A 144,179-nucleotide genomic window follows, 5' to 3' on the forward strand; every position below is an offset into this window, starting at 1 on the left:
CACAGCCTTCCTTGTCACCTAGATTTAAGAAATCAACTTTGAAATAAATGTTATGTTAACAGTACAGCTCTTAATGTTGAGGCACCTCCAAGCTTTCTGTGCATGGTGCTCAAAAAAAAACAAAAAAAACACACACACACACACACAAAAAAAAAAAACCACAGAGAAATACAGTCCTTTTCCAGTAAGTATGCCTCAGATTTTTGAAACAGGAATCGGCAGCAAATTTTGATTTAAAATAGATCTTTACTGCAGTCTTCTTGAGCAACACCAAGATTTCATCTTCAACGTCTGCTTCCAAAAGGTGACTATTTTAGAAGCTGTCTTGAGCACATTTGCTGATCTCAGCAGCTTTTTAGAGAATTATCATACTTTCAGTATTTCAGAGGAAAGGAAGAAGTGAGTTTTATAAATCAGGTGACTGTGATGTAGAAACTGAAATTTATGGATGCTTTTGGTCTCCTTCAGACTGCTTTGCTTTTGCAACTACTAAACTCAATGTGCAGATCCCCAGTTAATGTCAGTGATCTTAAAAACATTAAGATCTTTTTAAGAAGTGTGATGAAGGTTTATTTTCTTCCTCTTCAAAATGAAGAAATGCTGAGAGTATTCTTTGAAAGATATTGTGACGGGACTTTTATTAGTGATGCTAGTGTTTAGTGCTGGTATAATTAAAGTTGGCTAATTTATAATAGCTGACACAGCAACAAAATTCATAATTTTAAGGCATGTTATTCTTGTGTAGTATGAAGCCACTTTAGTCTTTCATTAGTTGAAGTATAACAGTGCACTTGAGCTTTAAGAAAACACATGGGATCCAGAAAATATTCTCCTTCGGAAAATGTTTATTTTCCCGGGTAGGAGTACCAAATTCAAGAAACCTTCAGAAAGACTTTTTTCAGAAAGTCAGAAAACTGAAAGTTTTCTCTCTCCTTCCCATATTTCCCTTGCCTTCTTTTCTGTTTCAAATATTTGTGTGATCCAAGTAAGAGCTCAGGATCGCTTAATTAAAAACTAATCCATCTGTAAGCAGGTACTTCAAATTTTCTGAGGTCAATGAATGTATTTTAAAAATTAGTTTCAATACACAGGTTCCAAATCCAAAGTGCATAAATATTTGAAATGTGATGAAAAATGTAATTTTAAGTACTAAGCCCAATCCTTGCAGATATCTGTTAATGAGGAGTTACTCAGTGTTTAAAAAGCAACCATACCGCTATAGTGATGCTTAAAACTACACACTAAGGCCCTTTATTTGCTCTGGACTTGGAGCATTGAAACCAGACCCCTCTCTTGAAGGTACAGGAGGAACTGTTATTTTTACGTGAGGGGACTGGCTGGGACTCTGCATTCCTGTACTCTCGTAGCCTCCTGAGTCAAGAATTGCCATTTAGGAGGAAAGCCAGCTTTCAGTCTTTCTTCAGAACATCGTAGCCTTGTTAAAGCCTCTCCTGTTGAAGCTGGGCTACTGAGCAGGATGATTTGAGGGACTGATGAGTGAATGGAGAGAGTTAGCAAGAGGGAACACAACTTTAGCATATGGTTTTGATAACTTGGCTTTTAAAGCTGTGTGGCTTAATTCTCCTTCCAGTTACACAATTTCAGTGATTTATTTTTTTTAAGAAGTATATTGGAAATAAAAAATTATATCATATCTGTGAACTGGCTTATTGTATTTGGGATGAATCTGAAATGACGTGGTTGAGCTGTGACTCAGCAATAGAGCGGATGAGAACAGGGTCTGACCCCTGTGACAGTTTGGATTGGAATGCGCTTTTGACACACATACTCTGTGTACACCAAACTTTGTAATATGAAACTAAATGATAAAACAAACTCATATAATCCTATTGTTCAGGAGGGTCATAGAGTTCAGGAGAGTATTTGGCATAAGTGGTGAAGAGAAAATCAGCTTTGTAGAAGGAAAGACCAAAAATTTGAAAGTATTCTCTGCTCACATTTTCCTTTTGTTCCTTCCATTGTTTCTTCCTGTAGCTGTAATTCAGCACAGGACATTAGACCTGTAGAAGGTTGTAGACTTAGGCAAACTATACTGAAAGGTAATCCCACAGGGGAAGATGCTTGAGCTCAACTTCTGGGAGCTCATTTAGGGTCCTGGTGTGCATCACCTGGAAACAACATCTGGTTTTGCTGCAATCCTGATAGCCATAAAAATCAGAACTCAGTCTGTAGTGTTGTGTTTTTTCACATCTATAAACTCTCATGCCCACACCCTGCATATATACAGTACATGACAATAATGCTTTAAGGAAAAAAAGATACTGCAATAAATATAAGAAAATACTTAGAAAGTAAATTAGAAAAATTAAATGGCAAACTTTTTCATAGTTTCTCAAACTCTCTGGAGCCATACCAATGCTGTAAGCTCAATGCAAATTTGAATCTCTGCAGTTTTAATTACTAGAGAAAGGGCAGGAGCACCTTCTGATATTCCTGTGTGACTTAGGGCATTGCACCCAGGACATGAAAAAAAAAAAAAAAAAAAAAAAGCAGAGCAGGTGTTTAAAGATGGCTGTACCTCAAGCAGTTCAGTCAAGCAGGTAGCAATGTGTGCTACTTTCTCCATGATGGTGCTCCTGGTCAATTAGCACTCAACTGCTCTATCCACCCCCTAAGGAAAGGGTGTGAGGCAAAATATTTCCCTGCATTACTCCAGTGCTAAAACAGCACCGTGCCTTTGACATCGTTCTGATAGTTTATCAACAAAATAAAATCTTTAGGAAACTAGAATGGAAATCTTCAAAATGTCTAAAGTAGCCTGAAATTCCTTTATAGGGCAGTTTCTACTGAGTGTAACTGAGTGTAACACAGTTTGACCTGTCACTTCTGAGTCAGAAAAAACAATGCTGTTTTGTAGCCCTCTTCACCTCAATTACTACATGAAACAACAGCCAAAAGTAAATTAGAAGTAATTTTTAAAAGTTCTTACTGGACCTATGAATCCTTTTAAAAATCTTTTTTTTCTTTTTTTTTTTCTTTTTTTTTCTGCCAAAATTAACTTTTGAATAACTGCATGTTAGAAAGCTTCTGAATATTTCAAATGTTATGAGAATCCATGTAACGTTTACAGTCAGTGCTTATTTTTGCTCCAAAAACTAGACAGCAATGGTTTGAAACAAATGGCAGTACAACTTTCATAAAATTGCAGGCTTACATAAACAGGAGTGAGATGGTAAAAGTGAGATTGCAAAAAGTAATTGTGAACTGTACAAACAAATATCTTGGCACTTCATGATACAAACAACACAAGATTTTCTTTGCTAGCAGCCAATGAGTCATTACATAGCACATCATACTAGCAAAGCAAACTTAGGCATGAGAAAACTCTGCTGTCAGTGCTGATACCCCTTGTGTGTGAGCAGTGCTGCAGAGTTCACTCCAAGACAAAGCAATTAAAATGTTCTTGTCTTTAACCTTTGTCCTTTGGTGTGGGGTACTGGGCATGGCCAACACTGGACAAATAGCACTAATGTGCATTTCATGGCAGCAACAGGGTTACAGCTGAGAGTAGTATTTGGTCTGTCTATTTAGCACTTACATCTAGAATAAGGGGATGTAAATTAGAGACAATGGCCTGTGCAATCTGTGTGCAAACAATCTTACCTTGGCAGAACAGGCAGGACAAGTTGGAGACGTGAAGCTGCATAGTGCTAGCCTGTTCTGACTGAGCTCACATTTGGGCAAAACTCAGCAACACTTCCAAAGCAAGTGCAAGTTGGCAGCTTCATGAGGAATATTAAATGCGTACAATTATAGAGTTTGTGGTAAATTCTGCCTGGACTGGCTACAGCTAACTAATGCACAGTGTACGTGAGTAAAAGTGAAAAGAAGAACTGACATAAATGGGAGAGTAAAGAAATTGCTTCAAATGTTTTGAAAGATCTGATAACATATTGAAACTAGACCTGCTGACTTTTTTTGGCTGCTCCTCCTAATGTAGTTTTTCCTCTCCACAAGGTGAATAGTCCGGAGAAAAGTATTTAATTTGGGACACCTGGTGCTTTATCTAGCAGGTTCAGCCTCACCAGGCCCTGGCAGAATGAGGGTTGAAACACTTGGCTGTGAGTGGGTGAAGGTGAGCCATACCATGCTCCCATGCTCAGCTGGGCTTTGGACAAAGCAGAGCACCTGCAGGTTCCCTTTTGTAACAGGGGACAGAGCACAGGCTTCCTCTGTGCCTGCATCTGATGGAAGGGTACCCACCCAAATGGGAGATGGGAGCATGTACAGCATGCAACGGTGTCCCTTCCCTCACCAGCTAAATGGTACGCCAGTCTATAACAAGGCAGGGAAGATGGTTCAAAAGGATTTCTTAGATGTGGTAATCCTTTTAACCTGTTGTCAGAAAAGATGCTCTCCAGCTGCTTTGTTGCGTTTAGCAGTGCCTGTCCTTCCCTACTGCAGCAGCACCAATTCGCCCTCAGGTTGATACTTGCACTCTTGTAGCCAGCTGCCAAAACACAGTGGGGAAATCCTGAGCCTGAAAACTAACCCAGGAGGATAGGATGATGGACCTAAATAGAGCCCTCTATGAAATACATCTTGATACACTGACAGCGTGAACTTTATCTATCTGAATCCTATCCAGATTCATCTGCCTCCTGTCAATATCAGATGAAAGCAGTGAGTTGCTATATACAATTTTCATGCTGTAATGGCCTGCCAGGATGACATACTGACCACTTATAAAGGAAACAGACAGGTGAGAAACAGGTTTAACCCTTCTGGACTGCTGTTGCATTGTGTGGAGAAACGCCACCGTGATGCTCTCTGTCCGCTGAGAAAGGGAACCATACACACACATTCTGGGCTTCAGCTGGAAACTTGAGAAAGATACAAGCTTTTTTTTCTCCTGCAGCAAGATTGCTGGCAACATTGGGCAAGCAAAAGAAAATTATTGGAGGAGAACTGTGCTCCACCTTTCTAATCCGGAAGAACAAAATTGCCCAGCAGCGAACACAAGCTGTAAAACCTCTGCATTCAGAGCAGCTTAGCAGACGGGATGCCAAAGCAGATAAGCGGCACAGCACGGGAACTCCACGGCACTGGGCTGCCCCTGCTGCGCTGCTCTCCCCTGCTTCTTTTTACCTTTTTCTTCCTCCAACTTCTGAGCGGAGACAAATCACCCCCTTGCAGCAGCAGAAGCGGGGCACGGCGGTTTCTTTTGTTGTTGTTGTTTGTTTGTTTGTTTGTTTGTTTTTTTTGGGGGGGGGTACGGGGGACAGTCCCTGAAGCGTTTTAAAAGCCAGGGACCAAAAGCCGGGGCAGCCCAGTCTCTCGGGAACCGGGACCGCCCCTCTCCGCCCCGCTCCGCCCGGGGGCCGTGCCATGCCGCGCCGTGCCGGGCCGCCTTTGCCGGGCCCTATAAAGGAGGCTGTGGGGGACACCCCCGTGTCCCGGCTGTGCCATGGCAGCGGATCGGTCCCCAGCGGCCTTCTCGGGCGCCGGGCAGCGTAGCGGGCTGGAGGTGTGGCGGGTGGAGAGCCTGGAGCTGGTGCCGGTGCCCCCCAGCCACCACGGAGACTTCTTCGTGGGGGACGCGTACTTGGTGCTGAGCACCCGGCGCAGCGCCACCTACGCCTCCTACCGCCTGCACTTCTGGCTCGGTGGGCAGCCGGGTGTCCGGGATGTGGGATATGGGATATGGGATGGGGGTAGAGGCGCAGCAGGCAAGGCTGCTTCCCCTGCTTCCCGGCTGCGGGGGAAGTGTGGGGGTCGCTGCCTCGCTTGGGTACCTCGGGGTGATTTCACCTTCCTTCTGCGGGGGCGCTTAGGGCAGGAGATGGGGTGCTGAGCCGTGCTGGTGCTGAGGGGCTCTGGGGGGGAAAGGGTGTTTGCTTGCTTTATGGTACTAGTTTGGAAAGGTGCTGAAGGGTTAAATTCTGGTCTTGGCTGCATCTAACCAAGAGTGAAATCCTGCCTCTATCCAGGTGAAGTTTTTTTGCCTTTCTTTCTATTATGACCAAAATTTCAGCTCAGCCTCTGATGTTGTAGTACTGCTTTGTGTCCAGATGCTGCCTTTCTCATAGAATCACAGAGGGGTCTGGGTTGGAAGGGACCTTAAAGACCATCTAATTCCAGCTCCTGCCATGGGCAGGGACAACTGTCTCCAGACCAGGCTTTGCAGCCTCATCCAACCTTGAACACCCTCAGGGATGGGGCATCCACAGCTTCTCTGGGCAACCTGTGGTGTTGGTCAACTTCCGAGTGCAGAACTTCTTCCTTTTACCTAATCTCAATCTCACCTCTTTTAGTTTAAAGCCATAACCCTTTGTCCTATCCCTACATTCCCTGACAATGAGTCCATCCCCAGCTTTCCCATAGGCCCCCTTTAGCTACTGGAAATTCAATATAAGGTCTCCCCGGAGCCTTCTCTTCTCCAGACTGAACATCCCCAGCTCTCTCAGCCTGTCTTTGAGGAGAGGCTTTGTGCTCCAGCCCTCTGATCATCTTTGTGGCCACCCTCTGGACTTGTTCTAATACTTCTGTGCCCTTCTTGTGCTGGGGGCACAGAAGCTGCATTCTCAGCTTGACTGCTTTTGCTTTCTGATGACAGAGATTGGAGGTGAAGTCAGCAGGTTTTCTGTAAAACCGGTTCTCTTTAATATCAGCTGATAGCCTAGGAGAGCCTCTCACAAATCAACCGAGAGCACAGCATTAAGAGCAAAATAGAAGTCTGTTGCATGGATGTACCAAATAGTTCGTATTTTATGTGACTTCCTCGTCTGCTGGAGGCTTATGATTTCCTTGTCTAGTCACCAGGTCATCTGACCACAGTGGTGGTTGTGTGGCTGTCTATTTCCTTTTTTTTTGTTTTCACTCTCCTGAGGTTTGTGTTTGTAGGGAGCACGTACAGATAGGTCAGTGTATATTAGTGTTAATGGGTTTGAGCTGCTGTCGATGTCATTGTTCTTTTGGATGCATTGAAGAATAGCAGAGAGAGCTGGGATTTTCTACATAAATGTTTGAAGCTTGTTTAGTTTTGCATTTGTTATTAGCTGGCATGCTGAGCAGTGTCTGACTGACAAGAATATAATCATAGATGGCAGCATAAATGAATTTTTGGCAGATAGTCCTCTATCAACAGCACTACTATTTAGGAGCTGGGTTTGGCTACTTACGCCTTTGCTAATGAAGTTAGAACCACTTATGCAGGAGTTAGTGTGGCAGACACATCCCAGAGCAAGATGCAAGGGCTCTGCAACTGGACGTAAAGTCAGAGCAGTGACTGACACCTGCAATAATTAACACTTCTCTGCTGTTGGTTGTGAGAGTACAACCTTTGGTTGTACGCGTTGCTGCACGCATTTTGCTGATGTGGTGATATCCAGATATTGTAAATAGCTTTGGGTAATCTGGGCACGCATTTGTACACACCTGGCAGGTTGGCAGCAGTGTGATAAACTGCTGGGAAATCTCTTCCTCCTTGCAGGATGCCCCAGCAGCGAGGCGGAGAGGAACAAAGGCTGCTGCAAGCCTAAAGGCGGCAGGAGTCCAGAACGTGCACAGGAGAGGGCAGTCACATCTGGGGCAGGAGTCTGAATTAATTTGGTGTTGTTGCTGGCTGATTGTCACCACTGTTGCATACACTGAACTTCTCAAAGAAAACATTTCCTAACCTTTGGGCAAGGAGGATGTTGGTAAGGCCTTTCTGTAGACTTCCCATAAGCCATCTATAAAAAGTAGCGGCCGTCATTAAGAGTCAGACTGCGGGATGGAAAGAATTTCTCTAAATTTAGATTGATGGAAACTCTGCAGGTTTTGTGCTTAGATACTTGCAAGGGCTTTGCCATTTGGTGTCACCATCGTGACTCTTGCCTGAGATCTGTGGCACCTGTTACTTGGTGGGTCTCGTATGGTGGATTTGAGCAGAGTCCGACTTCACTATAAAAGACCCCAAACTTGGAGTGAAAGCAGAGCATTGAATTTCTATATTTGACAGTGGCAAAATTCCTCCTAATACCTTTCTTGGGCACACCCAGAGAACTATAAGGAGGTCCAAACCACAGGTAAATGGCCTGTGAACTTGATGCAGTCATGTTCTGGCTGGCACCTGTAGGCTAAAATGACCAAACTGCAAACTCTCACACCTGGACAGGGTGTAAGCAGCCAGGAAGTGAGGACTTACTTCTTCCAAGATGCATCCCACACTTGCAGAATAGTTCTCCTTCATTTCTCTCCAGCTTTAATCTCTGTGTATATTTTAATACTCTGAGGTCTGCTCTCGTGCCAACAGAGTGGCACAGTGTAGTTGCATGCAAGCGGTTGAACTTTCTCCTTCTTCCCATTTTAATTTCTGTTTAAATACGACTGGATGTGTTTCTTTGGAGAAATAAAATCTCAACAGATGACACTAATATGCACTCTTCATTGGTTACAGCTTGTTGCAGTTTAGATGCTGAATCTTTGCCCTTTCACTTTTTTTTTTTTTTGTGAGTAAGGGTCTTTACTAGCATTGTAACGTAGGATTAGTGTGGGTTATTTTTTTTTCCAAATTCAGTGCAATCCAGGGTTTGTCTTAAATGTATTCTCTCTTGAAATAGTCCGTATGAAAAAATGCTGATAGATACACTCTAGCTGAAGTTATTTCATCTCCATTTGGTAACTCATAAAAACAAAAGGCGTTGTTAAAGAACTTAATGTATAGCTTTCTTTATGTATTTACAAATGATGTACAAAAGTAAGAGAGATGTGAATATAAAAAAATGAATTTGTCAGCCCATGGAGATCTGTTGGTTTAAATTGTACTGTCATGAGTATGGAGGTGAGACACTCCCATATTTCTTTCTGGAGAAAAATAGTATTTTCCCTGGAAATAATAGCAGAAAAAATAAAGCAAACTGGTAGAATTGTGGTTACTCAGCTTTTTGGTAAAATTCATTAGGCCCAATTTTATTCTTTGCTTTAAAAAGTAAATCTGAATGCTGCAGCTGTAATATGCACTCAGACTGGGAACTGAAAAATGTTCCTGGCCTTTCATGTGTCTTGCTTCCTCTGGCTAAACAGGGGAAAATACTTTCTCTTGAGTATCACAGAATCACAGAATTTCTAGGTTGGAAGAGACCTCAAGATCGAGTCCAACCTCTAAGCTAACACTAACAGTCCCCACTAAACCATATCCCTAAGCTCTACATCTAAACGTCTTTTAAAGACCTCCAGGGATGGTGACTCCACCACTTCCCTGGGCAGCCCGTTCCAGTGCCTAACAACCCTTTCAGTAAAGAAATTCTTCCTAACATCCAACCTAAAGCTCCCCTGGCGTAACTTTAGCCCATTCCCCCTCGTCCTGTCACCAGGCACATGGGAGAACAGGCCAACCCCCACCTCGCTACAGCCTCCTTTAATGTACTTATACAGAGCAATAAGGTCACCCCTGAGCCTCCTCTTCTCTAGGCTGAACAAGCCCAGCTCCTTCAGCCGCTCCTCATAGGACTTGCATGTGAGTATGTGTGGTTCCAGATCTCTCTCTCTTTTTTTTTTTTTTTTTTAGGACCGCAGAGAGGTGCCTGATCATTTACTCCTAGAGAAATGTAATAAAGCTTAGAGTCTGGAATTAACCAATAGTAATCAATTGGAAAGGAAACTTACAAAGAAAACAAAAGCTACTAAATGCATTCACCAACTACCTGCAATCAGAGTCCTAAGGAGTAACAAATCCTTGTTCAACTGTTTTTGTCATCTAATATTTATTCAGATATTACTTTTTGCTCAAAACATTCAAGTGTACTATCTGTTTATATAAAAGAATGTACAATTGGTCACTTGTGTCCGTAAAAGGGTTTCTTTTAGAAGAGGAAACTTCAAATATGATGTAATTTTACTTAACTTCCCTTCACAGCTTTTGGCTTGGCGGAACTCGTGCCTGTGTGCCCTAAAACTATACCTATGGGCAGCAGTGCTTTTCTGCTAGCAGGTGCTGCAGTGATGATAGCATGGCCAAGCAGTCAGTGTGGATCTGCGTCTGTGGCAGCAGTATCCATTCTGAACTTTGCTGAGAGATCCTGGCTTGGATTTCTGTGCTGACACTTGAGGGATGTGTCAGTAGCTAACTACTGATCTACTCCTGCTCAATATAAAGAGCCTGTGCTAGCTCTGCAAGCAGACTGTCCATGCTTTGTGACAACCACTTCTGCACATCAGCTCTGCCAGATACAGGGTTTTAGGGGTTTGACAGTTTGAATCTTTCAGGTTTGTTTCTAAAAACTTCTTTGACTAGGGCTATTACTAGTATGCTGCTATGACTCTTCCTGAAGTGAGCTTGACTGAGAATATGTGATGAACACGTACAATTCCTACCTGAAGAGAGCTGTCTAGACTTGAAGCTGTCCCAAGTGGAAAAACCATGAGGCTACCTGTGTGAGTAAGACAGGATATAGCCCACTTGAAATCACACATGGTGTTTCTCTGCTATTTTTAATGCTTGTTCCCAGAGATGAAGTGATAAGATCTATTGAACCAGAAACTATTCTGGTATCTTTTCCTGTACACCATGGATTTTATATAGCTGTTCGTGCCTTAAACTGTAAGATAAATCTGTTTTCCATGCAGCTAGAAAAACGCATGTGTGGATTGATGCTCAGTAGATAATTTTTTTTTAAAACAGGTTTTCATTGACTGTTTTATTGCACAGCAACTGAGATTGAGCCTGGTAATGATTCTTATCTCTAACATTGTTCCCAAACCATTTTTCTCGAACCCTGAACTCTGTTGTGTAATTGCAAGCAATAAATCTGAAGGATATAGGGATCTAGTCCTAATGGACATGAATAAATATATAAAAAAACAACCAAACAAAAAAAACACTTTACCACCAACCTTGAGGCACCCTGGTCTGACAGAACTTGTTATGTAGCAACATGCTATTGCTAAGTGATGGAGATTTTTTTTAGTTCTCGTGTTATATCCTGCTTTCAGTAATTTTTTGACCTTCTTTGGGCTGGCTTCATGCTCTTCTCTTCCCTATGTCTCTTATTCTTTGGCATCCTTTCCATACTTCATCCTTGCTGCTTTCATACTGAGACTTCCATTGCATTCGTGTCACTATGAAAGCCGTACTGGAGGTGGCCACACTCTTCCTGGGAGAAGCAGAGGTGTTGGGTGAAGAGGAGTTGTCTTGTCTTGTGGCACTTGCAAAGGTGGGCTAGCTATGTCAGTGATTCCCCTTGGGTAGCCCTGTCCCCTCCCCATGTTTTATCCTTTCCTAGTACTGAGAACTGATGCTCATATAGCAGCTTCTTCATTGCCATACTCAAAAGAAAAATAAAAACTCCATAAAAAATCCTACTCTTCAAAAGTTCTCAAGAAAAGCCTATTTCTTGAGACTAGATCCTACCAGCCATCTTCTTGAAATGATCAAAACTGCTGAAAATGTTCATCAAAATGTATTGGCTCATGCTGGAAGTTTCATTCTAATACACACAGTGCTTTGTAGTGTAATTAGGCCACCATCACGGTAGATAAGGCAGCTATTTTGCCACAGCTCTGGGAAGAGGCTAATAATTAAAAACTGTGACCTGGTGAAGTGAGTATCTGTAACCCAAAGCTGTTTTTCTCTCTCCTAGCTGTACCAGGTGATCTTACAGAAGATATCTAAGCAAAATGCCTTTGCTTGCATTTTATATTAATTGGACTGCTCTCAGGAGTTACTTTATGGTTTGGCAAGTTGTTTCTAGTATAAACTTCATTTTCTATCTAATCAATTCTTTGATGTGACCTTGCTTGGTCTTTGCACTTCCAAAGTGCAAAAGTCCAAAATTTACCACAGATACTTGTTATGCTAAATTCACTTAATTAAAATATGCTATTACTCAGAGATGGAGAGTAAATGGACTTGGTTATTTTCTTATAAAGACGGTTGAAGTTTTAAGAAATGGTATGGGTGGTCATGTTTGGTGAGCAAGGTTATGATGTAGTGCCTTGATGTACTTGCTGAAGGCAGTGCTTGATTGTCACAGAATTCAAAGTTATATTGATTTTTTTGGACATATTTCATCTTTATCATATTTCATTTCAGGGAAAGAATGTACCCAAGATGAAAGCACAGCTGCAGCTATCTTCACTGTTCAACTGGATGATTATTTAGGAGGAAAGCCTGTGCAGTGCAGAGAAATTCAAGGATATGAGTCTACTGAGTTTGTGAGCTATTTCAAAGGAGGAATTAAATACAAGGTAAAGAGCCATCTGTCAAAATGTATTCTAAAAATATATGTAACATCATCCACCTCTCACCCCCAGTAAAATCAAATCTTCTGCTTTGTATTTGTTACTGAAAGTGTAAAAATTATTAATGCTTAGTGGTTTTACATGTGAACTGCCTATCCAAAGCTGTAGGTGTCACAGTATTTAACAGAGTACCGGTTTGTTTCAGTGCCCCTTCTGATACTGCAAACCTTTCTCAGACATGCTATCCATGCCCCACAGTCAAACTATCATGAAGTTTCATATTCTTGTGACTAAGGGAGCTCACAGCAGGGACTCTGTTTAGCAGATGGTCTATCTTGCAGAAGCAATTTCCATACTGCAGTTAGTTCATTTGCACTTCGTAAGTCATTTGCACTTAGTTCAAATGCAGAACCCAGTGTCCTTAAGTGCTTAAAAACACGAACAGTGGGAAACACCAAAACCTCATTTTTGCCTAAAAATGATGATTATGTTGCACAGAAAGCTTTTCTAGTCCTACTAAATGTTTGTTTGTTTGTTTGTTTTTTCCTGGGCACAGACCTGAGAGTTCAGCTGCAGAGGTGTTCCCCATGTCTGTCTGGTCTGTGGTCAGCACTATTAATACAGTATATAATTCTGGCTTCCCTCTCACTGCATAAACTTCTTCCTTTCTAGCTTCTCAGCAAAATGGTAAGTTTCCAGAAATCAAGCTGAAGTAAATCTTGCTGCTTTGTTTTCTGCTCAGGCAGGTGGTGTCGCTTCTGGATTTAATCATGTTGTTACTAATGATCTGAGTGCCCGGAGGCTTCTGCATGTCAAGGGCCGGAGAGTTGTAAGAGCCACAGAAGTCCCCCTGGCTTGGACCAGCTTCAACAAAGGAGATTGTTTCATTATCGACCTTGGAACTGTAAGTCATTCCTAAAGCAAGGCATACTGGAAAGTAGGAGATGCAGCATCCTTTCAAAAGTCTGAATAATACCCTGAAATGCACAACTGATTTGTCATTCACCCAAACTGACCAAAAAAACTCTGCTTTAGGAAATCAGTTTTACTGGTACAACACTTTAAAAGTTCAAAACTTCCCTAAATAATTTCTGAAGCAAGCACAGACTATCATTCAAGAAACAGTTGTTTCCCACTGAGGTGGTTTTTCATTATTTATTTATTTTTATTTTTTTAACCTTAAGCTGTTAACAGTAAGTCCTTTCTGACTTTGGCACTATCTACCAATGGGATCAGTGCTAGGGTTCAGAATAGAATGCAGCTTGGACTTTTCCCTTAAATTAAAACATGATGAAATGTTTATTTTTAATTCACCTTAAAGAAACAGCTGCAAGATATGTTATCATAGTAACTTGTCATAAAATGTGTTGTAAAACTACTTCAGTATTTCAAGATATCACTTCTACCTGGAGTAATGATCTTAAGAAGCAAGACAGTATTGATAGGTAGCCCCATACTGTGAGGCTTTTTGCTGAAAGCAATTAGGCTTAGTGCAGAAAAGTATGGACAGGTAAGAGAACATTACTCTCAGTCATCTGAAGCAAACAGTTTAGTACTGTTTCCTTCAAATTCATGCTAACTTTTTGATACTAAAAGTAGAGTCTGGTATGTAGTCCACACTCTTTAGACACCAGTTATCGAATTGAAATTATTCTCATGCCTGATATACTGACATGTATAAAATATAGGAAAAGACCTCCAAGAACATCTTTCATTTCTAATGTTAATGATTCTATGAGAGAGTTTATCTGTAGGGTAGCAACTGCAGTTGATCTTGGTTTTATTGCTTTTTATTGGAAGTGGTCAGCTACTTCAGCAAGGTTTGATAAGAGTTCCTAAGCTTACTGAAAAGAGAGCTCTTCTAAACTCATGTTGTAATTTCTGCTTTTTCTGCAAAGCATCCTCTGATGTGACAACTGAAGATGTTGGTATCTGGTGGCCATATTGATTCATCATGCTTAGCCTTCAGATAGCACAGCAACCAGTATTTTCCTAACACTATTCCATCCCTCCTATGATGGTGTGGTTTGAGCACCTGATAGAGCCAAGTGATCAGTAACCTCTAAATGTTTCACTGTAGTAAGGATGTGAAGAAGAGACAGACACAGATTATCTACTATGTTTCAGAATTAATCTGTGGGAGATGGGAAAGTTGGAATTAGCTGTCAACAGAAAATGCTGCTTTTGCAGTCAGGCTATTACAGGGCTTGAGTTTTCTGGTTTGGAGTTACCCTCCTACAGACATCATGTGGAAGTAGGTATGCTCCAGTTCGACTTCTCCAGGCCCTCACTGTGCTGGAGTTAACCCAGTTCACCCGAAGTAATTACTGAAGTCCCACTGCAGACATGGCGGTGACACTGAAGTGCACCATGGGTATGTAGAGGTGTTAGATGTATAGGCTGATGAGACCTGCTGAGAGGAGAGCACTGTCACTATCAATATAAGTGTAATAAGGCTTTAGATTCTGGGTTTTTAATGCTGAATGTACATTGTGAGCCTTTTTCCTTTTTCGGTGTAACACCACTGATTTCGGATTTCCTGACTGATTAGACAGAGGTTAAGCTGCAGTGCAGCCCCTTTGTAGGAAGCAAGATTAGATGTGAACAACATATAGATCTTTACCAGATTATGGGGAGTCTGTTAAAGCACGTGACTGATAACAGTTCTTGGTCTTGTAATGCCAGTGGTGTAAGGGTGATAGGCTTTCTTGGATGTATAAACAAGTTAAGAAAAAGATGTTTTGGCACCCATTTGCAGTAATTTCATTATAGGTTATTTGTAAAGCAGAACTTTCTTGAGAGGAAATGGCAATGTCTGATACTTTAAGATGAAGGTGTGAAAGTAGAGCTGAAGTGCATGTAAAGAAATAGGTGTGGTATGAAACTTGTTCCAGATTTCCACCATGACAGTGTATTTTTCTCAGAATTATATTTCAAGCTGACATAACTGTATTTCAGATTGAAATTTTCCATGACTAGAGGTCCATTGTAGGTGGGAGAGTCTTTAAAGGAGCTCTTAATCAAACGTAGGGGTCCTTTAAAAAAAAAATGGAACAAGTAGATTACCTAATGGAAATAAAATGAATCTTTAATATGATTGCTCTTGAGTCTTGGGATTTCTCAGGGCACTGCTGAATCACTGTGAGAATAATGGACAGTAATTGCTTAAAGTAATGAGCTTATTGTCAGTGCTCTTACCATCAAAGTACTGTAGTGTGTCAAATAAGATGAACTTGCAAGATGTACTTTTCTTAATCTCTTAGCTAACAAGAAAGATGGTCTCCATGGCACTGCAAAACTAGTCATGCAGTCCATTTCCTGTTGCATTTCATCAAGCCACTTATATAATAAAAAGTCATTTCTTTTCCCATTGAGCTCAATTACTGGAGTATGTTAGACCTTGTGTTTGAAGAGGTAATGGAATATTAAGAAAGGTAATAATCACGAATAAAACTATTATTGGCTGCTAAGTCTTCCCTCCTGGTGATAATTCCTTAAGTTGAAAGCATCTGTGCATTTGTAGATGGTTTCACATACTCACAGTTCAGTTTCTGCTGGTTACCTCATGCCTAAATATGTTGCTTATGAAACCCCACTTCTAACATATAAAATTATCCTGCCGTGGTCTTATCTTGCCTAGTTTGAACTTCTGAGGCTGAAGCAGAAAACAGCTTCAGATGGCAGAGAAAATGCTGTCTTTGACAGGAAGGAAGGTAATGGCTTCATGTACTGTGGCTGTGAACCTGGGAAGGTTCTGCTCCTGTGCCTTTAGGACAGGCAAGACAATTATACGGCAGTTGCTGAGAAGGCTTACTACACACCAAGTGACTACAGAGAGCAGGAAGAGGGCTGCATGCCTCTTAGCTTCTTGGGGGGGAAAAAAAAGAGCACTCTTAAAATAAGGGTGCTGGTCAGGTGAAAAGTACCAAGCAGTTCTGAGATTGGGCCTGATCTAATTTCTTTCCCAAAGGAAGAATGCAGAAGGCTAGGCAATAACTATACCTAATGTTAAGTGTAAACTGCACTCAGTCCATCCTTCCCATTAGTATGGCAGTGCTTATAAACCAATTCATAACAGCCAGGAGATTGCTGTTTTGAAATTCAAGAGCTTGAAGGGTGCTTAAAGTACTTTGATTGCTGTAGGGTACAATGGTGTGTGAGACCTCTCAAGGGCTCTGTGAATTAAAAGTGAGAACTATGATGTCAAAAACGAAAGCATGAGAATGAATAAATTTGTTATGTTCTACTTTATGTTCTAGTATGTTATGTTCTACTTTGTTATGTTCTAGTATGCTTCTACTTGACCTCCTGACATCATAGGTATACCAAGTGTAAGAGCCATCTCATCTTCCACAGAGACACTTGAAGAAACGTTAATAATAATGTACAGACTTCTTTTGTACAGCAGTTGCTTTTCATAAAAACTATTAACTTGCTATAGATTAAAATATTTACAAGAAGAAAATTAACTTCTTTCTAAATGTAAAAATCAAGAGGATGTACTTGTTTGAGGGTTATGACAATGGGGTATGATTCAGCATCACATTGCAAATTTACGAACTGTTCTAGTTTTCTTCTGTAATCTCCTCTTGCCTGCACTATCTCTTCTAGGTGGTTTTTCCTTTAAAGAAAGCAGTTTGGTCAGCATACTTATTGCTTTATAACAGTCACTGTTTGGGAATAAATGACTGAAAGAGCAGACTCTTGCATGTGGGAGTTCATCACTGTAAGTTTCTCTTCCTAGTTGCTTTCCTTGGCACTGTCATGTCCAACTAGTCATGTCCTTTTTGTGTTCTGCTTCTCCTGCAACTAACTTCTTTCTCAGTTTCACCAAGCTGAGAGTTAGAATTTTGCTCAGGGGGGCAGGGAATTGCTAAACAAGTAGCAGAGCTTGAAGAACTAAATTAAACGGGCTTATTTAAATGTTAAAAATATGGTTGTAACTACACACAGTGTAGCTTAGTAAGCAGGCATGCCATGTTTTTCTATAAATCTGTGAAGCAATTATTTTTAGTTTCAGTAATTTTAACCTCCAGCATTCTAGAAGTTAAGTTATAGTCCCAAAGTCATCACATGGAGAAATATGAATACTAAGCCTTTTTATTTCTTCAGTTAGTGTTCAGAGTTTGTAGTTTCCTTTCCTTTCTAGGGACTGGAAACCTTTCTTCCCTTTCCACACCCACTTGTACGCAGAAAAGTGGCTCAAACAGAGACCATCATTAAGGCTCAGACAACTTCTAATACCAAGGATTCAATTAGGTTAGTTTGCTTCCAGATGATGCAGAAAATCCAGATCCCCTGCTGCTTGAGCTGCTGGTACTCAGAATGAATATACTCCTGTTATGTACCCTGTTATGCACTATGGTGTGGCAACAAATATTTCTGGAACAAGCTAGTAAAACAAGTGTGAGAGGAAAAATGAATGTAGTAGGTGTATGCCTGTGGTACATCTGGCTTATTTTTATCCTGACGATTTGTTCCAGCTGAATCAAGTGGGAGACTCTAGACTGATTACAAAGACGCTGTTGTAATTATACTAGGGCTGGGCTCATGGTGGCCTCAGCAGCATTTTGACTGAAAGAATTCAGAATTTGTTTTGGATTATTAGAACTCCATAACTTTCAGTGGTTCACTATATTGCAGCTTCAACAAATGAAAGGCAGATTTGATGCAGACTTGAAATGGTTATTTTTTTCCTTGCTTGTATCTCAAATTCAAAAGCCAAGACAGGAAAAAAAAATGAAAAAACTAAATTTCAATATTTATAAATTGAGAAAACTGTCACGGAAGCCTACATTAAACTGGTTCAATCCAAACACTCTTTTTCATATATGTCCATTCCTGAAAAAGTCAGTGAAAAAGGTGCTGTGTTGTAGTCGCTTCTAAGTTTAACTGCTCAGTTATTTTTCCCACCACTTGAACTTTGTTTGCTTAGTCTAGCACATGTTTTTGGCTAAAAAAAGTTTCACACTCCTGTTTCAGGGCTCTTTCCAAAAAATTATTCAAATTGTTTGAACAGACTCTGGGGTAATGTGCATGTGTTTTACTTTTAAGGAGAACTGAAGGAATTAGAAGCATTTCTGTTCTGTGCTATTCATTTAAAAATTTGGCTTTACAAGTCTATTTACATGTTCTCATTTTGTTAGTCTAGTTACTTAATGGATTAAAAGGAAAGGTGTCAATAGAAAGAATTGTTTCAACTTTAATGAACTCTTTTGTTATCAAAACAGCTGTTTATTAATGACATGAAGAATGAATGGAGTCTCAGATGAGTGCTAGCCAATTAAGCTGATACAAACATAGGAGCATGATAAGATACACAGAAAAGCTTTGCCAATATTCTTGTGTGCTCAAGCTTTGTGTTTTTTTGTTTTGTTTTGTCTTCTGCCTCTCTAGAAGTGGTATCTTAGGCTCACTCAATGTAGCAATATTTTCACCCGCTTTCAATAGAGCGCCACCTCATTTGGGCACTCCTACACCACTGCTCCTCTCCTCCTGACCTACTGTTCTTCACAAACTTTGTCAGACTTTCTTCCAACACACTGAAAACACTTCAGTAGCTTTGATGTGGTTAATTGCCCAGGCTTTGATCTGATTCTATCTACAAATATAAGCAGCTAAACCTAAGAGAAGAGAGGAATTAAGGCAAAACTTCACGAAATTTTTCTTGTTTTTAGCCCTTTTTTTATGAGTTGTGGGTGTAAAGATAACGTTCCTAGTGTTCCACATCAAAAAAGCAACATTAAAAAAAAAAAAAAACAACCAACCAAAAAACACAACAAAACTTCAGCTGAGTGTGTTCGTTCATTTGCACTAATCCCTTCTTTGTATCTGTGTCTCTATACCTTAGTATAGAGACAATGTAGTTCAAAAAAACAGAAACATCATCCTGACATTAAATACCCCAACAAGTATCTAACAAGTATACAACAAGTATCTAACAAGTATACAACAAGTGGATAGATCTATACTGTGGATGCCAACAAGTATCCACAGTATAGATCTAGCTGACTCCTAAGAGTGGTATTTTTATTTATTTTAACTGATGTGCAATTACATGCTAGAGGCATGTTCTAGTGTAGATGTGGGCAAAAATGGATGAGTTTAGGACACATCAGGGCTTGCCAACAAAGAATGGAGACACACTGACATGTGATACTTGACTTAATCTTTCCTTAAATCTTAATTTTCTTATTTTAACACTTTAGAATTTGTGGCACTATTTTGGACATCTCATTTTAGACTTTTTTTCTACCAAATTTGAAGTTTCACAACAAATTTCCTTGAAATTAGTTTTGAAACCTATTTAATTTACTTAGCTTTGTAATGTATCTTCCCATAGGAGAATGCAAATCAGCAATACAGTGTGGACATAGGAATTTGAACAAAGATATAGGATTAAAACATGTATGTTCAGGACGTGTTTGTAGCCAGAATGAAAACTTTTCATGGATGTAATCTTCCTGGCTTTTGCTTTCTTCATCCTTGCTAAGATTCACAGAAAAGACACAGGCACACAGTGTTTTCACTTGCCTCCAAACTGAGCAGGCTGCCAATTGAATACAGAGGTGTCTGTGTTAGAAGGGAAAATTGTTTATTTCAAAAGTGATATAAAAAAAATTGTTTTTCCTCCTCTTGCTCTATGTGCCATTTGGAGCTGGAGCAGGAAGGCAGGACATACACTTTCACAATAATGCTCCATACAGGTAACACTGCCAAAGTACTATGGGCCATACATAATTATCCTGCAGCATGTTTCTGTATAGAAACTAAGTGTTGGGTCATTTAATATGCTGTGTAAATTTCATATTATTTGCTCAAGGTCTCTCTGCAGCCCAGCAGCTATCAGGTATAAAAGCTCTTGACTCCACAGTGCTACTGTGTAGTATGAGGAAACCCAACCATGTGTCACCAAAATGTACAGACCAGAAGATCTCGCTATGACTGCTGTGTGAGACAAACTCATCTTGCATTCATGATCTCTCTCAGCAGCTCTGGGGCGGTTACTGTGATTAGCCATAGTAACACTTTCTCACTCTGATCTTCTGACTGGCCAGCTGTGATCCAGTAGAATATTGATATCAACTGCCGTCAATACTGGGTAGCAGAATAGCTTTCTTCCACAGCATCTCTCTTAAACTCTGTTAAACGGATTAAAAAAAAAAAAAATACTGCTGGTGCAACCTTCTGCAAATAAACCGGGCTTGGCACAGGAATTACTGATGAATGAAGTTCTTTTTTTTTTCTTTTGAGATGAGTGAATACTTGAAGTCTATTTTCATTTTATTGGAAACAATTTTTGTCAGCCTGCCAATTCCAAATAAGGCTTGCAAAACAAAGCTAAAAATAGTGAATTTATAGTACAGCTAAGACATTGTGAAACCAGTGAAACTAAAGGTAAATACTACATTATAGCCCTTATTTAGTTCTTATGTATACATAGATCTAAATAAATACATGAATAATAATAATAAAATATAAACCACAGCCTCAGTAGCATGTTGGATATGGTTAGCTAGCTGAGTCTGGATATATATTTAGGTAAATCTAAATATTAGCCTTACCAAGAAGTGACTCTAGCTCTTAAACTTTTTTTTTTTTTTTTTTTTTCTGAGATTAAATGTTAAAATCCATTTTGCTTAGAGAATGAAGTGAGTAAACTCTCAGGAAGACAATCTTGTAAATATCCACCTGAACTTCTATCATGAGGCTTCAAAATAAGATACTTAAAAATAATTGAGAAAATTGTTTTAGTTTAGAATTGAAGGATAACTAAATCTAAGCTCCTGAAGGCTTGTAGCACCGGGTACTTTATATATTTATTTAGTACTTCTGGTAAATATAGTAAAATATTATGCACTCTGGGATACTTTTATGACTTCAAGCTGCTCACTTCCTTCTATTAAATTTCATGCTCAGTACCTGAAGTTCAGCTTTTTAGCTTGTTACTGAAGAACATTGTCTTTATTCTCAAATGCTGAAAATACTTTCTTGTTTCTCTAGCTTCTTTTAATCATTTTTTAAATAACCAAGAAAGATGGAGCTTTAATGGTATGTGAACTCCTGATCAAAGATGTTTTCAGATACTGTTTGTTGATAACAATTTTTTTATGCTGCAGGAGAAAACCTAAATCTCATTTACCATACAAGGTTTCTTGATAAAGAAACCTAAATAAAAACCTAACAAAAATTTCGTATTTATTTTGGCCTAGGGACAGAAACACTTAGGCCATGCTATTTTGTGAGAATATTTCTTAGTTTAGGAGTTATACACAGCCCAATCATGGAAACTGAAACAACCATATACTGAAAATGAAATTGCATATATTTTATTGTCTAACATGGAAGACTTAGTAAAATCTTATGCAAAGGGAATTCTGAGAAAAGTTTGAGGAATATTTCTTTTGCAGTAGCTTTGAATCTGTAGTCAACAAGCAAGTTATTATGGGGTCTGAAATTAACTAAGATAACTGAACTGTCAATAGAGTTAAATTTACTGTATTTTTTCTTGTAGTGGTGTGGAATCCAAAAAAAAAAAAAAATTTGCAAAATAACATCTGCAAATCAAAAAATCTGAAATCTACTGCTGTATATTTTTAAAGGCCTTTCTCCTTACTCTGACTGATTTGATGCATAAAGCTGGTATGTTTTGACAGCTCAGTTTAGTCACTTGCTTACTGAAGGCAAACTTGGAGAGCACATGGAATAAGGGGTAGCCAGGACTTGCTGAGCAGTGGGACCTTTAAGAGATGCTAAGAAAGGAAAATTTGAATGTATTGTCTGAGAACTAAAGGTCTTTATAATTTGCAGTGACAATTTAAGTCTCACAATATCCTGTGTGGTCAGTAAATATTCATTTTGTAGATGAGAATACTTGTTTGAGATTGCATGGCCAGTTACCAAAAAACCTACAAAAGGTTAATGTATACAATTGAAACTGAACTTTTAACCTTTCTGAATGAGTAATCTCCATGAATTGCAGCATACATAGTGAGATAAGGCAATATCTGCCTGACCTCTCTTGTTAATTCTCTACATCTCATTGTCATCTTCCTTATTGTTGAATCTGCCGAAAAATGTAGCTTCACTGATGTTCTGGAGGTTTAGCTTCAGTTGAATAACTATTAATAAAATACTGATTTTATAATGTTGTTCAGTGTTGACTCTTATTGTTAATGTGTATGTTTTCAATTATTTTAGGAAATCTATCAATGGTTTGGCTCATCATGCAATAAATATGAGCGTCTGAAGGCTGCTCAGGTTGCCCTTGGCATTCGGGACAATGAACGAAATGGAAGATCTACATTAATTACAGTGGAAGAAGGAAATGAACCAAAGGAGCTCATACAGGTATTGTAACAGGAGTATGCCATTATTGAAAAAGCTGTGAGTAAAAAAAAATGTTACACTTCAGGAGTTAAACAGGATTGGGCTCAAAACTTAGGTGCTTCAAGTAGTTCAGGATCATAGAATTAACTTATGGTAGGCTGGTTTATGCTTCTTTTCTATCCTTATCTAAGCAGTATTAAGATGTTGGGCAGTAGAGTCTGAGATAATTATCTGAAAATACTCATTTGAGAACTAAATATTTTCTTTTTTGAATTAGGCACAGGGTGACTGAATTAAGAGCAGAGCTCATACCAGAACCACACTGTCTGCTCATGAAAAATGAGCAGCATCAAGGTTGCATATTACTAAACAGATGTCCTGAATGTCAAAAAAGTGTAGGAAGATACTTTGCATCACCGCTTCAGTTATAAGCTCTAATGTACCTAGTCTCTAGTAAGCATAGTGAGCCTACTCATTTTTAAAAAGTTTGATCAACTCGGTCATGAAATCTGAATTCTGTTTTTTAAATATATGATGAAAGCAGAGTGGGTGAAACAAAATGAAAAAGCAATCTGTGGAATTTTCAGGTCTTAAAAAAAAAAAACAACAGGTGCTGCGAGTTCTTGCAGTCTACATCCTAATAAATGCCTTATTTGGCATTTGTGTGCTAAATTAAGATTTTTCCACTCTTTCTCTAAAAAGAAAGAAGGCAATAGAGACATAAAGCAGTCCTTCCATAAAATGAAAGATGTGCAATTGGAATATTATTTTGTGCTTCAGATTAACTTCAGGAAGTTAACATGCATGCAGACATGCCATTGTTTTTGATGGTGCTTATATTCAGTTTTGTCTCATGGAGTGTAACTAGTAATTGTCTATGCAGCAAAGCATGCCAGGTGCTGAGCCTTCAGCCCTTGGCCATGCTAGCTGTGATGCCTTTGGATGATCTATCCATTAGCTTGCAAAGGCTTTTTGCCTGTGGATTTGAGTACAGATGTGACCGTGCTTGGAAGTAGGGGAGATGGTACACCATGCACCTTTTTTTCTTTTTTCTTTTTTTTTTTTTAAGGGGAAAAAAAAGCATCCCAATCCTCTATCTGGCTCTTTACTTCCTTTTACAGGCTTTTCTCATAGACTCTGTGTCATATATTTTATATTGGTACTATTAAGGAAAAGAACACAAGTTGACAATGCCTAACTCCTGCTCCTTATCTGAAATGCATGAGCAAGTTGCAGCCTACCACAACTGAGTGGCAGGTACTGGGTAGTAAGTACTACAGGAACACGCTGGTTCAGTCCCCTGGCAGCATCCTCCTGCAGCCACCCCTCCTTGGGGTTACTGCACAAGGCTCTACACTGAACTTCTGATAAGCTGATGCTGAGTTGGGAGCACTGATGAGAACAGCTGCACTTCGCACCTCTTATCTGACTAACATACAGCTGCAGATGCAAAGTCAGACTTATGTGCAGCTACAGCAAAGACAATCTATCTAGTTAATGGCATTCAACAGCAAGGGCTGTTGAAGGGCTGGCTGTCAGGAGGCTGGCTGCCTCCGCTCCTTCAAGGATATGAGCAGCCAGGGTCTGCTTGCCAGCTGTGTGTAACTTGTTTTGTAGCGGCCTTGACACGTGAGTAAGAACACAAAAAATGCCAAGGCTGCATGTTGATCCTGTACCTCATTGTTACTATATCAGGAAATAAATCTTTTCACGTGTGGCCAGCAGGGTATGAAGGATGGATGTACTTCACCTTTTCCTTTGGGGTTGTGAATATAGAGGGAAGAGTGGGTAGTTCCATGGCAATAGGTTCAAGCGAGCATGTCAGCAGCCAGGGTTACTGCCTAGTGCTGCCCACAGAACAGCATCTGCAGCTTGCCTGTGGCTGTCCCAGTCACTGCAAGCTCTGAAGTGTGCTGTTAATGAGACAGGATGGTAGTTAGCCTAACAAATATATAAAATCTATTACGCCTTATTTTTGCTCACAGTCTATCTAGTTCATGGCATTCTTCACTTTGATTTGTTCTCACGCAATTGTCTCTAGCTTACTGTAGTGTTTGCCTGGGCTGACTGCTCTGAAATTAGCATAATGCTTGCTTCTTCCCTCAATATCATGCAGTTATGGGCAAGTGAAGGGAAGCTGCTATTCCTGTCCCTGATTGATTTTTTCCATTCCTTTTTTCCCGGAAAAAAAAAGTGTGATTTCTTCTTTTCTAGGGGAGAGTACCGTGTACTTTATTCATTTTTTCATCTAGTGGATAGCTGACATCAGAATGAGATTTCCTAATGTTACCTCCTCTGATAAATGTCAGGAATGATTTTCCCCTCCTGTGAGTTTGAAGCCCATTGCCTTCAAACATGGTGGCTTGGCATGCTTGTGCAGCTCTGCTAGCCAAGTGTTCACCAGTCAGGGGCTAACATACCCACCACGAGTATCAATGTAAAGAGCTGACTGATTTTATTTATTTATTTTTTTAAATCCCTACTCCACAAGTGCAGGGAAGCAACTCTCAACCAGTAAAGCAAGACTACTGTGTTTTATCCCAGTACTGAGGCAGGACATTTCAATAAACCGTGCCAGATAACTCTCCTGCCATGGGATTAACAGAGGCAGTGGTGGGCTCATGGTTCCTGGACAGCTTGTTTTCCCAATGGGGAGAGTGGGTGAAGTGAACTGTTCTGACAAGGGCAGTTGCCTGCTCCCAACTAGCCTCTTTTAGCAAGGACATGGGATCAGGCTGCCCTGTTTCTACAATTTGCTGATGGGAAAGTTGTCTGGAGCATGCTGCAGGATGAACTGTTGTGGCAGGTCAGCACGATACAGCTTGCTCACTCTAGGAAAGGAGAGTGGCTGAAAGCTGGGTTCATGAATAGTTTTGACAGTGGCAACCCCTTTTTTCATCTGCTGTTGTGACCACGGGCCATTTGGGAACATGCTGTGACCATCCTCTGCTCTCTCTCAGAAGATCTAGCGTGTCTGGAAACCTCAGACCTGCTGTGGGTGTATAGAAGGCCTTGTAAGATGCTGCAAGAATAACTAAAATTCTTCCACTGACAAGGCAGAAACTTTCTTCACAAGCACAAAGATACTTAATCCACCTGGTTTCCCCTCTGTGTTTGCATTGTAGATGAGGTACTGACTGGCAGGTTTAAATCGGAATTGCTGTATAAGATGGCTGCCTTGAATATTTAATAAATAGTGACCACCCTGGACAAATTGCTGGTGCTCCCGCTCAGTAACTGTGACTGCTCTCCACACTTGCAGCTGCCCATAGTAAAGTTCATAAGATGCCAATGCTGCTCTGATTTTAACATGTAAACAGCTGAATAGTTACCCATTCTGCTGAATCTTAGGCCTGAATGTTCAAACTGTGCTACAGAAATTTCTTCACCTTTGTGGGACCAATCCAAAAATAGGTCTTGGCAATCATGAGTTAGATTTTTTTTCCTGTAAAATGGTCACATTAGAGTTATTGCTAACTCAGCTTTTTTTTTTCTTTAAACCAAAAGGAAAACTAAATATACATTTTAAAATCTAATCTAGAACCAAATCTTTTAGGGTCAGTTTCTAGCCCTGTCAGAAACCTCCTCAGGGTGGGGTTTGATGCTAACAACACTTGGCCTTCTGCCTGCCTTCCCCGCTAAGCAGGGATTTCATGACATTGTGTGCGTATCCAACACATCACTGAGATAACTGAGCCCAGCCACAGTAACAGGTAGCCATGCTTGGGACAGACAATTTTTAATTGTGGTTAGAATCTCCTAATTCTGAAGAGAGGACAAAACTGAGGAAGTTTTTTAGCCAGCAAGTTGAAGCTGCTTGCAATAATGCACAAAACAGAACTGAGTTCTGAGTTACCCAAAAGAAAGATACAAAGTACCCAGTCCTCCGTGCATCGCACATCAATAGTTTAATCTAGTATGCTAAGATGAAGTCGGAGAGGAAGATAAAGGCTTAATGTATTAGTGTAATTTGAAATATTACACACCCTAAAAGACTTTTAGATTGGCAGCACTGTTCTAGCTACATAGACCGATCTCCCATGATAGATGTTAAGTATCTCAGACACCTGTGACACCCTGGATGTGGCTGAGCAGGGCCGCCTACAGGGTGTAAGAGCTGATGAAAGCTGAGTTTTAACTAAACTATGTATTGAGCCTGTATCTGCCCCTTCCATTTAATCATGAAGTGTTCATCTAATTTTCAGGATGATTCTTGTTTCCTATGTAGTCCAAACAGTCTGATCCTTTGTACTGTTTTGTTTTTCCTTACAAAGGATTCCCATAAAACTGCAGCACATGCAATTGTTGCAGTTTTTACTGCTGAGACTTTTGTCTTTTATTTGACTTTTGTAAATGTCTTTGATGGTATCGCTGAAACAGTGAAATTTGAGAAACTTGACTGGTGAGGTCTCAAACCACAAGAAGCTGAAGGATCATTTTAGTAGACAACTTTGAAACCACTCTTCTGCCTTTAAACAACAACAAAAAAAGGCCATGACTTGTTTTCTTATCATTTGCAGTTGTCCTGTGCCTACTTTTTTAGAGTTCTAGTGGCCTTCCAACAAATGAGTGTAGTCTCACTTTTCATACAATACCTATGTAAACATTTAGCTAGTTGAAATACTGAGCAACAGAGGGAACCTCTCTGTCCTTTCTGATAATGCAGCCATTCTCTTCCCTCCTTTTTTTTTTTTTTTTTTTTTTTTTTTTTTTAAACCTCTGATGAACTGTCTAATTCTGAGAAGCTGTGAATGCCATTGTATTTAGAGATGATTGTTTTTGGCTGTGGTGTGAATAAATACTACACCTGGAGGGTATGGGAATGGTTTAATCATATTACAACCAGTCACACCTTTCCACCCCAGTGACTGGAAAGAGACCAGCAGCACTACACAGTGCTAACGCTGTCAGGTTCGTCAAGGCTCAAGAGCACAATGTGCTTACAACAAATGCAAGTTTCAGAGGCTACTCCTCTAGAGACCCAACTTATGCGAAAATCTGCATAATGACAAGCTCCACTAAGCCTTGAATTATCCAGATAGGTCTCTAGGTAAGGTGGACAGTGGCATAAGAGCAGGATCACTCCTTTCTTGTTAAATTCAAGTCCTTAAAGGTTATTTGCTACAGAACAAAGATATTTCCCGATGGCAGCACAGAAGCACAGTGAGGTAGCTGGTAAAACTGAGGCTTGCTGTGACTTGTGACTACTATAAATGGGTTGGACAGTGCAAGGGCATGCTTCTCTGAACAAGCTCGGCAGGTACCTGCAGTCACATGGATCATTGCACAAGGCACAACAGTAGCGTGTGCCCTGCTAGTAGGGTATCTGCACCTCTCCCAAGAGCCAGCAAGAATAGGCTCTGCCATCACATCTCTTCAAGCAAAAATTGCTGTAACAAATCTCCAAACATTTGCATTTCTTCTTGTTCCCTTGCTTTTGGTTGTATTATAGGGTGAAGCTTATTTGTTTTGTATACAGAGGTGTGGAGGAACAGTGGGAGGGTGGATGAGTGGCACAAGAGGAGGAGGAGAGGGAACTGTGGAATACAACCCCTGGGCACGTGCAAGGCATCAAACAGTTTAATCACTTAGCTTGTACTTGGTTTTACTCAAACGCCATATACCACAAATTACACGTAACTGTGGTACAGCCTGACCTGTTCGCTAGCAAGAAAATATCAAATATAAAAATATCTTAATGAGGTTCTCTTAGGCCAAGGTATGGATGTCTCCGGGAATATGTAAGCCAAAGTAATATCTTTTACTATCTAAATTGAGGAAGTTGTAAAAAAAAAAAAGGGGGGGAGGGGGCAAGACTCCAGGGAATTTTGTGCAATAAATACTGGAAATGAATTTCAGTAAGAGGGCAGAGGCAATATTGAACAATCAGGTAAACAAAGGAAAGTGAATGCTTTTATAGAAGGGGGATGACAATGAGACATGTACTTCTCCCTCAGTTAAGCAGTCAGATGCACACAGAGAAGTTAACTAAATTGTAATGACAATATAAGGATTTAAGAAAGCTGGTGGACAGACAATAGCAACAGTAGTGCTATTCAGACCCAGAGACAACTTTCTCAGCTTGATATGAAAGTATGGGTCAAATTTGCACCTCAGAAAGATGAATACACTTCACTGAGTGGTTTGGGTACATGCACACGCTTGCAAGAACAGAAGTTGGGTCTTCATTTTAAACAGTTCCTCAGAGTTTGTAGGATATGAAAATAGTCCAAAAAAAAGATGCACAAGCTCATTCACCTTTCCCAGCAGCTCCTACCATTCAAGGAATGAAAGTTTAATCATTACACTGTTAAATTTATGAGGGTTATGAATATGGGTACAAAGTACAAACCCCTTGCCCTGCAGCTGCCAAAATGCCTGCCATCCAGACATCCTAATTTCTTTTAAATTATTGAGTATTTCTCCTTCGTTAAGGGCAGGCCTGCTTTTTGATGAAAATTTGTATTGTAAGCACTTGGTTATGCAACCTCCACTCGGACAAACAGTGTGTGGGTTGAATCCTCATCTAAATTGACTTCAGTACAGTTTAGCTGATCTGCACCAGCTGAGCACTTGGCCCAATGTTTTCCTCAGGCCTAAATGGAAAATCAGCTGGGGGTTTGCCTGAGACTGTCAGGATCTGGCAAGGGGGAGTCTCTTCGGCAGTGTTTAGAGTTACCAGTAATATTCTTCAAGCTGCAGTTTTCACTCTTGGCTGTCTGAAGGCAGGTACTTAAATGACAGGGAACTGAATAGCAGCTGCAGGTGGCAAGTATACCTGAAAGTCAGGCTTTTAATCAGGTCTCTGAATGCAAATTTCAGTGCCTACGTTAGGAATTTACTTTAAAAAATGTTCAGGTGAATTGTACTGCATGGCATGAACTAAATCCTTTATGAACAGTTCTAATAATAGAAGGTTGAAAAAATAATTTCTTATGCTAGAACATACTCTATACAAGGTACTTTAGTGAATTTCTAAAATCATTAGTAATTGCTGGAAGCACTTGAAATTTAATTATACTTTGTTTTATATGCATTCTTGTAGGTGAGCAAACCACATTTGTTATGCTTTTTTCTTCATCAGCTATAGCACTTGCAGGATTACCATGTTAGTCAATTATAATCGTATAATTACATGTTAGAATACTAATGGATTTTGTAATGGCTTTTTTCTTTTGTGTGCTAAAATATCAAGAAACTCATTGAGGAAGAAATGCTATAATTTTCAGTTATTAAATGAATATAATTAAGGAAAGGCTAAACGAAAGAGTTGTTAGCAGTTATTTCTATGTGAAGTTGCTGGCAGTTATTTCCATGAACTTGCTAGCAAAGGGGTTTTCATGGAGAAGATTTTCTTTGCTAAACAAAAAGATCAGAGACGTGTGTTTGTGGAATCCAACATCTACCCAAGAAAAATGCACTCTTCAAAGAGCTATTTTATCTTATTTATTATTTTGTATTTATTTATTTATTTTGCACTGTCTTTGGTCTCCAGGTCTGTGTCACCTCAACTCCTGTGTGGAGTAGCTCTCAAGGCATCTATGCTCAGTGTTGCCTTTGAATTTTCTTGAATTAAAGTTCTGTAGTGCAGGAAGGAAGTAAACTTTGTTTAAGCAAAACTAGTATTTTTTTTCACAGAATCTGCATGTACAGATTGCTGCACATCTATTCAGGCTATATAGCATCAAATCTGTGCAAGGGGGAAGAAGAGAAGTACAGGAGAAGCTGCTGCATGTGTTTCAGGATCGGTTTAGTATTTCCACCACCACCAAGTGTGTAGCATTGAAGAAATATGTAAATATAATTATTATATTTACTGCAAGGCAGCTTGTTAGGGACAGGCCTTTTGCTTACATAAATGCCTGTGGCTTTGATACTACAGGGCTTTAACTGTAAAAAAAAAAAATTAAAAATTAAGGGATTGGTAAAATCACAAGAGGGATTTAAATTCTGCAGTACTCAGTTATGGCTATCTGATTTTTATGAGAAGAAAATCACAGCCCCTTTGTTGAACACTTTGTCTCCCTCACACAAAATTTGAGGAGATACAGGAACTTATGCAGGAGTCTGGGTGTCATACCAGAGGTGTTCCCCTGGCATACCTCATCTACTGAGCTGTATGAGACTGGAAATGCTGAGATTGTGAATTCAGCCAGTGAATTCGGCACTAGGACAGCAGTTCAGTATCCTGAGTAGCTTTTTCTACTTTTTATCTCATGGGCTGAGGGATGAAACACCTTGCTATGGCTTCCATTGCTCACTCTGCCGAGCAGGGTATTGCTGCTGCTTCCTCCAGCTGCTTTGCTTCTCCAGGGAGCACTGGTTTTCCAGCAGGGTTGCTGGCTGCCAGTTGCCTGCTGCTGCCTACAAGCTTGATTAAGTTGGCTGAAGCTCTGCAGGATAGTTGCCATACTCCCCTTTTACCCTGCTGCTGCTTGTAGGCTGGTCTGTCATGGCCTGGGGACCAAGCTGCACGGTGGCACTGCAAAAGCGTGGCTGCTGAAGTGAGTACTTACAGAACAAAAAGCTGGGGGTTTTGTGAATTTTAGCAGATAAATATTTTTTGTGCCTGAGGTTTCTGTTAGCATTAGTTATTGATTTATTTCCATTCATAATTCTACAACATAGAAGCATGCAGTACATGCATGCACATGCAGCTTTAATTCATAAAGCTTGCAGACTGGAATCTGCTACAATGACTTCAGTGTCTGCCTAGTTTTATGTTCCAAAAATGAAGGAAAACCTTACATCTGTAAACTCAAGGATGTCTGCAAGTCTCTGCAGGATGTGGATGCCAGTTCTGATACTAACTGATGTTTGAAGAAGATGTAACAAAGAAGTAAGATTTAAAAAAAGAGGTAGAAAGAATTGGTATAAATGGAAAAACAGATGCAGGGGTAACTACTTACTCTATTTTTTAATTATGCTGTAGGCAGGCGGGTTGCTGAACAGCTTAATTTTCAATGTTCAGCAGCAGTAATGGCAACAAAGAGCTAGCAGCATTCAAATAATTACTGTAATTCACCTTCCCAGTTTCTCTAGTGTGCCATCACTGTTCTTTGAGGTGTCCTAAAACTTTGAAGACATCGGCTGACATGGGCTGGCGCTTTCCTCGTTTCATTCACAGCCGATCTCACAGGCCCAGCAAGACAGAAGGCAGACTTTCCATACTGATCTAGATTTTGTTTTGTTTTGTTTTGTTTTTGGTGAGCTTGTTATCCGTGGCCTGTTTCACAGAGCAGAAAATTGATGTTAGAATGTTGTTATCGTTAGTAGTCAAGGCTTTATATTCAAGTTATTACAGGCAGATATGCAAAGCTGCAAATACTGTATGATAAGCTGCCAAAGCCTAATGCCCTGCTTTTAGGAAGCTAAGTGTAGGGCTATGAATAAAATTATGATTTGCATTTGAAGTTCCCGAGACAACAGAAACTGGATAAAAATGTAGGCCACAATTTATGCATCAAAAGTGCCATGAGCAAGTGATGGATTTTGCTATTTTGCAGCATCCTGAATGCATTACAGATCAGGTTTAAACCTTGATACCAGAAAATGCTTTTGACAAATTACATGGTGAAGCCAAACAAATTCTCAAAATGCCAGAACCATTTGTTAACATAAAACATCCTTTTGTGTGGTTGTCAGTACATTATGGCGTTTCCATCTTATTCTCAATCACTGTTCAGGCTGGTGGGAGGTCTTCTCCTCAGGGTGAGTGTGTAATGACATCTGTTGTTGCTTCGATTGATGGTGAGAGGCAATTCCAGGCAGAAATCTTACTAGCTTCCTAGGAGCAGTTTAGTGAAAGGTGTAGTTTTTTTTTTTTTTGTTTGTTTCCCTTGGTTGATGTGTAATTTTTTTATAAAATTGCTAATGATTGCTCAGATTGATGGAAACAGCTCCAGGTTACAATAATGAGTAAAAAAGCTTATTCATAATCTGGCTAATGCCAAAAGTATCATTTGTCTGGAACAGTGTATGTTCTGAAGCTGTTATTTGCTGGCACAATGGTTACTGGCCTCTTTATCCTTTCTTTTCTCAGCTGGATTTTTTCTTCTTATTGGCTACTGGAGTAGATATTTGAGATGATAATTATTTCAGAGAGGCATTCCTGATAATATTCTTCTTTGCTTTGAAGGTGCATATAAAAATCCAAGTCCTTATCTGCTTATGCGTTCACGCTGTGGCTATAGTTCAGACCAATCATCATGCAAAAAAAAAAAAAATATATTTATTCTCTGTCACAGCATACATGTATACATTGAGTTAGCAGTAGCAGGATATACTTACTTATGTCAGAGATTGTAAAGAAGTCAATGATGAGCTGCTGATCCTGATTGTTTTCTGAAATTATTGAGTAAAAAAGTCAGGCCCACAAGACAGTTTTAAGCTCTGTAAATGTCTCTCTATTCTTTCTATTGCTCTTAGTACATAAAGAGGGGAATTTGAATTTTTTTGAGATCTAACATTTGGGATCGTAGCCACAACAAATAGTTCGGTTTCAGACCCAGAAACCTAACCTGAATTGTGTATAGTGAGAAGAAACACAAACACAGCAATAGTGTACCCAAGTTAAACTGTACGAAACTGGTTTTCCCTCTTAATTAACTTTCACCTGATGTGTTCTTCAAGCATTGTTTTCCTAGTTGGATTTTCAGCCTCACTGAGCTTCTTAAACTTCTTGCTCCCATTAAATCAATATCAACTATTTAATGAGGCAGAGCCTGCTTCTCCAGTTATAAAGACAATGTTTGCTAAACTCCTTCTTTTGATGTGTTTACTTAAAATTGCTTACCTTTTTGCATTCCTACAGATTAGAAACCTTTTGTCTGTGATTCCTTCTGTTATTTTTGAGGGCAAGGAAGTGGAATTTCACTTATCAGAAGCAACTTTAGCTCTGTATTTTGAAGCTCTGTGAGAGGGTGCAAATATATGCAGAAAAGATATACACACAATAAAATGTAGGGGAGTATTATTATGTAGGGCAGGATAAACAGTGCTGTATTTACCACAAGGTAAGAGCACACTTGGGCACATGTTGTAGAGGAATTTATGTTCTGTTGGTTTCCACTGAGACACTCCTGCAGTAACCTAAGTGTGTCAACACTAAGGTTTAAAAAACTTAAAAAATAAAATTAATGCAGATTGACTTTCTGTTGTATTCCTCTCCCTGCCCCCAGAGAAGATGTAAAGGTGTGGAGTTTGTGAACGCTTTCCATAAAACATGTTAACTCTGCAGTCAGATGCTCTCATTGAGAAGTAAGCTGGTGTGAGTATACAGCCCTGTACAGCATGGTAAGGTCTGACATAACCAGCTGTGAGCATGCCTTATTCTGAAATAACTGTGAAGTAGGTTAAGCCTGGAAGGGTTGAATAACCTGGCATATAGTGTGAGGTTAGTGTGTGCACACTGGGAGAATACCTGCAATACACCTGTGTGCACCCTAGCAGAGCACAGAGTTGCTCGTGCTTTTCTCCAGGACTCAGAAACCTGCAGAAAGCAATGGTGGAGAGAGAATAAAGATCACTCCAGGATGGAGCAATGAAGAGCAAGGAGGGATCTGACATGTTAATATGTCAAAGGCAGATAAGGTAAAGTGATAAGAAGAGACTCTGATTTGGAAATCAAGCAAGCAGCTACAAAGAAAGATGCCAAGCCCGGAGAGTGAGGCAGTTGTGGCATGGATATGTTTTCAGTGCCCTAATTATACTTAATTGTATGAGAATTACTTGAGATCAAGGTTCTGTTCTTGTTGCTAACACTGAATGTATGAAACTAAGGTGTAAGTACCATAAGATTCAAAGTCCTTTACACTGTCTGTTGATTTAAGTAATTTCACTGGTTACCCGTGCTTCAGGAGCCTTTGACTACAGCTTCAGCTGTCATGAGCCTCATTTTACGATGTCTCATCAGTGTTATGATGCCTCATCAGCTATATAAAGGTGAGGCAGCCTGGAGTGCCACACCTCAGTCAGCCATATGCTTTTGTAATTATACAACACAGCTCCAGTTTAGCAGTTAACAACACCATACACACTTCATATCTTATTGATAAAATGTATCTGTTGTCTTAACAACCAGGCATATGTGTGGCTGTGCGTGGACTCCGCCGTTCATGGGAGTTTCCCTTAGAAGGAGGGAAGATGGTATCTCTGAGGAGGAATTTCTTTGGGACAGAACTTAACAATTTTTCAGCATTAATTGCTTTCTGTTTAGACACAGTTTTTCCTTCTGTTATTTGGCCAGAATCTAAACTGTGCTGGAGCACATTTTAAAACTGAATGTTTAAATTATAGAACCTGCTTTTTTTAATCGCCACCAGAGCAGAGTGCTTCGATGGTGCTGTCAGCAGAGAGGCTGCTTCTGTCAAGTTGCTTTCATAAGCACAATGAAGCACTTCGTAGCCTCCTTTAAAAATACTGTGTGGCACTTGCATAGCTCTCAAAGATTCCTGTGCACACAGAAATTTTAACAGCAATTTATTTTATATCACTTTAAGCAACTTACAGTGAAGTAAAGTGATTGCGGTACCACAGGTATTCTGTATGCATAGCAAGAGAAAATGCTGACTTTACCTGTGTCAGGAATCACAACCTGTGTGTGAGTGGGATTTTGGCATTTTCTGGAAATACCTAATTAAGCAGAAAAAATAGTGAGTATGGCCTTTTGGAGGTTTTATTAATAGGAGTCTTTTACCCTTTTAATAGTCGCTGAAAGTCAAATGTTATGAAAACCTCAAACCTGTTCAGTATGCATTCAGGTAAAGAAGAGTGTCTGTTTCTTGGTAATTTTCTGACCCTTGTGTTACAAAGACAGCATTATTCTTGGTGCTCTGCAGCTACTGTATAGGCCTCTGTTCATTCTGCAAACCTAGGAAGGGAAACATTTACAGAAAACTTGTGACGATGTGCCACATATGTGCATTCTCTTTTAATCAGTCATTCACCAATGTTGTGGCACTCTGCTATGGAAGTATAGCCCTGCTTGGCCTTTATGGTAATACTCCCACAGCCATGTAGTGTCAATTCAGGAAATGCTGACTGATAGGTACTGAAGACCTAATGGTAATGCCTTTCTTAAACTTTCAGGGCATTACCTTTTGTCTTCAGTGAGTCACAAGTAAAATATTTCAGATTAAACTGGAACAACCACACTTGCTAAGGCCATGTATTTTACTTTTCCAGGTCAGAAAATTCCACAAACGACAGATTCATATTCAACATTTATGCTACAGTTTTCTTTCAAATTTCTTGCAGATGTATGCTTTGTCAGCCTTTCCTGTTATCAAATATTTACAATGTTTTTGCACATGACTTCATGTTATATGCAAATCCATGGACAGGCTGTTCTGCCGCTTGTACTTCATGCAAATATATTGTTACTCAGACATCTTAACTACTACTACCTTCATTTTAGGACATAACTCTATAGAAATCCATAAAATTCTGTGTGCAACAGAATTGGATTTGGTCATATATCAGTCAGTATGGAGAGGTCTTGCCATGAATAATGAGTTACTAGGATTTAATAATAACTACCTGACCATTACATATTCTTGATGAACCTCTGTAAATTTCTTCTAGTAATAGTTATTATAAGGTTATCCATGGTGTAACAGTACTATGATGTAAAAACTACCACACTGCTAAAATTGATAATCTGGTGATGGAGCAAAAATTGTTTTTTCTCTCTATGATTTTTTTTTCTAAGAATTTAGCTATTTTTTCCCCCTGAAAATGAGATTAAGAATCTGTAGATGTAAAGATTTTTGAACTCACAATCTGATATTTCGTAAGCAAGATAATAACTTCAACTCATGTATTTCACTTTGCTTTAATTTTATTCTCAAACATTTGATGAGAAATGTCATTCCAAAAATTTTAACACCTGCTTACCAGTGCTGTAGAAGTCATTGGGAGGAAAAAGGGAAGACAGACATATAAACAAACACATAGGGTAGTAGTAGCAGATAAATCTCTCGTGCATATGTGTCTTTCCATCCTTTGAAGCTTTAAGTAATATACCATTTCCTATCCTAGCCTATACAAGACCAGCAAGTTGGCTTGCAGGAAAGGCAACATGTAGATCTAAAGATCTGACACAGTTATTTGCAAAGAAGTCATCCATGAGTTTGGATTTAGATTGGAATTAAGTATAAAGATAATCCTGACTAACTGATTACTGAGATAACACATTATAATTTTGGGGTATTTATACTGCAGAAACTACAATCTCTCTACATTGATTTTATTATTTTCTTCTTGTATAGATTTTAGGGACGAAGCCACAGCTTCCTGAATGTAGTGATGATGATGATGAGATGGCTGATATTACAAATAGGAGAAGTGCTAAACTATATATGGTAAGTAACTTTATTTTTGTGTTAGGTGCACTCAATGGTATTCATGCATGTAATACCTTCATTTATGGAGTTCTGGCTTTAGTCACAGAACTGCAATTGTGTTGGCTGATTTACAACCAATGGACAAGGTTCTCAATGGATGTCAAGACAGCCCAGAAGAACCAAGGAAAAAATATTGATTACAGTCCCGTTTACTCAGGAAACAAATTAAGCATAACCATTCAGTGCAGGCCAAAGAAGAGTTAGTTGGTTTTAATCAATCTACATTTCCAGTCTTTTTGATTTTAAAAGAGATACTTGTAGTAGACATATATGATTTACTTATTCTTAGCAGAGTTTGAGAGATGTACAGTTATATTTTTCTAAGTAAAATCCAGAAGAATTTAAACACAAAAGGCCTTTCTTTTGTGATGCCCGTTTTCTTCTTCCTCACTTTCAATGGCTTAACACTGACTGGGATGGTGCCAATATCAGAAAAATTAACCATGAATGGATTTTTTTACTCCATTTTATCAGTAGGAATTTTATGATTACACTTAGCAAAGTTATGTTTTTTCCTTGTATTAAAGTAGGAATACTGTTCTTGCCTAGAAGAGGCATGGAACTTATCCTTCAACCTAACAGTACAGTATTTTATTCACATGCAAGTCTATACAACTACTTATTTCTCTCTAAGTATTATCTTTTTAGCCTTGTAGGAGTGAATTCTAGAAGGTTATAAAGGTCTGTATCAATTTACAGAGGTTACAAAGCAGATTTTGCAATAGGTCCTATGACAGCTTTATATTAAAGAACTGTAGGGTATAAATGTAGATATGTAATTTGTCAATATTGGTGTAGGACTATTTTATCATAGTTTCAAATGCTCTTGTTCAGTATGTATGTGTACCTTTGGCTTCAGTGAGGGGTGCTTGGTAGCAGAGGATGACATCTAGGGCCTCTGCCAGTTCAGCAGAGCATAAAGATTGGACTGATGAAGGTATGCATTTTTAACTGTGAGCTGTTCATTGAATAAGCGGTCGAATTGAGAGTGGAAACGAAACTTGATTGAAAAGCTGTGAGACAAGCATCACTAAAATTAACACTACATCTCCCTCTACTGGATGTAATATGAAATGAAACTAAAACTCATTAACTGCTTACCTTCCAGCAGGATACCAACGTCATACATAGGAAGGGTAACTGATTTTTATAGTAATTTGGGGAGTGGAAATGAGTTTGATTATCAAAACCAGAGTTGATCTAAGTTTGTAATTTTTACTTTGTCAGGTGTCAGATGCAAGCGGATCCATGAAGGTGTCGGTGGTAGCAGAGGAAAACCCTTTCTCTATGGCTATGCTTTTGTCTGAGGAGTGCTTCATTTTGGACAATGGTGCTGCAAGGAAGATCTTTGTGTGGAAAGGTAAGAGATCACTTCTGTCGTGAATGCAAAAGGAACACAGTTGTAAGGAGTACACACAACACCCACTGAACAGTAGCAAAAAATACTGGCTGGACACAGTACCCTGCACACAGTTCTTCCTTGGCGTGGTCAATGGACAAGGATGTGAGTAAGGGCTTTGAGGCTGAATCCTATCTAAGGATCCTGACAATTTTTAAGGCATCTGAAAGCCTGGGTGCTTAAATGCTTACCTAAGTGGCAATTACAAAGCAAACGTAAATAATCTTTGATTTTATGATAATCCTGCAATTTTTTTATATTACTATCGAATCTCTATCATCCATGAGAAAAATACGTGCATTGAAAGTTTGATAACAGGTATTTCCATACATTGTTTCCTGGAGGTGTGAAATCGAAAGATGAGTAAAAAGCACAGCCTTCATGTCCCAGAGATCAACTAAAAGCATAAGCTTACAAATACTTTGATGCTTCTTTCTTCCTTGTGACTAGTTCTCTCTGGTATCATCAATGCTTGTAGGACTGTCTGCAATTTTTCTGACTGATCATTTTCCCAGGAGGGAACTGAGGAATTAGGTCTGGACACCCTTTACCTGGTGCTGCCATTGCATCCAGCATTGAGTATCTCTCCTTTTTTGTCTGAGGTAGTGTATTAGTTATTGGCATTTGCTTTAAATGTGTGGCATTTGCTTTTCTTTTTACCATACACAATAGCAAATAATTAATCAATGTGGTTGTCAAGCTTCTGAATCCAGGAAGCATTGTAAACATTTTGCTTTAATATTTCATTTGCAGATAGGAATGTGTCCTTTAAAGCAAAGCATTTTGCGTGCATTGTGCTCATATAACCTAAGTTCTACATGAGCCCCTGATTCCTGGTTTTCCCTATTCACCTGACAGCTCCTAGAATAACCAACCCAATAGGACTGGGCATCTTATATACAATGTACATCTTATGAATGCAGCCCTACATGCTCCTTTGTGCACCCTCACTTTGCTACTGTTGGTAATGATAATATGTAAAACAAATGAAAAACAAAAAAAAACCCTCTACATTAATCTGTGAGTCTCACCCTTGCACTGGGAGGCTGTAGTTATCATCTCTACTGGAAATCTTCACAGAATCATAGAGTGGTTTGGGTTGGAAGGGACCTTAACGATCATCTAGTTCCAACCTCCCTGCTGTGGACAGGAACACTTTCCTTTAGACCAGGTTAGTCAAAGCCACAGGTTGCTCAAATATTCAAACCACTAAGCTGAGGACTGCAAAACACTTTGCTAATAGTTTCATTCAGAATTTCATACAACATACAGCTTATAAGAGCATCTTTGTAGTCTACAAAGATGTATCTCTTAGTCTAAGAGTTCTTTCAAGTATAGTCATTGATAGCCAGCTGGGTCATAGAACACATACAAAAAAAAAGCCATCCCACAGACACTTTCAGAGATGTCTAATACTGAACAAGGCTGAGCAAGGAGCAATGGGTAGGAAAGGGTGGTGGTAAATTGCACAGCATAGCAAAATATAAAGGGAGTTTCATCTACTCAGTCTGCAGAACAGTGGTGGTACCTGATGAAGGGAAGGCAGTTCTGGACAGCACCTTCATTTAACATATTGCAGCCCAGAAAGGGACAATTCAAAGAAAGGAAACAGGTTATTATTGTTGGAGGCATACCTTAAACCGAGCAGATATGAACAGCATTTTTCCAACAGAAACTTAAAAGAAAAACAAAATTTTTTTTTCAGTTACTTTAACTGTTTTCAAAACCACCAACGTACTATTTTGACCATTCATCTTTGTATGAAATTTATTTCTCATGCTATATCCAGCATTTGTGTTTGTTCAAGACTGAAGCACTGGCAACGCTGAAGAAAGAACCTGGCTCAAGGACATCTTGTTTTTGCAGGATCTGTGAGCTCATTGCCCTTTCTCATGTATTGTTATCCTTCTGTTTTAACCAGGCAAAGATGCTAACCCAGAAGAGAGAAAGGCTGCCATGAAGAATGCTGAAGCATTCATACAGCAAATGAATTATCCTGCCAACACACAGGTGCGATCTATTTATGAGATGACACCAACAGAGAATGAACTCTGTTAAAGACTTTGTTTTTAAATAAAATAAATAAATAAATAAATAAATTAAGGGCATGTAAGACCATAAGGACAGTGTTTCACTGACAAATAATTCAAAAAAGTTTTTGTTCGAATAACCATGTCAGTTTTGTTTTCCTTGCATCCCATGCTTCTTATTTCATTTCAGATTCAAGTGCTTCCAGAAGGAGGTGAAACACCAATTTTCAAACAATTTTTCAAAGACTGGAAGGATAAGGATCAAAGTGATGGCTTTGGCAAAGTGTATGTCACAGAGAGAGTGGCTAAAATTGAGCAGATTGAATTTGATGCTACGAAGTTACATGAGTCTCCACAAATGGCTGCCCAACATAACATGGTAGATGATGGTTCAGGAAAAGTAGAGGTAATTTTTGTGTTGTAATTAACAAATGTGCAATTTGCACCAACACGGTTTCTTTGGTTTCTTGTAACAGGCTAAACTGCTACTCTGTTTTGCCATTTAAACTGTGGCATAGAGTGAAACTACATTAATTGTAATGTTATTCTTACCACCAGAAAAGGTACTTGGAAGTGGGAAGCGAATCTCTATGTCAGCTGTATGCTGATATGTCATGTTATTTTGATACTCATGAAAGATATTGAAGCAGTCATCAGCAGAAATCAAAGAGCAGAAATGTCTTCCCTTTCGCAGAATACCTTTTAAAGAAATACTTTAAATACAATCCTTATCCTAAAGGAATACTTCTAGCCTACATCAGCTTGAAATCTGGAAGGGGAAAATTTCCCCTTGGAGTCAGAAATTCAATCCATTTCATTACATACATCTTCGTGTATCTATCCTATCTGCTTCTTGTCCCTACTGGGTCTCTCAGGTAGCCTGGATTTGAAGAGAATGTGATGGCTTTAGAGTTCTTTTAAATATATCCATATCCCATTTGAATCTCTTTAGATTAGTCTTTCACAGTATTGAAGTTAATATCTTTGGACTACACAGGCTTTGTTTGTCATTTACGAGCACTAGGACAAGAGGAACTGGCCTCAAGGTGTGCCAGGGGAGGTTTAGGTTGGACATCAGGAAAAATTTCATCACTGAAAGGGTCCTGAGTCTGCTCAGGGAAGTAGTTAAGTCATCATCCTTGGAGGTATACAGAAAAATGCGTAGATGTGGTGCTTAGTGATATGGTTTGGTGGTAGACTTGGAAGTGCTGGGTTAACAGTTGGACTTTGATGGTCTTAGAGGTCTTTTCCAACCTAAATGAGTCTGTGATTGCACCAACACAGCCTATGTTGGGATTCTGGAAGTAAGAGGAGGGATAAATACCTACAGTCTCACTGGTATATTTTCTGGCTTTCAGACCTCATCCTTGGGATGGTCCATAGGCTTGAGACACAGCATCGAGGTCTGAAGCATTTTTTGTCATATAGTTTTACAAGTATGATTTTGGAGGTCAGTCATTAACTGAATTGAGCTGTAGTGAATCAAATAGGAAGAAATCTGCAAAACTGTATGTTATTTAACTACAGTGTTCCTCTCACAAACGGTATGATAGTTCTATTGTAAACCATATCATTGTGCTATTCACGTCACATTATCATCTTAAGACATTAAGAAAGTAAGTTCAACATAGCATTATGTTGATCGAGTGACATTAAAGCATCAGGACAAAGAAAAGTATACTGCAGTGGCTTGTTGGTGATTGCTATTCATTCAGTGCATGTAGGGTAAAAAGATCCACTTCAAGGAAGAATCTTTCCTGGCTTTATAACATAACACTTGGCTACATAAGGAAAGGCTGCTTAAGGGATGATACAGTAAAATGCTCCTTACAGTGTCCCAGAATGAAGTTCAGCATTTCCCAATGATTTCTGTGTTTCCCAGATCTGGCGTGTGGAAAGCAGCGGCAGAGTTCCTGTGGAACCCCAGACATATGGACAATTCTATGGTGGTGACTGCTACATTATCCTCTACACTTACCCTAAAGGGCAGATCATCTACACATGGTATGTTTGGTCAGCTTGCACAGACCACCAGCATGTGGATATTATTTTATGCTATCTTTTTGTCCTGCTCATAAGAGTAGAACCACATGTAAATACAAGATTATTTACTATGTATTTGTCATGCAGTATAAACTCTGGATCATTTTGAAACTGGACTTAACTATTGTTGTATTGTTTGTTTTTTACCATACCTTCCTCAGGCAAGGAGCCAATGCTACAAAAGATGAACTGACAGCATCTGCATTTCTGACAGTTCAGCTTGATCGCTTATTGAATGGTCACGCTGTGCAGGTTAGTGTCTTTCAGTTGAAATTCAATACAGCGTGCAAAATAGATGCAGAAACAATGAGAAATTAAAGGAAGAGATAGCGTTTGAAGACTGGGATTATCAGCTACTCATGGTGACTGCTTCTGTGCATGTATTTTCTGTGTAGTAAGATATTTAACTTTCTTTCATCAGTGAGTAAACTACCTGAAATTACTTATGTTTACAATACCTTAATGTTATGAAGGTTAACCATGAAGCCCTGTAAACTAATCTCCCAGCTCACCCTGCAGAAAATCATGCATGTGGCCATACCATCAGATTTTCTTAGAAAATGGTATCCAATCTTTAACCACTTCTAAGTACTTAAGTTGCAGAAGATGGATGTATCTGCTTAATTAAAAAGCAAACAAGCAAGTTTGTGTTCAGTCTTCTTGTCATCTACTCCTTTCTACAGATAAAACCAAACTGCCAGTTACTTGAGTTCATTTCAAAATAATCTAGTTTTTCAAAGCTCTGCCTTTTCTTCACACAACTAATAACACTGTTTTCTCCTCATATTTATCTGAAAATATCTTTCTTTCTTGTTGGCATTAACCTTTGGAAATTATAGAGTTACTTTGCAGAGCACTAAAGAACCTTAAACTAGGCCTTTCTATATTTCATTAGCTATGATTATTAACAATCTTCACCATTATTTTCTTCACATATTAAGGCAGAGTAACTTCCAGGTACATTTTAGGATTCACCTAACTTGCTAGCCTTTTCTCTTTGGAAGATTTGTCCAAGCTTTTCTCAAATTAATGAGTTCTTCGTAACCCGCCATGAATGTTTTTTTATACCTCATAGTTCACCCACTTGCTGTGGAGATTGTTTTATGTCAGAAAGGACAAAAAAAAAAAAAAAAAAAAGAACACTTACAAAGTCAAGGAACTTTCCCTTTTTCCTTCCTTTTTCCTTTTCACTGAAACAGAGTTGTATGCATACAGACTATTTGGATAACTGACCAAACATCAGTGTCTACAGAAGTCTGTATCAAGCTAAAGCACAGTGTGTTCTTTTTAAATCAGTGGAGATTCCCCATTTTAATTATCCCTTTTGAATGTAGAGAACAGAGATATAATACAGCCTAAAACTACCTTTTCTTTCCTTCAACTTTCACTGACTGAAAATTAGGTTTTAGTCCTGCCTAGCTTTACAGACTGTGTACATGGCCTTTGGAGACTGAAGGATAAGATCCTCCTAGGGCAACCCACTTTGAAGCAGGTGTTTGACAGAGGAATAGCCATGTGTGCCTGCCTTTCTGTCTCCTTTTGATTATACAGGAAGCTGCAATGTTTAGCCTAGGCAAGACACCTGACTTACAGAGGACAAAAACTGGGAGAAATGAAAGCCACGTGAAAAGCCAGAGCAGGGGAACCAGACAGAACTGTGTCACAGGGTCTGGCTTGACCCAACTGTTGTGAGGAACATAACTTGGATTTTCCCATCCCATAGTGCCTTAAGCTCCACAAAGCAGGATACATATCTTCACTTGCAGAAAGGGTCTGTGCACTGGCTCTGAGGAGACCTTACAGCAGACTTCCAGTACCTATAGGAATCTACAACAAGGCAGGAAAGAGACTCTTTGTCAGGGAGTGTAGTGATAGGACAAGGGGTAATGGTTTTAAACTAAAAGAGGGGAGATTTAGATTATATATTATGAAGAAATTATTTACTGTGAGGGTGTTGAGTCAGTGGAACAGGCTGCCCAGAGAAGCTGGGGATACTCCATCCCTGGAGGTGTTCAAGGCCAGGTTGGATGGGACTTTGGGCAACCTGGTCTGGTGGGAGGTGTCCCTGCTCATGGCAGGGGGTCTAGGTGGTCTTTAAGGTCTCTTCTATGGTTCTATGACATTGGCAGGTAAAAGATGTGAGATAAGCTAGTCCTAGCATGACTGCTCTCCTTTCCTCCCTAGTGAGGAGGCATGTGTAGGGGAAGAGGTGGGAGGCCTCCTGTTTTCACACACAGGCCCAAGCAGGAAGATGACTAAGGGCAAGCAGGGATTTTCTAGGTACTAGAAGGTAATTCTGTACTTCCCATTCCTTAATTACCAAAGTAAGGGCTTCCCCCACCCACCAAGGTACAGTTAATTTAGATGGCAGATGATACCTTTAGCTATTAATTAGTTATGATTTATGATTGAAATCACATTAAGGAAGGATTAAAATATTCCCAGTTAATTATTCCTTGAAATATTCTTAACATATGTTCTATCTTTGGACAGAGTTCAGCACAATATGGTCGTTCCCCATACCCATGACCAATACTAATACTACAGAATTACTACAGCAAAAATAACATTACTACCAACAGCTGCACTAATAATAAGCTGTATTATGAAAGCTGAAGGACATCCATCGCACTGCAGTGGACATGATACTTAAAATTTTTTTAGTCTGAAGTGAATTTAATAATATATGTGTATGGATTACTTACATATGTGTAGATTTGTATGCATATGCATGCCTACCTAGAACATATTACCTATACTTAATATCTGTATAAGCATTATTTGAAAGGTTTAAACTATTCTATTTTTGCTCACTAGGTGGCACTACAGTACAAATTACTATTAAAAAGCTGTGACAGCATTTTTATTGCAGGAACATGTACATGTATGTTTCCCTCAGCATTTTTTTTTTTATTTTTTTTTCTTCCCCCTTCATTTGTAGAAATCCTGCCACAATTTCGCAGCTTAGAACCCACAAGTATACATGTTCTGGGGCATCCTTATCAGGCAATGTTACTAGTCTGACCAGCTGTGTGCTAGCTAGAAGCACTGCTTTTACTGCCAATGACCACCTGCTAGGCTGGAGCAGCCCTTCCTTCTTCAGCTCCTTTGCTTCCCACTGCCTCCAGCCTCACCAAGCAGTGCCCAAGGGCTGGCACTGGTGCTCTCCACTTCTCTGCTGGCTACACAGTATGCCTTTCTCCTTTCTTTCCTTCCCGGGAGTGATCCCCAGGAGTGGCTACAGAAAGGTGGGGACCTGCAGCCCTCTTGGTGGAAGGGGCCACAGAGACCCCGTTGTGCAGGCACTGGGTGGGGAGCGAGGGCTCAGTGACTCAGCTGCCCGCTCCCTGAGCTCTGCTGTCTGCAGCTGAATACAGCAGCATCTTCAGTGGGCTAGCATTGCCACATCTGGGTATTTTGCTCGGAAAGCAGAGCCAGAACAGCTCCACCCTGCACTGGTGCCTTCCTCTGCCTTTCTGGAAGGCAGTTTCCATTTATTTCCTATTCTCTTTCTCCCCAACCTTTCTCTTCTGTCATCCTCCCTTTTGTCATCATCTCATGAAAGATGCAAGTCACTTATTTCCTGTATAAAGCTAGGGGAACTTGGATAGGAAATCTATATATGGTGTAGCTTTTAGCAGTCACTTTTTTGTTTGCTTCAGTGGGAAAAATAAAGGATACTGTCATAAAGAAAGAACAAACAGTTGTATACAAATAACTTTTATGGCACATTTAACCTAAAAATAGCAGCTCAGTGTTCTTTGAGTTTGCAGTAATGTCTTTTGTATCTGTAATAGAAGCTCCTTTTTGTCATCTATATTATCCTCTGCAAGATAGATTTATGTTCATCTTTTCCATTCTATTACAGATAAATACACATAGAAATAGTAAAAAGGATGAATAACCAACCTCTTCTGCTTAAATACAAAGCCCCTAAACTTCCAAGCTATTTTAAGAGGAATTAAGTGGCACTATGAAACTCTATGAAATGACAGTTCTTTTGAAAAAGTGTAATTTTCTTATTGCAGTAGATAGCAGCCATTTTAATCAGCTAGACATGTTAGAAGTTTGAATTCTGTCTGTGTGTTAGAATGATTGACAAAAAATCTCACAAATACTATAACTTTACTGCGTCTGGAACTATATTTTTAAACCTTCTCAGTTTGCCACTTCTCATTCTCGCTAACATTCCTAGCTTTATTGGCTAACTTCCCCTATGTAATTCAACAAAGCCTAAAAATAATTACCTGTGTCCTTATGTTTCTTTTATTGCCTTTCTTTATCTACATACAGATTAGAGTCAGCCAAGGCAAAGAGCCTGCCCATTTACTGAGCTTGTTCAAAAATAAGCCACTTATTGTCTACAAGAATGGGACATCCAAGAAGGAAGGTCAGAAACCTGCTCCACCCACACGGCTCTTCCAAATCCGCAGGAACCTGATATCCATCACCAGGATTGCAGAGGTAAGGTCACCTGCTAAGTAAAAACAAATACTCCCAGTGGGAAATGATGTCGCTGCCATGATCCCCTCTATTTCTGTTGGGTAGTCACATCTGGTAGGAATGCAGAATCTAAATCCACTGCTCTATGTGACCAACCTATCTCAGAGATCAAAGAGAATACAGTTTAACTGGCTATGATCAATCTGTGGTTCAGAGGAAACTGTAGGAAAATGCGCAGTGAACAGTCAGCTGGCAAAGAACAGACAAGAAATCAGCATCCCTTATGAGACAGTCTTTCCAACTGCCAAATCATTTCAAGATCTGTCCTTCAAGTCAGTTCCCTATATCAAGAGAAGTACTTCTCTAATTTATGTCAGTATAAATCTAGGGAAAAATCAAATTCAAAAAGCATAGCTGATAAACATCTATCTATACATTTTATATAAGCATGCAAAATATAGATCACATTATTTGAAAAACAGAAGAATAAAACATTTTTTTTTCTTGATCTAGGTTGACGTTGATGCAGCGTCACTAAACTCCAATGACGTTTTTGTTCTGAAACTGCCAAACAATTCTGGCTACACCTGGACGGGAAAAGGAGCAAACAAAGAAGAAGAAGAAGGAGCTCAATACATTGCCAGTGTTCTTAAGTGCCAGACTACTAAGATTAATGAAGGCCAGGAACCAGGTTGGTATGAAACCATGCGGTTCTGAATGGGCAGCTGGGAATACACAGCACTGCATGGAAATACAGCCTAAACGTTTTTTACAATGATATAAGTTGTAGGCAAAACCATATGCTCACTATCTCACTTCGAAAATGTAAAAAACATTTTACCATGGACATCTATTCAGAATTGACTGAGGCACAAGTAGTGCAATGCCCTGGATGTCTCTAGGGCAGCAGCAGGAGCTGCAGAGGAGTGTGGTCCTTTCTTTACTCTGGGTGACTATGAGGGGAGAAAGAGATTGTTCTGTCTAGGACTGCTACAGGTGACAACCTTTATATTATTTTAACAAACTGGAGGAAGAACTGAAAGAAAATAACTGGAAGAACTGCTGTCTCATCTTTGAGACAGCAAAGAAGAGACTGGTCAGGGATTCTTGAAATAGTATCTAACAAGATAAACCATAAAATATCAAATCCACTGCAGAATAAATTATATATTATATATTTCAGAGGAATTCTGGAAAGTACTTGGAGGTAAAAAACAATATCAGACTTCATCACAGCTTTTGACAAAGGGTGAAGATCATCCCCCTCGCCTGTATGGTTGTTCTAATAAGACTGGCAGATTTATTGTAAGTGTGGATACTTTCCCTTCTCTTTAATTATATAATTTCTGGTATATTTTAGCTTGGGAATCATCAGACATTAAAGATGAATTTGGGGATCTGTCTTTTCTTTGTGTAGGTAGTAGTGCTTGGCAAGAGCTAGAGAGTTGAGGTTTGATGCGTCGAATCAATCCAAGTGCAGAGAAAAGACAGAAGAATAAATAGCAGAGATGTCTGCATAGCCTGCACTAGCCTGGGACTAGAGGCTTGCAGATGCAAGAAGCCAAAGCATTTGCTCAGTCAAAAGCAATTGTGTTTTTGCAGAGCATTGCCAGATCACTGTCATTTCTCTGAGAAAGTGCAGGTCAGTGCCTTGGCCCTTACATGCTTGATAGTGGTGGTGATGAAAAGAAATGTCCTGAGCCCTTGCCAAAAATCCTTAGCAGCCTGAAATTTTCCATAGAGATTTAGGACATGTAATTAATGCCTCTAGGTAGGAAGACTTATTTCCTTAGCATAAATACCTGGAGCTGTATGCTGGGTATTAAGTCAGTTCAGGCTTAATTGCTTACTGTATTCTGGAAGAGTAACACTGTGTCACTGTTTGACAAGGATGCACTAATTTTTAGGAGACATACTTGGCTACCTTCTCTGCCGTCTCCTCAAGAGACAGTCAATTCATTTGGAGAGGGATAAAACAAATAGGATCCTTTAATAAGGGCTTCAAAATCTTATAAATGTAGTAAGGCATATTCTTCTAGCAATCTTCTAGCACGTGCATTCTTCTAGCAAGCTTCTAAAACACTCCTGTGAAATACAATAATAGTAACAAGTCTCACTATAATAGCTTTCTGGGAGCTATGCACTTGTGTGGATTTTGTTTTAAATTCCCTCCAAATTCTGTGAAATTCCCTATCTCCTGTAGCATTTCTGTAGTAACTGAATCACCATTGTTAGAGTTCACCAGAACAGGTAGGTCAGATCACTCTGAAGTTCTGGACACCATAATGTGGTGGAGTGAAAAAAGGAATTACTTCTGCACCATATGATCCCAATACCTCTAGCGCTCCCATGTAACCAAGCATAGTCAAACCCTTGAAAGCCCTTCACAAGTAGCAAACTAACCATTAGCTAGCTACATTATTACATCTGCTGCTTATACAGATGAAAATTAAACTGCTTTCCTATGTACCTGGAAATCCGTGGAAGAAGCAAGCACTCCGTGCTTCCTTTAGGACTAATCCTCAATGGCTTAGTCAGCTATAATGTCCAATTTTCAAGTGACTGGAAAGCTTACTTAGATGTGTATTTCATCACTGAGCTCACCACTTCCAAATTGATGTTGTTTCTTTTCCTTATTGATGAATGCAAGCTGCATGAATATATCAGCTATAAGATTGATTTAGGTAGTTTGGTACAAGTTGCACTATGGAAATTTCCCTGTCCCTTCCTTCTAGCAGACCTCAGTCCCAATTTACAATAGTCACAATTTCAGTTATCCCTTTAATAAAATCTTTGGTTTGTCTAAAATCAGAATACCTTGAGAAATTGTTAAAGCAAAGGCAAAAAATACTCACCATAGTATCCTTTTTAGATTGAGGAGGTCCCAGGCGAATTCACTCAGGATGACTTGGCTGAAGATGATGTCATGTTGCTGGATACTTGGGAACAGGTAAACTTCACCTTTTTTTTTTTTTTTTTGTGATAACAAGAATTTATTCTTAACAAATTAGAATGTAAGATGGGAGGAAAAATCACCTTTGTGAAAATGAAAGAGGTTTTGTTTTCCTTAAATTATACCATCAGGAGCTATATTTTCTGAGCTATACGATGCTCAAGTGTGAACATATATGATTGAATTTCCAAGTGTAATGTGACACCGTGGCAGATATTTTCCATTAAAACCAATGGAGACTGCAAGAGTATAAGCCCCAGCTTTGTTCTGAAATGTTCCTGATAATGTTCTTGACTTTATCTCTAATATTTATTAATTTTAAGAAAGAATGTTATTGCAAAAAACGTATGCAGAAACCACAAAATCAGAGTAGTAGTAGCTCCTATAAAAATCTTATTAGAGAAGGGGACAAACGCTAGACCTTTACACAAATTTCTTCAGAAGAACTGGCTGGAGGGTATTAGAAATAATCTATTTCTAGATTATTTCCATCCATCATTTTGCCAGGTTCACAGAAAACTGAAAATGTTGAGAACTTTTCAGATGACAAACAAATTTAGGTGTGCTTTCAGCACTCACAATATTTCTCACAGTATATTCTCTCTACTCTTTCTCTGCCACTGGAAAGGGGGAGAAGACCACAGATCCCATGTTTTGTCTGTCTTCTTCAGCCTAACTCCCAGCAAAAGAAGGCTGAGACTTTAGGAAATGAGAAGGAATGTCCAAGACCCATTCAAGAAGGAGCAGGGAGGGAAGGCAGTATTAAGAGATGGGTGAAGAAGGTGTTCGGACATACTGACTCAGATATGAATGAAAGAAATCTGGAAAATGGAGTTAGTTTCCAAAAGAATTCTTGACAGGGAAAAAAAAAAAAAAAAGCGGGGAATGCAGGTTGAGGCTCTGGCTGTTGGATTATTCAGTGGAGTATTCAGTTACCCTGCATAGCATGGGCCACAAGGCACAAGTGTTGGTGCATACTCAGAGCTCGATCCAGAGACAGCTCCTGTTCAGTGTTTTTACCTACACCTAAAGAGCAATTTTCTTGCAAGCGTGTAAAATATAACCGTGGAAAAGGTAATTAGAGTCCCCTTCATCCAAGTCCATGAAGTCCAGCCATCCAGTGTCAATAGAGTGGTGAAATTTTTTGTATAGAACTAGTCTCTAGCAAAGGAGGAAAAACAAACAAACAAAAAAAACCACACCACTAACTGTGGCTTATGAAAGCTGTGCATCTCTGCAGTACTTTCATAACATAAATTCTTTCTCCTAGTGGAATCAACTGTTTTGTAGTTTGTTGCCTGCTGCACAAAACACCCTTATAACAATGTGGGAACTAAATTGTTCTCTCCTCTATTTGCAGATTTTTGTCTGGATTGGAAAAGATGCTAATGAAACTGAACGACAGGAATCCGTGAAATCTGGTAAATCAAATCAATTTGATGGAATTCCAAGTGAAGAAACATCAGCAGTATTTAAATAAATGAAAAGATGTTGTAGAAGAAATTTAGTTATTTTTACAGTGTTGTTTAAAAGGCCTATAGGGCTTATTAGGATTTAATCCTGGATAAGATTATTTTTCTTTGAAATATGACTTAAAATTCATTGTATCTTTATTATCTGTAAGTTTATGAAAAGAATTAATCAACAGAGCATTAAAAGGCTGCAGAGCTTTTTAAGGAGTATATAAAAGATCTCTACGAAAAGAAATTGCACTAGGAATAGGAATTTTAAAGGTGATAACTGCTGACTTGCACCCTACACTAATATATGTAGTCCAAGGAATGCCAACAAAACCCCTAATCCTTGTATTGCCACATTTCACTGAGTTAAACTTGGAGGAGGAAATTCCAATTGCAGAACAAATCAAGACAGTTTACTTGGAAGTCTCCCCCTTGAAAAATCCTGGGTCATCTTTAGCGCCATTTCATATAGCTGAGCCTTCCTGATGAAGTTCCTGCTAAAAATGCTTGCAGGCATTTCCCCAGAGCAGCTAAGGTTACCTAGCTGCATTTCTGACAGGCACTGATGTCACATTGAGACGCTGAGGGAAACTATACGGAATGCAGCTATGAGGCTTTTACGTGGGAAAAAATGGGACTGAAGCCTGTGCATTTGCACTGCACCAGCAAATGCCTTCTCCTGGTCAAAAGCCAAAACATGTCTGTATGGCAATAGTCTGACCAGAGTAACAATCATTGTATTAATCTGGTGGAAAATTATTTCACTGGCAGCTGAATTAGCAATTACTCGATCATTTCATTGCCTTTGAAATAATTTAATTGAATACTTTATTATTATAGCCCTGGGTTCTTTCACTGGGGCTTTTAATGTATTTTTTTATGCCAGAGGAATGAACTAATATTTTACATGTTTTATTTCCCCTCTGTTTTTTAGCCAAACGCTATATTGAAACAGATCCTTCTGGCAGAGATAAGGGGACCCCCATCGTTATTGTGAAGCAGGGGTATGAGCCCCCAACATTCACTGGCTGGTTCCTGGCTTGGGACTACAACAAATGGAAAAACTGACGTATCCGAGAAAGCTTCAGTTTCAAGCCAAAGAGTGATGAGAGAACATCTATTTTCTAGTATTTTTAAGCATAAGCTTATGCAACGATATGATGCAGCTGTTGTTACCCTTGCCCAAGCTTTTCTATGAATAACTTAGAAAATCTCAGCACCGGAAAGGCTAAATGATAATTATGAACTTGACAAATGAGGTAGGTGGGGCTACATGTGGAAAATATGGAAAGTGCTACCATACTTTGTTTAATCAATGAGTTCTTCACACAGAAGCTGTGGATCAGTCACTGTGCTAAAATCGGCACATAATGGGCACATAATATTCTGCCTTCACTTAAAAATGGAAACTAATGCCAAAGAAATTCTTTTACATTAAGGTCAGCATAATTTTGTGCAGAATTTGGCCTGATGAAGAACTAAATCTATATCTCATGTAAAATTTCAGATGCACCCAGAGTGGGAGCTTTGTCTTGCAGGGGGCAGATAAGAGATGAGTATTTCAACAAAGCTGTTCTTAACATGTTTGTTTGCTCTTCTTGGTCTAGTTAGTAAAGTTTGAGCTTTGAACAGTATGTTTGTAAGAATACGAAATCAACAGAGTTATTAATAGCTTTCTTAAGATTTCTCTATGTGAACCAGCCTCTAGCTCCAGATCTTTTTAACTGAAGCTTTTAAACACATTCTAGGGCACTACTGTTTTTAAGTGGAAGCAGCAGTAACAGCTTTAAAAATACTTACTCTGCCTTAACCAGGCTGCACTTAAGCCATACTTTGTCCTGGTTGCCTTACTCAGCAGTACTGTTTTTTTCTGGCATGGAAAATGCTAGAAAATGCTTGTACATTGTCAGGTACAAGATGTGTTTTTAACTCATTTTCTACAGATCTCAGTCAAACATCAGCAAAGAAACACCTTGTTTCAGTAACATTCCACATCCTGGAAATTTGGAGTACTAGTAAGCACCACATAACAAGGCCTTATCCTTTTCTCTGTTATTTCAATTTTTTTTGTTTTTATTCTGGTGAATTTAAGAGTACATTTTCAAAGTGTATCATTATTATTATTATTATTATTATTATTATTTGTAGGTTATCCAGAAAAGTCTCCTTAAAAGCACTGGGAAAAATTCTGCTACAAATTTTAGCACTGCTTTGAGCACTTATCCTATAATGCTTGTTTTAAACAATTTGTACAGCTGTAAATCATGTCAGTGTGGCTTTTTAATGAACGCTTTTCAACTCTTTTATTGTTCTCATAAGTTAGTTTGGAAAATGAAATTTTAGTCATTTTTGTATTTTTTACTATGATTGTGATTTTGAATCTGAGTTATGCAAAAGAGTGAATTTAGTCTGAGCTCATATCAGTGACAAAAGAATGGAGAAGCTAATAGATTAATTCTGGGAGCTTTAAACATTTGTTTAAATTTCTCCTTAAATAACTGGGCTGTATCTGAATGTCATTTCATTCAAAATAAAATTACAAAACAGTATTGTATATACAGAGCTGATTTTCTTACCCCTGGCATGTTGTTGCTCAGTGAGTCCACTGATGTCTAGAAAACCTTCTTAAAAACAAACAAACAAAAAAAGCAGTAGATACCTTCCTCTTTAGACGGACAATGCAATGATAAATTGTGTGTGTGTGTGTTTGGTTTTTACTTTGAAGACGTTTTACCCAATGGAGAGTTAACTCTTCACACCAATTCTAAAGTTACAAAGCCATATGAAAATGAAAGAACTGGGTACTTATTAGCCTATTATTTCATCCTGAAGGAAAGCTACCACTGCTGTTATTAAATTCTTTTTGGCTTTACAATTTCCTGCTTGCAGAAATGATCCACTACAGGAATGATATTTTAATCAATAATAGGAAATGGTTCTAAGCTTGTTTTTAAAGCATAGGTCTTGCTTTTTATTTTTATGGGAATAGAAGAAGAGATGTCGTCCTTTTGCTGGAAGGAGCACAAAGATGTATTCAGCTAGTCAGCTCATACACTTCATACAGCCACCAAGCAGTCTGTGATTATCTCATGGTTGTCTTTGACACATGCATATGATTATTTCTGAAAAATAACAGTTATAGTAGCTCCTTAACCAAGGATTAGACAAGATTTACGCTGGTTGTATATCAACATTTCACAGAACAGTGAGAGCTCTGAACCCTACGCAGGCTGTCAGCACATCCTGCAGCCCTATGAAAGCCTGTTTTCAGTTCCCTTAGACAAGACAGAGAAGCTTTTGTGGTCTACTGGCCTAGGCATTTTATTCTACAATAGATTGTCCTGGCACATTGATTGCTGATGTTGAGAAGAGAGAGCTCATTGAGAGCTCATAACTGAACAAAGTTTGTGATTGTGCTTTAAGAACAAGAGCTGCTAGCAACATTGTTCTTGGGTTTACTTCCTAGTGAGAATGTTTATTTTTTCGTCTATATACACATGTGCAGTAGAGACAACGATTTCTTTCTTTCCTTCTCTCTGTCTTGGAAGAAGACTGCGCTGTGACTGCTTGGAAATATTCAAGATTAAATTGTTTTCAAGAAAATATTTATGCACATAACTTTATGAATACATGTCAAATTTATTGGTCTTATTTTCAGAATAGAAAAAATGTGCAGGTGTATGCAGTGAAGTTAATTCAAGAATAAGCTGTATCTTGCATTATTATCAAACAGCAATAATGTTTGCAGTCTACTTGTAATAGCAAAATTAGATACTGAGTTAGCAGTTTCATTAGGCTACCGAAGTATGTTCTGTTGGTCAAAAATACACCATCATTTTTATGCTTAATACAGTTTCATAACAGCAGAAAGATAATGTTATGAATCCTCAGAGTAAATAGGACACTATAATATTATATGCAATATTAGAAATTTACATACAATAGCGTAGTCTTAGAATATAACTCCAGATTGTACACCGGCGAGGAGCCAGCTTTTGGAATCACTGCTCTAAATACCCGTTTTGACTCACAGTACTCTATAGCAACAGATCTGCTGTAAGTGATCGTTCAATTGAATTTAGCCACAGCTAGTATTATAGTTTGATCTCTTGCCAGTTCAGCCTCACATGGGCCTCACCTGAAACAAGAAAATTATAACAATGGTAGAGATCGATCCCACGATTGTGGTATTGTCCCTCAGAGAAGAACTAAGGAATCATATAGCAAGTATGTTGCTCACAGCAGGAGGTGCTCTCAGACACAGGGACAGTTCTTGTTACAAACCCCTTACTCTGTGATCTTCTTGTAGTCTTCATGTTTGCAGGTTCTAAACAGGCTAAAAAAAAACATCAAGCCTGCTATGTTCCATGGACTGAAGTTGTTCTTGAGAGTCACTTCTGTAGAGGAAAGCTTGAAAACAAAACAAAACAAACAAACAAACTAAAAATAAAATAAAGCAAACTTTACTTTAGAATGAAACTGCTTCCTAAGCACACCACTGTAGTCAGGACTTTATGGCTTAATTGAGCCATGTGTAAGTATATGAAACAAAGAAATTATTATTATCTCATAAAACCAAAGGTAGTTTATAGTTTAACATGCTGGCTTTACAAATACTAGCTTTTTCTTTTTTAAAGACAGTAATTTTGTCTTTAGACAAAGAAATAACACACTTTTTCCTTCTTATGGCTAGAACTTTTGCTGCTAAAATTAAAGGAACCTCTGATTTCATTGGAGCACAATCAGCTCTTTAATTTACTGCACGTCCTTCATGTCTCATTACATCCTCTCTAGACTGGCCTGAACTTACTTTGACCTGCTCTGCCTATTGACACATTAACTTCTGCTGAAGATCAATAAACTGTGCTCACAGCAGTTAAAGCTTCCCTGGTGTAAGAGGAGGTAAGGCTGGCCAAGGGGAATCAGGAAGCACACCATGCCACAAAGGTAGCAGATGACTGCTCAGGCCCTCCTCTTGGTGACATCAAGCCAAATAAGTAGATAAGTAAATCTCCTTCCTTCCAGAACTGCAGTTACAAGAAACTGCCCACACCAAGCTTCTTCCTAACCTCATCCCCACTTGCACCCTGCACGTGCTCTCTCCACAGACAGAGCTGTAAAAGTACTGAGAGTACAATTTTGCTTCTTCCAGCACCGTATTTAGTCAGTCAGCCGTGACACGTGGGCCTGCCTGAAAACAAAACAAAAGGATCAGGTGAATACATTAATCTTTATTGCTGGTATGACTACAGGTCCTGTGCTCAGTAAACAAGCGGATGCTTCAAAAAATGATCTGGGTGGGAGCAGGCAGGGCCAGTGAAGGTGTGTGACATTTGTTTGGGAATGTACGAGGAAGTAGCAAGGCTGGGACAACGTGAACAGTACCCGACAGCAACACCCTGAGATAGGCACATTTGCTTTCACATCAGCAATGCTTTGACTATGCTAACATCTCTTGACTAGTTATAGATGAACACAGCTCCCTCCACTGCCTTTTAATAGATTTCACAGGAATTGAAAGCATCACCATCGAGGTTGGATGCAATAAGGTGATTTTTAGCATCATTTACCTGACATTTGACTGTGCTTTGTCTGTCTGATGTCCTTCCTACAGTAGAACCAACTACAGCAACAATCCTGATTAAAACAGATCATTGCTAGGAGGAACTTAAGGCAAATTCTGCTCTGGGCTTAGGTTTTCACAGATGTGGTTCAGAAATATCGCAGATTTCCTGTAACAGGCCAGGCTGGGCAGCTGATTTCCATTTCACCAGCTGAACAGGGCTGTGGCTGTCTTTGTTGGTGCCAAAGATTGCTGCCCTTGTCACCAGCTAGCTGCTCTCCGTCTGGACTTCAGCAACAAGTTAGTCACTGTGGCAGGGAGAAGAGAAAGGAGTGGCAGTGAGTGCCTTATCAGCAAAGATGACAGATAAGAGGCATACTCTAACAATCCCATTTCCTTACTGAATGGTCCCAATCCTGAGTAGATAACTGGCCTTATGATGCCAAACTCTGCCCCATTTGAACATTTGCAGATGCACTACAGCATCCATTACCTAACTACCCAAGCCATGAAAACCTTTCTCGAAGTGCTGCCCAGCTGTGTTTTACTCTCCTGCCATCTGGGGAGAGAGAGATCTTAGCAATAGCCAAAAAGTGCTCAACCAACACTCTTAATATTTTTTTTAATCAATTGTCGACCTTAGAAAGCATACTCATGAGCCTTTAATGTACCCAAAGCTCCAGGTGACTTTTTCTAAGACTGTGTGAAGAAAAGTGACCAAAAATTGTCCCACATTTAAAACAGCAGACAAGGACTCTGATAACGTGCGTTCCTTGTGTAACCTGGAGTAAATTACTCCATTTCTATGCTTCAATTCTCCACCTATTAAATGAGGATTTCTTCCATCCTTTTGCTGTTTATTTAAGCTGCACTTTTACCATGTGTTTGTACGATGCTTGAGCTGGTGGAGTCAGTTCTCAGCGCTGTCATCCTGTGTGTACTGATCATAATCCAGACAGCTGCCAGGGTTATTAGTGCCAAGCAGCACAGCCTTGCTCAGAGCAAGAATAGATGACAAGGCAAGTAGGATGCTGGCCCCTGGAGACTTCTCTACACTGCTGAAATACCAGTGCACCAATGCTGATGCTAGGGCAGCAGAGAAAGGGCTGGAGCTAGCTCAACTGAGACGTAAAGACTTTATGATCTAAACCAATACAAGCAAAAACATAAAACCTTAGCAGCATAGCTTAGGGTTGCTTTGTTAGAGCAGTCTTTAAGTGATGACTGTAGGCACACCTGTATAAGGTCCATACGAATCCCTCTCCAGATAGGGAGCAGCTGCTCTGGGAAAGGTAAGTGTGAGCAGAAGACAAGGCTCAGCTGTGTTTACAAACAAAGAGCAAAATGTTTAGGCTCCTCTTTACTCTGACATGCGTAGTGAGAACGTTTGCTTTTGGCAGGTCAATTTTGCTGCTGCTGTTGGTAAAGCCCAAAGGTCTGTCTGAAGTGCAGATCATTTGGTTTCTGACAAGTGGCATTTTCTGGGCTACTAAAAAACCTGTAGTTGTTGATAATTTACTTGGTCTTTCTTGTTTTACTACTGAATTACACTGAGAAACCAGAATCTGGTGACATGACTTCAGAGCGTTGAGGGATCCTGTCTACTATAAAGTGTATGAACCGAAAGGACCAAAAAGTGTCTGCTAACTACAAACACAAGGATTAAGATAACTGCTGAATATCTCGTTCATTTGAGACCTTGGTTTTGCATTTTAAGGGTATCTCCACCATTGTAACTTCTGCTGGCTGCTTCTGCTACTGGTTTCACATAAAAGGGAGGATTTCGTGGTTCTGTAACAATGAAAGCTTGGAGCTGGGGAGTCCACAGTGACTGCAAATGGTTCTTGTTTTATTTCCACTCTGAATTACCACAGGTCTGAAAAGTGCAGGGAGATGTATACGCTTTATGTGCTAGACTGCTGGGCCTTCAGTCAACTCTCAGCAAAGGACCCAGAGATCAATGATTGGGAGGGAGTACAGCATTGCTCATTTAAAAAAAAAAAAAAAAACTTTCTGTGGATTTGTGGTGAGATGAAAGACTGGGCAGGTGTCAGCATCCCTAAACAAAAGGGCTGGGCCCTGAAGTGAGACTTGGCAGGTAGGATCTCTAAGACTTAATAATAGGCTTTAGCAGAAAGATCTACAGTTTCAGAGACCTTCCACCATTAAAATGGGAGGAAGGGATGCAAGGATTTGTTCTCTTTAAAGCTCTCTGATACTTCCTTTGAAGATTCAGATTGGGCTTGTATGTATTCATGTGCTGTATGCATCATACATCTATCATATGTCTCTTTATATGAAATCCAAAGAATTCCAAGCATGAAGAACTCCCTCAATTCATGTCTGTTTTTTTTTGTTTGTTTGTTTGTTTTGTTTTGTTTTTGTTTTTCTCCTTATGCAGAGAGGTATTACTTATTTTCCTTTTATATCCTGACAGTAGAGAGGCCTCAAATGGAAAAAGCAAATTGAAAATAGATTTCTATACATCCTTATAGCATCCTGCTGCTGCTTCTGCTTCCAAGACTTCTACTTGGACTCTTCCTAATCTTCTGTGTCCCACCCTGGTAGAGGTGTAGAGGAAGAACTCCAAAGCCAAGAGGGAAACCAGGGATCTTGCCCTTACAGAACTCCAAATTACTGGCTCCTACAGTATTGTCTCTATCTGCTCTCTCCACTTAACACGACAATTAAAATCTCAGCTAAACAATGTGTTCCTCCCTGAAGGTGTGTATCTGCCTGCCTTCCTTTGCTTAAAGCCTGTTAAGTAGTGTGGCATGGCTGTGAGAGCCAGAACAGCGGAAACCTACATGCTGATAAATGGCTGTGATGTCAACATAAGGCACAGAAATGTTTGTATTTAAAAATCAATATTTCAGCAGGTTTCTACATAAGTAGAGTTTTCAACTATGGTGGCAACAGCTGTAAGGTGCCAGATTCTTTGAAAGACTTCTACTCTTTGTCAGTGCTATGAAACTGGAACACACAACGTGATTCGTTTGAATTGTATTCTCTGTGAGATGAAAGTAAAAAAGATTTTGCAGAGACAGCTTTTACAAGGTCTTCAAAGTGAGTTTACTGTTGTTTTCATCCAAGAATTGAAACCTTGGAGCATGAAAGCTTTCTGCCCAGCATACCTATGCTCAGCTTTCAAATCAATTTTCAACTGACTTAGCTTTTAAATTTAGCAGCAAATGGTAGGCCCAACCTTGCATTCAATTGAGTAATTTTGAGATTTACTGCTAAAAAAAAATAATGAAAGACATAGTGACCTGATAAGACTGCAAAATTCTTGAGTACAGACAAGCAATGAGTTGAAATTACTGCTCCCCACCCACGCAATGTTTGCCTTCCCTGAAACCATGTCCTTTAATCCTCCTCTCTTCTTTTGTTTGTTTCTTCTTCCTTTTTTTCACCTAAGCATAATGGAAGCTTATGAGCACCCTAGGCTAAGGGCTGGTTTTACTTTCACAACACTTATAGCACACAATAAACTCTGATCTCTCAGGAGAACTCTTAAGTGTTGTGATTTAGAAGAATATCTATGTTTTTAGCTGAAGTGTAAGAAACCGCAGTATCAGATGTCCACTGTGTCTCCAGGTCAGAAACTGAGACCTTTATACAGCAGTTTCGGTCAGTTGGTGAAACTGACAATGATCCTGGGAAAAGGACTCCTTTTGTTGCACGGAAACTTTGCAGTTCTTATCACCTGCAGCCAAAAAAAAAACCTCCTTGGGGTTGAGAAAAACCCAGTCTTGAATGCTTAGCTCTGGTCCACATTCTTCAGGCTGAACTGTGACTTTAAGGCTAGCAAAGCAAAGGGAGTATTCGTGCTCTCTCTTCCCCCCATGAAGCTGATTTTTAACACCTTTCTGATTGAAAACACTATTTAATATATTGGTTAAAATCCAAACTTGTTCAGAGGATGGACGCAACTGCCATACACCTGCAGAAGCTGTAAACTTGTACTGCTGCTACTGCATCATGGCTTGTATGTGTTGCACTTTGTTTAAAGCTGTTGGGTTGGAAGAGGGAAAGGACAAAGAGGTCTTGGTGCAGAGCTCCTGGAAATCCTCATCCCCAATGAATCTGCAAATGAAAAGCCAGGCAGAAGTCTGTCCTTCCTTGCAAGTGGTGAATCAGGCCACGTATCATTCTGTGTGCAAATGTATGTTTACAGATATATTTCACTTGCCTAGATTCAGTGTTTTCACTTGTGTTATCCATTGACTAAGAGAGGCACAGATCTGCCTGGTGATGCAGTGAAAACTTTTGTGCGAATGGCTCACAGCTACATGTATAGCGCTAAAATGAAGTGACCAGGAAAAACCTGTGGCAGGAAATGAAGCAAGCACTGTGGTGGGTCAGGCTAGCGGGCTGCTCATAGAAAGCTGATACGGTCCATTGAGCATCTGAGGTTTACAAAACACCAAGTTGATTCATCTGTTAAAGCATCTATTGTGCTGTTTATATTCAGGAACACTTTTAATCCATTAATACATGTATGTCATTAAAGAAATTAGGACTATAGATAGTTATCAGTTTGAAATTCACAATAAATTTTTGTCTCCTTTAACAAATTAAAGCCAACAAACACACTGTACCTAGGGAGCCACTTGGTCTTTCTTTTTTTTACTTGTCTAAGAAAAAGATGCTTTCAGAATGTCAGAATAGCTTGACCCCATATATATTTTTCTCTAGATGACCAGGGATTATTAGGAGCACTAGTAAGCTCCTATCGTTAGGAGCACTGGTAAAGCACAAAGCAGGGGTTGGAGAACATGAAACAAATTGTTTTTGCTCTATTTCATTGTCTCAGTTGTGATTTATATTAGCTGTTGCCTCTGAACACCAAGCTTAGGAAGCTGCAACGTTATCACTACATTACCTACAACATTACACACTGAAGCAGAAATTTTTTGAAAGCCCTCCTGGGAATTTAGGCGTATCTCCCATAACGTTTTATTTCCATACACTGTAATCTCTATGTTGTCTTTTTTTCTATTGCTGCTATGTCTGTTTAGGAGAAAAACTGAATTTCCACTTCAAGATGTGCACTTAGCTTGATTTCCAGTTATTGCAGGTCAACAGCTGGCTTGTTTTCATAGTGGCCCCTGTGCACTGGATTTCCATCTCTGTGTGTCCTTTTGGACATAGGCAGTACCAGAAAGACAAAGCATATCTTTCAAATAAGTAACTCTTGCAAGTGGATGGGTTATTGGGGAATAACTGGCTGAATTTACTGTTTCATGCCACAAGCTACCACTGAGTGGTACCTGCCCAAACCATGAGGCTCTGCGTGCCTTTTTGGCTTGACTCCCTACAGAAACAGCCTTATGTAACGGTATACAGCATGTGTATGTTTGTATGTCTAGTCTCACGTACTTTATGAGAAGTACTAGCTAAACTATGTCTTAACAGAGACATTGATGTCTTGAAGACAGATTTCTACAAACTTTGTGAAAATTCATAGTTTGCATCCATAAGTGCCCTGTGCTCAAACTGGGTAAGAAACTAGTGAAGTCAGAGGAACAAAACCCTTTCACAGCATCAGTCTTGAAAAGCCTTGATCAGAACTCCCATCTCTTTCTCCACTACAGTGAATCAACTGAAATCTAAATTCACAGGAAAATAAGCCTTTGGTTCTGCTGTTCAAAGTGTGTGTTTGCCCCATCTTGCATAATTCCTGCAAATCTCACCACCCTTATAAATGTTATATAGTGCTAAATACTCAGAGTTCTTCAGAAAAAGCAAAACTTTAATTGCACTTTGCTGTTTAGCTCTCTTCATTGCTGCTCAGTGCTAGTAACATCACTAAGTTAACAGTAGGATCTGGTTTACTACAGGTATCTCAGGTATTAGTTTGGAGTGGGGGAAATACCTTCATGTATTAAATTTAGCTATACAGGAACAGAATAAAGCAGATACTGCCCTTCTGTCTGAAATTGTAGTACTTTCAATCTGCCTGCAAAAGTGCATCCATTATATTAAAGCAATTTGTTTAAAAGTTGTGCAACCCTCTTCAAATGAAGCATTGTGAGGAGATGGCAGCTTAGAGCAAAATCTCAACTTGAGAGGATTTAAAACAGAATCACTCTCACATACAAAAAAGCTATGAAGTGCCCATAGCTTTTGTGGGGAGGAAAATATTGGGGGAAAAATAAATCTCTTGGAACCAGTGCTGTAACTGACAATGTTTTCACTCAGTAGCCCCTTGCTGCCAGCAAAAGAGCTTCTTTAACTCAAGTCAGTAGTTCTAGGGGGAAAAATGGTGTCAGAAACTCAGGGTGAAGAAACTTGTTGCTGTGGTGAATATAAGTGCAGATGTGTCCTATTAGTATAAATGTGCAAGCCAAGGATGTAATGCTCGTATATAATATCACACATAGAACAGTCTTTTGAATTTCTCATGGTCTCACCTTGCGTACTGAAGGGTTAAGGTAGGAGGCATTTTTTTAATTTAATAAATAAATGTTTTTGCTGGTGTTTTTGTTGTTGTTTTTTGTTAGAGGCAGCTGCTTTGTGAAGTAGGGGCAAGGAGACTGATAACCAGGGGTAAATGCAACAGTAATGCTTGCTTAAATTACCTCATAACTAGCTTCATGTCTGGGTTTGGATTTTGTCATTATAATCTTTGCATAGTGCAAACACGGAATCTATGCCTAACTGCTAATTATGTGCTGCCATTAAATGAAAAATTAGTATGTTAGAGTTTTGTGAAACAAACCTGTTAAACGGAGATGCTGCTGTGGAAATGGCCGTTGTGCTGTGTTCCACCTGACCTCAGGAGGAAGGCACACGACAAATCTGCGGCTGTACACATGGAGAGAGGCAAGGAGGTACTCTGTGCTCCACAGACCTGGAGTCTCTGCTGTTAGAACCGTCCTGTCAGACGGTGAAGTAAAAAAATCTACAGAATTTGGAAGATGGCGATTATAACTCAGCCACCGTGAGACAAAACACTTGCTCATGCAGACTATAGGCATTTATGAACTAGTACTGCTGCTTTTTCAACTAACACACCTAAGAAGCATTCAACATACAACTCAGTGCAACTGTCAGTATCAAGCACGTCTTGTTTGTTAGCCAGCTACATGGCATGATGTTTATTTATGAAAAGGAAAGCAGTAAAATGTAAATGTTAGGCTTCATGCGAAGGTACGTATGAAAGGCGAATAGATTTAATTAACTGGTCTAATCAGAGTGGTAACTTTAACACACAGCAATCTCATCTCCTGCTGCTTGAAGCTTTGTTATTTATTGTGAAGAAATAAATTAGATTTTCTACCACCAACTACTTTTTAATAATCACAGCAAAATAATTCATGCAGCTTGCGAGTTATCATAAAAACATTCAGCAGACAAAGGAAAGATGACAAAAAGCTTCTTTGCACAAAACATTTTGTATGTCAACTTAAGAGATGGTTTTAAGAGCAAAACTTCACGTCTTGCAATTTGTCAGCAATTTCATTGTTGCTGTTGATTTTCAAGAGGGTTCTCAAATTCAAAATAATAAAAGTGCTGGAGTATTTTAGGTGGGAACTCATCTTCTTGCAGAAACAATGTCGCCTCAAAACAATAGTTTTTAGTTATAATGTTAGATTTAGCATATAATAGAGGAGAAATAGCTTCAATTTTTGAATGTAAACAACTAAGCTACAATTGTAAAACATTATTTTGCACCCTAGCCTAGGCCTGTCATGTCATTATACTGAAGTGCAATTGATTTTCTTGTATACACATTGAGAAATCTGCTTGGTTTCCACATGGAGCAGTGAGAATTCACTCTGTGAGGCCGTTAACATGTCTCTTTCATGCAGACAGGGGTGTTGGCATCCCATTACTAGATGGCAGCTATAGATAGCCGGCAGCACAGCCCTTGCAATAACATCATTCTAGCAACTTCATTCGTCTGTGTTTTAAAACTAACTCAGCTCCACGAGGCAGATTTCTCATTCCATATGCATTTGCCTCGGTCCTTTACTGAGCTGCAACCTCAGTACATGGGATTTGGGTTGTTTGTCTTACTTTTCACTTTTCATTTGATTTGCACGCTATTCATAACATGAAATATTATTTAAAAAAAAAAAAAAAAGGTGATTAGCAATTGAACTGGATAATAAATGTCGTTCTGCTCTACAGAATGATGATATTCACCAAAATAAAAGGAATACTTTGCTTACCTGGCCAATGAAATTTAAGCTCACCAGCATTGCTTTGGGATTAATTTCTCATTTCACATTTAGCTTTGGAGGCCAGGACCTCCCAAATCTGCCCTGAACCAAATTTATCCCTGGACCTATTCCTATATAGGAATAATAATAAAATCCTATTGTACCACTATGAAGAAGCTACATGCTATTCAGATAATGCAACCTTTTCTTGAACACAAAGGCCTGTCCCAGGCTACCTTGTCTTTGTAGAAAATATTTAAAGAAATATATAGACTATGTGTATGAAGCTTATAAAACATATAGGAAATGTATCTAGAAAACAATGTACTGCCATATGCATTGGTAAATTGATATCAAAGAACTTGCTTTGGTAAATTGATATCAAATAAGAGCTTGTTATTCCAGAGAAGCTGTAGGTGTTTTCCTCAGTTAAGGAATGCTGAGCCAGAGAGAACTCAGAGCTGGAGGTAGGAAGTCAGAAAAGTAAGGATGAGTTTGTGAAACAACCCAACATAGAAATTAGGCCTCTCCTTATTTTGCTTACAGGCTTCACATGGTTTGAGCCTTTTTTCCTCCAGTTGCCTCCCACATGGACTTTACAATTATTTTCACCTGTCTTCTAAATAAGAGGCCCCCGTTTAGCTACATACTTGAAAAGGCAGTAAGTGTACTTCTTGCCATACACTTTCTTCGTTCAAAGCTTCTATGGGATAATCAAAGCCTTGCTTCGCCCTTACCTTCAATTATCAGAGGCTGAATGTGTCAGCTTTCTTACCCTCCCACTAATTTAGATACCATTACTCCCTTCCCAGCACCTGGAACACCTGCCCAGTCTTCACGTTTGACTTCTAAAGGAGCATGAAGTGTATGGGAGGAGCTGATCAACTTGGATTGTTATTTAATAGCTGTTTTGCAGGAATGCCTACAGGCATTAATTAAGATCAAGGTGCTAAGCACTGAGAAGACTTACAATGAAGAATAGTCCCTGCCCCAGAGAGTTCATAACTCAGTTTACAGCAAGTTACAACAGGTGGCTAAGATAAATTAAATGTAGGGAGAGGAAAGAGAAGTAGAACAACCTACTTCTCCTTGTTTTTAGACAGTGTGGATCATTTTCATGTATAGATTTATGAATATATATATGCTCATTTGCTGTAGATGTTCATTTCTCTCAAATCTTAATTTATAATTATCTCCCCAATGCCACAAAAGTCCTCTTCCAAAGAAACACGCCATCTTTAAGATGTCAGATATGTTATACTCTAGAAAATCATCAGTTCTTTATCACTCCTCCTTCAAGGGCACTGAAATCTTATTATGTATTGACTTTTTCAACAAAGCAATAGATAAAGGCAATCTTTCTGCATTTTATGTTTTAAATTCAAATATCTGTAATAAAGGTAGTAGCTGGCCCATATCTTCCTTGTGGAATTAATTATAAAATAGACAGTTATTATTAGGCTGTGTAAAGTGGCTTGGAAGACTATAATATCTAGTGGGCTTATTTTTCCATTAAAATAAGGAAAACAATTTTATAGGTGGAAACAAAGGTCAATTTGATTTATTTTCAGCCAGTCAAGTTTTATGAATAAATCTATTTTCTGTAGCGATATTCCTTAACGTGGTATTTTTATCTGTTTCTACCAACTTTAAATTATCGAACACCGTTCGTGAAATAATTAAGGCCCAGTTCTACTGTTGCTTTTCTATAGCTTTATATGCTATGCATCTCTTTATCCTATGGAAAGGTACAGTAAAATATTGCTATGTTAGATGCCATACTAGTTGGCATTCAGGGTAGTAGATTATCCCTGTTTTTCCACATAAGTAAAACCACTTTCCTATACAAATAGGCCACTTCCTCCAAGAAGTCATCTGCAAGATCAGGATGTAAACAACTAACAAAGATAAAAGCAGTGGAACATCTATCTCAAGGGTAAGCAAATTAGAAATTTGCTATTTTTAGTAGGATTGTAATGCATATCAAACCACGCATGCCTACAGCATGCAGCTGCATTTCTGTGGCTATACAATTCCCTTCCACTAATACATTTCTTCTTTTATACATCACATTTGTGACTTAAAATAGAAACTGTAATGTTTACAAGTAGAAAAAAATATATAATTGCCAGAATATTCTTAAAAAGTCATCCCTTTCCAGCAGCCACATGAAGAAATCTAAAAGTGCTCTAGAAAAAAATAATGCAAGGTTAACATAGAAAATATCACTATTTCTCTTACTGGAGCCCAGCAGGTCAAGGGCATAGCTGTGAGGATAGGCTAGTGACCCTCTTCTTTATATGAATTGTGATACAAAGTAGAAAAAACAAATGCTTGGAACAGTAGCCTTTGGCAGTGCAACAGCTTTGGTTACCAGTCAAATAGATGCTTTCATCAAAAAGAATGGCTTATTTAATTTTTATCTAAATAAGGATTATTTAGAAACGCAGAACTACTTCACACGGCCTTTTGCTGTGAGGACCCTCCCCTGTCACCCACCCCAGTGCCCCCCGCGCCCTCCCTGGCACCCCAAGATGGCGGCACCCCCGCCTTAGCGGGACGAGGCGGCACGTCACGTGGTCCCGCCCGCCACGGATCACGTGGTCAGCGCGGTGCGGGGGGGGGGGGGGGGGGGAGAGGCGGGGCTGCGCGTGCCGCCCGTTGCTAGGCGACGGGAGGCGCCCATGGGCGCGGCTGGTGGGGGGGGGCTGACGGAAAGGCTGGGCCCACCGAGGACCCCCCGGGGCGGCTGGCAACGCAACGGGCGGCCGGGGAAGGGCGTCGCAGCGCGGCCCCCGCCCTGCAGTGCCGCGGTGCAGTGCGAGGAGCGTCCCGCGCGCTGTGAGGCGCCACCGAGCCGCTCCCCAGCCGCGCCTAGAGGGGCGGGGCGCCGCCCAGAGTGACAGCCCCCGTGCCCAATGAGCGCGCGCGAAGCTCAAGTGGGGGCGTGGCTTCGGGGGCCGCAATCCCCCTTCCCCTTAGGTTGAAGGGGACAAAATGGCGTCCGCAGTGAGTGGCAGAAGCTGTCGACCAATCGGCGAGGCGCAGCCCGCCTTCCTCCCCGCCCCCGCTGCGCGGCGGGGCCAATGAGAGGCGCGGGGCGGGGCGAGCGGGGCTAGGCGCGGGCTGGGCGCAGCCCGAGCGCCAGAGGCGGTGGCGGCAGCGGGCGGTGCGGGTGGCATGGCGGCTGGCGCTGCGCTCACCTCCCCGCGCTGAGGGCGGCGGCGCCGAGCGGTAGGCGAGGGGCACGGCGGGGGTTGGAGGGCTTGGGGGGCGTGAGGGGGGCCCCCCAGGGCCGGGCGGGAGTCCAGCTAACGCCGCGTTTGTCGCCGCAGGCTCGGAGCGTAGCGGGGGCCCCGGCGCTGGTGTTGTCAGGCTGCTGTCAGCTCTTGGCCCGGCGATGGGGAATGGACTCTCGGACCAGACGCCGCTGCTGTCCAGCCTGCCGTCCTTCCAGTGCTTCCACATCGTCATCCTGGGGCTGGACTCCGCTGGAAAGACCACGGTGCTCTACCGGCTGCAGTTCAATGAGTTTGTCAACACCGTGCCCACCAAGGGATTTAACACGGAGAAAATCAAAGTGACGCTGGGCAACTCGAAGACGGTCACTTTCCACTTCTGGGATGTGGGCGGCCAGGAGAAGCTGAGGCCGCTATGGAAGTCGTACACGAGGTGCACGGATGGCATCGTATTTGTGGTGGACTCCGTCGATGTCGAGAGAATGGAGGAGGCCAAAACGGAACTTCATAAAATCACTAGGATATCGGAAAATCAAGGAGTGCCTGTCCTTATAGTTGCTAACAAGCAGGACTTGAGGAACTCTCTCTCGCTTTCTGAAATCGAGAAGATGTTAGCGATGAGTGAGCTGAGTTCTTCAACCCCCTGGCATTTGCAGCCTACTTGTGCAATCATTGGAGATGGACTCAAAGAGGGACTGGAAAAACTATATGATATGATAATTAAGCGAAGGAAAATGTTGAGGCAGCAGAAAAAGAAGAGATGAGTTCTATTTTGTCCTTTCTCTATTAGAGTAGTTACATGGTCAAAATTTGACATGAGACAGCTTCCAAACCCAGGCCTGCTCGTTTGGATGCCGTTAAGCTTAGTTACGTTAAACAATCACTTGCACAACCTTGCCTCGTGGAAGGCTGTGCAGTCATGGAACTTATTTTTTTTAAATAGTCTCTTCTGAGTTTATGGCTCTGCATTATTTCAGAAGCCCGAATAGATGATGTAATACTATCAGGAAATGGATGGATGGGTGGGTATATGTGACATGGATGTCTAAATAGCCAAATAAAACGAGGGTTTTCTGCGTAGTGTTGTATTCATATGTTTGAGGGTGCCCTCTGCAAGCAATTTGCATTGAAGGTGTTCTGTGTTTTTAAACTTCTAATGCTCGTATGTGGAGTGTTTAGGTGAACATAATACAGCTTTAAAAACATGTATGAAGTTATTTCAAGAGGCTGTTCTTTATCTAGTTTGGGAATTTCTATGAAAGCTTGGCTACATGTGTATTTTTTTTTTTTTAATTTGGCACTTTTTGAAATTGAATCATGTTCAGTTCAAATACTTGAAACGTAAGTGCTGTGGATTTTTCAACTGATTCGAAAGAGTTTTTTTTGACAAGTAAAAAATGTAAACAACACGATGGAGCATGGAAAAGTGTTTTCCCAACATATAGCATGTTTTTGGTATGGAAGTTTTTTATTTTTATAGAAGTAGCCATTCGTCCTTATACATGCACATTAAATCAGGTTTAAGCTATTACTCAAAATTAGTCATCTGTTTTTGAATGATGAATATTACGTCCTCATACTATCGAATTATAAATAAATTAATTGCAGTAAAAGAGCTATAAAGAACAATTTTGGCTGTTATGGTTCTAACCAATGCAGCATTGTTCGCTCTATTAGTGACTTTTTTGGCAATAAAACTGAAACCGTAATGAAGTAAAGATGGAGTTAAACTTAGCAGAGCACATCTTGTATCTCCCCTAAATGCCCCATTTTATTAAAGTGGTATTGCTATGTCACTTTCAACGTATGCTTTTTTTTTTTAATCGTGACTCTTAAAGTATTTTGTGGTTAGGAATGTAATAATGCTTTATACACTCAAAACGTTTGACACTGCTGGGAGGGGGGGAGGAGTGGGGGAAGAAGATTTTCAAGATGGGCCTGTGTTCTGCTTTAATTATGCTTTAAGCTGTTCTTGTTTACAGAGTGTGCAAACAGTGTTAACTGGGCAGGATAGTGCTTGACAGAAAAGGGAGGGTAGTTTTTCTTACTGGTACAGAGCTTCAAGTGACTCTTTAGATACTTGTTAGCAATTAAAAGGGCTAAAACAGAGCCTGGACTAACTTTAAGTAGGACTGACTTTAGTGGTGCTGTAAAAATTCATCAGAATGTTAGATTATCTTTAAACTTTCGTTGGAAATACTGAATTAAAAAAAAAAGGCAAAATATATATCCTCCTCTTACTCAACCAGCAAAGTAAATGCGTTTTTCTTACCTGCTGCCATGTATCAGGAGGATGACAGCTACAAACCTGAATGTCAATCAATGTAACTTAAATATGTTTAAAAAAAAAATCAAACTTTTTAACCAGCAGCTGTTCATCCAAGAATTAACCAAAAATGCACTTTAGTGTCTTCAATAACTGAAATGACAGCTGTTTTTTTATGACATCTTGGTCCTTTTTGAATAAACTGAAGTAGCTTCCAGTGGAGCTTTTGTATGTTGGTTATATATGTACCTGCACTGGTGACATTGTAAGTCACTTACTCAAGTAATGTCTATATTTATAGAAATGTGGATGACTTCTTAAACCTCAATAAACAATTCAAAACAAGTCTGCAGAGAGAAGGTGTCTGACTTCTTGCACTGCAGTTGTACATTCTCTTCAACCTCTGGGCATGTATTGATTCTCATAAGGGTAGAAATATTTCTGTTGAAAACAGAGTAATTAGAAATGTGGTAAGGCTTATAAATGTACCAGTGTTATAAGTTGTAGGTATCTCATTTAAAAACTTCAAATCAAGTCACAGAAGAAATACTGCAGTGACTTTTTTTTGAAGTGATAAGGTCCTGCATTTTTTGAGAAATCCTTTAAATAGGTGAACCTATCTTGTGTTATGTGAAATATTTGGTAAATAATGTTGGGCATTTATCACATACACAGGTTGTACTGAATTTAGTATCTTCAGGCTCAAATATCTGATTACTGAGGAATTCACGTGTACTTAAGTCTTAAGTGAATTTTCTCAGATTTTATGGTAGGAAGTAGAATGGGCAAGAGATATTAAACTTCAATTAGTTTTAGGCCTCTAACAAAGACAAGAAAAAAAATAATTTAGAAACCTACAAATAAAAATTGCTAAATTTGAACCAGAATGCCCCAAATTCTCTTTCCAGAAGATATTTTCAGTTCTGTTCACGTAACTGATGGCACATCAAAATGTAGGTTACTAACAGTCAATCCTGAGAAAGATGTTTGTGCTGCCTAGGCCTATGAATCTAGGGCATTACTGGTATCATCTGGCTAACATTTTCCTTCCTATCATGTGCACAGTACTGCTAGGTTAAGGAAGCTGATGTGACAGGCTGGCTCTTTGTACTCAGTAAACAAGCCATAAAATACAAAGTAATGATTGCTTCATTTCAAGTATTCATTTGACATCTACTGGGAATAGTTGGAAAGCTATCCCGCTCCCAAAAGTCAACCATATTTTGTTCTGCATATTAAACATGTCAGTGTTTAACTGGTGACAGTCTCCATTAACATACGTAAAAGCTTCAATGAATGGTTTTAAATACAAAGGCAGGACTGATCTGTACTCCATCCAGCACTGTTCTTTAGAGGAAGAAGTCAGAAGGTGGAGAGCGGTGTTTCTTGAATGACCTGGTTGTTGTTGTATAATGTTTAACTTGGAGTAGAAAACTTCAAGTGGGGAATGAGTTTCACATTCAAGCTATACCTGTATCTGTACTACAATTGTTTTGCTGGGGTATTACAGTAACTCCTAAGTAATGTATTTGGTTGTAGCTGTACCTCCAAAACTGTTTAGCGTTACTTTGTTCATAGCTGACAGCTTTGTCAAAATGGTGATTGCTAAAGAGCACTTGGTATCCCTTGCTGACTGCATTTCTGCTGGCATAGCTCTGTCAGCCTGGGATTGCTCTCTTCCATCTGAAGAATAGACAAACCTGGCCTAAATTACTGGTATGTGTCAGAAAACCTTCAGAGGAGGTGGATAAACAGGTATAATTTTGTTACAATGATGGAGTTATTATGCAAATTTTTAAATAAATGTTGCCAAATTGGGCTTCAAATGATATTTTGTTCTTCAAGGTGCTGGCTAAGTTAAATTATCTGAAACTGCTTCTGCGTTAAGAAGGCATGGAATTGCATTTAGACTGGTGCAGCACTGTTAGAAACAAACCACGTGTCCTTGTTACCTTATTGCTGCTGTTGTAGAATCACAGGTCGTTATGGCACTGCCTCAGCCGTTTATATGTATAAAATCATTTAAAGCTGACCAGGCTTCAGGGTCTGGTCTCTGTTCTCAAGCTGCGTAGCAGTGTATTAACTGCCAACCCTTTCCGCTGAAACTGTTGAGCTGAACTTGTGTTTACATTTGAAAAAAAACAGATACTACTTTCCAGTAAGGCGGAGGATGAAATCTTTCTCCCTCAGCCAGCCCACTGCTCTGTGGGCTGACTTGGCGAGATACTCTCTGTACCCCTGGGTCCCGCGGGACCTGCTGACCTCAGCTGGGGTGGTCACGGAGCTGGTGAGGAGCTGATAGCAGCCTGGTGGTGCTCAGGCTGACAAGCCCTTGTGGACGCCGCCACAAGCTGAAGGCGGCTATCTGTGTCTTGGATCCATTGTTTACAGATAGCGTGGCATTAATTAGTGGCTGGCTGAAACTTTGTTGACAGGAGAGTGTGATTCTTGGTGTCTGAGAAGGACTTGGGTACTGCATTGATACTATAAAGAAAGAATTCATAAGGGAGAGTGTGGAAAATGCAGGCAGCCCGGATATTCCATATATAGGGCATCAGCTCTAGCATGCAGTCTGAGTTCAGATTGGTGTGCATGAAGTTTAATACGTCTGCTCATAACATTATGTTCCTTTGGCTTGAGAGAGAAATCTAGGAATGACTGGGTGCTTTTTGTATCATTATTGTCATTTCTCTGTCGTGTGACTCATCTTCTGAGAGGGTCACAGCCTACAGCTGTGCTCCGGTAACCAACAGCCTCACGTCTTTGAGCCAAAACCACTTATGTTGCTGCAGGAAGGGATATCTGTGGAGCTGTGAACAGGCAGAGTCTCCTTCATGTTTAGTCTGTGGGATGAGGAAAGCTTTTTTTTTTTTTTTTGATTCCTGACTGACCTATGTTTGTGAAAGCTTGTCCCTCTCACAAGGCTTTGCCGGTGGTGGTTATTTTTAGGAGCAGTACAATACTGCAGAACTATGTGGATGAACCATGTGTGTTTTGAAACTGAAGGGAAATACTCAGCCCAGCTTCACAGCGGGGTGATGCATGGGGTTGCCACATGGGCTCTTGCAGTGATCCCACCTAGCTGAAAAGAAAATCAAGGTGTAATACACAGCTGCTAGCTTGCCCTTCTTTAAAGTGCTAGGTGATCTTAAATCAGCTGTAATGAAGTAAAAATGCAGTTTCAAAGAACTAACTGAAACAATAAAGAAAAAAAAAAGGGGGGGGGGGAAGTATCCCAGCAGCAAATTAGACTGGACAATCCTACCTCTCAGCTCCTGTGTCACTGCCCCTTGCTGTGACTGATCCGAGGCACTGCCTGCTCACTGCCCAGCCAAGCTGAGAGCACATTTGCTCACTTTTCGTATGGTGAATTTATACCAGGCCAAGCCCAAAATCTAAGAAGAAAACCTAGGCAGGGAGGCCAGACAATGCTTCCAGACTACGTACCTGCTTGTAAACAGCTCAGGAAGGTAAAAGAAGTTAATCCCTGAGCAGCCAAGATTACCCCTTCTTAGTTCCAGCTATATTTACACAGCTGCTCCTCCAGACTAAAGAGTTAGAGATGATTAAATACTGGAAGTCTGGAAAAGAAAGGAGAAGGATGGGTACAGTTGTTGGCTGGGGGAGTGTGCAGGGAGAGAGGATCTGAAACTGCTGGACTTCACTAGCTGTTCAAGACTTTGAGCCCTAAGGGAAATAGATACACTTCTAGGCTGTTTAATTGGCTTCAAATCTTCACTCTTATGCGCTGTAGTTTTCCTATTGCTGAAATGAAACAATACCTCATTTAAGAAAGCCACCTAATCGCCGCATTCATCTCTGGTCACGCTGACCCAGAGGAAGGCCCGCGGGGTGTCGAGCCGGCAGGCAGCTGGGGAGGCCAGGCTGGCTGGCACAGTGGCTACCCTGTCTCAAGGACAAGCAGAAGTCCAGGTCAGGCGAGGTAAGGGTGTGAGGGCTGGTTGTACCTCAGCCACCACACGTGGTCCAGAGCTACCCCTAACTCTGCAATCTTGGCGCTTATCTTCTGTTATCGCTTTATGAATGATACGTAAGAGTAATTTCCTTAAGAGTGTAGCATTTCCATCCGTTGCTGCGTCAATGTCATTGTCCTAAAAGCTTTGGTAGGCTTTGTTGTTGGAACATCTCTGAGTTGGGTGTCATAAGGACTGGTTTGTGAGTCAAAATGGTTGGGAAAGAGTGTTCACCTCTGCTGTGGTGACTTGTTTACCTAAAGAGGGTCTTTTAGTAAAGCTGGCCTAATGTGGATGAAGACACTACAACAGAGGGACATTTTCTAAAAATATCCTCATTTCTAAAATTAGTTGAACCCTGCTGGCCTTCTTACTGCTGGATGCTGTGGAACGCATGGGCTACTGGTGCTCTTTTGACACTGGTTTCATGATGATCTCTAAGGTGCCTTCAGCAGTTTTCAGACCACCAGCATAAGGTCTCCACTGTTTTAAATGGTAATACTGAACTTATATATCCATGATGTACATTTTTATCTGTCCCTCTGAGGTGCTGCTGTGGGTCAATCTGGATTCTCAAAGAAAATGTTGATTCTCTGTGAAACATGGATTAATGTAACAATGTCTCTGCAAACACAATTTGTTCCTGCTATATCCCAAGTGGCATAAGTAAAATGGTAATCTATGGACTATTAGTTGCACTGTTTCCATTGAGCTTCATCTAATGAGTTTCTATTTGAATCAGGGATATATGTTCAATTTTTCCTGATTATACTGCATTTGATATAGGAGCTGAATTGTGCTAACCTTAGGACTACTAGCCTCCCTCATTTTAATTAGCTTAGAAAATTGACTTCTACATTTAAAGCCACTGTAATTCAGCTGTAATCACTCATGTTAGGATGGTGATAAATGGGACTCTCAGCCTGTGCCCACACTGATGCTTTTTGACAGATCTCCTATTGCTGCATCAATGTACTTCCCTCACTTCGTGCTGTAGTAGGACTTGTAGGAACACCAGTATGGTTCAGCAACTGTATTTCTACCACTCTCTTGTGTAATTCACTTATGTACGGTGTTTGCCTATGTGTCTTGCTCTTGCTGTAATCAGGATAGAGGATGCTTGAGAAGATTCTGTACAAAGACTCGGCTGTGTCCTGCAGTTTTAAAAGACACACTTCAGCCTATGTCATTTATTTGTAAAGCCCTGGAGAGAATGCTGGAAGCCGGAGGTCAAGGCTGAAGATAGGTACCTCCAGTCCAGCCATTGATAGCTCTGGTCATTTTATCCCTGAACTCTCGTTACCTGCGTGCAGAACAAGGATCTCGTAGTTGCTTTCACATTTAGATTCATTCTTAAAACTGCTGTGAGGTACTCAGATATTACAGAGACAGCATAATGGAAAGGAATAGACAGAGTGTAAGAGTAATTTTGATTCTGGATTGGCTTGTAACTTTTATTTGTGCTCAGAAGCCAAGCGTCAGGCCATCATACCATTTCAAAAGTAGTATGTTTGTTTGAGAGTTTAAAAACACAAGTTCAACATATCGCGTTATGTCTAACTCCATGAGCTGCAGCTTCACAGAAAACAAAAATATTACTATAGCTGTAAATAATAATTCATATCATATTATTCAGTAAATAAATATTCATAAAGCAAATCATCCATATCTGATTTTTGTTTGCACTTGACCATAGCTATTAAGCAAATGTAGCCAGAATTATTTGATTTTATATTTGAATTAAATTGGGGTGAATATACAGTCTTCCAGATTGGGCACATGAAGTTTCAAGTTAAAGTGATTTGCAAAGATCTTGAGTTGAAATAATATATTATCTTAAAATATGCCTTAATTTGGAGTAGTCAGTAACATAAATGGCTGGTAATTCCTTTGAAAATATAGGTTTATTTTACATGGTATGGTGAGAAATGTATTTTGCAGTGATTACAGACCTTGGGATTCAGAGGGTCTCCTGTTCTCTCTGCCTCTCTTGGCTGTAATGAATCAGTCTGCACAGGATGTGGCTGCTAGCAGATGATAATGCAAAGTGAAGGGCTGGGCCATGAAAAGCCCCAGGGTGGCTCAGCATGGTGCTGAGTTCTCACGAAGAGCTGATTGCTTTCCAAAAATAAGAACAGGAACTAGGGCAGATAATCCATGTAAAATGCACTTTCCACCCTTACACATTCACAACAATTTATTATTTTCAGCATTATGGAGCATTACATGTTGATTACATACATAATATATCTAGGCACACACACCTACACACATTTCTACGTGTACTCTTGCAAGCCCTGTTTGCAAGAGTTTTTTTAGGATCCTGTTTTGTGGGTGTATTTCTAGAACATATAAATAGATTCATATTTTCACATCATTTAAACTCAAATGTGATTGCAAACAAGAAATGTGATTGACAGCACTAGAAATATGGTGGCTTGATTTTTTTTTTTTTTGCTCTGTTTTAAATCCTTCATTTTATTAGCACAAGGTAATCTGGGCTGTTCACACCATGTATGAACCATGCTGTTGTGGTGGCATTACCATTGCTCAGAGTTCAGGTTGTGTCAGCACTTCTTTTATAAACATAAATCCGTATTTCAGAAGCTTAATAATCTAATAAGCCTTGAAATTTCACACTTGTCTGAAACTTGGCACAGAGTATTAACTTTGCCTTTTACCACATTAAATAAAAATATATATTAGAGGGGAATGTAAATAAATGAAAAATAGGCTTATTGTGTTTGCTGCCTTTTCTCTCTCAGTGTTAATTTTGTTTATTGAAATGAAATGGAGTGAACTCGCAGTTCTAAGTGGAAACCTTTGAAATTTTTTTCTTAAGTCAAAAATTGCAGTCATTAGTGTTTGCAAATCAGACCTACACACATCACACAAGCCTGCAGATCTCACATACAGTGACTGAAGCTCCCTCATCTGCGTCAGCACAGCAATTCATATGAAGTAACAGCTGCAGGACTGACTGGGCATACACAGAGAACAGAAGCATGGATGTGTCTTCCTTTGTTGCTTTAATATATAATATCAAGTCCTGTGATTACCTAAGTACATTTTCTAAACAGTGATGATGTGTAAAGTTAATCAAATGCAGTGCTTCCTCTGTCTTGTGGAAAAGCCCATTTTCAGAAAATTTCCAAGTTTATTTTTTGTGTGTGTGTGTGTTTTGTTGTTGTTGATTTTATTTTTTTTTTAATAAATGTTTGAAAAAAGCTCTAGCGTAAGCCTTTATTTTTGCTTACCCCCATCTAGATAACCCATAGATTATAGTGATGGTCACTAACGGTAGAGCTTGCTTGTACACTTTTTACATAGAAAAACATTTTCTTTTCTTAAAGGTAGCAGTAACACAGGGATCCCGTATTAATAATTGCTTTAGTCTGACCTATATCACTTTTTCCTTGTGCATTCACTTAAGCCTCTGCACAGGGTGCATATAATCTGACAATCTGCAATATTTTATTTTTTTTCAATATTTTATTTTTTTTGCGTTCGTTGTAGCTGTACGTATATGCCTGCACAAAGCAGCTCTTGCACACTCTTACCAAGGAAGGCTGATCTGCTCTGAAGACTAGACATGCTCTTTACTCTTACTTTACCCAGCCCGTTTTGAAAAGTACACAAAACCCAAATCCCCCCTCCCATCATATATATACATATATATATATATATATATATATTTTTTTTTTTTTTTCTCCATCCCTTTCAAATACCTACTCCCACTTTCAGTGGGAAGGCAATAGTTATATATTTTCTTTTGGAAAATCCATACTTATTTCAAGCACTTTGAGGCAAGTTTAGGGTACCTTTCTACTCCACTTAGCTTGCTATTTACTTCCCTAAGGAGAACTTTCCACATACCAAATGGTCTCCCAGAAAGAGTGCTGGGAATTTTCAGTGTAACACAGACACAACAATCAGGATTCATTTAACTAACATCTAAAAATTAGCTATTTAAGCCTGATTTAGGCATCTTTAGATATTTTTACCGCCTATAGAAAGAAAGATGTTTGACTACAGCATGTTTTATCCTAGTTCAGGAGTGGGATCAAAGACAGATCAAATAAATTCTCTTATGGCTCTATCTGCCCTACAGAAGGCATAAACTGATTAACGCAAATATAGACACCTGCCTTTGACACATCTATATTTATATCCTAAATGATAGCCACTAATACGTGCCAGCTACCTTGTTAGAAAATGCAGGTGTCTGCCATCTGAAATCTGTGTCAATCTACGGCAGCTAAGAGCCCATTGTGGTCCTTCTTAGCAAATTGACCACGGTGCTTCTGGGTGCTGTCAAATCATCATACTGTTCGTAGAAAGAAAATATAAGGACTGATATATTAAATAGTATATTTTAAGAAAAAGTGAAGTGGCAGCTTTTATTTGCAGTGCACACTGCATTTCATAGTCTGGAAATTCTCACTAGAAAAAAACAGAAAACTAAATTACTTCTTATGATGTTTTATGGCTCAGTCAAGCCACTTTTGTATGTAAAGGTAGCTTTTTCATTGCATTCAGTGGTATAAGATAAGGCTGTAGAATTGTGCAACAAACCTGCCAGCTTTAAAAGCTTTTAGATAATAAACATTTTGATTATTTTTTTTAATGTAAGTAAATCCCTACCTACAAGCTGTTACTGCCATTGAGTCTAGCAACACCTGTGCCTGCTTCCACAGGTGCTGGGGGTTGCAATCGCTTTGAGTGACTATTGAAAGGCTATGAGCAATTGTACTCACAGTGCTTGAGGATGAAAGGAGTTTGCTGAAAGAAAGTTCACAAGATACTATTTAGGGTGATCCAAGAAGAGAAACAAGATGTGAGTAAGAAGCAATGTGAGCAGAAGAATTGTAAACAGGCTGGTGGCCTCTAGTTCTCCTTCTGTCTCTGAGTGAGGAACTGACAGTATTTAAGATATCCCTAACTCATGAGAGGGTATGAGAAGAGGTCTTTCCTGTCTCCTCGTATTGCAAAAATGGTAAGGACTTAAAGCTTTCTTAAATATCTTTAGCTAAGCTTTGGCTAAAGGAATTGAAAGTCATTATGGACAATACTCTGACATTGCATGTTGCTGATTTCCTTAGGAAACCAAACTAAAATGCTGGGAGGAGTACTAGAGGAAGGAAGTAGCCTAGAAAGCAAAGGCCTAAGGGTATAGCTCTGGGTTTTGGTGTTTCTGTGAATGAGCTGGTCAGGAATGTTGTGCGCTTCTGTAGTCCTGGGAAAAGCATTAGACTTCAGTTTGTTAAGGTATTTGCTTCTTAAGAAGAAAGATGGTGTGTTGAATTACTGAGTGATCTGCATTCCCTAAATCACCATACTCTCCTGTGAAAACAAAGTAAGTGTATACCTCCTGAAGGTTTTTTCTGTGATATGAGACCAGCTGCTATGAGTTCGTATCAGTTATCTGTGGTGAGACGATAACTGTATGTATAACCTAAAGCAGATATCATCTACTTCCCTAAACAACCTGTTGACTCTGTTGTGTGGATTAGACACTGATTATAAAGGCATCTAGGCTGGAACTGAGATTTGCTGAAAAGTCACGTTGTGCCTAGCAGCTTGCTTTCTTTCTTCTGTTGCAGCAGATATGTATAGGAAGTGTTAACCTATTGTTTCTCAGGCCTGTGACAATGAATTCATAAAATATAACATAGTACAGCCATTTAGTAGTACTGGATTTGCTGGCTATCTTAGGCAGAGATGTTACAAGCTTTCTTGTTTCTGTGATAGAAACTTGGTGACTGCTTGCTTTGCTTTTTATATACGTAATAATGTTGGTCACTGGGCTATTGTTATATTTCCTGAGCATGCTGTGGTTATTATTACAAAGTATACAGATATGTGAACAAAGACTTTAAAAGTGTGATCTGCTAGAAAGCACAACCATGTTTAGAAGCTGTTCTCAAAAAGAAAAAATGAACATGTTTATAAACACTAGTTGGTAAATGAGTCCTACTTAATTATAGGAACTTTTTATCTGTTTACTGGGTCCTGGTGACTGCCCTCTAATAAACTAATATCAATAAACATGTGACTCCTAGTTCTGTTTGTAAATAATGATAATGCATAGGGTTGTGCACATATGTTGTTTCTCACACAAAGAGAGCTACAGAGGTAAGTCATTTATCAGCCTCTTCAGCTCGGTGGCTTTCTGCAGTGCCCCTGGACCAAGGCTGGTGCACCAGATTCAGGGGAGCTCTTCATACTCAATGTGCTTAGTCTGCCATCCTGTTGGGCTGCTCTTGTTGTGAAGCTAAGGGCTGTGTGCTGTGGCCTAGAACCCCCTTTTGACAAACACGAGTAGCTGGAGACTGGCTTCCTAGCTCAGTGGTAGGAATAAAAAAAAAAAAAGTCAGGTCTCCGTGTAATCAAAGGATCTTACAGTGCCAATAGCAGCTTATGGCAAATAGGGATCTAATAGCTGCATTTCTCCACCCCTGTCCCTGAAGCTGTGGTCTTGGGCTCCAGTGGGTTTACATCAGTGTACTGTACAGTGATTACTAAAAGCTTTCTTTGAATCTTCCTATATTCCAATAGTCTAAATACTCTGTCTTTCACAGTCTTAAATGTGGAAAACACTGGGGGTATTGCAATAACCTTACTAATTCTTGGTAAGGAATATAAAACCTGTGTACATCAACTAACATTTTTACCAGGAAGCTAACAACTAATTTGCTACTGCACTTGAAAAGCCATTTGCTGCATTTCTTTGGACAATTATTATCAGCACTTAGAGCTAGCCCCTATCTCCAGAGGTAGGAGCTGTCAGTGTTGCTGTCTCCGGGCCTGAGGAGAAATGTCATCCACATCACCCTCTTCTATCTGACCAGCCAGGGGCCATGTCTGACCTCTGAGGACTTGACAGGGTCACACTTCTGGTAAAACCTCTCCTGGGGAAAGAGATTCAAGTGCCTTTGACATGGGTTATTGAATAATGGGGAGAGAAGACTACTACTGTACTCAAAGACCTGGTGGCAGGGGTGGTGGTGATCACTACCACTGACAGGTGCTGATGCTTTGCTTTCTGTGCACCCCAGTGCTCAGATTCAGTTTGTGACAGTTTTGTGAAATAATCTCTTGCTGAGCTGCATGTGGAAAAAGTAATGTGTCTCTTTCTCCTATTTAGGTATTTTCACTGGTGACTCTCAGGCTGCTAGGTGCTTGGGGATGCTCTCAGTTACAGACAGGCATGTGCTTTCCTCCAGAGAAAAAAAAGTGTGGAACAGTGGCAATGGGCCCATCAGGAAGCTCCCCAGGGTCTGGGGGCTGGAGGTGCAGCTCTGTCCCAGGGCATCCCAGTGCTGCCAGTGCCAGCAGGCTCTCCTGCCTTCCACTTCTCCCCAGCAAGGATTGAGGTGTACTGGTCAGTCCTATCCCAATGTACCTGGTGTTCAGCCACAGTGCACAGTCCCACAGAGCTGTAGCTTGATGAGGTGGCCATGTAGTTCAAAGTCCTCTGCTTCTGCAGAGCAGTCATGCCTCAGGAGGGAGTGGTGGGAGAGCCCTGACCGTGTACTCTGCCCTCAGCAGTACTATCTTGAGCATGGTGACTGTGAGGGGCTGCAACAAGCTGGGGGCAGGGCAGATATGTGTAATGCTTCTGCCCAGCCTGGGTAGGCATGGCTGGGGACCTGCTCTCAGCAGTTTTTGCTCTAGAGATGTTTGGAAGTTGTTCTAGACCTAGGAATTGTTCAAATGGTGACACAGGTGGGGCCCAGCTTGCTTGAGCTTTTATTTTGAATAATCAGTGGATGCCAAAACATTTCCTTTGAAAGTACTAAGATGAGCCACATTTAACCAGTAGGTCCTGTTGCAGCCCATGGCTTCTGTGTTGAGTTTTATAGGCTTTAATGTTTAAAACTTGTTTTAAACCTTAGGACAGCTTCCTGGACAGCAAAAAATGTAACAAGGGTTTTCACCCTCCAGTGTCATTAGACATCAATATATTATGCCTGAATTTCTGGGGTACCAGGAAGTGTGAAGTCAATTAAAAATGGTGATTCTGAGTTGGAAAGCATCTGGTGTTACATGCTCCCCTCTTCCTTCCACACCAATCAACTTGCAAGGACAGAAGGATGGGAAATCTTGATCCTCCTGAAGGCTGGCAAATGGAACCTCGAGGCCTCGTGGTACCTGAGGACAAGAAACAGTTGCTTCTAGAGTGATGTTGTCCACTGACAGCTCCTCATGTCATATAGGTCAACTCAGTTTTCACCTAGAGAATTTGGGGTGTGTAGGGGAGCCCATGATGACATAGGTATATGTCACTCTTACTTCCAGTTTCATTATGTGTGTGAACTGAATGTTTGAAACGAGACGTTATTGGCTTGACTCAAATGGCGTGTGTTTTCCTTTTAGGAGAACGTGAGTTGTAGCTTCTGTTGGGATATAAATAAAGCCTATAAAGGCTCAGTAAGGGCTGGGTTGGCTATTGTCATTCTCTTTGACTATTAGATTAGCAATTAGGTTACTTAATAACATCAGGGAGGAGGATGCAATTGGTTTGTCCCAGCAGAACATCCTTGCCCTTTTCTCCACTCTCCTGCTGGCTGGGCCCCATGCTGGGCAAGGGGGTTTCAGTGGGTGCCTGATGGGCTGGGATGTGTTTGTGTACAAATAAGTGGCGGTAAGGGTGCCACTTACTGCAAGTGAATATGCTTGAATTGTTTGGATGCCCTTCCATAGCATGAGGAGGTGCTCTGGCACCTGTTGTTTTGTTGGTCACCTCTAACCCATGGGAACTGTGACTCATTGCTCAGACCTCTACAGCTCTAGTGACTATCTAAGATGGAGCTTATGTGGGGAGTTCCCTCTTTCATGGTAAACCATTGTCTCACTTCCTGCATGTGGATTTGTTAGGGCTTAAAGGGGTGTGTGTGCACTTAAGGAAGTTTCAGCCTCTTCTTTACTCCCTTATAAATTAATGCTGTGTTGTGACAGCTCTGGGAGCCTGGGCTGTCCCTGATAGATGCTACATGTTCCCTGACCTCTCTGGTAGTGTTGCCAGTCCAGGGGAACTTCCTACAGCACACAGCATCTTTTCTCCCATCATCAAGAACCTCTGATGTGGGACTTGTTCCCTTGCATCTCATGGTGCTGGGAGGTGTCTCATCTTTTTTTGCCATACTTGCCTCAGACCTGAAAGCTGCAAAAACAGTAATAATTTATTCATTATTTATTATAAAAACAATCACAACTTGTATTTGTGCATGCTTCCCCTCAACTTTTGTCCAGTCCTTTTGTATATCTATTCAGGCAAAAATAGATAATGCAGCAGAATGTCATACTCTATCTAATGTGAGAAGTCTTAGCTGGAGGATGTGATCTGGCTTTAAATCTGTCCAATTTTACTCTATTTATTTTTTCTGGGGAGGGGTAGTGAAATGACCAAATAAAATCTTGACATGACCGAAAACAAGCCTGATGAGAATAGAATTGTACCAGTTTTTATTGTATTTTATCCTAATTGCTCATCTTATAATATACAAGCAAACATCTTACAGCTTAACTGAGCTATGTTCTACACAGTCTGCTATTGTATTAGGTAATTGATTTATGAAGTGTGACAGAAAAACAATAATTTATCTTCAATAAATTGATTAATAGATGCCATGATCTTGCTACTTGCACGTGTAATGTGTAAGCATATCAATAGGATGTTTCTCTATGCACATCACTATAAAGTATTGAACTTATGATAACATAACACATAGTATATATGAACATCTCTTTATATGAGGAAATTACTAAACTTCATGAAGCATTGCTACTTTCTTCAAAGCACTTATCTTCCTAAAGCAAAACCTATTAATAGTAGTAGAACACAGACTGATGTAAATGGAATTTCTAGAAACATTCCTGTTGCTAACTATTACATTTGGATTTATCATGAATTCTTGGTGGGTACCCAGCCCACACTTGGACACTAAAATGATATAGTACCCTCTTTAGGGTTTAGAGACTGCTAATCTAGACTTCAGATTAGTGGGAGGACCTTGAGGAAAAGCAGGGATAGCTGGAGGAAAGAACGAAGGCCACACTTGCGTAGTTATAGTTTACGTCACTTCGTTAAGTAAACAGGGTGGTTCTGCTAGGCTTTCTGACTTTGTAGTTGTAAAGATACGTGCTTCTTGTGCCATGCCAAACCATCCCACTGATAGAGAAGTTAGCTTGTTCTCCTACCTGACATCTTGCCAAAAAACAATGTGTAGATTATGATGTGGGGATAAGATCAAATATAAGGGATCAGTATTGCCTTTGGGGATATTTCCCTCCTTCCTTCTCGTGGGAGACTTGCCTGCTTGTTGTCCCCAGCTGTTAGTCTTAGTTACATTCAATCTTGTAGTATTTTATACCCCTGTCCTTTTTGTAATCTATTCTGCAATAATCATTCCTTGGTGGGGAATATTAAAAAGGCAGATTGAACAAGGATGTACTTCTGTTTCTTATGTGCCAAGATTATTGCTTCCGTCTTTGAAACTCTGCCTGGCAAAACACTGATGCAGAATGACATCTTGGCATTGCTGTTACACATACCAGTGTTGTAGACTTGATCACAACAGAATAAGTGTTTATGCTGGTATAATTATACTGGTGAGGTAAGTGAAGTTAGAGCATTATACCACAACAAATGCTTTTGCTTATATCTGCAAGTTGCAGATAAGGAAGAAACTTCCAGTTTAACTAGTCTATCTTGGGTATGTCTGTAATCTTACTGGGTCTTTCTCACCATGCCTGATCTGAATCTGATCATATAAACTAATGGTGATAAACAGTTATAAAAGATTAATTTCAAAGGAAAGATTGTCACTTCTGCTCAAAATAAATCTAATTTGGAAATCTTTCCTTCTACAGCTTGTGTAGGTGTGTGGGACCAGTGGTGCATCTGTTAGCATGGCTACAGCATCTTGTGTATACGGAGAAGTTTTTGTCACTACCTAAGAAGTTAGCTCTTTCCTTTCCAACATCCTTAACCTGTCATGTGCCGTGATACATGTACCTATAGAGACTTAGTATTCTGAGCTGTCACTATCTAGGTGTTACTGCTCCATTGCGGCTGCTTGCCTCTCTGTCTGTGTATGGTAGACTTGAGGCTTGTGTCCAAGCCTCCTTTGTTGACCACTGGAATGCTTTTGGGATGGCTGTGACACACTTGGCAGAAGAGGATGGCCACCTCCCCCTTACAAACATGCCAGGGCACAGTCCAGGCCAAGTCCTTCCAGCAACATCAAACGACTGTCTGGGGCAGCTATAATTATACATATAGAGAGGCCAAGTACTGCATATTTCAAGGGCAAGTTGGGCCAGAAGGAAGTCTGAATGACTAGGTAATGCAGCTGGACTTTAGGAAACCTGTGGGCTCAATGCTGTTCCTCAGCTGGTACACTTAAAGTAGTTAACTTTAAAGTTTTCTCCGGGCAAATAAGCATATTGTTTCTTTGCTTAACTTTAAATACATTCTGAGGTGGTTCTTCTCTTCTGTACATCTCCAATCTAATAGACTCTGGACTGATGCCTTGGACTCCTACCTGCTCTGCCTGACATATGACTACTAATAGTGTCCAGGACTGTTTGCATGTCCAGATTCATTTAAGGAAATGATTCTATAGCAGCTTAGCTGGCTAAACCTGACAACCAGATTATATGCATCAGCATTGCTTGCTTAATGAAACTAGAGTTACTGAAATATCAGTCACACTGTCTGCTGCCACCTCAGCTAATATGACCGCTTCTTGGATGTGATCTGAGTGCTTTGCTCCAACACTTGCCTGAAAGTCAGCATCTTTTTTTTTTCTTAGCTCTGATGAGGAACAAGTATGTACTACTGTTACTACAGTAACACAGTAATTGAATGTTTTAGTAAGAACATGTTTATATTAAAAGCCATATTTATCTCATTGTGAACAGTCTTAATTTAGCTATAACCCTTTAAAACTGAAGCTTAATTCTATTGCACTGGGAGATGCTTTCTTGCAACACTCTTGGTCATATTATGAACACATTGTGTATGTGTAGAGGAGCTGTTCAAAGAATCACTTCTAAAAATGAAATAGGTGTCTGAAATACCTACATAGAGCTAAGCAACAAAAGCTATTAAACTGATTGTCATCTTTCTCTTGTTAGAGGGAAACAAAGAATAAAGTGAAGAAGACAAAACTTATGTTCTGTGCCTGACTCAATATGTGCAGCCCAAAGTAAAACTTGTCTCATACACATATGTTTGGATCAAGCCTTGATTTTTAAGCAAGAGTGAGGAAGTGGGTAGAAAAGGATGGGAGATGTTCCACTGATTTCAGTGGGTGCTGACTCAGAATCTTGTTCCTTCAGCAGAAAGAATCTGGTCCTCCTTAGCTTATGTGAGAGTCTGTCTTCTTCCTTTCCACTAGTACAAAGTGTCTGTGGCCTGCTACAGTATGAGCAGAAATAAGGAATCCCACTAAAGCCTGTGGGCTATCAGCTTATGTTATTGCTGCCTATCACTCATGGTGCTTTAGGCTATTAACCAAACTTGTTGAGAACTGGGAACACTAATGAGCAGCTATAGCTGACACTGATGGTGACAGTTAAGCCACAGGACCCTCAGGTTAGTGAAAGCTAAGGTTAGCTTTTCTTGCAAGGATTTTAACTTTGAAATCTCTTGTCCCTGTTGGCCACTGACTCAATTGCTTAATTCTTCCAAGCCAGCTCTTTGTTTTGAGACGGTAGTTGTTTTTTTTTTTTTTTTTTTTTTTTTTTTTTTTTTTTTTTTACTAGTTCAATTGCTCTTACTGTATAAGGATGAATGACTGAAGCACTGAAGAAAGTATGTTAGAACTTGTAGTGGAAACAGCATACTATGGCTGTGAAACTTGCTACTTAACTGGCCTGATTTGTACAGCAATGTCCTGGGTTGTAATCACAGTGTTTTTACAAAGGGCTGTACAAGCACAGACCAAAATGTCTATGCTCAGCCTTGTAATCTAAATGAGATGAATAGGAAGGAGAAGAATATAGGACCATAGAACGGCTCAAATAGGGAAGGTCACCTGGTTCCAAACCCCTGCCAGGGGCAGGGATGCTACCCACTAGATCAGGTTGCCCAGGGCCTTGTCCAACTTGGTCTTGAACACCTCCAGGGATGGGGCATGCACAGCTTCTCTGGGCAGCCTGTTCCAGTGCCTCACCACCTAGGATGAAGGAAAGTAGAAGGGAGATTAAGAAAATGGTGGCCAGCATCCTTCAGAACAGTGAAGCAGCTGTAGTTTACTGGTAGTGATAATAAAAAAAAACATCTACATTCTGAGGTTTCTTACTGTTCTCATCTAAATTAGGTGCAGTCCAATGGGCATACTTTTTTCTTGTATTAAAGATTTTTTTAAGTATAGGCTTTTAAATGCCTTGGAGAATCATGCTGAAGCTTCTTTATTTGCTGTCCCTTAGAGATTGGAGTGGGTAAGAAAATTTCAGGGAATGTAGCGGAAGAAAGTAGAGGACAAATTATTCCATTGATCAGTAGCATTAGTATACAGCTAGCTTTGGAAAGAGGTGTTAGTAGGCAGTGAAAATTCACGGAGGTGCAATGGTTCCCCTCTGTCCCCTGGGAAATGATTTATCAGCAACTTAAAATAACACCTGCCTTATGCCACAGCAACTTGGTAGTAGTGATACTGTGGGAAGACTGTTATAGGTGAAGAGACTTGTGTGTGTGGTGTGTTTTTTTTTTTTTTTTTTTTTTCCTAGGCAGGAAAGAATTGTTTGAAAGCAGAACAACTCTTTCCTGTTCCACTAGTCTTCTTAGTTGAGGATTCATTTGACTGACCAGCTTGCATGTAAAAGGTTCTGAGACCATCTTGAGGTGATCTTATTGAAAAGGTAGGGAAAGAGGGCTCTTGCATTGCCTGCTATTATTGTTTGCCTAGGTAAGTATTCCCTGCAAAGCTGACTCAACAGAACAGCTAGAGTCTGTCCATCCAGACATCTGTAATGCAGGAAAGCTAAAAGTTCAAGATGTTCTGTAGTGAGCATAGTTTAAAAAGTAAACTTGGCAGAGTATAATCTCTTGTGCCTGTTTGTAGGTTCTGCTCAGAATCTTCAAGATTGGAATTTTCCATCATAAAAACAAATTGAAAGTAGAGGGAAATGGTTGCCTCTTAAAATCTTACTGCAAGTTACATCTTTCTGACTTTAGGTAAAAGATACCTTACATGTGGTTGTATTTTAATATCATTTTCCCTGGACAAGAACAGCTTGAGTCTTGACTTTCAAGATCATAGAAACAAAATGTTGCAGGATGCTTGGTCTAATTCCCTGCTCAAAACAAGGCCAGCTCTAAAGTTGGGCATGGTTGTTCAGAGCCTTGCTCAGTCAAGCTGTGGTTATCTCCAAGAACTGAGATTCCACAGCCTTCATGGACAGTCTGGTCTAGTGTTTTGGCCTTTCTTATTTTTACCGGTCCCCCACGACTGTTCCTCCTTAATCTGAATCACCCTTGCTGAACCTTCTGTCTTTCAACTTTCATCATTCAACTGCTTACCTCCTGATATGTTCTCCATAACCAGCTATTACAGCAGAGGACAACTGCATTCCCCATTCAGCCTTATCTCCAGGTTAAATAAACACAGTTTATTTAAAACTCTCCATAACATGTGCTTTGCCTCAGGACCAACCCTGAGGGATGCTACTTGCAACTGGCTGCCAAGGGTTTGGGGTAACTGACTTCTTCAGTGTAATGTTCCAGCAAATTCTCTGCTTCCTTCATATGCCACCCAGCCAGTCTATACCCCTATGGCTTAGCTAATCTGGATACTCTGAAAGACTGAAAGCTTTGCTAGAGTCAAGGTAAATGATAGCCTCTGCTCTTCTTTTCTTTGGAGTTACTGTTCTCTTCAGAGGAGGAGATTGGATCAGCCAAGTACTAGTTCCTTTAGATAACTGCAGCTTGCTCCCCGTGACTACCTTACCTTTAATATGCTTGAAAATGGCTTTGAAGACTTGCTCCATGGTCTTTTCAGGGTCTGTGATTAAATCAGTGGTTTCCTAAGAACATCCTTCTTTCCCTTCTTCAAGAAGAAGGACACTTTTGCCTTTCTACAGCTATTGGAGACCTCTTGCAACTACCTTGATATTTTGGAGGTTATCAAGAGTGACCTCAGTGGCACTTGACTGCAATCTCAACACCCTCATTTGTCACTTGAGTCCATAGGACCAAACATGTTCAGTTTGCTCTCAGTCTGCCTGAAAGGCCTAAGAGCAAGCCTTGATAATAAAGGTCTCTTCTGCTTCTGTTGCCACCACGTCTACCAGCGTCTTCAGCAAAAAATCCATGTTTTCTTAAAAACTGCCGCCACTGATTTTCATGTCAGCAGAAGTCCTCATTGCAGCAAGAGATGTAAGAGGCAACAGCCTCCCTAGGGCCACCCAAGACAGGGTACCCGTTTCCGTTCTGCATGCTTCCATGAGATCAAGTAGCACATTCAGGTTTGTCACATAATCTGTTCTTGACTCCCAGGGTAAATTGCCTTGGGACCTTCTCAATGTAAAGACAATTTTAAGACAAAACAAGTACCTTGCTATCATGAATACCCATGACTGAGATAACATGCAGAGCTGCAGACTGAAGTCTTGTGTGGGCTGATAATGTACTTACAGATAAGAGATGGAACCTCTAAAGGTGCTCTTCATTTTGATGAGAACTTATGAATATTCACTCACTTCCTCCTCAATTTTAGTAGCTTCCTATTGGAGCCTGTTGCATATTGAATTGTTGGGGTTGTATTTTACTCCCACTCTTCAAGTTATTACCAACTCTCACAAGCAGTCCCTTTCTAATTAAAGGAATTACCTGAATTCTTCTGACCTTATTCATACTAGCCTGAGGAAAAAACAAATAAATGTGTATCCTCCAAGTCAAAAACCACAGCACATGCAGTTCATACCAGTGTGGTACAGCACAGCATCAGGGTAGGTGTTGTAGCCAAGCTTCTGATGACTAGTTGGGAGTTCAGTCACTTACTGAACTACTGTTGCTTTCCCCAGCCTTCACAGGGAGAGATTTAGCCTATGCACTCCTTAACCACTGGCTTCATTTTAGTCTCTGTAGAACCTGCTGGAATATTTCAGGGTGCACAGTCTCCTGAGAGTAGAACACAACAGAAACATAAAATTTCTGTTAGAATGAGTGTCAAACTAAGCTATGTATTACTTTATATAGCTCTGTTTGAGTTGGATAGCTAAATTAGAGTCTGGAGCTACAATGCAGCTCTTAATGTCTGGACATGTTTTACTGGAATTTTGTTGTTTTTTTTTTTTTTTTTCTTGGGGGGGGGGGAGGTAGACTGCTTTGTTTATTTTCTGAAGCTATTGTTAAAACTATGACTCTTCAGCTGATGCTGTGGCCTTCAAGGTTGCTAGAAATCCACAGAATGAAGCCAGAAAGAACATATTCTGTTGAACTGTGGTGCTGAAGCAGATTTGCAAACATCAAAGGTGAGGAGAATATTCTGCTTATAAAACATAAATCACTACAGTCTTTGAAATAACCCACTATGATGAAGTGGCAATGAATCTTTCATGAAGTACAGCAATAGCGCCAGATGGCTACTGGGCCTGTGGGAGAATCTTTCTGTTTCATGTTAATTTTGAAAAATGTTAAACTAAAAAAGGCATGCATTAACTAACAGTTGACCCACAATCTAGTGGCCACTACTAGTATGGACCTAAATGCATGGAGTCAACTTGTTCTAAATCAGTGTGTTCTTCCTTGATATCTGTCTGATGTCCAGCTCTGTAAACTCTTAGAGGTCTCTGCAATGTGCAGCTGAGTTTTTTTATTATTTTTTTGTTCAAATTGCTTTATGCTCATGTAGTTGTTTTCTGGCCTTTTTATCTTGTCACATCCTGCTATAATTCGCCTGCTTTTGAAGTAATCTTACTCCAACTTGAAATGGATGGGACCATGCTAATTATACTTATCTCATAAGGCATTTAGTCAGGCACTGGAATGGGTTGCCTGGGGAGGTGGTGGATGCACTGTCTTTGGAAGCCTTTAAGGAAAGGTTGGACATGGTGTTTAGGAACATGGTTTAGTGGGTGACACTGGTGATAGGAGGATGGTTAGACCGGATGATCTTGGAGGTCTTTTCCAACCTTAATGATTCTATGATAACAGCTTGAAAGCTCTAAGTCCTTTTGCACTGCATGTCTTTGCTTGTCATTAGGAAGTCCTGGTAGTTCAGCTTTGCACATTCCACTGTTGAAACAACACCTTTGTTAAATGCTGGCACGTGCCCAGCTGTGTTCTTGTTACTTTAATTTATGGTAAATTCTAGCCAGGGTTATGTGGTGTCTAACATCTTCTCTGCTTCTTTTAGTGAGATGCGGTGACCTGGTATGTCACTTCTAGAAGGACACTAGAAGCCCTAGAGTAAGAGCATCGACTTCTATTAGTACAAGAAATCCAGACACAATTCAAGGCTCTAACCTGTGTTCTGTCAAGAACAAGGAACAGTGCTTGATTAAAGATTTCTTAAATAGAAAAATTATTTCTCATATAGTGCTCACTTCATGAAAGCCTAGATCACACTTCTTCCTTACATTCCAATAACCTTGTTTATCTTTTTGTTCTGTCTTTTTTCTTTTTGTAGAAGTATCTGAGCTAACACAACAAAGCCAAAGCATGGTTTTATCTATCACTGGGCTTCTGAACAGTTGGAAATTCCTTTGAATAAGGAGTGTACGTGTACATAAAAGTGGGTATATGTATATAAAAACTACTCTGCTTTAAGCCACTGTGGATTAGGATTTAACATACACTAATCCATCTGAATTTAAAGATGTATTTTTTTTAGTCATGTGATTTTATTCTTTCACTTTATTTCAGTACCCTCTAGAGGTTCTAGCCCCTGTGGCAAAGTTTGACAGATTCCCAAGGCTCTCTGCAAAGGATTTAACTGCACCAAAGTGCTTTGCCCTCATCAATCAGCAAACAGGCATTCTGTGCAAACACATGGGTGTACCCACACTTTGGAGTGAAGTTCAGAGTCCTTGTTTGGCTTTGAGGTGGCTGATATGTCACTACAGGCCTTGTTAGCTCCACTAACAAACAGTACAGCTGTGTTAGCCTGATGTTATTCCTCAGCTAATGTGTCCCGTCTCACAGCAGAGCTGTCTAGGCTGGCTGCAGTTTAACTTGCCTGCCATAGCTCTCTTCCTAGAGGAGCTCTAGCTGATTAGGTTATATATTCCCAAGTATCTCTTGAACTATGTGCACCCATGAATACACATGTACCAAAGCAAGTATAGCTTATGCTCCTGTTTTTAACGGGGATACTTTCTCAGAAATAGTAAGTATGAATATCTTCTTTGCTCTTCTGTTTCAATTTCTTTTATGTGGTGGTGCAACACGTCTGAAAAACATGATCTGGTGCAAGACTGCTTGAAGGTGCTGAATATAAATACTAATTCATAGTCTGGGGGATAATCCAAAGCAGTATTATGTTAGATGGTATGTACTCTGCTAGAACAGAAAGCTGCCACGTGTCGCTTAGTGAGTGGAAGTGAAGGGGGTTAGAGGGCATCTGATCTGAGACCTGAGGCGGGAGGCAAGGGCTGGGCTGGGTGGCTTGTGCAGCCCCATAGATCAGCTAATTGCAGGCATGCAGGCACTGCACCAAAGAGCTGTTGTCTCAGTACCAGTTGTTTGGAGAAGGAAAAAAAAAAAGGGGGGGGGGGGCTTTTTCCCCTGCCTAGAGTTTTGGATATTATGGAAGCCATTCTTTATAGGCCCTTATACATGCTGCACACTATAGAGGTGCCTGGTGGAATCTAAAAGCTGAGACTATGGTGAGAAGTGTTGGGTTTGAGGTAAGCACACACCTGTACTGTGTGCTCCCTCTTAGGAAGATGGTATAGATCTCTTAAAGATGCACACCTGCTAACTGAGCTGTAATCTGTTGTTTCTGACTTCATGGAGTACCTCTTACATGGAAAAAAAACCTGCAAAGTAACTCCCATTTTTTTTCTTTTCTTTATAAATTAAAGCACCTTAACTATGGACCTGAAACAAAACGAACAGGAAGTTTTAGGAGTGAACCTGAAAAAGCCTGTGCTGAACGAACACATGCATGCACACACAGAAGTGGGTGGAGAGAGGGGAGGGGAACTGTAAATGTGCCAAGAAGCTGTGGACGGGTGAATGGATTAAAAACAACTGAGCAGTTTGAAGGAGTGGAAGCTTGGTGTTATGCAGACTTCTGAAGCAGCTAACGTTACTGCAGTGCATGCATGTGCAACGTGCTGCTTGAACCTGGCTCTGCATGATTCCTATGTGACTACAGCCTTCAGAGCACCACCATGTTGTGGTGCATTTCAGTGGAAAAAAAAAAAGGCCAGCCTTTCAGCCTTTTCTGTTATACTCAGTCACCACATCTGTAAATATTTGTGCTGAAAATTGCCTACACCAATCCTATTTCAGGAGCCTTTACGTTTACTTTGTAACTGTCTCTTTGTTACATGCAAGTTTTTAATTGTATAAAGATGAGTAACAATAAAACTGCTTTGTGCCAAAGTCATTCCACCTTAAACAAAATACTATCTTCCTCTGCCTGCACTCTGTGTATGTAAACAGTGGTTGCTTTTCTGGCCAGAGAACCTCTGTGGCAGGTCCTAGCTGCCTATTAGCAGGCCTTTCTTTTTCATATGGACAAAAATATTACGAGTACATAAAAGAAACAGATATGGAAGGCTACAGGCTCCTGAGCAATGCAGTATTCCTACTGCCCTTCTTACTCTCAACAGTCACTCCAAAGTTACCCTGCTGATCAACAAGAATCTCATGAACAGCCCTCTATTCTTGTGGAAACACCCACTGAAACACTTTGTGATTTGGGGAAGAGGAAGACAAATACCTCTTGGGCTCTTGCTGCTCCCTGATACAGTGTTTTACTGATGAATGCTGATCCACTGGATCAGCAGAGCAAAATAGATGCAGGCAGAAATGTGTGGTTATATTGCTCTGTTATTTCATAGTGCTGTTCCTCCCCCCCCCCCCCCCCCCCCCAAAAAAAAAAACAAAAAAACAAAAAATAACATGCATCTGTCAGCTCACATAAGATATATAAAAAATATTGTACTTCAAAGAAAATACAGCAAAACCTAGTCTGCTTGGCAGCCACAGAAAATCTCTCTAAAACTGTATTAAGAGCTGGAGTAACATCAGAGAAGGTAGAAACATTTTGACCCTGTACTCCTCAACTCTGGCAGCAGTTTATTATCCTGTAGAAATAAGCCCATTGCTGGGATGTCTCAAAGTTCTCCAGAAACAATTTTTCTACTGATTGTGTGTGCATGCATATATATATATACATACATACATGTGCACGTGCTTGCGTGTGTTTTGCTTTTCCTAGCCCTTGTCCCACATGTCTGAGGGTTCAAGGAGGAGGGGGCTGGCCTAGGGTTGCTGTGCCCTGCTGGATTGTAGAAAGCAAGCCTCAGCACAAGGTCAAAGAGAGTCAAGTGCACCAATTCTGTACAGTGGGGGAAGGATTTTTCTTGGTTTTGTACATGTGTTGTGTTTTTTTTTTTTTTTTTTGTGTGTCTGTTTTTACTCCTGCTCCAGATCTTTTTCTAATCATTAATATGTTTTTTTTGCCCTGGTGGAGCCTCTTTCCTCCTTCACTCTGACGGCATTGGGAAGGGGGAGTAGGCCTTTGGCGGGGTCTGGAAATCTCCAAGCGCATTTCCTTTCCCACTGCTTTCCGCTGAGTCAGTGCAGCAGAGGGCTGCTCTGCCAGGCGTGCACTGGCTCTGGAGCAGGGCTCCTCCAGCCGCACCCAGCTGCCAGATAAACAGAGCACTTTGCTTATGAATTCCGTACTTTGGCCGGTTCAAGGCATTTTTCAAAGCTGCGCTATTGTTGTTGTTTCCCTTTGATGTGCAAAGCTGAGTACGAGCAGTGTGCTTCTGCAGCCAAGAGCTTGGGAGATAATGTTATCAGACCATTAGATGAATATCCATGTAATGTTGTTAATATTCAGATAACGCAGACTTTCAAGAGATAATGAAAGACTTTCAGGCCAGCAATGCTGCTGGTAACACGTAGGCTGGGCTAACCCACTTAGAAAAAGGGGTGTACGTGAAATTTCTGCCCTTTTTTAAGGCTTTTTTTTTTTTTTTTTTTTTTTTTTAACAGCACTGTTTTATGTAATTAGGCAAGTAAAGGCTTCATGTAAGCCAGACTTGTATCACTGCCCCCACCTAAGCAAAGCACGTGCAAGCGGGAGGAATTTGGCTTGTGCTGTTCTGAGAAGGTTTCTTCCTTGCAAATAGAAGTGGAGAAAACTGTGACTAAGAAAGCCTTGGAAAGTGTGTATGGTAATGCTGCTGTTCTAATTGCAGATGGGGAGAGGGTAAGAGGGTATTTGTAATTTCTTTCCTCAAAAGGATTGGCGTGGGATGTGTGGGCATCACCCCAAGCAAGAATAGAACTAGCTCCCTAAACTTTTAGTATAAACTACACAACCTCACGTTCCTTGGGTGGATGCAGTTCTTGAAAAAGATGCTGTAAGTCAACAGAGTGGGTAGGTGGAAAAATCAGATGACAATTCAGAGCTTGTTCTTGGTATCATGAACGTGAAGCTCTGCAGAGGAATGCTTTCTCCGCCCCTGGAAACCACCTACAGCTCTGGAGGGAGTTTTCCAACAGATTCTGCTCCCCCTCCCCAGCGAAGTTGTGACCCATATGCTGAAAACTGCCTTCCATATAGTCTGCTTTATGGTCTGTTAATGTTATTCTTCAGATCTAGGTAAAATCTGAGAGCTCGGTGATCATTTTCTTCTAAAAATAGAGTAGGTATTTTGCTTATCTTTCAATACAAGTGTCAGGAGCAACTTAGGTTAATTGAGGGACTAACTGAAACAACAAGCTTGTAGTTATTATCCCCAGATCCTTATTTGGTGATTTATAAGGCTACTGGTGCCTTTGTAGTTCCCATGCCCTTTGGTACGTATGTCAAGGGGCTGAACTGGGGCCCCAACCTACAATTTCCTGGGCAGACACCATCTAATTCTGAGCTACTGAAGTCTCAAGTCTTCTGTGATTGTGAAAAACCTAATCCAGACCTGCAGGATATTATTGTGTTAACTGCAGGCGATAGTCTTGGTTAGATTTCTGAGGGAAAAAGAGATGCTAGGACTATGTAGTCAGTCTGTAGCAGCCATTATCATTAATAATGTATTAAAAAGAAGGTTTATAGCCCTGAGGCTATCATCTCAATGATGTATAATCTCGGAAATGTCAAGGTGACTTAGGGTGACGTGATGGACCATGGTATCTCTGAAGTGTGTGCCGTTCAGAAGAGCACATGTCCTGAAATCCACACGGTCCTTGAACACAAAGGCTTTGTTGCCTTCTGAATCATAAACATTCTCCTTGGCAAGGGTACAGAGGGAAGCAGCAGCATGTATTGTGTTTACCTCCTAAAAATGTGGGTTTGTTTTTACAGTCTTATTTACCTGCAGAATCATTTATACTCTACTTAATTCCCCCCTTCACTGGGATACAAATGTTTTTTTCTTGTGTTCATAGGGGGGAAGTTAAAAATATTGTGGATCTGGTAGAGATATATTTATCATATTGCTTCAGTTTAGCTAAAAGTTTTTGCAGTTAACAACATGTGTTTGCTTTGTGTGTATTAGCTTTGTGCTGTGTCATCTTGCTTCTCCCAGGTAATATTATTCTCTTTGTGAGCATAGATGCTTTTCACTCAGCAGGCTAACCGCTACCATATTCATGTTTGTAAATTGTGTTAAAGCAGCTTTGAGCTCTTCCCTGGGGTCAGTGCACATCAAAGTCAAGCATTGATGCCAAAACCTTATGCATAGCTACTCTTTGACAAATGTGTGGTGGAAGTTTTTTTGTTTTCTTCCATTGGATGTTTTGTTGATACAGCTCTGTTCAATGACAAAAATCACTGAAGATGTGAATGGAGGGGTAGGAAGAAATGAATTCATTGATCAGACTATATTACAATATTGTCATCATAGAATAGTTCTTCTGAATGTCATCTATGGGAGCAGGTAGTTGCAAATATTTAGGGAAGAACATTGCTAGAAGAGACCAGGTGGTGTAGGCATTCCTCCCATCCCTATGACCTGATGTATTAATTTTATTTTTATATGGTGTCTTTCAACAACAGGCTTTTATTATTTGTGTATATATATATATATATATAATATTTTTTTTAATAATGGGCCAGGCTTCCTGACTTCAATAGACTTGCTCTGTACTTGGCATTCTAGGCAGGTTTTCCCACTCTGGCACCACTTGGCTGTCTAAATTAACATAGCCTCTCTTGTATGACAGTGCAGATGCAAGTCTGCTGGCTCTTGAATGAAGCTAAAATGGACCCTTGCTACTTCTGATACTTATTCTAGAGGATTGACACCTAAGGTAAGCTTGGATCCCACCACAGTCTTGGCTGTGCATCCTGAAAATTGCCCTAGCCCATTGCATGTTATACCACTGAATAATTTTTGGATAATGCCAATACAAGTCAGTGCTCAGTGTTAAAAATCTGGTTTCAGTTGAGTTGGTATCCAAGGTGTCATTACTTTTAGATCTGCAAGCCTGACTGCTTACTTTCTCATCTGTCTTCTGATGTGAAGGCAGATGTGAGCACTTACTGCCTGTAGGTTTTGCTTATAAAGCAGGTGGCCACGTTAGCTGAGGTGGTGCCATGCCTCAGGCTACAAAGTTATGGTGAAAGGCTTGCTCTGTTCAGTCAAGCTTGGTGCTGTCCTAACGTGCTCGTGTAGGTGTTTTTTTTTTCCTCCCAGAATGGCGCACGAACTGAAAAAAAAACTTCATCTGCTTGGCACATGCCCATGGCATTCAGTGTAAACATATCCCTGCATGACATCTGAATGTGTTATACCATGTATGCATTCCTCAGTCTCTCTCTCTGTGAAATGAGGGTAATTCTTTCCTCATTTTTTTAAGATGTTTTGGATGAAAGTTGTTTAATTGGGGTAAAGGGTTACTGTTAGGAATGTACCTCTTCTCTGTCTACTTTTGCTGTTGATATGCAACACTTCCCCCTTCCCCTCCCCCCCCCCATCCTCCCCAGGCACTACTCCAGGGACAGAGAATGAGTTTTGACTGGTCTTCATGTGATTATATCCCTGAGTTCATGGTACTGATCACCAGGGTAGTAAAAGAGCAGCAATCTCTGTTGTTGTAATGCCTTCCCTCATCTTGGCAACAAAAGTGGTTCTTGCTAATGTCCAGTAACTATAACCATATTTAACATGTACTAAAACTGTCTCTATTTAGGAGAATTTCCTAGCAAGGAAATAATACAGAGCCGTATTATTATTATTATTTAACTTTTTAAAGCCAGGTAAGCTATCAGTCTGGAAGGATGGAGCACTAAATAAATCCCATCAGACAGCATGTTTAGAGGATATGTATACAGTTGCTCTAAGTGCCTATTAAGTCTAATTAGCTGATTTTAGTGTGTGGCACAGATAGCTCCCAAGACCCCTTATTTCATATGCATTCTTTTCTCATAAGAGCCTTGATGGTAACATCAGAGGTCTTGGGGCTGGTGAGGATGTGAGTTTTCATAAAAAGTCCTTTCCAGTCCTTTTATTTTCCTTTTTCCCTGGCCCTGTGGCTGCATTGTGTTGTCGTGACAGGCCTGTTAGGATTGCAAAGTAGCAGTCCTCTCTTGGCAGGTCCCAGAAGAGCCTGATCAGAGGAGTCATTATCTAGTATCTGCCAGCAGCTCTGAGAAGAAAAAAGAAATGGAATTTGGGTCTCCCTGAAGGTGTCTGAATTAAGAGAAATGCAGCCTTCAGGTGCTTATTATGTATAATCATATAGCCAAGGGTTAATTAGGAAAGCTCCTGTGGTATTTCAGAGGTTTGAGAGAGCTCTTAAAGCTGAGCAAACAAGGCTTTGGGATGGAGATTGAAGTCTTAACAAGTAGTCCTGCAGGGCTTTCACAACCCTACGTGACTCTCACTTTCAGTGGCTCAGCTTGCTATTTTATAAGCTGTGACGCAGATGTTAAAGCAAGAATAAGGAAGTATTAATGCCTGATAAGCTCTGCAGCAATTTGCAAAGTTGCCAAGTAATTGAATTTGAAGTAGATTAGAATATTCATGGTCCGAATGCTAGCATGTATACAAGCACATATACAATCTTGTATAGTCATGATAGTAGCTAATTTGTCTCACATATGGCATAGCGTGTACATTTGTGCATTGTTTCCTTGTGAATGCCAAGTTGTCAACTAGCTCTAATAGCATAGGATGTGTTAAAAGAATGACTGAGACTGCGCGAGTCAGAGAAGGAAAATCTTTGTGACAATTATTAACCACGAGGAATCTGTATGCAACTAGACTGTAGCCTTTGTATCTGGTATGCATCAGTTTTTTTGAGCTATAGCTTGGTAACCTTAGGAATCCTGATTAGGTACTTGAAAGCAGCTGCAAAATAATAGACTGTATAAAAAGAAACAGCACACTTCTGCAGGAAAACACTCCAGCTAGTAGTGGAAATGCTAGAGAAAGGAATTGCAAGGCTCTAAGAAAAGTTCTACCCTCCCACCCCCTTTTTTCTTTAATAATCTTGCCAGAAAATCCTTGATTAATTTGCCTAGTATAAGATATTTCAAACAGCACCAGGCACTTAAGTTATCCCTGCCTTGCCTCTAGCTTCTGCTCCAGGATGGTAAAAGTCTGAAATTTACAGCCTTAGGCAGATGCATTGGATACCCTGATGAACTGAATCTGAAGATTTCCAACAAAGAAAATAAAGCTTTTGGGAACTCACTTCCTGCATTAATATAGCATTGTGGAAGGTTCTAAAGTAAAAATTACATTTTTGCTAAAATGCAAGCTTTTTTCAAACTCTTATCTGCTTGAGAAGCTAAGAACTCTTCACTAATAGTATAATATCTCCAAAGTTAGGAAGAGCTTTATATGTGCAATAACAGAAATAAGACTTACACTAATTATATTTTGTTCTTCAGTATCTCCAGTCAGAAATTTCTAACCATCTAGGATCTGATAATAATAACCTATTAAGTTAGGAAACAAATTATGATATTTAAATTCTAATCAGCAGCAAAACTAGTTACTTTTGTTCCGCTTACTGTTTGAGATGTGTGTTAATAAAAACTAACATTGGCTCCCTTCAGTAAGCTGCACTTTGGAAAGCCTGAGATTACATTGATGGAAGCACGGGAATGGGTTTCTGAGCTGCACTGCTGTAGAGATCACAGCAGAACCCAGTGTCATGGAGCTGGAAATCTGGGCAGGCACTCCTTAATAATTTGTTTGATGTGTAGTATTTATGACAAGGAAATGCATTTAAACTTGTGTTCAAAGTCAGCTGGACTTGGATCATACATTTAAACCCTTCTCGTACTCTGGTTAGTCTCCTTGCCTTGTTCATGGTAGGCATTATTTCAAAAAGGATTGATGTGAGCAAGGGACTTTTCCCTGACTTTAAGGTGGCCTGGACCAGACATCTATTGTTATTTTAAACTTTTTAAAACTGTTTTATCTTGACTGTGTTAATGGACAGTCAAGATTATCTTCAAACTGCATCAGTTACGATCAGCTAAGGATCTCGCTGTTACCTCCTAATGTTAAATAAAACAAGGATATATCCAGGACAAAACCAGGGGACAGATATTTACAGTCATTTGTGTATAAGCAAGATTTACTTTGAGAAGGATCATTCCTAGTTAGTGTAAACGTTGCTTTCCTCTAGCTGTTATGACATTAGAGCTCTGTTACTTATCCTCAGAATTTCAAACTACAGCTAATTATACTGTCATAAATCCAACACAAGCATATACTTCTTGTTGCTCAGTGAACTGTAAATGATATACTATATAACAGAAGTGTGATTTCCGTACTCCTTTTTTTTTTTTTTCTTTTTTCCCCAAGATTCCTTCCAAATAATGAGTAAGTAGATGAAAAAGGTAAGTAAAATTGAATCAGTCAGTCACGACAATGTACTTTGATCTAGGAGTGGGCTATAGGTTCTGGTGGTGGGAAATCCCCCCAAAGGAGAGGTTATAGCAGTGGAAGAGAAGTGTTCTATAAAGCTACAGGTATGATAAGTTAGGAGCAGAGCCCCCAAAATGGTGAGCTACCTCTGTAAAGCAGATAGTGGTCATTTGTGGGGGATGAGATGCATGCTTTTCTCCCAAAGACTGTTGTATGGCCTGGTGTAACAAGTTGAGGGTGATGATCAAGCAAAGCCTTTCCAGATGCAGCCTGTTGGTATTTAATTTTGTTTAGTTAATTGCTTGCAGGCAAGGATAGTGTTCTGAATGTCTCCACAAGTGCCTACCTGGTCTAGCATAGTGACTACTGGCTCAGGGCAGCACTCATCACTCTTAGGGAGAGCTTGTGGTCTCCTGGATCCTCTCAGAAACTGTTGGCTGCTGTTTAATAATGATTACTGATTTTCTTCCTTGCTTCTCTCTTTTCTCCTCAAGCTGCCTCCTCTGAAAGCTGTGATCCTCAGACTTCCTGCCACCCACACCATTTGTTGTTCTTTGTGTTTGATTCCATGCTCCTGAAATGTCTCTCTGTTTTGGGTTAGGACTTATTACCATGATAAGTCTGCTTGCCTTTCTCCTAGGTGTTTTCAAAATGGACAGTAGCCAGTGGCAGATAACTTGAGAAGAATATAAAGACTGTTTTAAAGCTACTTTTCCCACAGAATGGTTGCTCTTAATGTAAACTGTTGCTCATTAGTTCCTTTTTCCACTTTCCCCTGTTGCCCAATTCCCTTCCCTGAGGGCATTGCCTCATGCTTGATGCAGGTGTGAAGCAGGTGTTCCTTATGACCAAAGACAGTCTATGTGGGGTAAGCGTGTCAGCTAAAGTCCCCACCTGCTTACAAAGCACGTTCTTCAATGTCAAAATAAAAGGATTTAAGGTCAAAGGGTGGGTTTTTGTTTGGTCAGCTGGCTGCCTCCTTGGTATAGCAACTGCAAAAGTAAAATTAGGGGAAGTACAGAAATCTGAATTCTTGGCAGCTGATGTAATTCTAATGTTGACTTTCTCTGTGTGTGTACTTATGTATTTGTGTATATGTATACAGAGAGGCACTTCCATGAAATATGAAAGAAGGAGCCTGTAAGGTGATATATGTAGGGATTGTTCCTGAGCCCTGGTTTTCTTAGGATAGTTGGATCTGTAGGTTTTGCATTCTCTTATACTGGATACCTTTTATTTGTCAGGGCTGGATTTCCTGAAAGTTTATTTTTTATATATATATTTACATTTGTGATGATAGTAATTGTGGCTTCTGAAAGATAAAATGTAGAGGATATTTCTGTGAGGAAATATTAAAAAAAAAAAAAAAAAAAAAGCCATGTCAATTCAGTGTGTTGTGAAAGTGTGTTGTTGCAGACTTTATCCTCTTGTTCTATGCCTGTGTCAAACTGACCACAATACCTAGAGTTCCTCTTGTCTATTTCCAGACTTGTTCTTCATTTTTTCTGTTTGTTTGTTTTGATTTATTTGGTTTTGTTTTTCTCCTAGGATCTCAGCATGCCTTATTTCATGTATGCATACATGCTAACAAGTGAAATAATGCACAGGATCTTTTGGTTAATTTGCTATGGAAAGTCACGAATTTTCTAAAGAGAATTCTGAAGATGATTTATTAATAGAGCTGAATGGAATTAGAAGCTGAAACACAACAGTCCTACATAGAGGATAAATTCATACCAAGGGAAGCTCCAAAATTATTTGCATAGCTTCAGTAGTTCTCTGCTACCTGGAAAGCTCAAGAGAGGGAATAATATTCTTTCATCCTTGCAATTTGTAAGTGTTATAGATATTTCTAATCCACAGCTTTCTCTTCATAAAACTGTTTTCTGTTTCTGGGTTTGGGCTCTTCTGATACTTGCAGAGGTGTGTAGGGTTTGTTCAGCACTTTCTCTGGGTGTGCCTGAAAAATGTTTTCTTTTGATAAAGACTTTTTTTTTTTCAGAGCAGTCCTCACCACTGAAACTTGTTTTCAATTTAATGCTGATAAGACACTGTTTATTTTCAAAACAAACAAACAAACAAACAAAAAAACAAACCACCAAACAACAACAACAAACAGCTACAAAGTCATATATTATAAATATAAGTGTACAATATATATACACTGTATAATTTCAATTGCAAACAAGTCTGTGTTTGAGCAGAAACCTTGCCTGAGCAGAAACTACAGAGTTAAGTGAAAATGATAGAACTCAGTCTGGCATGCTTCCTTCTTGTAGCTCCTGCTCATAGACTTTCAGCAAAAACTGCTGTAGGGACACTGTCCCTGTGTTTCAAGCAAACATCCTACTGATGGACTGACAAGTGTTGGGGTGGCTGGAACACTCTGTAGAGGGGAGGCCAGGCTGCAAGCCTCAGAATATGGGGTTTGTTCTTTGAGGTTGCTACCTGAGCAGCTTTCCACAAAGAAATCATCAATTCTCAAAGGTATTTTCTCTGACTTTTGAGAAAAGGTCTTGGTCTGCTGCTGCTTCATGGGGAATGAACTGAAAGCCTTTGACATTTGAAAGCTGGACTATTATGATCAAGTGCATAAATCACATGGCTAGCTGACCAAAAGTGTTCAGGATTAAATAATGTCATTGAAAAACGGTTTGTTTCCCTATCCTTTTTAGCTGGGCTGCTAACACAGCCTGGAATTTGATTTTGGATGCAGTAACTGTAAGGATCCCACACGTTTTAGGTTTACTGCATCAAATAATTTTCTCTCATGAATGATCTTCAATGTTTGCATTTAATTACTCCGAATGTCAACACTGGCAAACTTATTTTGCTAACTATTTATAAAATATGAATGCAAACAAACAAATCCCTGCACTTCAAACTAAAAAGTTTTTTTTGTTTGTTTTTTTTTTTTTTTTTTTTTTTTTTCAGGCTTCATTGAATTCTGTTTACTTTCTATCTGCCTTAGAGTAGTCCATTCCCTTTTATTAAATTGCTGAGGGGGTAGCTTGGAGCATTTTATTTTTTTTCTTTGTGCTCAGCAGCTTAAGAACAGGAAATATACAGGAGCCGTGACCTAAGTAATCAATTTCCTTTTTGTTGTGTCCAAAGAAAGCAAGTTATGGATTCCACAAAAATGTGTAGTCTGAGCTGCCCAGTAGTTTCTCCCATTACAAGTACTGAGAAGAGATCCAGCGGTTCTATCCATAATAGGCTCTGTTTTCCAGATCACTGCTGTGAGAAACTTGAGTACAAATTAATTAAGTAAGACTTCAGAGTCTTTGTTTTATGAAAAGAGAATCAAAACAGGTGTAATGAGAAAACAGTTGCAAGAAAAATAACCTGGCTAAGTCTGGAAGGTTAAATAATTCTGTATGGATTAGCGAAATAAATTACAAAGCAAATGCACTCAGATGCCGTATCCAGAGGGACTCCATTTTGCAGCTAATTTATGACTTGTTTTCATGTTAGTGGCCTGTCAAAAGAGCTACTTGTCTCCTGCGTGAGGTGTTATCATTCTTGCTAGATGCTGTTCTCTGCTAAAAATTATACTCTACAGAAATAATGCTTTCCAAGTTTAAGACTGAGATACCACCAAGCCCATAGAAAAGAACAACTTCATGTTGGACAAACATCATTTGTTTAGCAAAGTGATGTGCTGCCTTGTTTTATGCCATTATATTGGGTTAAGCTTTCCCTTGGTAGTCCATGAGCAGAATATTTCAGCATTTAATGTGCAGGGATGGGAATACTTAAAATTCAGTGTGCTAGCAAAGGCCACAGTGCTGCATGATGCTGCTGCCACTGAGTCATGGCTGTTTGGGTTTTGTCCTTAAGGCTCCCACTTCCTGAGTCAGGGGAACATATAATTAGTGCAAGGCTTGGCTTTTTGTCTTGCATTGTCCTGTTGGGAAGCCAAGAACGTGTTGTTTTAGAGCACTCCTGACTCCAACGTCAGGAGTAAACCTGAAATACAGTGTAAGAGGGTTTTATTTTTCTTAAGCCTGACATGAGGTCTCGTGTAGTAGCTGTACGGAAAACACTGCATACTTCTTGACTTGTCAAAAGGTCACCAGAGCCTTGCATCCTCAACCTGGTGCAGCATGATGGCAGGGACCTGAGCAGAAGACCCAAGCTTGCAGTCATACCCTCTGGCAGGAAAACAAAGGATTTATTTCAGAAAAGGGGTCTGAGCTTTGCCTGTGTCAAAGCAGCTCGTATTTGGCCAAGCTAGCTCATTCAGACACCCGAATTGCTGCTAAAAGCGTCACAAATGAGGAGCTGCAGGGCTGAGGTGTCACGTAAGCGCTGCTGAGTGTAGTTTGTTTGGTGACCAGGTGAAATTCTGATGGTTAATTCAAACTGTAATAAACTGGCAGCAGTTCAGACACAGAGATCTTTTGTCTTAATTTCTAATAATTGCTGGCACAGTAAAGGGATGCAGATCCTTTTATTTTTGCTGTGCAGCCTTGACAGCCTCTTTGCATACTGAAGGCTTACTGGTTTCAAGAAAAGCAGCAAATATCCTGTTCACCAAAATGATAATCTTTCATTTGTTTCCAGAGAGGTGTAGATGTCAAATGCATTCTGAATTGCCAACCTACTGTTGCGTACGCTTTCAGTTTTCACAAGTACATTGGCAATCGAGTTGAAGCATGCTCCCTGCAGTCCTACTTGCATGCCGAGGAGTTCCTGGCTAACACCTGTCAACAGAAACCCTCGTGCACAAGTTACCAGTTCCTAGACTGGCTTGGATGGAGGCACAGCCTTTCACCTCTATGCTCCCCGGCTAATTACAGGGCTGGTTGTTGAATGGCCCAGAGCCCAGTTAGGAGACGTGCCGCTCCCCTAGGAGTGGAATGCTGCCTGCCCATCGCTCCAAGATCATCACTTGCCACCACAGGGCTTAAGGTTAAAAAACAAACAAACAAAACCACCTCATACATGCCGAGTATGGACAACAGAGATGGGCTAGGTGGGTGTGCAGAAATAAAGTAATTCTTTCTCTATTTCTATATGGATTGTTTTTTCTTTCTTTGATATTGAGCTGTGAAGCTTGTGAGAATAATTTTGCAAAGCATAAATACTTCATCCTAAAATTTGCTTTTGTTGGAGGGGATCTTGATAAAAGGATGTGTGTGCTCATGGGAAGTATGGACGGTTTGGGTGTGTAGTCCATGTTTTTCATTCCCTTGCTGTGAATTTATTGATCACTCAATTATTCATGAACTCTTCCCACCAGAGGTCAATGGACCTCTCCTGGAAGGCTGGAAAAACTGTTGACATTGGATCAGAGTAGCTGGAAGAGGCATTGCTGTCAGAGTAATGACTTCCCTGGCGCTTACTGAACTGAAAACACATCACAGAGTATATTCTGCCTAGCAGGATATACTAGGCAGAATTGCGTTGGTATAGAAGCCTAGTTTAGTAAAAAGCTGTTTAAACATATAAATTTATAAAACAAAAGTTTTTGTGTTACAGTAAATTTGGGTGATTTAATTTGGCTATGAAAAGTCACTAATGTTAATATATTTATTAAAACATTAAAATTGGAAGCTAAGATTCTTGGGATGATATTTTTTAAGAAAAAAACTTTTATTTTTTTGTCATTGGGGGGGAATTAGTAAAAATATTACTCTAAGGCTTCTTAAGTGGCTGGAAAACAAGAGAAAAATTAATTTTAAATGTTTGCGTATTCCATGTACAGTAAGAGTTTGGCACAAACAAATTGCTATGACTTCTGGCCTTGCACAGTTTTGTAATGCCTTGGGAGATGCTACTGTCTACCTGTGACCACTTAGTGGGGCGAGGTCTGCCTGTAGAGGAGTTCTTTATGTACATGTGGCTGATGCCAATGACCCTCAATTCCTGCCAGTGTTTAGACAAAAGCTTGCCTGGCTGTTTCTTGTGGTCATGCACTGGGGTTGCTGTCAGGAAGGAGTTAGCTTAGCAATGTAGCCTGGACCCATACTCCATTGGAAATGGTGGTATTTCACTCGCTGGTGTGTGGGCTGGGTGATCAGTCTGTAGATAGAGTGTGGGATGTTTCCTCCTGGGTGTTCGTGTGGTTGTGGGGAATTTCAGGCCTGGTGGAAAAATGCTCTGCTAGCCTGGCAGCAGTGAAGGGCCAAGCAGTAGAAGCATGCAGCTTCCCAGAACAGCTGGGACCACCTGGGTGCTCGGTGTGGACCAGGAGGAAGGAGGCCTTGGCCTGGTGGGAGGGAGGGAGCGGGGCTGGGCTGCAACTCAGGTAGGGTGGAAGGTGAGAGGCCTTTTCAGAAGGGCTGGCTGCCACCACTGGTGAATCAGGAGGTCCGGAGCTAGAATTCCAAGAGAAATGCATGTCACTTGTGAGTGGTGGGGTGGGTCATCAGGGAGAACGAAAAATAGCAGGAAAAGTCATGAAACCAACACACAAGGCTTTACTGTTTTTATTCACCCAAGTACTGGGAGCTGCACTCACAAGAAATTAAAAAGGAAAGCAAGTGTTCTTAATGATCCCAGTGTAAACAACCAGAAATGTGAAAATTCGGTTGAAAAACGAAAGATGTTTTTGATCTTAAGTCCTGTTTAGAAGGATAATTTCATAGGTCTAAAGGTGAAATGGAAAAAAAAAATCCATTTTGAGAGTGGAACAGCAGTTGGAAGTACTGTACAAATACTAACAGAGGTCTGCAGAATACCTCTCTGGAAAGACCAAAGTGTGTGTGTGTGAGACTTCAAAATGAAATGTGTTAAGGAGAGAGAAAAAGTGACAACTTCAATTTATTTATTTTTTGTTCTGCTTACAAATAATGCTCTCTGTGTAGTGTTTAGCTTCATCGTGGGCCTGAACTCTTCTCTCCCAATAGAGTTGGTCAGCGTAATAGTATCTCTCTTTCCCCTTCCTTGCTGTTTATAGCAGAAAGTTTTGTTGATTATTTAGGCTGTACATATTTGAACTTCATGAAAGAAAGTTCAGACAAATTTGTCTTATTTTTGGTGTGCCCCCACTCAGATTTCCTCCCTAAATTTAGCTCTCAACTATATCTCTTTAGAGAGCAAGCTCTTGTCCTGGGGCGGTGTTGATTTTATTTTACTTTTTCTCTCTAGGGCTCATAAATGAATCAGACCTCCCTCACTTAACACAATCTTCTCAAGAACTTGATAAGGTTTCTCTGCAACCTTTGCAAAAAAAAAAAAAAAAAAAAAAAAAAAAGAAGTAGCAGTTTACAGTGAGTGTATATTGAAGCTGCTGGATTATTAGGAGTGTCTGGTAGAGAAATTACTTCAAATCATAGTAGAAATTACCATTCCCTTCCTCAGCTACAGTGCTGGGAATGCTTGTAGTCTGGTGACTGCTTTAAAAGATGTTGTGATTGAAGGTGCAGGGCCATTCTGTTCTATTAATCAAAAATGAACAGAATCTTGTTTAGTTCTCCAGATAATATACTTCCTTTTCTGCCCTTACACAGAGTCTCGGGCTGTGGGCTGGAAGAAATCCCAGGGACCTGTTCATCTGTGCCTGTGTGTTGATGTGAGGTCAAGTGGACTCAGCCCTCCTTGACACATGTTCAGCCAGTGTCTGCTCTTGAAAACCTTCAGGGCTGATTTTCCAGGCTCCCCATCTAGTCTTTCTCAGGGCCTTTAGAATTTCCTCTAGTATTTAAGCTAAGTGTTAGTTAAGGCAAAATAAGCTTTTTTTTTTTTTTTTTTTTTTTTTCCTGTTCCTAGTGACTATGAAAAATAATTGCTTGCTGTCTTCTGGTTTAAAAACTGATACTTTAGATACTTTATGTGCCTTTGACATCATTGACTCCTAATGTCTGTTTTGTGTTTTTTTTTTTTTCCTCACCATTTCTGTTCCTTTCTAAAATTTTTCTATACCAAATTTTATTTCAATTTAAAAAGTGTCTAACAGATCAGACAGTTCTGATACAATTTGTTCTGAGCTGTAAACTGAAGATACACACTCAGTGGGATTTTGTTTACAGCTTTCATTCTGGATATCTAAATATTTTCTAATTTTACCCTATCCTTCCCAGAGCCCTACTACACACTTCTCTCTTGGCTTCCTTATATCCCTTCCAAAGTTGAATTTACTGTAGCCTCCCTTTGATTTATCATGAATGGCTGCTAAGGAAGTTGGAGGGAGAGGCTGCAAAATGTTAAAAGACTACTAAATTCTTAGCATGGGTCTGGCATGAAGTTAGACATACAAAAATACACTAGACTTTCCTATGGGATTTTGGAGGGGCACAGAGATGTGAACACCAGTCAGACCATTATGATCCATCTGGACAATACCACCCTGACTGCAATAGGGTTGGAATGGTTTACTTGACACTAGGTGTCTCTTTCTAAAGAATTAATGTGATTGATGTTACCTAATATAACACTGCTTTGGAATAAGCGTCAACATTATCCCTAGCTTAGATTCTCCCACTAGTCCTTTCCTTTTGTTCAGCTACTTTGCATCCCCTTCTGTTCCAGTGTCTTATGCTCCTCATGGGCACTCAGCAACTAAAAGCACTTTTTTTTTTTCTTTTTCGCACCACAGGTATTTATTAAATCAGCCACAAGGCCAGGAAATCCCACAGGATATCTGAGGTCAAGGTTTATCATAAAGTTCTAACATTTATTAATGACGCATCTCAACAGATTTCAGAGGCTGTCTGTTGTAAGTAAAGAAAATTGACTGCAATGATGTTATTTAAGTGGCTGTCTTCTAGGCAGCGTATCTTGCCTGTTCATCCCTGTGTCACTGTGCTGTGAACAGCTGCTGTAGTGAGAGCAGAATAATTTAAGAATCTCAGTTGCACTCCTAACTGTTGAACTGTAGGAAATATTTCATTTATGCTGTGTGAGTGGAACAGCCAGTTTTTCCTCCTAAGGAGGATAAGGACAAAACTGAACTGAAATTACTCATTGTTCACTGCATTTGCATTCAGCAGGAGAGCTTGTGAACAGAGGGCCAATGTTGCTGAATCACTGATTGTGGTTTGCTTTCATACAATGGTGAGAGGTGATGGGTATGAATAATGCTGAAGTCTAAATGTGTATAATTCTTATGCTGCCTTTATTCTCATGGATATGTGGGGCCTTGCCATGTCAACAGCAATTCCCCCTCCCCCCTGCTTCATCCACATCAGTCATTTCTCAAGCTATTTGCATGTGAATCCCTGTGGGCACCCCTTGCAACACTGGGGCTGACCTGCTAAAAGTAGGTCTTCTAGGCTTTCAATCATTTTGCCACACATAATAGCTAAATAATCCTGCCTGCCTGCAAGCAAATGACCTGCATGCTGAAGGAAAGGGCAGATGAAGGTTCTTCCATTGTGTAGTTGTTCCAGCAGGCATGCTGGTGTAGAGTGACATATCACTGACCGGCTATGAAACTGCTCCCAACTTTTTGATATGTGGATGTGACTCCAGGTGTTGACTGAGTTGAATGCTCAGAGGCACAGCAAGCTGAGTGTGGCAGACATGGGTTTCAGACAGGTAGCATCAGAGAATATCATTGCTAAACTCTGTCAGGGCTTCGGAGCTCTTATTTCTGCAGCAAGTAGAGTTCAACCCACTGTCTATGATACCTTTTCTACCACAGAAAGCAATAACGAAGCAGCACTGTGGCATTTGTAAAGCTGTTTTAGCTTAGGATGTGGTGCTGTGAGTGCAGCTGTTGCTGGCATCTAGACTGGCTTGGCACTGTTAGGCAAAGTGGCACTCACATAAGGAGCAGGGAAAAAAGGCGATGAGAAGCAGTTGTAGGAAATACTGTGTTGGGAAACGAGTATTGAGATTCATTAACATACAACAGAATTAGTACTCTCCCTGTGCTGAAGTGATTACATGTGGTTATATACTAAATAAAGGCTTACCTGGATGAGATGTAGTATTATCTCGCAGGATGTTGACTTATAACATAGAGCAAAGTACTTAAGGATGAGCTGATATTTTTATATATTGCCCTTATCAAAACTTTTTTTTTTTTTTTTTTTTTTTTAAACTTTACTCTCAATTATATGGTTAATGAGTTCTTGGAAGTCTTAGTCAGTGCAATATGCCCCTGATTATCTTCCGGTTGAGCAGTGGCAGTCAACAGAGCTGACGTCTCAGTTTTCAGATAAATAGTCTTGCTACTGTTTGAAATATCATGCCAGTATGCTCCAGAGCGTTGTTGTCTGGGAGCAAATGATCATGTAATGTATGGATAAAGTGAAGGGAAAAAAATAACTCATTTTACTCCTCCTAGGCATCTATGCTCTTTATATTCTCCTGGGGGAGCCTGTAAAATGTGGAAACGTGGGGGGGAAGGGAAGAAGATGAGCCCCTAAATTTTGAGGTTATTAAACCTGCTGTGATTATACCTGTTGAAGTTGAGTTCTTGCCCGGTCTTGGATGTTAAGTTCTTCCTTCTGGCATCATCTTTGCTTCTGGGACTTCCAGGGATCTTTTAATGACACAGTTCTGGTCAGATCTACATATTGTTGAAGGTAGAGAGCTTGTTACAGTTTTGTTGCCGTCTTGTTCTGGTTCATCTATCCATCCAAAAGTATTGTTTAGATTATTTTAACCTTATTATTTAACCAAATTGGTTTCCCTAAATAGACTTTAAGCTGGTTGTAGAGAGCATTTTTATGCTGTTACTTAAGGAATTTATCAAAAAATTCCTATGTCAGTTTAGGATCTGAAATATTCTTGTAAGACTTTTAACTGATGTCTTTGGCTTCAGCACTAACAAATGTGCAATTTTCTCCTAGATGAATGTTCTCTTCCTGAAAAAGTACTGTTCCTTCAACGTTTTTGATTTTTTTTTAATCTTATTTTTTGGGGCAGGGTGGGGAATTCGGGGTGGCAGTTTTATTTTTTTTAATTATTTTTATTTTATTTTTTGTTGTTGTTTGTTTCACTCTCTGTCATGGCTGGGGCATGAGGCAAGCTGTTCTACTCTTCTGAAAGCAGTACATATCGAGAAAAACAAAAATCAGAAGTCATTAAATTAGTAATAGAGTTGTAGGTTTTGAACCTCTCTTAACAAAACAAATCACCACACATTCATGTAGGTAAATCACCACAATGTTTTCTTTTTCTTTTTCGTTTTCTTTTTCTTTTTCTTTTTCTTTTTTTTTTTTTTTTTTTTTAAATAACTTGGACTACTAATTTTCTGGTTTTCCTGCTTTAGTCGTGGCTTGGGGGAATAGTAAGTGTAGAGTTGAGGATTCTCAAACTTTTGTATGCAAATATCGTCACTGATTTTGAAGAAAGTAGGTACAGGGGAAAAATTTACTTCTATTTAAGTGTTTACAGAAGTAGTTATTGGCCTGTATTCTTTGAAACCTTTTATAAATTCCACATCCTTCCTGGGCAAACTGTTCTAAAGCCATGCTATGCTTGCAATGTTAGTTCCTCTTTTTCTATTCACTTTAGAAATAGCAAACAGATTGCAGTAACTAATGTATTTCAAAACCATTACATTTTTTTCCAATTTTCCATTCCCCTTCCTTTTTTCTGATGCTCATTCCCACAGTGTTTTTTAGATTAAAGAATTAGATATGTCAGGCCTCATGACCTTTATCTTGCATGGGACAGGAAGATATACTGGGTGATAGCTTGACTGTTAGTATCCCTCTCACTGTGATTAGAACAGTAAATCTGACATCTCAAAGTCATGTTAGGGGGGTTACTTTTGTAAAGCTGTTTTGTTTTTTTTTTTTATTTGTTTAGACATTGGGGAACAGAGAATAACCATTAATAACTATCAGCTAATTTTAGAAATTAAAATGAAGTAACCGTATTTCAACAACCAAGACTCAGTCCTTGAAATATGTTCTCTTGAGGACTTAAATCAATGGAAGAAAATAATGGGAGAGCAGATGTTTTTATAATTTTAGAAACAAGAAAACCAATCTTAAATTGTACTTTTTGTGGAAAATGTAGCTTAAGAGATAAGGAATAAGTAAATGGTAAAAGTTGATGTTCTTTAGCAGCCAGCAAATCAGATTCTTTCTGGTCTTATTCAAGGAAGAAGATATTCATATAACATATAGTAGTGGGGGAATAGTACCCCACTATTGTTTGTGCTGTTAATAAAGATACAGAAAAAGAATAAATATAATGGATAATAAATTTAATGGATATTCTACTGCTTTAATGTACAATGTTCATTTACAAGAAAATGCCTAAGCTGTATGAAAAGACATTTGGAGAACATGTGGAATGCTCATGCTCCTCTGCTTTGAGAAGTTATTTGATTTTATCAAAATAAGGTAAAAATTGATCAAATGTTGTTTCCTGGTGGGGTAAAAAAAAAAAAATGTTTATGATGTCAAAGGCTACAGGAAAGAAATTCTGCTGTTCCAGTAATATGGTGTTTGTGACCCTAAGGAACTAGAGTGCTGAGTTTACTGTGAACTGTGTTTTTCTTTGTAGTACTTGAAATCTGTTCTATAAAGACTTTCATTCTTCAGGTTGTGCAGTGGAAATAGTGTATACATGTTACAAACCAAGAGCCAGATGTGTGTTTTAGCAAATATGTTATAAATATGTAGACACTTCTCCTTAGGTAAGGTAAGCCTACACAAATTACCAAACAAAAGGAACTCCAGTTACAACTCCTTAGGTTTTTCTTTGTACAATATAAAATTTTGTTTCATGGGAGAGGTCTGATGTGTGCTAAGATCTTCCAAGAAATGGGAAGCCCATATTTTCTCCGAGAAGAAATGGATCTGACTGTTGAGAGACAGGAGTCAGTGCAACACGGGACCTCCTCTGAGAGAAAAGGGGAAGTTCCTTTGTGATTAAAGGAAGTGTTTCCTGTTACTTTCATGATTTGATATGCCATGATAGTTTTGCAGAGTTTATCAGTAATAAATAGTATTCAGAATCTTAAGGTTTCTTTTTTCTTTCCCTCTCCTCTTTCCCTTATATCTTTTTTTCCCCTTGTAACAAAAGCTTGAGTTCTGCAGATGTAATCCCTCTCTACTAGAGAGGGAAGGGTGATTTTTAAAGAAACCAGCATGTGTCAGCTTCATCTAGCGTGGACTAGAACAGTGGAGGGTTGGTATGGCTGGTATTGCTGAGCAGCAATAGGAAGCTCAGAAGAGAACACAACATCTTGGGGAAATTGCAGAAGTTTGCATTGCTTCTATCCATGTTGAAGTTGTCCCATAGTTGAATAAACCACTGCTCTGCATGGCTCTTAACTCCAAGCCTTTCACTAGAACAAAAACTGAATTAAAAAAATAAAAATACAAATGAAGTTCTAATTTTCAAATAGATTCTTTTTGTTGCTATGGCTGTTTTTCCTAAAGTACTTTGGTTCATTGAGTAAATACATAGCTTATCTCCTCCATTGATGAGACATGTTTTTTGGCTTTTCAAAAGTGCAATTATATCTGACATGTAGTAAATCAAATGTAGAAAAAATATTAAATTAGGCTAAGTGATTTGAAAGGAAATGCTAATGAGGCATTATACTCAGCATCGAAAGCATCTAGCCAGAGCTGTTGGGTGCAGATGTTAGTGTATATGAAGACTTACACACCTAAAGAAAACAAAACCTGAAATTTTCTTTTAGAGATTCTGAAAAAAATATATTTTCACTCCCCACCAAACTCTAGGTATCATAAGATTCACAATAAAAACATTAGCAAGTAGACATTTAAGGATGACATTTAAGGACTGATTGTGAGTGGGGGTCCAAAGCAGACACTCAAGAGCATTCTTCATATATAGATTTCTATAATAAATAGGAATAAAATAGGTAACCTTAACTTATTCTAAGACAAATCTATGTAGTCTATATATAATCTATATAAATCTGTATTGTCTCTAATGATAAAAGACAGGACTTGATGATCTAGACCTGTATTTTCTTTTAGATTAAGGGTAACAAGATTTTTTTTTTTTTTTGATACACTTGGAAGTAATTTTACAACACCTCTTGCACAGTTCCCTTGCAAACTGTGGCCATGTCCTGATTTTTCTCTTGATAATGTTTTGGAACTGTGGTAGAGTGTGACTCTTTTGAAAGAACAATAAGTGAGAAGGAAATGCATAGCATATATCTTATGAATACTCTATTATGAATACTCTTAAAAAGGTGGTAAATTGTAGGCAAAACCTTGATGTCAGAGGACCAGGCTTCCTGGTAGGAAAAAAGGATCAGATTTTAGAAAGCGAATGGAAGTAGGAGAAGGATCTATTATTGTGAGTTTAAAAAACAAAACAAACAACAAAAAAAAAACACCACCATTTCTTTGATTTTTTTTTTAAACTATAGTGAATACTGGTAGTATTTTGTATCTGCAGTATCTAAAACCGTATACAGCTTTCCATCTCCTTTTCCCAAGCATGACAGAGGAGAAAGAGGATGTTTGAGTCTGAAATGCAACAATCTTGTACCCACTTAAAAATAAATAAAGAAATCATTCAACGTCATCCACTGAAGTTATGTACAATGTCTGTCCACCTGGCTATAATGTCATCTCATCAGTCTCTTGATGCAGAAAAATCAAAGGGCAAGATAAGATCTTTCTCTTACTTTTTGTTCAGTCATCTAGTTGATACAGGTTAACTATTACATTGTTTTATGCAAAGGAAGTTGAAAGCAAATAAATAGAATACAATGAAAGCTATTACCCCAGGACATAGTGTGTGTGCACATTTCACCCTCTCCCCGTGTATTGCAGTGTGCAAGCATGCTTCAAAACTGCAGTGGTGGGACCAAAAAAAAAAAAAAGGTGGTGTGTGTGTGGGGAAAAACAGGTTTTCCTATGCCAAACTAACAAATGCAGGGGAAAGGCTTCTAAAGCAAGCATCTTGGACTGTGGCAGCAGAATGTGAAAGACTGGGCCTGCCTAATGACAGTCTGCAAGTCGTCACTGAATGAATTTGTACAAAGCACTAATGAAGACTAACAGTCTATTTAGGCAATGCTGGAAAGCTCCCATTCAGCTAGCAGCTGGCATCAATGTTGTCAGTCAGAAAGATGTAAGTAAATGACAAATAACTGGATATGTGGAAAAAAATGAGATGACAATGAGCTGATTTCTCATTAGCACTTCTTTTCTTCTTCTTTAGATATTATAAACACATTATTCAGGGTTGGTTGTATCGGCCTTCTAAATGGCAATAAGTCAGGGCTGAAGCAGCGTGCAGATGGGATGCGCGGTCCCCCTCCTCAGGAGCTGGCTGCGCTGTTTCAGAGCTCTCTGTGCTCCTGAAATAACTTCAGTGGGGCAGAGGAAAAACAAATCCTGTATGAATGTGGTTGCTGTGAAGTGATAACAGGCTTTTATTGCTCTGATAACAAAAAAAAAAAAGGGGGGGGGGGGAGAGAGAGCATTTTATTGTAAACTAGAGGAAGGATTACTGTTAACAGTAGTACTGACAGAATACTTTAAAGAATATTACTGATGTAGAACAGCCTATTTTTCTCAGTCTTCATAGATTGTGTTATTTTTCTTTAGAAATAATAGAAATGATTAAGTAGCTGTAAATTAAATATTGAAATAATAGTGAAAGCAATTGGAAATATTACGGAATCGCCTGGGGAGGCCTTCTGCTGCAGACTAGGTCTTTTGGCAGTATAACTGGGCTTAGACTATAATATTTTGGATTCAGCTTTACATCCAATGTGGAAGTTGGATTTATTGACTACAATGGCTAATTTGTATTCCAGAAAGTGGAATCCTATATAAAAAGGACTTCTGCAGTCAAACAATGGTGGCCTCAGGTAGCTGAAAGTTGTCAGCTGGAACTATTTGGTTCCAGTCCAGGCTGCTCTACCCCTCCTTGCTATGTGCGGTCTCACTGTCCTTCCATTATTCATTGCAAATTCAGATTGGGAGGGGAAGACAAAACCCACAATTGCTTTGTGTTGACCTGCTCCTGGGTTTCCTAGCTTCTTCACTCAGAGAATGGATGTGGCTACACTTGCCTGTAATATTAATATTTGATGTTTGACCTTATTAAGAGTTTAAATCCTAAAGCAGACTGTGGGAGTTCTTCCTTTCTAAACTCAGATAGTCCAGCTGAATGTGACAATGTTTCATTTTTTGGAAATGTTTCTAAGTCATGTGGCTGTGTGTTTTTATTTTTTGGTTCCTGCCCCATAAATATCAGGACAAGTCTGAGTTTCTCATGTTATTGCCAACTGTCCTATTTAATAAGAAGGAAAATATTCAATGTGTGAATATAGATAGGTATTTATATGGTCAAAATCTTACTGCTACTCCCCCGAGGAGAAGCTTACAGTGGTCTGCTGCTAGATCCATTTCTTCCATGTGCTCCAAATCCACCACAACTAATTCAAATTATTAGTTATCCAGGATTTGTAGTGTTATTTTCTCTCGTTGCTTCCTGTCCCTTGCATAATCATCAAATTGTCATACCTGCAGGCATTTGAAAATCCCACTTGGTGTTTACTTTTTAGAAAATTTGTTGAAAACATAGCCTTTACACTTTTTACATCTCAAGAAGATGATAACACTTTCTTACATCTTATGGAAGAATCTTGCACAGCTGGGGGATTTGGGGTTGCCCCAGAAGTACCCAGCATCAGGTTAAGAAACAAGCAACCAACAGATCTGTTTGCTGGGGTCTCTTGCAGAGTGCTCAGCCATGCTGGGGGGATGAGTCCCTTCCCTGTGTGATGGGGGGCAACTAGCTTTAATACCCAGTCACACTGTGTAGGTGCTTGTATTTCTCTGGTTCCAAGGAGAAATTACAATTTTACAATGTGACAGAGGTGATGTAACTTCAGGCTGGTGTCAGAAAGATCCTTCTCTGGGTTTCCTTCCCCCTGTTTGTGTGGGTTCTTTTCCAGTGCGGAGCCAGCTGTGCTGCTGCAGCATGGGGCTCTCCCCTCCCTAGGGGTGCTTTTCTTCTGCTTTTCTCCACACTACCATTGCTGCTTGTGCTATTTCCTGGCAGTAGCTTCTGTGCACATACAAGGAGAGAGAAACTTAGACTTAAAAAATAAGAATAAAAAAATCCTCAGAGGTGATGTATTTTCCTGCTAATAAGTCCGGTGTTCCTGAGAGCACAGCTAGCTGTTCAAAGATGCTAACTGGTGCTCTGTTATGTGCTGCGCTATGTAGGGATTTGTTTTTTTCCATGGGGATTTGGTTTTCTCCATATTTTAGCAGTGTATGTATCTAAGAAAGCACATTGAATCAGCCTGTTTCTTCTCCGAGTCAAAATACGTGGTGACAGTTCGTGAAAATAACATCTGCCAACAAGAAGTACACTAGACAGTAAAAGTAGATCTAAACTGCAAGCACTGAATTAGGTATGGTTCAGTTGTTGGTGATCTCCAGGATGGCATTTAATAATAAATTTCTTTGCACAGTGAATGTATAAGATAATTTCATAACAAGTAATGGCAATATTATCTTTTCTGAGGATTCTCAGGTTAGCTGTGCATAATTTGTGATAAAGCAGGCAGCTGTGTTTCTTCACCACCTGTGCTGTTAACACACCTTACTTTGCCTTCACAATTTTGTATTGAAAATAAAATTTATTTAATCACTTACTGTTCAACATTCTAGTACCTTAAGATCCCAGCCATTCTGGCACTGTAAAAACATGTTTGAAGTACTATCCTCTCCTCAGATAACTTGCACTTCATTCTGCAAAGACTGCTGACTACTTTGCTTCTATTTAAGCTATCAGCATCCCATTGATTTAAGAGCATTGCATTCTGATTAGGAGTTAGATGGTCACATAAATATGTAGGAAAGAGTCTTGCAATATTAATCGAGAAAAAAAAAAAATTGAACAACAAGGAAAGAAGATAGAGAAAGATGCACGTGAGGTTAAATCTTTGTCTAGGATGCTTAGCTGCCTAGTTTTCTGCCTGCCTAGCTTTCTTTGTTTCCCTGCCATGAATTACCTGTGACTGCCTTTTTATAGCCAGAGAAATTGATGCTTTCTTTTTGTTTGGCTTGTGAAGTTTTTCAACTATGGTATTTTGCTATTAGTATGTATGCCAGGTAGTACACCCCAGGGTCCCACTTTGCTTAGAGCATCAAAATAATACTGCAATAGTGTTTGATAACAATGATCAGATACAAGTTTGGCACTGGACTTCTCAGATAAATGTTGAGGTCGTTTCTTCTGAGTTGTGGGTAGTACTAATGGTTTCCATCATTCTGGCTGGCTGTAGCTACTCCTGTCATTTTGCATTAAGGCACACTTTCTGCATTCGATCCTCACCAGGGGAAAAACAGTTGTGCAAAGTCCAGGAGAATTACAATAAGGGGAAATTTTCTGGGGCTGGTCTCATCTGAATCAACATCCTGAATCCTGTAGATGGTACTGATGTGCTGGTCAGACAATCAGTTACTTCCCAGGTTAGCCTTGTGACTTGCAGGCAGTTTGACTGATGATCTAGAACATTTTAATCTCTTCAGTGTACAAACACGGGAATAGTATAAAATTGCTGCTATAAATGTGAGGACAAAAAGCATATAAGAAAGGGGAAAAAAAATCTATAAACTGGCAGATATTGGGTGCAGAAGAATAGATAAATAACATTTTTTTAGAAATAAAACAGAAGCATCATATTTGGAACTCCAAGCTATAGCCTGCTAATAGGAATAGTGTCATAAAGAATTAAATCTATTGTGAGAACCCTAACTGTCTTTCATGTTCATGTTAGGTGGTGAAGGATTTTCTTTTCTCTGTGTGGTCTCATTTGATTACAATGCCAGGAGTGCTTGGCCACATTCCATATATAATTAATTGCATCTTTGGTTTCAGATTGCAATGGGGCCAGGCTGCCTCTACCCCTTGTGTGTAGTTCACATCTTTAGATAGCTTTCTGCCATGCCAGCTGGTGAGTGAATGGAGCCTTTCACAGCAAGCCTAATAGGCATGAATGGTTGAGTCATTGTCCTTGTTGGCTCTCTAGTTAATCCAGTGGCAAACAAGGTTGGAGCTGCTGCAGTTGACATTCTTTTTATTGCCTGTGTTGTCAACGTAAACACTGTGTGTAAAGGGATTTCATCTTTTTGCCATCTCATTTCTGTTTCTTGCTGGGTTTGGAAGGAAAGTGTTCTTTATCACTAGGTACTAGTAAATGCTGCTATGCATTATGTTCATTTGTTTTTTTCATTTTCTGTTCCAGCAAAGCAGACAGTTGAATACCTCACTTCTTGTGTTCAGGCTCCAAGTTTCACATCTTTTTTTATTCCTTCTAAGGTTCAATTCTCTCTGCTCGCATAAAGGACTTTTGTGTTGCAAGTAAAGTTAAGTTGCACCAAGCTATAATTTCAGTTCTTATGTACTCACAGGTATTAATGCAAGTATACAAGCCCATTTTCTCCCTTACCTTAAAAGAAGGGCTTTTATTCCTATGGGGAAAAGATACAGATATGTAAAACCCTACTTTGACAATATCCTTTTGGACACATATAAAAACTAGCAGAAAATGTACTCTAACTACAGCAAATTCTGCAACAATAGAAAATGTCCTTGCTATGATTAATTGTCAATTCCATATATACAAAACACTTTTCCTAATACTTCTGGCATTCCTCTTTAGGCAGTATGTAGAGTAAGAATAGAGGAAATGAACAGAAATGCAAATACAAGTTTATTTACAAGTATTTGAAAGCCATGAATGTTTTCATAGATGCTGTATCTTGTTCATGATACCTAAAAGGTGATTTTTAATCCTTTTCTACGCTCAAGCTGGAAAGAGAAACATACCCTCTTTTTATTTCTCTACTTTCTAGTTCTTTTGAAATCAAGGAAAAGAAAGGAAAAGTGAGTCAAAAGAACAAAAGCAACATCCAGAGAAACCACGCACTGATAACTGAGTTGTTTATGTTGCTAAACAATAAACAAAAATGCAGTTCTGGCAGTGCCGTTTCTTCTATAATGTCTTGTGTGTAGTCCAAAATATATGGTTCAGCTCCCATTTCCTAGTCTTTCTACAGCAGAAAACCATTTTACGGCAAGAAAGGTGGGCATTGCAGCAACCTCCTTCCAATGTCAGTGTGCTGCAGGCATGCATGTGACGAGGAAGAAAGCAGCAGGGAGGTGGACCTCAGCTTTATTCCCTGATATCCCGCTCATCTGCCAGTGGTGAAGTTTTGTAGAGGAATATATATATCCTCTAACACCGAGAGCGTTCTTTCACGCAGCAAGGAAAACAAGATTATCTTCCATAACAACTCTTACACACCTTCTGCTTCCTTGTTCTCGCAATAAAACATCTTCCTGGAATCTCCCTGGGCCTTTGCCTGCATCTGCAGTTATAAAGGAGGCATACATGCGTTGCACAGAGCATAACAGGCCCAATCTAAACTCACATAATGAAATGTTGTAAGCTGTGGGGGTTGGCTGGGTCAGGGCTACTGCAACACTAATGCGGAGAAATTGGAAGCAAAACTCTCATTAATGCTGTAGGAGAAGTTTGCTTAATTTGCTGCTAACCATGCTGAAAATCTTCCCCAAGAGACATAGCTTAATAGTCATAATTTAATTTGATTTGTATTAGCTCTTTTTGCTGAATTAAAAATGTATTTAAAAAAAAAAAAAAAGGAAGAAAAGAACTGTTAAACTTCAGTATTTGGGCCTCACATTTCAGTGTAGCTGGAGGAGAGCCCAGTCTGTTGTAATTCGGTCACATCCTGGGACACTTATCTGGCTCCAGTGGTGATGGATGGACAGTCAGTGATGATGATCATCTTGTCTATTTATCTGAATGATATGCTACCTGCCTGCAAAGGTAGCAAGAAAACAAATCAACACATCTAACTACAACATGGCTTTGTTTTAATTAGACTAAAAGCACTTTCCTCTTTTGACCCTACTGTTATATTCTGTTTATGGCTGCCTTTTAACTTGAGGTATTTTCTTACCATGATAACCTCTAATTAAGTCCTTTTTTTTTTTTTTTTCTCCGCTGGTATATCATTTTTTTCTGTAGTTTTATAATACCATGAATTTGGTTTACTGAAACAAGCAAATACAACTACATTTAGCCAATTCTTGATGGCCTTTCAAGATTTTTGTATTGCTCTCTTTGAACAGAGAACAAATGAAAATATTGAATCTGATCATTATATATGTATATTTTCTTTCTCCTCCTCCTCAAGGATTTATTTGAATTTTCATGTTCCATAATAATTAAAAAGTTGTGGGGGGGAATAATAGCTCCTTGTGTTGTTCTGTCTCCATTCTGTGTGCAGGAGCTTCCGTGGGAGCCGCATATGTGATATATGCAGCGTGCTTCAATCTTACTGTGTGACATTGATGTTATGTTACCTATTCCAGGACTCTGTGGTTGAAAGTTGCAGGCTTAAAAGTTACTTCATTATGTATTGGTAATGTGCAATTTGGAAACTGACTAAAAGGAAAATCTGAAATCCAAACTTGAATAGTTTGAGATTGCACAAAGAATAACATCTCATTGTATGAAAAAAGCGTAATCCTTTTTTTTTTTTTGAATTTTGCCTTTTCTGCAATAAATAGCTACTTGAGTAGGCGTTACAGTCTGCACAGGAGTTTCCTGCAGAGAGTTTGCTGCAGATTTGTTAGCATTAAAGGATACCTTGGAAGGATTAGGGTAAGACTCTTAGCAGACAAAGTCTCTAGAAGGCATTCTTGATAACAAGTGACTGGCGTGGCTTTTGACCTTACCCTTTAAAGTGTTGACATCAAAATAATTATGAAGTACCATGGAAAAATCAAATGTTTAAATGACTGCCACCAATTAAGAAGTTTTCCAAATGTGTAAATCAAGTATTATACTTCTAGAAGTCCCTGCTGGTGGTTCTTCTTCATGATAATGCCATAAAGTATTTTTCAAACCTGCTGAACTGTATCTTGGTCCAGAGATTAATCTTACCTGAATGGAAGGGAGATCAATAAAGAATGACATGAAAACCAAAGGTAGAAGACTTCTGGATCTGACTACTCCCAGTCCTCTTTTGGTTTCTCTACTTTGCACATCACCCTTTGATTCACACGAAAAGCCTTGCTTTCCTGTTGCCAGATGCCCTATTTCCCATGCTATCCGCAATGATGCATCTCCAGTAGTGTTAGCGTAGTTCACTGTGAGCACTTTCCTATCATCTTTGTGCAGGTGAGCCAAAAAGGTTTATATGAGGTTTGTGGTCAAAGTATATCGACCCACTGACATTGTCCCACTTTCATTCTTCAAGCTGCTGTTGAGGTAGCAGTGGGGAGCACTTTAGGAGAAAGAAAATGCAAGTCACACTGCAACCACCCTTACAAACAGACCTTAAGAAGTGATTAGATAGTATTCTGAGTTCTGTTTTAAAAAGAACTAGCAAATTTTTGCTGGACTTTGATCCCCACTGGAGAACAATCACATCTGTCTGAAGGGAAAATTTTGGTTAAACCTTCTTGCAAATGGTTGTTGCTTTTCTGTTTGTATTTCTGAATGTTTCTTCCTTTGCAGCCCAGTGTCAGTTTGCAGGAGGAGGAAATCACTATGGCAGCAAGCTGCTTCCCAGACGTATCAAAGGAACCTGCCAAGTTTTGTAGGGATATTGTATGTGGCTCACAGATTTTCTTTTGTTTGTCACGTAATCAGTTGGAAATACTGGTATGTGAACCAGGGCTTCACATTCGTTACATTCTGTCCCTGGCAGAGCTGCTGTATGTTTCCCTGTCTGTGTTAGTATTGTACTTGTTCTTGAGAGGACAAAAAGGAATCAGAAGGGCAAAAGCCTTCTTAATTTTCTTCTGAAGACAGAGGTCTCATCATGCCTGTTTCACTCGAGTACTGATATAAACCTAAGTAGCAGCCTCCTGGCAGTGTTCAGATGTAATTTTCTGGGTCCGTTTCATTTGTTTTTTTTCACTGGAAAGTCAGATGGGCTCACTAGAGTCTGTAACACACATCAGTCTTATCTATACTGCAGGACTGAGCCATTTTCAGTCATGTTAAGGGCCAATACCCCCAGCAGAACGACTATAGTTTTTCAGCCAGCCAGCCAGCCCTAATGGGAGCAGGGAAACAGGAATACATGTTCCTATTGTAGGATGTCTTATTGTCATTGGGAAAACACCTGCAATTTTGGCGCGTGCTTAGTTCAATCTGCCAAATTAACTTCCTACCTCTGGTTCTGACTCATTTTTTCAAATCACATGTGATAGATGTTGGGAAGCCATATGTGGTCACTGATTATCCACTCTTCTAGCCTGTGTGCTGTGGGAGTGTGACCGTACAGTTGAAATGCTTGCCCCTCTGTGCTGCGTGTCTTTAGGGAGCACCCCTGGGTCTGATTTTTGTGGCTTCCCTACAGGTATTCACTTCCGCAGTGCAGGCAAGTCCTAAGCCTGCAGCTAAATCAGTTTGTTGTCATGTAATTGACATCAGGTGAAGACAATTACTTAGCACCTTTTCTCACAAGTCTGTTGTTTCATTTTTGGGACCCCCATTGGAGAATACAGGTGGTGCTCCATGCCTGCAGAATGCATTTTGATGTATGCCAGTTTTTTGATTACTTAATGCAAGTTAGAGCCTACTCTATTGATTCCATATCAAATAACCAAGTTCATTTTCACCTGTGTTTGGAGCCTCAGTAAAACACTAAGAATTGTTCTTTAGAGGCATCCATTTCTTTCTACTAACTGTAGGGGAAACATAAATTTCTAGCTTAAGTGCTTTGAGTCACTCTGTTGTACTGTCTACTTTCACAGAGCTGAAATAAGTCATTTGAATCCTGCCCTTATTCTTTATAGGGCCTGATTTAGAATCTTATTGCATTGCTCTTTTGTTACTTTCTCTTTACCCCTGTCTTGCATCAACAACAAGAAATAAAACCTTATTTCAGTGTAGTTCCACCAGTAATGTACAGAAATAGGGCAAATACATAGGAAATCAGGATAGATCCCAAAAGGGCCTCATGGCAAATTCTGCTCCAACTTCAAAAGATGCCATTTACATAATGCAACATCTTCACTCAAATGAATAAACCATGATTAAATGTAAGACATAAAAGACAAAAGGTCTTGAATTTAAATAATAGGCACATAAAGATTAAAATAAAAACACTGGAAGAGTGATATTGGTTGATGAAGATGTGAAATTGAAGCTTGTTTCTGATGCACAACATTATCAGGAATTTCCCCTCTTGTGTGGAGCAAGAGGCAGGTTCATATTCGCTTAATCTCCATTGCCCCTCATGCTTCGTTTTGGTTTATTGCATTGCTGGGCCCTCTTTGCTCTCCTCTCCTGCTTCCCTCTGCTTGTTTAAGGTTGTAAATAACTTGGAAAAACTCCTTCTCTAAGATAAGAATAGACACAGGAGGTGTCTGTTCTTTTTTGTGCGCTCAGACTTGCACCCCTACCTTGTATGGACCTCTCTAGCAACTCTAACTCTTATAAGAAAACAATACTTCAATACCTTATTTCCATTAAGAGAGAGCTTGCTTTTTTCCCTAGTATTGTATGACTTTATTTTTTTAAAGTGTTGAGTGTCTCCCTCTGTTCTAACTGAAGGCTTTAATCAAGCTGCAAGTGCTTCCCTATATAGAATTTCTGTAACCTGCCACCTTCTGTAGGTTTCTCTTCCTAAGTAAGTTTTCCATCCAGTTACGCCTGTTTTATATATATATGTAATAAATGGCTCAGTCTTCAAAATAGGACTATAATCAAAGTTTACAATTTATTAAAGGAATAGAGGTAAGCAAACAGCGCTGGGTGCGCCAGGAGTCTCTGCTCCACCAAGATGCACACCAGTTACATCAAGCAGCTGATTTTTATGCTCCTAGGCTAATACATATTCATTACTACTTTTTTTAAAAAAAACCAACACAGGGTTATTATAATTAGTTTCTGAAGTCCAAACCGTCCTACTGGAGCATGCGTATCAGTCTCTGGTGGTCCCTCTGGGGGTCTCTCGTGCTGAAGGCTCATAGTCTTCCTCCCTCTTGTCCTTCTCCTTTGTCCAGCTTGGCTGTATGTCAGAGACTTGTGCAGCGTCCCCTGCAAGCTTTGTCTTTTAGCTGTTCTTCAGCTCTCCCCATCTCCTTAATCTCCTGGCCAGATATCAGAGACTTGCATAGTGTCCCATGAAATAGTCATAATAGTTAGCAGTTATTCTGAACACCCCCCCCGCCCCCCCCCCCCCAAATATCAGAGACTTCAAGGAAAAGCCTACAAATACATTTCCCTTCAAGCTCTCTATTGACACGAATTGCTAAAACATTCCTTTGCAAGATACAAGAACTATATACATTAACCACTCTGTTTTTCTTAGACTTGTGGTTACACAAGGGTATGTAAGACAGAAGGTCACATTCATCATACCATGCGGCCCTAGCATTGTTCTATATTGACACGAATTAGATGAACATATCTCACATACATATTTTATTTTGTTTTTCTTATGAAGTTTTTGAGAAAACTACAACTTCTAGTAGCTACCCCTTCCATCCCACCACCCACAGGTCTCTACTCCCTTTAAGCATTCCTTAGCAGGAGCACAGTTTCTTTTTAAGCTACAAGTAGCCCAGAAAATGCACTCCTGCAGCTTTCACTCACTATAGTTGTTGCACATATTTCCATGAACAGCTAGATTAAAGGAAACTGGTTTCTGAAATGTTAAACATTAGCAAAGCTCACCTAGGTTATGCTTCATATGTCTTCTGTTACAAATAGAAATGAGGCTACTGTGGAGAAATAAAACATTGAGACTTTAAATCCTTTTTCTTTCTTTCTGCTACTTGATGCTCTGCATATCCTGCCATATCATCATTTTTCAAACTACTTTGTTTCCTTTGCAAATATTTGCAATTTTTTTTTTTTTTACTTTTTTATTATTTAAACACATGCAATCAGACTTCATGACTACTCTTACAGTGCCTTTTAAGCACTAGTCAGCCATACTATTCCTCTAATCATAGAATCATAGAATCATAGAATATCCTGAGTTGGAAGGGACCCTTAAGGATCATCAAGTCCAACTCTTGACACCACACAGGTCTACCCAAAAGCTCAGACCATGTGACTAAGTGCACAGTCCAATCTCTTCTTAAATTCAGTCAGGCTCGGTGCAGTGACCACTTCCCTGGGGAGCCTGTTCCAGTGTGCAACTTCTCTCTGTGAAGAACCCCCTCCTGATGTCAAGCCTAAACTTCCCATGCCTCAGCTTAACCCCGTTCCCGCGGGTCCTGGCGCTGGTGTTAATGGAGAAAAGGTCTCCTGCCTCTCGACACCCCCTTACGAGGAAGTTGTAGACTGCGATGAGGTCTCCCCTCAGCCTCCTCTTCTCCAGGCTGAACAGGCCCAGTGCCCTCAGCCGTTCCTCGTACGTCTTCCCTTCCAGGCCTTTCACCATCTTCGTAGCCCTCCTCTGGACACTCTCCAACAGTTTCATGTCCTTTTTATACTGTGGTGCCCAGAACTGCACACAGTACTTGAGGTGAGCCTGGGGGACAAAGCAGTCATTGGTCCCAGCCAGCATGGGTTTGTGAAGGGTAGGTCCTGCCTAACTAACCTGATTTCCTTTTATGATAAGATCACCCGTATGGTGGACCAAGGGAAACCAGCTGATGTGATTTTTTTGGACTTCAGCAAGGCTTTTGACATGGTTTCCCATAGGATCCTACTGGACAAAATGTCCACCATACAGCTAAATAAAAACATCATACGATGGGTGAGCAATTGGCTAACGGGCAGGGCCCAAAGGGTTATGGTGAATGGCTCTGCGTCAGGCTGGCGGGCGGTCACGAGTGGGGTCCCTCAAGGCTCCATTTTAGGGCCGGTACTTTTCAATATTTTTATAAATGATCTGGATGTAGGAATAGAAGGTATTTTGAGCAAGTTTGCTGATGACACCAAACTTGGAGGAGCTGTGGACTCGAATGAGGGTGGAAAGGCCTTGCAGAGGGATCTGGATAGGTTGGAGAGCTGGGCGATCGCCAACCGCATGAAGTTCAATAAGAGCAAGTGCCGGGTCCTGCACCTGGGACGGGGAAACCCTGGCTGCACGTACAGACTGGGCGATGAGACGCTGGAGAGCAGCCTAGAAGAGAGGGATCTGGGGGTCGTGGTAGACAGCAAGTTGAATATGAGCCAGCAGTGTGCCCTGGCAGCCAGGAGGGCCAACCGTGTCCTGGGGTGCATCAAGCACGGCATCGCTAGTAGGTCGAGGGAGGTGATTGTCCCGCTCTACTCTGCGCTGGTGCGGTGGAATGTGTCGTGCTAAATTCTGGCTGTTTTTAGAACAGATAATGTCAAGACTTTCCGAGGAAGAAGCAAAGGTCCTTTCTACTTTTCCAAGGTTTGTTGTACCATTGCCTTTAGTCATCTTTCCTATTGTCAACTGGTACCCAAGTTATTTCATTTTGGTCTCTTTTTCTTCATCAGATGATGGATAGATAAAGTTCATCACTAGTTCTACCTTACTGTGCCTTATATACTGCAACAAACCTGAGGTTACATTGTCCTTTAGCATCCCAGCCTATTGTGTTGATGCTATGAAGACCAAAACAATTATGATGGGTCTAAGCCAGTTCCTCACAGAAAAAATCTTCCTTGGTCATTGCAGTTGCTACCAGGCACGTAGCTGTTGCTCTGTTGCTCATCCTCCTTTTTTTATTATTTTTTTTATTTCCTTTTTTTTTTTTTTTTTTTTTTTTTCCCCAGGGTGACTATGCTTAAGGGAGGAGGATGTGTCCAACTTTCACACAGGAAGCAGATGTTTGGATTCTGGGTGCTGCTTCAGTCCATTTTCATTTCTTAAACCACAGGAGAGTGTTCCAAAGGCTGAGTGATAAGCTTGAATGGAATGGGATTCTGCTCCCCTGCTTTCGAAGGTGGGAATGGTCCAGAAGGATGGATATGTCTAGAGTACCCAGGACTGATGACTTTTAATTTTTCTATACCTCAAATGTCAAGATGTCCTTTCTGTTACAGATTATTTCATGTACTTCAAAGGTACTTGCTGCAGAGTAAGCTCTTCACAAGAAATGCCCTTTCAGTTAAGGACTTTTCAGTATTTTTGTTCAGGTCAATCAGACCCTGATAGTAACCAGCTTTCAGAGTGATTCAGCTACCAGGAAAAACATATATCTAAGACCCAAGTATAAGTAGCTGGGAATAGAACACAACAGTTTGCTGTTTCCATATTTATAAGATATTTGTAATTTTCTTTAAAAGATGAGTAGTCTGCTTTTTTTTTTTTTTTTTTTTCTTCCAAAATTATGCTTTGCTATAATTAGAGGAGGCTGCAGGCATACTTTCAGAAAAGCATTACCCTAGTTATACCAAGTTTACTGCAGTCAGTGAATCAGAATCCAGGTCGTGGTGTTTTACGTGCATATAAGGGAAATTGTTCTGCTTTATATCTAGTTACAGTAAGACTAGCATGTCACTGGGAGCTTTGCCAGGGGAAATTTGTATGTCTGATACTTAAGAGATTAGAGCTGCGTTAGAAATTCTTTAGTTACTAAAATGCTCTTGAACCTTAATGATACAGACATGGGCAGAAAAGATTTCAGTAGTATAACTGCACACATTTCAAAGTTTAGAAAAGCGTAATGTTAAAGTTCAGCACACCTGCAGAATCCATGGGGTCTTCAGTCCCTCATAGGCTTCCATAAGAACTAAAAGATGGAGCAAATCCAAATAAAGGAGAATGTTGTTTCCTTTGTATAGGATAGTGTCAGACCATAGAGGGGAAGGAAGAATAAATCATACTTGAGAATTTGTAGCTCGCTCTTTTTTTTTTTTTTTTTTTTTTGATATATGACATGTGAAGGATTAATTTAACTTGTGGCTTCCTTTTTTTTTCTTTCTTTTTTTTTTTTTTTTTTTTCCTTTCTTCTCTCTTTTATATGTGGATTGTCTATCCTGGAAGTGTTTACTAGAGAGTAAGTCCCAGAGCAATGGAAAAGGATTTCATCAGGATGCTAAAATGTTAGATTTAATTAATTTTCCCATTTATATGGTAGGCAAAAAGTTTGGAGAATGTGTGAGATGCTATGAGAAGAAAAAAATAAGGTAAAAAAATGATGGAAAGGAGAAGGGAAGGAGAACTTTATTGATTTTTTTTTTTTTTTTTTTTTTTTTTTTTTGTGTAGTTGTTACTCCCAAATGGATTAGAGGAGGCATCCTAGAGGAATTAAGGATAGGGAGGAGGGAATCACCAATCTGATTTATAAACTAGATCAATAACAGAGCAGTCTTGAACTGGGAAAATGCCAAAATGTTTCTGCTTCCAGCCTGCCAATCTCCTTAACTTTTCTTTATATACTCAGATGATATGTTTTAATAGATACAATAACATTTATTTAATTATTTCCATTAAGCATCACATTCAGATACTGGACAAGACTCATGAACGTAAACTTCATCTTCTTTTTATAGAGAAGTGGCAGCCAGAATTCTGTCACTGTTTCAATATTAAAAGACTATTAACATCTTATTCTTGGCTTTGAAGGTTGAAGATGATGTCGTTGGTTCTATGATAATAGACAATAATGACAAACATGAAGAAGGCAATGCATTTTTACATAGCACTTGAAATTAGTATAGGAAACAAATTTACTTGTGTTAATGTTTTGATAAAAATAAATATTTAGACAGATGTGTTGAATGGGTCAGGAAATAGTTTCTGATATAAGAGTTCTGACAATGAAAGCTTCAGTGAGTGCCAGAGCAGGACACCTATATGGTGCTTCTCCTTTCACAACAGGTTAAACAGCACGCCAATATTCTCTCCCTACCGGAGTGGGAATAAAGGAAAAGTGTTTCTGTAAGGAGGGAAAATGCACAACTACTGTTAAGTCAAGTAGTTCCGTGAGACATGGGATCCATCTGTTGAACAATGGCTTCTTAAGGTCTATGTCTCTTGATTTTTCTGATGCCTAAATGTTTCAGGTTTTGAAAGAATCTTTTCCTGTCTTTGAGAAGGTTTGTCTTCCTCCTATAAGGATTTCTAGGTTGTATGTATGCAGCCTTTTTGGGTTATGGGCTAATCTGCTTTCTTCTGTTCTTTCTTTTTCTTTAACCATGTAGGAACTAAATACCTTTCTCCCCTTCTGGCTTGTTTGGTTGAAACTGGCCATCAGGTCCTGGGATACATGTGGAAAACCAGACAAAATGGTAATGCATAACCTTTCCAGGCCAGTGACATGAATGGGAATACTCACTTTACATTTCCTTTTGCCAGGCTCGAAACACGCTGTCAAGATTGGTTGGTAGCTTTAGCATTCAACAAGGCAGCTGAGCAACTATATCTGAACCAATTACTATGGCTTTAGTGGGATTGGGCAAAAAGGCAGTCCAATTCAAACTGCTTTATTGGCATGACTAGTACTGCAAGCTTTGCCAAAAGGCATAGTGCCACCGGGGATTTGAGAGATTCAACATGTCAAAATGAATTCGGTCTTAAAATAGCTGCCATTTGATACTACTTTATTCTGCAATGATTAGAATTGGAGAAGGTTTTGATCTTTGTTCCTAACCTTGGAGGTTCAGACAAATAGTCTTGGTGCTGGCCACTTACCCCTGCGTCAAGCTCCGCAGATGGGGAATAAAGGAAAGCTCAGGCTTTTCATCTAAAACCAGACAAAGACCGAACAATAAGATTCCTTTCAGTGTCTAGAGAGAGACTAGAAAGTACAATTTGGTTTAGGACACCAGGCACGAATCCCCCAACAGGGTCTTTTCTAAAACTGAGAGAAAGGCAAAAGCCTTGCAAATAGCCTGTTAATTAGCGAGTAATTGCTGTAATGGAAAAGACCTCAGTTAGCCGAAATCTGTGGTCAGTATTTAGAATGACAATGCAAAGAGTTAAATCCTATTTTCTTTTAGTCCTATATTAAAACAACATCAAACAATGCTCCAGAAAATGTATGTAAATTATGAACAGGCTGTTTTGTACTTCTCAGATTGTAGTGTTGTGTACTGGAAAATGTTAAGCTGATAAAGAGTAAAGGGCTGCACTATTTTAAGCTCTCTTATCCAGTTAGCTGACTAAAACTGTTTTACAGCTAGAACAGAGCAGCTGGGCTGGTACACATAGCTATTCATCAGTGACTGTAAATCTGTGAAAAAGAGCAGGGAAACAACAAGCTGGGAATAGTTTCTGTCAAGCCCACAACATCTGAAGAATTTGTAGTTAGAAAACCCCACTGATGCTCAGAAAGCACAGATATCTGCCAGTCCTCCAAGATTTTTCGAAGCGAGCATGTGCTGTTTTTCTGAAGTTCCTATGTGCCTTCTAAAAAAGAAGAGGGGGGGGGAACGACGATAGAAAGAAGGAACATGCTGTACTGAACAGTGAAGCAATGAAGCCAGCACTGAAAGAAGGAGGAAAAAAAAAAAAAAACACAATTCAGGCAGGGACACTTCTGCTATCTCCCGACTTGTTATAGTTTGCACGTAACATGAAAGTTAAACACATTTTTCTTTATTCCTCTTAATGTTTTAATGTCAGTGCTAGGAGGTTGATTCCTGGCCTGTTCCTGCCACCTAAACCCCACAAACAGGTCATGGAGTTTATAACAGGGTGTCTTCCCATGGCAGGTCATCTCCTGTCAGATGTAGCCTTTAACCTTATCTGTGGCTTTTAACCTGGGCTGTGTCTTTTAGTCACTGTAAGTGTCTCAGTAGTGTGATAATGTGTGCCTCAGCTTCCAGATCCTCAATTAAGATACTGCAAAAACAGAAATTTACCACTTCAGGTATCCTTTCCCACAAAGAGCCCCTTCCTAGCACTTAAGCTGCTACTTTTGGACTTTACACAGGATTTTTTACCACGTTGATGTTTACTAGAATGAATGAAGGAATTCTGAAAACAGATCTGTATTCACAGAGTATGGAGCGGAGTTAAACCAGACCTAATTGGAACTATAAATATTTTTATTTTATTTTGCTGTGTGGAAAACAAAAAAAACACAATACAGTCTCTCTTAAATATCAAAATGTACTATGAACTGCTAAGTTATACTCATAAAAAAAAGTGAAGAAACATGTAAAGGAAGCAATACTAATCTCTGGTTTGGGGTGGCTGTGAAATTTTGGATCCCTTCTTGTAGGGATGATGATTTCAAATTCCAAGTACCTTTACAACTTACATTAAATAAAATCAGCATTCCTGAGGCCAAAAAGTATAATTTTTCAGAGAAAGGCTACCTACCTATGGAGGACACAAAGTGATGCAAAGTGGTAATGCTGTGGGATGAGGGCACTGTGAAATCTCTGCTTTTGTCTTGAACAAGACTTGAATGGATGTGAAACATGATGTTGGACAAAAAGCATGAAAACCGCCTTTGTGGGGGTCTTTTAAACTTGCTTCCTTTGTAGATGTCTTGCTGCAGATTTCTGTTTTTCACCTCTGCTTTCACTTTAGCATATGATTCAATTGGGAAAACTCCTACTTGAAGAAAATGCCAATGTTTTGCTCCTCAGGCCTCTCCCCACCCCCTTGACATGAGGCTGGGATGGGGAGAGGCTGCAGTGCTTCAGCTGTGCGTAACTGAGCTGATGGAAAGCCACAGTGGCCTTACCCAGATATCTGTCACTTAGATGTGTGCATCTCCAAAAATTGCTGTAACTTGTGGCCAGGGGTGGCCTTCGCTGCTTGGAGTGGCCTGTGGGTGGGGAGGTGCAGCACAGCATTCAGCCCTGGTCCCTGCAGAACTGCCAGCTCTGCTTCCTCAGCTGGCCCTGGCCAGAGCTGACCTCTGAGGAGCTCCTTGTGTGTGTGTGTAAACTTATTGGATTGCCTCCTGTGAGCTTTTGTTGGTTCCTGCAAAGGGGCTGTTTAGGGCTGGTGCTTCTCTAGTGAAGGGTGTAGCAAAAGCTCTTGCACATGGCGTGGTGGTTATGCCTCATCCTAAAGAGTTGTTGAGCTCTGTAGGACAGATACCAGATGTATCTGGGGATACGGCTCTAAGTTTGCTGCTTTCTGCAGGGACAGTCCAACCCTGACAATTGTAATGTTGCAGGCTGACATTGAGTGACCCATCTAGGCTCTGCTTCCCCTCTGTTCCCAACACCTGGGCTGTGCCAGAGGCTGCAGCCAGGTGGGTGCCCTGCAGCAGTCCTACCTGTGCCAGCTGATGCTGGGAGGCACTCAAGGCTGGGTCTCAAATGTGGGTGTATCAGAGAAGCACTGAAGATAACTTCTCCTGAGCTGCCCTACAGTGTGTGTGGGATGGCTGCTCCGAGATGTCAGGCTGGTAACACACGTGGGTTGGCTTTCCAGCTTGGTGAGGGAAGAACTTCACAGCAAAACTTCTGTGCAGCCTGAGAGCTTAGGCCCAGCATGGGACTGTTCCCTCTCACGTTGTTTATATACACTCACGTTGTTTATATACACACTCTGGATCTGGAGGTGTATATTTATTTATTTATTTTTTAAGCAATTTTCTTCTCATTTAAATGCTGCAGTAAGGAGCTATGGGCAATATCCTTCACAGAAACATGGCTGGTATAATACTGTGATGCTGAGCAATGTGTGACTGCTATAGCTGGTTGCAGCTGGAAGGTGTCTATCAGCATGCCCAGCAACCATGCCACCAGCTTGGGAGGGAGGAGTTGGTCACAGCAGTGCAGGCAAAAAGAGAGGACAGGAGGAGCAGGCTGAGGATCAAAATCAGGGGCTATACGGAGCTGAAAGAGTCTCATTGTCTGTGTGTTTACCTTAGGGTGTTTGCTTTTAAAGCTGGCGTGCTGTTAGAGATTAAATTTTCCCTACCCTATTGTAGCAGTCGCTGCCAGCTTCATTAAAGGAGTATCTTCTATCTTTGGCCTGCTGGGGAGTGGGAGGACTCAACTCCCACTGTGTCTGATCTGGTTAGTTAGAAATCCTGGTTCTTGCTTGGTCCCTGCTCATTATGCAAACATGGGCTTGGAGATCGTTGAAACTGCTTTTTATTCTCCTTGAATGTAGAACATTGCAAGTGAGGCAAACACAGGTGCATGGAAAAAGGTGAGGATGGGGTTTTATTAAGTGAAAGGAAAGCTATTTATGGAGCGATATATAAAATTGTTTTGGCCATGCGAGCAAGCAGAGGTGGGTGACCTCAACCCTGTTCTCCAAGGGACCTCTCCCACCAGCTAGGGATTTTGTTATTCACATATAAACCACTCAAACTTCATATTTGCACTGTCATGAACCTGGAAAAGCTTGTTCTTTGCTCAGCTTCTACAGGTTTACAGGTTTGCTTCATGTTAGACCTGAGAAGGATTTCTGCTTTCAGAAGCTCTTTGTGATAGAGCTTTTCCTATACAAGCATCTCTAGCCGCAGACTGCAGTCTGAAATGGGACTGAAAGCCCAGAGGCTTTTAAAAGTATGTCTGTGTTTGGAAACTGTGGTTTGAATGCAAACTGTGAGCTGGCCTTGGAGGCTGAGGCCATTGTATGGGCCTTGTCATGAATATCAGATGCAAAACACAGTGAGGTGTTACTTCTTTGTTTGCACGTGTAGAATAGACATGAGGAAAAGACAGAGGAAGCAATATAATTGAACTAATAGTTTCTTGGTCAACAGATGTACTTATTCAGTTTTCTTTTTCTGCTTTCTGCTCTGCCTCAACACACATGGCAATGCTGTAGTCCAGAATAACACACTGCAGGAAGGAATTAACTTGTTTTCACTATATGGAAATTGTGATGTGACTTCTATTGTGCTTGTAGGAAGGGGAATTAAGCTTATTGTAACATCCCTATTAAATTCACTTTTTGCCACTTGTGCCTTTTTGTTATGGATTAATTGCACCTGGTATTAACACAGCTAGGTGAGGGTTATGGAAAGATGAAATTTCATAATTGGAAGTATCCAAAGCAAATCTTGCCAGCCAAACTCCACATGAATGTGGCTTTGTTAGCTGCGGCTTAGTTTTGCTCTTAAATATCTGAGACCTTGGAGTCAATGTAATTCATTGTACTCTATGTAAATGAGGATGTACTAAATGACTAGCACGTGTTATCTGCGTAGATCTGAGAAGGGTGTCTGGGGGGGGGAAATGATAGTATCTGGCTGATAACAGCTACCCACCAGGGAACTCCCTGTTCTTCATTTCTATAGAGGAGCAAGTACATTTGTATTATTACATTGCTACAAAGCCACAGGAAGGAATTCCTCTCCCTGCCCCTTTTTTAAGGGCACTCAGGTCTTTATCCTTCTTCGAGCCAAGAGCAATTTTTGCAGCAATCTGTCTTCCTGAGGGATTAAGTCGGTGTCAAAGACAGGGTAAGCAGGACTGCTAATTGCAGGCAAATCAGTTGGGGTAAAAAGGCAATTAGAAGAGACATTGTTGGGACTGGTAAATCCCAGGCACAGTTGCTTTTTACCAAGATTTTCAATACTTTGATTCATGTGTTCAGACCTGGCAAGCTACTCATATGGTAAAGCCTGCAATAAAAACAGAATTTATCAGCAATTTATGGTGAAGATGTAGAAAACCTCTCAAGCATTTCATGTTAAATAGCATATTATTCACCTGCTACTGTACTTGTTCAAGGCTGCTTTGTAGACCTATACCTGCTTAAAAAGGATTATTTTTAAAGGTACACACTTCAAAAAGTTAACAAGAACTGCTGCATAAGAAAGATGATATAAAGACAGTCTTTCACCTGAGAATACTTCAGAAACAAATAGGAGACTGATTAATCACTTGTTCTTCTGAAGGAGAATCTGATGTCTGAAAGGGTAGGTTTTGTTATTAGAATAGTAGGTTTGTAAGTGGTATTCCTGTACTAAGAAACTAATTCAGACAGGATTCTAAGTAGCTCCATTAAAAGCAGCTTTCCTACAGCTATAGAGTTTATACTAGGAGTTGGACCTGTGCTTCTCATCACCACGTTCTTTACACATTTTGCATTTTCTAATGCAAAATTTAGAATCTTCTTTAAAATTCAGGAGAGAACTCTGAAATACAATATATATATATATATATATATATATATGATCTTTCAGAATACACAAATATTAACTCATATAGCCAAGTAATGAGGCTTTCACGTCTCTGAGACTTTTCTCCTTCCTTTTCAGAATTCATAAAAGTATTAACATTTCTTAACTTGATGTGGAGGCTGAAAGCAGAATCTCTGTTATGGAGGAACTAATGAAAGTAAACTTGCCTGTAAATAGGCTTCTTTTCAAGCTCTGCGGACCGGTTCCCTCAAACTCAAATATCATAGAATTCAAGATATCAAGTGCAAACAAAGCGTTGGTGTTGCAATCAGTGTCTCTGTGATCAGAGATCTAGATCTAGTCTGAAGAGATACTGAAGCATTGGAAGGTTCTTTATGCCTTACTACTTCATACCTTACACTTCAATTTAAAACAAAGACACAACAAAACAAAGGTAAACATCGTGGCACTCGCAATTGCATCTACCACCTCCTGAATGCAATCCATACTGTTTAAGACTTAAAAATGGGAAGGGAAAGAAGGGGCAGGGAGAATCATTTGAGAGTTCATTTCTATGTGACTGAAGAGGAAAAATGTAAATTGACTAGAACATAATTAATCTAAAAGTATGCAGAACAGATTTCTCAAACAGGTGCTTCAGTTCCAAGCCCCTTTCATTGTGTTATTCTTGGTACAGTTTGAACAAGACATTAGCATGATACATCTCTCTCCTTTTATACAAACTGATAGAGAATAATGAAGAGATTTGTGAAGAGCCTGTAACACTTTGTCTTCAAATTAAGCAACAACAAGCAAACATTGGGAATGAAGAGATTTCTGAACATAACCTGCCCTGAACTCTGCAAGAGGTGTTCACACCCCCCTCCATCTGAAGTATTGTTGCAGATGACGTAGCATCTCTAACCTCTGTTTTGTCATGCCCTTCCTTGCATTTCTACAACCTATACTGTAGAGTGGCTGCAGCTTGCTCAGTTGCACCTGAACAACTTTGGAAGAAGTCAAACTAGCTTAAGAAATAGAGGTGTGGCAACATGAAGCATCTTTAGCTCCCAGAAAGCTTTTACCCAGATTTCCACATGAGCTCTGCTGTAGTTGAAGCGTTGCTGGTGCTTGTGGGTGTGATTTCATGCTTGGCTAACACTGATGGAAGGCCATTCTCTTGCCAAGAAAAATGTAAAACAGTCCCATTCTTTTTTTTTTTTTTTTTTGAGTCACTAGTAGTGATTGTACAGATGACTGTGGACTTGAATCCAGTTCCTGATCCTGCTGAAAGTTAGTTATGAAGCTTAATTGGCAGCAGGGAGGGTGGGTTGCACCTTCTCACTGCACCTCGGACTTAAAGCATCAGTGCAACAATACCCTGAGCTGGTTTCAAGCTGACTCAGGCAAGCCTACTGCAGGGTGTAGTTACAACTTTGGTCTCTGTGTCTGTAAACCTAAGTGTCAGGACTATCACGACAAAGCAAGAATAAAAATCCAAGTAGGGTAGTGTTAATGATTCTGGTCTGTGTTGTTTCCATTACTATGTGCACCTGCCCTTTTTTGCCCTTCTGTAGTAGCTCCCAATATCCAAATTAGAACTGGCTAATGTAATGTGTACCTGTACCAAAGTTGCCTCAGACCACAACCCGGTGGAATAGCTCTGTCTCATGTTTTCAAGCAGATTTAGTTGCTGCTTCTAAATTGGGTCCCATCACCATCTGTCTGTCCTGTCCCCTTACAAAGACTGTCAAGAAAAGCTGAAGGGGACATTTATGTTCTCTCTGCATGGTCCAGCTTTAAGCTGGTAAGAGCTGCAGACTTTGGTGGCTGAGGTAGGGATGCACATCTTGTGCAGCTGCCCCAGTTGCAAGGTGATCACCATAGGTGGGGGAAAATGTTGGGTAATGTGAGATTTCCCCCATTAGCTAGCTAGCTAATCCTGTATAAGAAAAGGAGCAGGAGCTCTGGAGTATCAATGTAGCATATCAATTATGGTGTAGGTATGCATTCCTACTTGTCAAGGCTGCTTTGGGAAGGCAACATTTGGCAGGGATGTGGACTAAATATATTGTGCAAGAGGCAAAAGTTCAGCAAAAGGTGGCTTTTTTTTTTTTTTTTTTTTTTTTTTTTTTTTTTGTGACACCTCTAGCTGTTTCTGAAGCCCCACAGCAGCTGGTACAAGGAGAAGACTTCTCTCAAGTTGCCAGTGCTGAACCACCTAACCCACCCAACATGTAATGCTGAGAAAGGGAATTCTGTAAGTGGCCATTCACACATGAACTCGAGCTAAGAGGTTAAAGGATTATAATCTGGGACCCCATAGCCCAAATATTTCCAAATTCTTTCATTTTGGAGTTTCTTTTCCTTCAAGGTCTTGAGGAAAGACTACCTAGTTGAGTAATCTGCTCTGCTGCTCATGGATAACATGGTCAGACGCTGAGTCACACCAAAGCGGCATGGGTTGATGCTATCAGGCAAGATTCAGATGGGAAATTTCATCCTTCTCTTTATTATCCTTTTTACAGTAGTATTAAAAGCTCTAGTAACATTTCCTGTTGGTACACACTGTCAGGATATGTGGTGTATAAGCTCTTGTTAACTAACAACAGAAAACCTTTAGTTTGCATGCATTAGAATGAACAGGTTTCTGTGGTCAGGGTTAAGAAAGCCAGTGATAGTGTTTGTGTACCTCTGTATTTCAACAAAATAGTTCTTTTTATTGGTATTTAATCTCATGTCAGAACAAGACTAAATTGATTTTGTGTAAGAAAAGGAGAAATCAAAATCTTATACTCAGAGAACGCTTCTGAACTGAAGATAGGGGAAATGGCCCAGGCTAAATTCTTAGCCCTATGATTTTTTAATTTTTTTTTTTTCTGACAATGGAAGTAATACACAAAAGCAGGTTTTGCAGATAAAAACAAACAAACAAACAAAAAAAACACAAAACAAACAAACAAAAAACATAAACAACACAATGTTATTCATTCCAGTTTATTTTAGGAATAACTGTAAATACCAAGCTCTTCTTCAGTAGGGAGATCATTCTGACAGAACATAACTCCTACTTTTCCCAACATCCATAAATATTTAAGTTTTATAGCATGAAATATTAACAGCAGGATGAAAAAAAGATACGAACTTTTTGTTTGTTTGTTTTCACTTCTCATTTAAATAATTCAGTCACTCTATTAAAACAATTATTATTGTGCCTTCATGATAAGTATTGTATGTATATAGCATATGTAGGGGTAAGAACCTTAAACAGAGCAGGTTTTGTTCTACCTTGTTGGAATCATTTATGATCAAGGACTGCTGCTGAACAGCCTGGCAAGGGTCAGTGGATGTCTGACTGCCAGATTTGGCAGTCCCTAGAGATATGTTATGTACTACTTTAGGTTATAACTGCTTCCCTTTAAACTTATTTGTACAAGAGTTGCATGGTGTCTACTACATCACATGGCTGTGCCCACACACGGTTTAAAGTCTCCTTGGCCTTCCCTGCCTGGCAGCACAGTGGGTGAATGCAATTCTGGATAATCTTGACCTGAAAATTAGGAAATAATTTTTTATGGATGGTGCAGTCATTCTATCCAACGTCTGTGAAAAGTATATAAAATGCCTATGAAGGTTGGCCAATAGCCTGGCTTCTTCCAGTTGACTGTCTGACAATAAAGGTGCAGGATTAGTCTCCTCCTCTAGCTCTCGTAAACCTTGCATTTTGTTTTATTTATTTTTTGAATGAGAGAATAGTTTCACCTGGACTGTTCAAAAATGGTGTTTGTAGAAAAACACTTTACTGAAAAATAGGCACACAGGTATTAACTATTTATCATTTAATTGGAAGGCAAATCACTGCCCTGGTGTGTTAAATGTAAGAACTACGAAGTTCCCTAAATAAAGTACCTGCATCTTCATCTCCTTTGAAGGAAATTTGAATCTGCCAGAATAAAACATTCTCCTGGATTACATAATGAGTAAGGTGCGTCAAGAATTTGTGGAGGAGCTGTAACCTCTGCACAGCCTGGGTGGGAGCCTGGTACTTGGAGGCCCAGCCCAGAGCCATCCTGACCCTCAGCAGAAGCAGTGTGTGGGGTGCCAGGTTGGATATGGTCAGGTTTACAGCTTTGGATTTTAGGTGTTTCTTTTGCATCTGGATTCCTTATTGGATTTAGACTAATAGCTTTAAAGGCTTTTTTTTTTTTTTTTTTTTTTTTATAAGTATTTTGGAAGTTAAGATGATGGTTATGAGTCTAGCTTAATTTAAACAAATATACTTGTAAATTTGTTATTCTAAAAGTCTTTCTCACATTTTTTCAGTTCAGAATTCAGACTGATGTTTTTTAGATCTTATCAACAGTGTAAGGATAAAGTTTTAACTGACCCCTCAAAATCACTGAAATTGCAATTTTCCTAGTTCCAGTGATGATACAAACAGAATTGCATTTTTTCCAGATTTCCTGTAGAAATGCTGCACTTCCACAGACAAACTAATTTTAAGGCTATCCAATATATCTATATATGTATATTTATTATATATATATATATATATATATATCCTTGTTATTAAACTATATTTATTTTCTGCCTCAAGTACTTTTGTAGTACTGTTCCCTTAATGTTACAGACTACAAGTAGCTGGAGGGAAATCAGATACACTTTAAAATCCATTCATGAATTATTTTGTCACATCCGTGACAGGAATAACCTGACAAGTAGTGGCAATTTGTTTGTCAAATGGAATCCAGAATGAGGCTTTTTAGATGAGCATGATGAACAGTTAAAGACTGAACTGTTATTCCTAAAGATCCTCTATTTCCACAATATACAGGTTTAACAGTAATCCTCACATTTGAAGGCTCTGTGTGCTGAGTATCATCCCTTTAATTAAAGAAACCCATGTTCATCTTCTTCTGTGTTTCTCACCTGGCACATCAGGTGTCTGGTTATCAAGTGCTAGTTGTCTTCCTGCACCGTTAAGATGTTGAAGAAAGTGATAACTGAACTCTAATGGGGAAGAACGACTAAGTCCTATATTTTAAACTTTACATAATGCAAATGATTGCTTTTCCCATTACAAGGAGGAGGATCTGAGGATTGTGATATACTAAAGTACTTTAGACTGAAGAATAATGAAGTGCTTAAAGACAGATCTCTCCTGATGCAATCAGTGCTAAGGAATTTGTTTGTAGCACCTGCAGGATGAACTGTAGTTCTATTGCACTGGAACAGGGTGGAGTTATCCTGATGAAACTGGGAGTAAACGGCAGTGATGTAACACCCAGGGACTACGTGCCGTGCCTCAGAAATGCTCTCTGGCTCTACCAGTGCTGGAGAGATTTCTCAGAGTAATCCTACTGGAAATTAAAGTTGAATGTATCTGAACTATTGTGTGAAGTGCCTTCTGTGAGAAAATGAAACAAAATTTGAAAGTTGTTGCAAACCAGGGTCATTCTCAAGTTTGTCATAACAGCCACATATTGCAAGTACTTTGCACGGATCTAAGTCTTGAAGAAAGGCACAGAGTGATGGAGACTTATGTCCTCAATCCAGGCTGCAGTTTCATGCAAGAGAATGACAACATGGATGACAAAAGTAGTTTAAGCAAGTTCCTGGCCAACATTGCCTATTGGTTCCCTAAAACCCAAGTGTATTTCTTTCTCTGTGAATTGTATTAATGCAAATGATCATGGATCTTTGCTGTGGACTGGGTCCATCAGCATACCTGCCCAAGGGTTGGGGAAGAATGCTGAGGCCCTGGGTGGAGAGGAGCAGGGGGCAGCTCCACGCTCCAGCCAGGCCACTGACCCTGGCATTGGGCGTGAAATGCATAAAATTGCTGTTTGCAGACCAGCAGCATTTGAATTGCAGCTGGGGTAAATTCTACGGTGATACTGAAAATGGCTGTGCTATGTAGACTTGGGTTTGTTGAGGATTTGGCCCAAACAGACTCTTGTCTGTTTATTTCCTATGGAAACAATGTGTGCTGGGCATGTGGAGGCGGCTGGTACCTCTCTTCTAAGCAATTTATGGCTTCATAAGACAAATGGGGAAAAAAAAATAAAGTCATCTGATTCATCTCCTAGCCTTCCATTCTGTATTCAGTCTGCTCTTCAGTTTTATGCCCCCTGGACAATTTGAGCATTGAGGATGTTTATTTCAAAAGGCTTTTCAGGTGCAAAAGAATGATTTTAAGTAAATGTGACTCAGTGAAGGGAGCCTCATTCTGGTCTGCTTGAAAGCAAGCAAAACGATGATGCTTTGAGAAATGTTTCTCTTGGCTATAGAAGTGGAGAGATGGGAAAAATACTTGGCTAGTGTAGGTAACACCTGTGTTATAGCTGCTGATGTATACATGGATCTTGTACATGCTCATACATCAAAGCAGCACTGGAAATGCTGAAGCATGACTAATTTTAACTGAAAGAGGTGGCCTTATTTCCAGTGTAATTTTTACTCTTGCAGATTACCTTCCTGCTTGTCATGCAAACAGGGCTCCATGTAAAAGGCTTTTGTTGGATGAAAGTGTGTGGCTCTAAATGTTTTAGAAGCAAATCTCCAGGAAACATCTTGTAAGTGAACATCCAGTTAATATTTTCTAGGGAGACTGTGTTGCAGGTGTATGCACTACAGCTCCTGATGTTATATACATAAGGAAAAAGACTGCACTCCTTTCTGATATTTTACTGTAGGTATGGGGCGATGATATGCACATTAAACCCATTCAGTGACTGTCACTGAAAGGTCATCCTCGCTTCTTGCCCTTCCTTCTGCTCATTCCTTGCTCCCAGCCATAAGGACCTGTCTTCTCATCCTGCTTTGACCTGGCTGTGGCACTCACCAAACTGGT

The 144,179-nt window shown here is 39.9% G+C and overlaps 2 protein-coding genes and 2 long non-coding RNA genes across 5 annotated transcripts; 3 read left to right on the forward strand and 1 right to left on the reverse strand.

The window, feature by feature from the left end:
* The first annotated feature begins 5,041 nt into the window (after positions 1 to 5,041).
* On the forward strand, positions 5,042 to 53,799 carry SCIN (scinderin). Of its 2 annotated transcripts, none has more exons than XM_068674052.1 (16): positions 5,042 to 5,170; positions 12,035 to 12,189; positions 12,926 to 13,087; positions 22,384 to 22,533; positions 36,783 to 36,875; positions 38,145 to 38,277; positions 40,238 to 40,326; positions 40,537 to 40,752; positions 42,229 to 42,350; positions 42,551 to 42,641; positions 46,683 to 46,853; positions 47,346 to 47,523; positions 48,016 to 48,137; positions 49,705 to 49,782; positions 51,146 to 51,206; positions 52,180 to 53,799. In XM_068674052.1, exons 5-16 carry the CDS (start codon positions 36,834 to 36,836, stop codon positions 52,311 to 52,313), a joined length of 1,437 nt encoding a protein of 478 aa, XP_068530153.1. In that variant the 5' UTR covers positions 5,042 to 5,170; positions 12,035 to 12,189; positions 12,926 to 13,087; positions 22,384 to 22,533; positions 36,783 to 36,833; the 3' UTR covers positions 52,314 to 53,799. The 2 variants fall into 2 exon arrangements, with proteins under 2 accessions (XP_068530153.1, XP_068530152.1); XM_068674051.1 differs by lacking the exon at positions 5,042 to 5,170 and adding an exon at positions 5,353 to 5,627.
* A 1,088-nt stretch (positions 53,800 to 54,887) lies between these two features.
* On the reverse strand, positions 54,888 to 58,372 carry LOC137852378 (uncharacterized). Its single transcript, XR_011093787.1, has 3 exons — positions 57,687 to 58,372; positions 56,816 to 57,116; positions 54,888 to 56,436 (listed from the first exon to the last, which is right to left on the reverse strand). It is a non-coding gene; the product is annotated as an uncharacterized lncRNA (long non-coding RNA).
* A 9,688-nt stretch (positions 58,373 to 68,060) lies between these two features.
* On the forward strand, positions 68,061 to 70,829 carry ARL4A (ARF like GTPase 4A). Its single transcript, XM_068674053.1, has 2 exons — positions 68,061 to 68,213; positions 68,315 to 70,829. The coding sequence occupies exon 2, from the start codon at positions 68,380 to 68,382 to the stop codon at positions 68,980 to 68,982; it is 603 nt and encodes a 200-aa protein (XP_068530154.1). The 5' UTR covers positions 68,061 to 68,213; positions 68,315 to 68,379; the 3' UTR covers positions 68,983 to 70,829.
* Positions 70,830 to 92,099: 21,270 nt separating this feature from the next.
* On the forward strand, positions 92,100 to 92,816 carry LOC137851684 (uncharacterized). Its single transcript, XR_011093358.1, has 2 exons — positions 92,100 to 92,205; positions 92,337 to 92,816. It is a non-coding gene; the product is annotated as an uncharacterized lncRNA (long non-coding RNA).
* Positions 92,817 to 144,179: the final 51,363 nt, after the last annotated feature.

The sequence above is a fragment of the Anas acuta genome, chromosome 2, assembly GCF_963932015.1.
Source record: "Anas acuta chromosome 2, bAnaAcu1.1, whole genome shotgun sequence".
Classification (NCBI taxonomy): domain Eukaryota; kingdom Metazoa; phylum Chordata; class Aves; order Anseriformes; family Anatidae; genus Anas; species Anas acuta.

Bases quoted from the DNA above. Each gene is read 5' to 3' on its own strand.
- SCIN (XM_068674051.1), top strand. From the start codon at position 5,429: ATGGCAGCGGATCGGTCCCCAGCGGCCTTCTCGGGCGCCGGGCAGCGT. The intron at 40,753-42,228 runs GTAATTTTTGTG...TGTGTTTCCCAG, and splicing joins ATGGTTCAGGAAAAGTAGAG to ATCTGGCGTGTGGAAAGCAG. The intron at 46,854-47,345 runs GTAAGGTCACCT...TTCTTGATCTAG, and splicing joins CCATCACCAGGATTGCAGAG to GTTGACGTTGATGCAGCGTC.
- ARL4A (XM_068674053.1), top strand. From the start codon at position 68,380: ATGGGGAATGGACTCTCGGACCAGACGCCGCTGCTGTCCAGCCTGCCG.